Source organism: Lithobates pipiens, unplaced genomic scaffold (genome assembly GCF_037356315.1).
Source record: "Lithobates pipiens isolate NorthernLeopardFrog02 unplaced genomic scaffold, aLitPip1_a1.2 Scaffold_1, whole genome shotgun sequence".
Taxonomy (NCBI): Eukaryota; Metazoa; Chordata; class Amphibia; order Anura; family Ranidae; genus Lithobates; species Lithobates pipiens.
This window is the reverse complement of record NW_027507685.1, coordinates 127,062,442-127,199,681: the sequence shown is the minus strand read 5'-3', so window position 1 is coordinate 127,199,681 and position 137,240 is coordinate 127,062,442. Positions and strand designations below refer to the sequence as shown.

Genomic DNA, 137,240 nt, shown 5'->3' with positions numbered 1-137,240 from the left:
TGACATATTCATACAGAGACTGATGAATTGGGACAGCTGAATTCTGCCAGAAGTCTAAGAACGTCATTTCCTGCTTCTTCTTGGAGGACACACACGAGGTCAATATGGACAGAAGGCAGCACCATTGAAACAAACATGTTTTCATAAGCTTATTACAGCTTTAGAACTATTCAATTTTATATATTTTTACCTACACTGAACTGAACTATTATACTTTTTACATTGTATTTATGATGCCAACTGTGTGACAAATAAACTCACACTTTCTTTTAAGTCAGTTTGACCATCAATGCTATTGATTCGGAAACGCCTCTGAGATACAGAATATTAGACAATATTAATATTCTTCAGTGGGGTAGATAAGAAAGGGGGTACATTGGTTGGGTAGATAAGAAAGGGGGTACATTGGTGGGACAGTAAGCAGGGTGGTACAGCGGAGGGGCAGATGAGCAGTGGGGTACAGTGGTTGGGCAGATGTGCAGGGTAGTCCAGTGGTGGGGCAGATGTGCAGGGGGTTACAGTGGTGGGGCAGATGAGCAGGGGGGGGGGGGGACAGTGATCTGAGGTGTAAAGGTGCAGGAATTGGGGCTGATCTGAGGCGTGAGAGTGCAGGATGTTAATTTCTCACTACTAAAGTAGTTTATAGCATTTACTTTATAAAAAATCCTTTTCGTGATTGCGAGTGTGAAGTTAATTCCTTTGAAAACATTTTTCGGTACACTGTACTCAAAAGGTTGCCTACTCCTGCTTTATGATTTCCAAAGACATTTTTAAAAGTGGGCTGTATCCTCTCCCCAATCTCCTTCAGTCCTTGAGGCACTATGGAGCTCTCTCTGGGTTTTCGATCAATCTGACCAAATCGTCCCTCTTGAACATTACCGTGGATGAGGCCGTGGTTCGACGTTTGCGGTCGACTTACCAGTTGCGCTGGGCGGCCCATACTATCCCTTATTTGGGTGTCAACATTAGTGCGGATCTCGCTAACCTGTACCAGGCCAACTTTGCCCCGCTTCTCCTCCGTCTTAAATCCGACCTCCTTCAATGGCATTCGCTTACTTTAACGTGGTTTGGCCGCTGCAATGCCATTAAGATGACCGCATTGCCTAGAATACTGTATCTACTGCAAGCCCTTCCCATCCGTTTGCCTCCGTCTTTTTTCAAGCGAGTTGACTCACTGTTCCGCGGCTTTATTTGGTCACATCAAAAACCGCGTATCAGACTGCAAATCCTCTATCTGACTAAGCAGAGGGGAGGAGTTGGTCTCCCGGACATTAGAACGTACTACAGGGCAGCTCACCTCACCAGACTGGTCGACTGGTATTGCCATGCAGAGGCCAAGCAGTGGGTAGCGATGGAACTGGAGGACTCAGAGGGTATGGCTAGGAGCTGGCCATGGATCGCTACCCCGCTGCCACGGGGCCTCAATGAACATCCTACTCTTGGTAGTACCTTGCGGGTAGTCAGGGATACAATACGACGTTCCTCAGTCTCCCTGATGCCCTCCCCCATGGTGCCAATTTTGGGTAACCCAGACTTTCTGCCTGGCAGGCAGAACCCCATTTTTGGACGGTTGGCAGCGGCAGGGTGGTCTCATTTTTATGATTTTCTTGGCTCGGACGGCCGACTTGCAATGGAAGCGGGAATGTCCGCGCTGGATCCCCCACTGGACTTCTGGAGCGGTCTACAACTGCGTAATTTTTTGCGCAGATGTGCAAGGGCGCCTGGCATATCGCGCCCACTCACAGAGCTAGAACGCATTTGCCACCGCAGGGAACCGATCCGTCACTGTTTATCTTTACTCTACTCCTCCCTGATTTCTCCAGTGGATGGGTTCGTCCCCCCCTTTCTTACTAGGTGGGAGGCGGACCTAGGCGTCCACTTTAATGACTCTCAGCGGGAGAAGATACTTTATTTCGCCCAGAGGTCCTCCATTGCCACCAGGATCCAGGAATCCTGCTATAAATTGTTGACTCGATGGTATAGAGTGCCCGTTTCCCTGCATTGTTTTTTCCCACAGGTCCCCAGTACCTGTTGGCGCTGTGGTGTGGAGGAAGGAACGATGCTGCACATTTTTTGGGACTGCCTCAAAATTAAACCTTTTTGGGCGGAGGTGACGGGCACAATTGAGCACCTGACTGGCGTCTCCGTGGGGGGGGACCCAGCGGCCTGTCTACTGCACCTCTCTAAGCTCTCTGTTAAGAAATACAAGGCCTCTCTTACCATCCATCTTTTGAACGCTGCCAGGGCATGCATTCCCTTGTGCTGGAGGTCGGAGACCCCACCTACTAAATCTCTGTGGTTTGCCAAGGTGAACGACATCAGAAACATGGAAGATCTTACTGCCACTCTGCGTGGGCGGGAGGAGGCCTTCCGAGAGACATGGCGACCATGGCAATACTACATCTACATGGAAGCTTACCTCCGCGAGGTTGCTCTGCATGATTAGTCCTCATAGCGTGAATTACCCTCTGGCCGGGAGGCGCCGCCACTTTCCCTCCCTGTTCCCTCCCCCATCTTTCCCACCCTGCCTTTCCGCTTTCGTTGTCCTCTTTTCTTTCCCTGAGACACCCCCAGCCCTAGGCCGGCCCATCCAGATTCTTTGCATATCCTGCCCTCTTTACTTTACTAGTTATGACAGTCGGCCGGGCCTAGCTGGTTGTGGGACGACCCCCCTCGACAGGTTTAAGTAAATCCTTCACAGCACTACCCTGGTAGCCCAACTGGTAACAGTGGGTTGCTGGGGATGCGGTCTGATGGCTCCCCTCAGAGTAGTGCACGGTTGACCATGCTGTTTAGTTTCACCCCTATGTTTTTTTTACTGAGTGCACTACCCGGGGATTGGTTGCATGTTATGTAATATTTGACGATGCTGTTATCTCATTGAATTGTATCTCATTTCCTGTCTCTGTTTTTATTTTATCTTGAATATTGTCATTTTTCTTTGAATTGTGAAACTGTCTCATTTGAAAAAGTAAATAAAGGAATTACAAAAAAAAAAAAAAAGTGGGCTGTATTGATACATTTTAAAATTTTGATACTGAAAGAGACACTATATTACTACTAGGGCTAGTTTATACTTTCTTCAAAATATGGCTTCAGACATGCTTTGTTAAAGCTCTCTGAACCCCAGTCAAAGCTCCTGTCACTAAAAAAATGGTCAGCTTACAGTCCTTTTTATACCTTGCTTTTGCTTGGTGCATCAAAAAGGCTTCAATGAGGCTTTTGTGGAGCTTAGATGAGCCTGTGGTGGGGCTTCAAGCGAGCTTTGCCATAGACTTCTATGGAGGCTTTGAAGAGGCTCTGAAGCACCACTAAAGCTACATGGGGTATAATTTTGGAAGCAAAGCCAAAGAAAAGAAAAGAAAAGGAAAAGCAGGTGAAAACAGGACTGTAAGCTAACCATTTTATTTAGTGACAGGGGCTTTGACTAGCGTTCAGAGATCTTTAACAAAGCGTGTCCGAGGCCTTGTTTTGAAGCAAGTGTAAACTAGCTGTTAATGTGTGTTGAAGCCGAAGCAAGTGTAAATGAACCCTAAAAGTATTGAGACACCTGCCTTTACATCCACATGGACTTTAATGGCATCCCAGTCTTAGTCTGTAGGGTTCAATATTGAGTTGGCCCACCCTTTGCAGCTATAACAGCTTCAACTCTTCTGGGAAGGATGTCCACAAAGTTTAGGAGTGTGTCTATGGGAATGTTTGACCATTCTTCCAGAAGTGCATTTGTGAGGTCAGGTACTGACATGGATGAGAAGGCCTGGCTCACATTCTCCGCTCTAATTTATCCCAGAGGTGTTCTATCGGGTTGAGGTCAGGACTCTGTGCAGGCCAGTCAAGTTCCTCCACCCCAAACTCACTCATCCATGTCTTTATAGACACGTGGTGGTGTCCCTGCAGTTTCTGTGTCTGCATCCACCTTAATCATCTCCAAGGAGGATGCAGACACAGAAAACAGTGACTCAGCACACGGGATAGGTATCAACACCCATCTGAATGAAGAGCAATTTGAGTTTTACAAGTTAGGTTTAGAAAACTGGTACATTATAATGTATTACTCATTAGGGGACATGCATTAGGCTTGATTGACAAAGAGTTAACACAAGAACAAGGGTCTTTGCATTAGCCATGTGATTGTAATTTTCATTTTTCATTGGGCGTAGCTGAAATCTATTACTTTTTTTGGCTTTGTGTTTTCAGCCTACTATGTATTCAGGAATAATAATTCGCTTTTTCAGGTCTCATGATTTTTTTTTTTTGTCAAATGTTTTGGTGCTGCATCAGAATGCGAATACACCTCTAATGGCTCTCCAATGTCCAAAGATACATAGCTAATAGGTTAGGTACTTTCAAAACTCACTGCTGCCATCTAGTGCTCAGATAATAGAATGTGACACAGTAGTCATTTCTGTGGGAATCTTACCCAACCCCTAAGGGTCCATTCACACAGGGGCAACTCAGATCTGACTTCAAGTCGCCTCAGGTCGCACAACATGTAGAAATCAATGTAAGTGAATAAGAGCCATCTTAATGCACACTACTGAAGTCGCTCCGACTTCAGAAAAGGTTCCTGTACTACTTCTATCTGACTTGTAGGCGACTGGTATCCATTGATTTCAATGGAGGTCACCTCCAAATCGGATCTCCGTCTATACGGAGGCGACTCTCACAGAATTATCAGCTCTCAAAAGGGAAATCCACGCCAAATTTCTTTAAAACAATTGGCGTGGGTTCCCCCTCCGAGAGCATACCAGGCCCTTAGGTCTGGTATGGATTTGAAGGGGAACCCCCTACGCCAAAAAAACGGCATGGGGGTCCCCCCCAGATCCATACCAGACCCTTATCCGAGCACGCTACCCGGCCATCCAGAAAATAGGGTGGGGACGCGCGAGCGCCCCCCCCCCCCACTGAGCCGTACCAGACCGCGCGCCCTCAACATCCCAAAGCACCTTGTCCCCATGTTAATGAGGACAAGGGCCTCTTCCCGACAACCCTGGCCGTTGGTTGTCGGGGTCTGCGGGCGGGGGGCTTATCGGAATCCGCAAGCCCCCTTTAATAAGGGGGCCCCCGGATCCCGGCCCCCCACCCTATGTGAATGAGTATGGGGTACAATGTACCCCTACCCATTCACCTGTGAAAAAAATGTACAAAAAAAAAAACACAACACACAAGGGTTAAAATAGTTTATTGCACAGCTCCGGGGGTCTTCTTCCATCTTCGGGGGTCTTCTCGCCGGACTCCTCCGCTATCTTCTGCTCTTTTGCTAGCTCTTTCACTAACAGGGGAGCCCGGCTTTCTTCTTCGCCGCCGCCCTCTTCTTCCGACTTCGGGGGTCTTGTCCCCCTCTTCGGTTCTTCTTCTAGGTCTTTTACTGGCGGTGGCCCGGTCTTCTGTCACCGCTGTCTTCTGTTCTTCTCTTCTCTTGTGGAGATGTTGCCTCGTCGCTGTCTCTGGTCCCAATGACAGGACACGCGGCGTGCGGCGACTTATATAGGGACATCACCGGATGATGTCCCCGCCCATTATGATGTCACAGTCCCAGCATCCTCTGGGACTGTGACAGCACGCCGCGTCCCTGTCATTGTGAGCAGAGACAGCGACGAGGCAACAGCTCCTGAAGAGAAGAAGAGAAGAACAGAAGACGGCGACAGCGGCAGCGGCGACAGAAGACCGGCCACCACTTGTAAAAGAGCTAGAAGAAGGCGCGGTGGCCCGGCAAAAAGAACTGAAGAGGGGGGACAAGACCCCTGAAGTCGGAAGAAGAGGGCGGTGGCGAAGAAGAAAGCGGGGCTCCTCCGCTAGTAAAAGAGCTAGCAGAAGATAGCGGAGGAGTCCGGCAAGAAGACCCCCGAAGACCCCCGGAGCTGTGCAATAAACTATTTTAACCCTTGTGTGTTGTGTTTTTTTACATTTTTTTTCCACAGGTGAATGGGTAGGGGTACATTGTACCCCATACTCATTCACATAGGATGAGGGGCCGGGATCTGGGGGCCCTCTTATTAAAGCCCACCGCCCGCAGACCCCGACAACCAATGGCCAGGGTTGTCGGGAAGAGGCCCTTGTCCTCATCAGCATGGGGACAAGGTGCTTTGGGGTGGGGGGGCCGAGCGACCCCCGTTCCCCAAGGCACAAGGCACCCCCCCATGTCGAGGGCACACGGTCTGGTACGGCTCAGTGGGGGGGGGGGGGCGCTCGCTCGTCCCCATCCCCTTTCCTGGCCGGCCGGGTAGAGTGCTCGGATAAGGGTTTGGTATGGCTCTGGGGGGGACCCCCACGCCGTTTTTTTGGCGTAGGGGGTTCCCCTTCAAATCCATACCAGACCTAAGGGCCTGGTATGCTCTCAGAGGGGAACCCGCGCCGTTTTTTTTTTTTTATTTGGCGTGGAGTTCCCCTTGAGAGCTCATTCTCTGATTGGCCATGGCAAAAGTCGCCTGGCCTGGGGCGACTTACAACACGACTTTAAGTCGTGTTCAAGTCGTGTTCAAGTTGCCTCTAAAAGTCGTGTTGAAAGTCATGTTGCTCCTGTGTGAACCGAGCCTCAAGACCAAGCCAACTATAGAACCACAGTGACTAGCTCCCATGGTAGCCTATGAAGAAAATCTCTGGATTTTTAGGTAAAAAAAAAAAAAAAAAAAGCCTTGCTACCCTGCCAGTAATATACTCATAATTTTACAAAACGAAAGCAGCTCACAATACATAATGCAATTAAAACCCATTTTCATATATACAATAAGCAGCAAAAAGGTAAAATTACAAAAACAAATCACTTGAAATCACTTAAAAGACTTGAGCTTGACTAAAATATCATCATAGTATTCCTAACACCGGACTTCATAAAATTAAGGCAAATATTTTACAATTTGTTAATGACATCATTCATTTTCTGTCCTGCCCCAGAAACAAATCTTTCCTTCACTAGAAACTAGATGGGTAAATCTGTCCTGTACCAGTTACTAGAGGGGTACAAACCTGTCCTTGAAGTGTTACTAAATATATACTCACTGTGGAACCTAAGGGGTTAATCCTCTGCGTTGTTTAAAAAGGCTGTTTTATCCTGTTGTGTCACCTACCTTAAGGCAGAGCCCAGAGTGCAGGGAGCGGCCTCTCATAAACCTCTGACTCGGGAGGCCCTGATAGAGATGACAGGGGATCGGGAGCACAAAGGAGCACAAGCGCCTGACTGGATGGCCGGTGTAGAAGGCAGGAGACCGTTGGTAGTAGGTAGGGAGGTGTCCTGTAGTCCAGCCGCAGGATGCAGATGATAGCAGGACGCAGCAGGCGGTTCCAACCAGAAACAATGGACAGCAGGGATGTGCCTTGTAGCCCAGTGGCGGGATGCAGACCGCGGGCAGAATGCAGCTGACAACAGGGAGGAGTCCTGTAGTCCAGCAGCGGGATGCAGGTGGCAGCAGGATACAGCGGACAACGGGAAGGAGTCATGTAGTCCAGCAGCAGGATGTAGGTGGTAACAGAACACAGCAAAAGGCACCAGCCGGATACAGTGGAGAACAGGGAGGTGTTCTGTAGTCCAGCAGCGGTAGGCAGGTAACTGGCAGGTAGCAGAGTAGTTAAACAGTCCGAATCAAACACAGGCGAGCAGATCAGGTACCAAAACGAAGTCCAAGAGAATAGTCAGGTTCAGAAGCCAAGGTCGGGGGCAGGCAGCAAGCAGAGAAGTCAGAAACAGGCCAAGTTCAATACGGATCAGGTAGATTCAGATACAGGGTAGCAGAGTACACAGGAACGCTGTTGATCGGGCAGCAAGACAGCAAGGCAAAGATCCCCTTTAAATAGAGTCATTGGCGCCAATTGCTGTCAACACAGCCGCGCGCGCACCGCCGATCGCGTTATTGCTTTTCCTGCAAAAAGGTATTCTTCCGACCCTCACACCACTCGGATGTCTGTGGGAAAGGTTTTCCTGACATGTTGTCAAAAACCATGAATCAGACCGAGGCAGAAGTACAATCACACTTGTTTATTAAATAAAAATAAATAGGAAAATAGAGTAAGCATAGTCAAAGCATAGCCAGAGTCCAGTAACCGGATCGAGTAGTCAGCCAGGCCAGAGTTCAATAACCAGATCGGGTAGTCAGCCAGGCCAGAAGTCAAGGATCCAAGTGGAGGAAAAGCAAGCAGGATAAGGAGCCAGAAGGGATGTCAGCAAGCCAGCAAACCAGGTATGCAGGAGATGGTTTCTTGTGATGTGACCAAGGCGAAGGCAGAGATGAAGTGAGCTGGACAGCTTTAAGTAGGCAGGTCAGACAAGCAGGATCAGGAACAGCTGGGTAACTTTGGAGAAAGATGGGAGCTGACAATTAGCTGACAGCTGAGCAGCCAGCCCAGAGAAGGAAGGGCTAAGCCAGCCCTGACACCCGTCCCTTCTGATCCTCCCCTTCTTCCACTGTCCCCAATATGTTTCCTGATAAAACTGAAAAGGACTCACTGCTCCAGGTGAAGTAAGTGTCAGGGCTGGGCTCAGCCCTTCCATCTCTCAGCTGTCGGCTAATTGCCAGCTCCCATCTCTCCACAGTGACTCACCTGTTGATGATATCCTGCTCGTCAGTCCTGCCTACTTAAGCCATCCATCTCAGATGATCTCTGCCTTCGCCTTGGTCATATCTCTGAGATGCTCTCCTGTGTTCCTGTTAAAGTCTTGCTTGGCTGACATTCCTTCTGGCTCCAGATCCTGCTTGATGTTTTACTGCACTCTCCGTTTTGGCTTGTCTGACTATCTGTTTCTGTTCCTGAACTCTGGCTGTGCTTTGACTACGTTTACTCTGTTTACACTTTTCTATTATTAAACAAGTAAGATTTAACTGTACTTCTGTCTCAGTCTGATTCATGGTTTCTGACAGTAAGTATGCCTGATAGAACCTCAATTTGAGAGCCAGCCCTGGCCCCCTCCCTTTTTTCCATAAAGAATCCCTTAAATCAATTACTTGGTTGCACTTTAAGGGAAATTTCAAGTGTGGTGCAACGGGGTGTTCGTGCTGTCACCATTATTAATGGTGGCAGAATGTTACGATCCACCACTAACCAGAAGGCATTTGATATTGGTTCCTTTTTTAACTGCAACACTAGTTATGTAGTGTATCTGTTTACATGTGCTATATGCCAGGCACAATATGTTGGGAGGACAACGAGACGCCTCTGTGATCGATTCCAGGAACACATGTACACATCTATAGTGTAGAGAAGAATCTGCTATTCAAGTTCGGTAAAAGACCTGACGATAAATGCCCCAGATGCCGGGACTTAGGAGGATCTCCTCCACATGATGTGGAGATGCCCCAAGTTGTACCGGTACTGGGAAGGTGTGATTAATATTCTGAAAGAAACATTTGAAATTAGGATGGAAAAGGAAGTTAAGGTATGCATATTGGGATATAGGCAAGAGCAGAGAGAGAAGAAGAGTACTACGGTAGCTATCTTGTGGTGTATATTTTAACCACTTGCCGACCGCCGCACGACGATGTACGTCGACAGAATGGCACGGGCAGGCATAAGGGCTTACATGTACGTCCTTGCCTGCCCGCCGGTCGGGGGCCCGATCGGGCCCCCGCCCGGTGCCTGCAGCGGTCGGTATTCATTCGGGAGCGATCCCGGACGAGGGGACGGCCATTCATTCATGGCCACCCCCTCGCGATCGCTCCCGACGAATGAAAATGTCCCGTGACATCACTTCCTCTCCTGTAATGTAAACACAGGAGAGGAAGTGATGTATTCTCTCCTCCGTGTCGGTATTTTTCGTTCCGGCACCGAGGAGAGAGCATCGGTGAGTTGCACAAGCACTACACTACACAGTAGAACATGCCAGGCACACTCACACCCCCCCTTTACCCCCCGATCACCCCCCAATTACCCCTGCCCCCCCAGTCACAGTGACACCAATTGCTTTTTTTTTTTTGCATTGGTGTCATTTGTGACTGTAATAACAGTTAGGGCAGTTAGGGTTAGCCCCCTTTAGTTCTAATGTGCCCCCCTAACCCCCCCAATAAAGGTTTAACCCCGTGATCACCCCCCCTCGCCAGTGTCACTAAGGCTGGGTTCACATTGCAGCGGTTTATGAGAACGAATGTGATTCGCACCGCACTGCAGTGCAAATCACATCCGATCTCTGTGCGATTCGAGTTCAGCCATACAGATAGTATGGCTGAATTCGTGTCGCACCCGCCGCAAATTCGCACGGGACCCTTTTTTTGGCCCGCAGCAGAATCGGATGGGTGTTCACACCATGCGATCCGAGTTTGCAGATCGCACTGCGATATGCGAACTGATCTGGGGGTGTCATTAACATTTCACTGACACTCCCAGCAGTTCGCATAGGGCAGTGTGAACTGCCGCCGGGAGGCATGCGATGCGGGAACCCGCCGCGGATTCATGGCGTTCCCGCATCGCTCCAGTGTGAACCCAGCCTAATAAGCGATCATTTTTCTGATCGCTGTATTAGTGTCACAGGTGACGCTAGTTAGGCAGGTAGGTATTTAGGTTCGCCGCAGCTTTTTATAGCGCCAGGGACCCCCATATACTACCGCATAAAGCCCCCTGATTTCCCCCTAGTTAACCCTTTCACCAGTGATCACCATATAACTGTTACAGGTGACGCTGGTTGGTTAGTTATTTTTTTATAGTTTCAGGGCACCCGCCATTTATTACCTAATAAAGGTTTAACCCCCTGATCACCCGGCGGGTGTCATTTGTGACTTTAATAACTGTTAGGGCAGTTAGGGTTAGCCCCCTTTAGTTCTAAGGTACCCCCCTAACCCCCCCAATAAAGGTTTAACCCCATGATCACCCCCCGTCGCCAGTGTCACTAAGGCTGGGTTCACATTGCAGCGGTTTATGAGAACGGATGTGATTCGCACCGCACTGCAGTGCAAATCACATCCGATCTCTGTGCGATTCGAGTTCAGCCATACAGATAGTATGGCTGAATTCGTGTCGCACCCGCCGCAAACTCGCACGGGACCCTTTTTTTGGTCCGCAGCAAAATCGGATCGCATGGGTGTTCACACCATGCGATTCGAGTTTGCAGATCGCACTGCGATATGCGAACTGATCTGGGGGTGTCATTAACATTTCACTGACACTCCCAGCAGTTCGCATAGGGCAGTGTGAACTGCCGCCGGGAGGCATGTGATGCGGGAACCCGCCGCGCATTCGTGGCGTTCCCACATCGCTCCAGTGTGAACCCAGCCTAATAAGCGATCGTTTTTCTGATCATTGTATTAGTGTCACAGGTGACGCTAGTTAGGCAGGTAGGTATTTAGGTTCGCCGCAGCTTTTTATAGCGCCAGGGACCCCCATATACTACCGCATAAAGCCCCCTGATTGCCCCCTAGTTAACCCTTTCACCAGTGATCACCATATAACTGTTACAGGTGACGCTGGTTGGTTAGTTATTTTTTTTATAGTTTCAGGGCACCCGCCATTTATTACCTAGTCTCACTAGTGTACCCCTAAATTTAGGGGTGTCTACTTTCCAAAATGGGGTCATTTGGGGGGGTTTGTGCCATCTTGGCATTTTATGGCCTTCAAAACTGTAACGCCCTTAGAAAGCCTGAAGGCAGTGCTTGGTTTTCGGGGCCCCGTACGCGGCTAGGCTCCCAAAAAGTCCCACATATGTGGTATCCCCGTACTCAGGAGCAGAATTTATTTTGGGGTGTCATTTCACATATGCCCATGGCATGCGTGAGCAATATATCATTTAGTGACAACTTTGTGAAAAAAAAATAAAAAAAAATTAAAGTTTGTAATTTTCCCGCAACTTGTGGCAAAATATAAAATATTCCATGGACTCAAAATGCCTCTCAGCAAATAGCTTGGGGTGTCTACTTTCTAAAATGGGGTCATTTGTGGGGGTTTTGTGCCATCTTGGCATTTTATGGCCTTCAAAACTGTAATAGGTAGTGAGAAGTGAAATCAAAAATTTACGCCCTTAGAAAGCCTGAAGGCGGTGCTTGGTTTTCGGGGCCCCGTACGCGGCTAGGCTCCCAAAAAGTCCCACATATGTGGTATCCCCGTACTCAGGAGAAGCAGCAGAATTTATTTTTGGGTGTCATTTCACATATGCCCATAGCATGTGTGAGCAATATATCATTTAGTGACAACTTTGTGTAAAAAAAAAAAAATATATATTTTTTGTCATTATTCAATCGCTTGAGGCAAAAAAATAAAATATTCAATGGGCTCAACATGCCAATTATCAATTTCCTTAGGGTGTCTACTTTCCAAAATGGGGTCATTTGGGGGGGTTTTGTACTGCCCTGCCATTTTAGCACCTCAAGAAATGAGATAGGCAGTCGTAAACTAAAAGCTGCGTAAATTCCAGAAAACGTACCTTAGTTTGTAGATGTGACAACTTTTGCGCAAACCAATAAATATACAATTATTGACTTTTTTTTTACCAAAGACATGTGGCTGAATACATTTTGGCCTAAATGTATGACTAAAATTGAGTTTATTGGATTTTTCTAATAACAAAAAGTAGAAAATATCATTTTTTTTCAAAATTTGCGGTCTTTTTACGTTTATATCGCAAAAAAAAAAAATCGCAGAGGCGATCAAATACCATCAAAAGAAAGCTCTATTTGTGGGAAGAAAAGGACGCACATTTTGTTTGGGTACAACATTGCATGACCGCGCAATTACCAGTTAAAGCAGCGCAGTGCCAAATTGTAAAAAGACCTCTGGTCATTTACCAGCAAAATGGTCCGGTCTGAAGGTGGTTAAGCCAGGAAAATGATAACATGGAGATGGCAATCAAAGGAGCCTCCTACACTGAGAAATTGGATAGACTCTGTGAATGAAACCCTTCCTAAAGAGAGAGCTGCTTATATAAAGAGACGGAATTTTAAGGAATTTGAAAGGATGTGGAGACCCTGGATAGAAGGAAAATATAAAGATACAATAGGAAGATAATTATGTGTTTACTGGTAACTGGTTTACCCTCTGCCTTGCACCACAGTGACCTTTCTGTTGAAATGGACAACCAGGCAAATTTTTTTTCTAGCTTTTGATAAAATTTCTAAGCCTTATTTACACTATTCAAACTAAGAAAAGCTAAATTTTGGCTGAAGTTTAGCTTTAATTGTTGAACTTGATGGAAATCTAACTAATCTAATATTTTTGTTTTCTTTTCAAACACAGCACAGCATCAATAAAATATGACATCCCCACTCCCCAGCATCCATGTGGAAAAAGTATTCATACCCCTCAAATTTTTCCACATTTTGTCATGTCACAACCGAAAACTTAAATGGATTTTATTGGGATTTTATGTGATAGACCAACATAAAGTGACACATAATTGTGAAGTGGAAAGAAAATGATAAATGTTTTTTTAAACTTTTTTTATAAATAAATATCTGAAAAGTGTGGCGTTCATTTCTTTTTTCAGCCCCCTTTACTTTGATATCCCTAACTAAAATCTAGTGGAACCAATTGCCTTCAGAAGTCACCTAATTAGTAAAGAGAGTCCACCTGTATGTAATTTAATCTTAGTATAAATACAGCTGTTTGGTAAAGCCCTCAGAGGTCTGTTATGCCGCGTACACACGACCGGACTTTCAGGCAGACTAGGTCCGACAGACTTTCAGCGGAGTTCTGATGGACTTCCGAATGAATTGCCTTGGCCAAACACGAACAGACTAAGTCCATTCGAAAGTCCGTTCATTTTGAACGTAGTGATGTAAGACAGGACTAAAAAAGGAAGTTCAATAGCCAGTAGCCAATAGCTTACCTTGCGTCGTAATTGGTCCATCAGACCAGGATACAGACGAACGGTTTTCCCAATAGGAATTGAGTCCGTCTGACAGATTTGAAACATGTTCTATTTCTAAGTCCATCTGATTTTTTAAATGAAAAATGATTGGATTAGTCCACACACAATCGTAATGTCCGACGGACTGATTCCGTCGGACCTAGTCAGCCGGAAAGTCCAGTCGTGTATACGCGGCATTAGAGAACCTTAGTAAACAAACAAAATCATGAAGGCCAAGGAACACACCAGAACGGTCAGGGATAAAGTTGTGGAGAAGTTTAAAGCAGGGTTAGGTAATAAAAAAATATCCCAAGCTTTGAACATCTCACAGAGCACTGTTCAATCCATATTCCGAAAATGGAAAGTGTATGGCACAACTGCAAACCTACCAAGACATGGCCGTCGTCCTAAACTGACAGGCCGAGCAAGGAGAACATTAATCAGAGATGCAGCCAACAGGCCCTTGGTAATTCTGGAGGAGCTGCAGAGATCCACAGCTCAGGTGGGAGAATCTGTCCTCAGGACAACTATTAGCGTGCACTCCACATATCTGGCCTTTATGGAAAAGTGGCAAGAAGAAAGCCACTGTTGAAAGAAAGCCATAAGTAATCCCGTTTGCAGTTTGCGAGAAGCCATGTGGGGGACACAGCAAACACATGGAAGAAGGTGCTCTGGTCAGATGAGATCAAAATTGAACTTTTTTGGCCTAAAAGCACAACGCTGTGTGGCAAAAGACCAACACTGTACATCACCCTGAAAACATCATCCCCACTGTGAAACATGGTGGTGGCAGCATCGTGTTGTGGAGATGCTTTTCTTCAGCAGAGACAGGGAAGCTGGTCAGAGTTGATGGGAAGATGGATGGAGCCAAATACAGGGCAATCTTAGAAGAAAAACTGTTAGGCAGCGTACACACGAGAGGACTGTATGGCCAACTTAGTCCGTCAGACAATCCGACAGACAGTCCGTCCTACTTTCGAATGAACAGACTTGACCACACACGATGAACAAACAGTCCGTTGAAAGCTTGTGCGATGACGTGTACAGCACTTACGACGGGACTAGAAATCGGAAGTCCAATACACAGCAATGCAACCTTTCGCCGTGTAAATCCTTTCTGAGCATGCGCCATACTTAGTCCGTCCAACTAGCCTACTCACGAGCGGACTGTCCGCTGAAACCAAAGTTGGACGGACAATATTATTAAAATTCCGAAATACTTAGTCCGCCAGACTGCACGCTGAAAAAGTCAGCTGAAGCCCACACACGAGCGGACTGTCCGCTGAAATGTGTTTCGGCGGACTAAGCTGGACGGACAGTCCTCTCGTGTGTACACGGCCTTAGAGTCTGCAAAAGACTTGAGACTGGGGCAGAAGTTCACCTTCCAGCAGGACAGCGACCCTAAACATATAGCCAGAGCTACAATAGAAAGGTTTAGATCAAAGCATGTTCATGTGTTAGAATGGCCAAGTCAAAGTCCAGACCTAAATCTAATTGAGAATCTGTGGCAAGACTTAAAAATTGCTGTTCACAGATGTTCTCCATCCAATCTGATAGAGCTTGAGCTATTTTGCAAATAAGAATGGGCAAAAATGTTGCTCTCTAGATGTGCAAAACTGGTAGAGACATCCCCAAAAAGGCTGTAATTTCATCAAAAGGTGGTTCTGCAAATTATTGACTCAGGTGGGCTGAATACAAATGTACGCCACACTCTTCACATATTTTTTTGTAAAAAATTTTGAAACCATTTATCATTTTCCTTCTACTTTACAATTATGTGCCACTTTGTGTTGGTCTATCACATAAAATCCCAATAAAATACTTTTAGGTTTTTGGTTGTAACATGACAAAATGTGAAAAATTACAAGGGGTATGAATACTTTTTCAAGGCACTGTATATGTTGAACTGGAATTATATGGAGCCTCCAATCAGGTCCGCCTAAAAAACTGACAGGTGGACTTGAACGAACAGCCTATGTGAAAGGGTCCTTACAGTTCTTGCAGCTCAGCCCAAAAAGATAATACTATGGAGGAAGGTTTACTGAGACTGAAGAGCGTAAAATCTTGTGCAAGTGAAATTACATATACCAAAAAGCTATGTTGTCATATAGATGGGATGAGGAGTGATAATTATTATTATAATTGTTGTTTAGGCAAGAGTTTGTTAGATGGTATGAAATGCAGAACTCTTCTATCCAGAAAGTAAATGATTCATGCAGCAACTTGGTTCATCCAGAAATGCAGAAATTTAATAAAATATAAATTAAAAATCCAGAGAAATGTATTTTACTGAGTCCCAGCTCAGAACAAAGTCCACAAGATACTTGCAACAGATGACAAAATCCAGCAGAGTATTTGTAAATATTACAATGAACAGCAGTCTTTAACCACTTGCCTACTGGGCACTTAAACCCCCCTCCTGCCCAGACCAATTTTCAGCTTTTGGTGCTCTCACAATTTGAATGACAATTACTCAGTAATGCAACACTGTACCCAAATGAGTTTTTTGTCCTTTTTTCCCCACAAATAGAGCTATCTTTCGGTGGTATTTGATCACCTCTGGATTTTTTATTTTTTGCGCTATAAATGAAAAAAAGACCAAAATTAAAAATAATAATAATAATAATTTTCTTTGTTTCTGTATTAAAATTTTGCAAACTATTAATTTTTCTTCATAAATTGTGCCCACAATTTATACTGCTACATATCTTTTGTAAAAATAACCTAAATTAGTGGATATTATTTGGTCTTCGTGAAAGTTAGAGAGTCTACAAGCTGTGGTGAAAAATCATAAAAAATTGATCACATCTGATGTACTGGTGGCCTATCTCATTTCTTGAGACCCGAACAAGTCAGAAAAGTACAAATACCCCCCAAATGACCCCTTTTTTGAAAGTAGACATTCCAAGGTATTTAGTAAGAGGCATAGTGAGGTTTTTGATGTTGTAATTTTTTCCCACAATTCTTTGCAAAATGAAGATTTTTATTTTATTTTTAATTTTTTCCACAAAATTGTCATTGTAATAGGTTATTTCTCTCGCTTGGCATGTGTATACCACAAATGATCCCCAAAATGAGTTCTGCTACTCCTCCTGAGTATTACAATACCACATGTGTGTGACTTTTCCACAGCCTGGCCACATAGAGAGGCCCAACATGCAGGGAGCGCCATCACGTGTTCTAGGAGCATAAATTACACATCTAACTTGTTGACTACCTATTACACTTTTGAAGGCCCTGGAGCACCAGGACAATGACACGTGACACTGACATGGCAGTGATACGTGGCACTGATGACATGGGACACTGATGACAGATGCCACTAATACATGGCACTGATGACACTTGACACTGATGACAGATGGCACTATGTGGCACTGATGACAGATGGCACTTATACGTGGCACTGATGACACTTGGCACATATACATGGCACTGATGACAGAAGGCACTAATACCTGGCATTGATGACACGTGACACTGACAGATGGCACTAATATGTGGCACTGATGACACGTGACACTGATGACAGATGGCACTATGTGGCACCGATGACAAATGGCACTGGGGACAGTAGGCACTGGGGATAGATGGCACTGAAGGCAGGTGGCACTGGGGACAGATGGCAGTGGGGACAGATGGCAGTGGGGACAGATGGCAGTGGGGACAGGCACCTTATTTTCGTTTTTTTATTTTCAGTATTTTTTTTCCCCACCAACCGCTGCATCTGACTAAGCGGTTCATCTCTCCCTCCTCACACGCGGTCTCTGTGTGAGGAGGGAGAGCCAGCGATGAGAGATGATCTCATGTTTACTTATGAGATCATCTCCCATTGGACACTCCGATTGCGCTGTAAACGGCCGCTGAGATTGGCTGTTTACAGCGATCTGTGACTGGCTGTGTCCAAGGCACACGGCCAGCACAGAACTTCCCCGATGCGTGCTCGCGGGAGAGAGCATTGCAGAAGTAAACAGGAGGACGTCCAGGGACGCCCTCCGGTGCAGTTAGCGCCCGCGCTGTAGCCGTCTTTTGGCTATAGCGCGGGAGTGAAGTGGTTAAAGTCCCTTTTGTTTTTAATGTCATAGCGAGCATAGAGGCGGCTACACCATCCAGCATATGTCCAATCTATAATATGCACCCAGGTAGCTTCCATTAATGTAATAATGTCTGTTGTTTTCTATACTGTGATGAATGAATGTATGAATGTATGTGCAAATGAAAAAAACGAAAGTGCCTTGCGAAAGTATTCGTCCCCCTTTAACTTTTCAACCTTTTGCCACATTTCAGGCTTCAAACATAAAGATATAAAATTTTAATTTTTTGTGAAGAATCACAAGTGGAATGTAATCTATTGGATATTTTAAACTTTTTCAGCAAATAAAAAACTGAAAAGTGGTGTGTGCAAAATTATTCGGCCCCCTTACTTTCAGTGCAGCAAACTCACTCCTGAAGTTCAGCGAGGATCTCTGAATGATCCAATGTTGTCCTAAATGACTGATGGTGATAAATAGAATCCACTTGTGTGTAATCAAGTCTCTGTATAAATGCACCTGCTCTGTGATAGTCTCAGGGTTCTGTTGAAAGCGCAGAGAGCATCATGAAGACCAAGGAACACACCAGGCAGGTCCGTAATACTGTTGGGGAGAAGTTTAAAGCCGGATTTGGATACAAAAAGATTTCCCAAGCTTTAAACATCCCAAGGAGCACTGTGCAAGCGATCATTTTGAAATGGAAGGAGTATCAGACCACTGCAAATCTACCAAGACCTGGCCGTCCCTCTAAACTTTCAGCTCAGACAAGGAGAAGACTGATCAGAGATGCAGCCAAGAGGCCCATGATCACTCTGGATGAACTGCAGAGAACTACAGCTGAGGTGGCAGAGTCTGTCCATAGGACAACAATCAGTCGTACACTGCACAAATCTGGCCTTTATGGAAGAGTGGCAAGAAGAAAGCCATTTCTCAAAGATATCCATAAAAAGTCTCGTCTAAAGTTTGCCACAAGCCACCTGGGAGACACACCAAACATGTGGAAGAAGGTGCTCTGGTCAGATGTAGTGATGGACGAACTTCCGACGGGACGTTTCGCGAACGCGGCCGATAGTTCGCGAACCGGAACGTTCGCGGCGGGCCCCATTGACTTCAATGGGAGGCGAACTTCACAAACCTACAGGTCAAATTTGCAGCCACAAAATAATTAATAGCTGTGCAAACATAGTCCCACCACATGGCCAATGACATAACACATGTATGAGGTGAATCTGGGATCGACAACTACAAGCATTCTTTTTTTATATGGGAAATTGTTGTGACAATTCAGGACTGTGGAGCGCATGAATGCAATGGAGGAGCGGGAAGGTCAGGGACCAGGGTAGGCAAAGAAGAGGGTGCAGAAGATGATCACCAGCAGCGTGACATACAGCAATGACACCTGCACCGTGATAGAGTCATCTGACAACAGCACCGTGATAGAGAGCACTGACATCAGCAGCGTGACATAAAGCACTAACACCAGCACCGTGATATACAGCACTGACAGCAGCACCGTGATAGAGAGCACTGACATCAGCAGCGTGAGATAAAGCACTAACACCAGCACCGTGATATACAGCACTGACAGCAGCACCGTGATAGAGAGCACTGACATCAGCAGTGTGACATACAGCAATGACACCTGCACCGTGATAGCGTCATCTGACAACAGCACCGTGATAGAGAGCGCTGACATCAGCAGCGTGATGTCCAGAGATAAAACAATACTGGTGTAATATATTAGCATACATAGAAACAATAACAGGTGTAAGAATACCATGTGAGCCTGGAGAATGTTTGTTTTTAGGGGTTGACGAAAATACCTGTAATCAATTTAAAAAAAAAACAAACAAAAAAAACACGTTGGTTCCTATTCTGCTCAATGCGGCAAAAGCGCTGATACCTAAAAATTGGTTACAGGTAAAAAAAAAACCCATTAGAGAGTGGATATTGAGAGTGGAAAATATGAACAACATGGAATACTTAAGTAAAATGGAGGAAAATAAAATGAACAGATATTGGGCAATATGGGAAAAGTGGAGTTCATTCAAAAAGACAGATCATTTTATTCAGGCTCTAACGGAATAAATAGAAATGGATTCAACAAAGGTCAACAGATTACGGGGAGGAGGGGAGGGTAGATTGGTATAAAATGAAAATAAATTAGTAAACAGGATAAAGTTTAACGAGATTAAAGCTGAATATATATGTATTTGTATTGTATAAGATATTTTTAAAAATCAATAAAAAGTAAATGAAAAAAAAAAAAAAAAAGATAGAGTAGCCCCCCTTGGGAATTCATCCAGCATTGCGACTTCCTCATCTTCCCGCTCCTCCACAGCTTGATCAATGACACGACGCAATGCATGCTCCATAAAGAAGGCATAAGGTACCATGTCACTGATGGCGCCATGGCTGCGACTGACCAGTTTGGTGATCTCCTCAAATGGGCGCAGAAGTCTGCATGCGTCGCGAATGAGCAGCCACTGGCGCGGTGAAAAAAACCCCAGCTCCCCAGAACCGGTTCTGCCGCAGAGTTCATACAGGTAGACGTTAACTGCATGTTTCTGCTGGAGCAGCCTATCAAGCATATAGAAGGTTGAGTTCCATCGCGTCGGGCAATCGCAAATAAGACGTCTGACCGGCAGATTGTGTCGCCGCTGAATGTCAGCAAGGCGAGCCATGGCCGTGTAAGATCTTCTGAAACGGGCCGAGATTTTCCTTGCCTGCTGCAAGATGTCCTGGACCCCAGGGTATTTGACAAGGCATCGCTGCACGACCAAGTTTAAGACGTGTGCCATGCATGGCACGTGCGTGATTTTGCCCTGTTTCAATGTGCTAAGCAGATTGGCACCGTTGTCACACACCACTTTACCAACTGTCAAATTGAGTGGTGTTAGCCACTGATCTGCCTTTGAACGCAAAGCTGAAAGGAGTGCCGGGCCAGTGTGGCTCTTGGCTTCCAGGCACAACAGACGCAGCACGGCATGGCAACGTCTCACCTGGCATGTCGAATAGGTTCTGGGGAGCTTGGGCGGCGCAGCGGAAGAGACGCTAGCAGCGGAAAAGGAGGAGTCAGCCGAGGAGGATGGAGTAGGAGGAGGAGGAGGAGAAGAGTCAGGCCTGCATGCAATCCGTGGCGGTAAAACCAAATCTACACGGGTGCCACGGGTTACATGCTTGACGGCCGTCAGAAGGTTCACCCAGTGGGCAGTAAAAGTGATATACCTTCCCTGCCCGTGTTTGCTAGACCACGTGTCTGTGGTCAGATGTATCTTGGCACCGACACTGTGTGCCAGAGATACATTCACTTGCCGCTGAACATGGCCATATAGCTCTGGGATGCCCTTCTCTGAGAAATACTTCCTTCCTGGGACCTTCCATTGTGGTGTTCCAATGGCCACAAATTTGCGAAAGGCCTCCGAGTCCACCAGTTTATATGGCAGTAGTTGGCGGGCTATCAGTTCTGACAAGCCAGCCGTCAACCGTTGGGCAAGAGGGTTATCCGGCGTCATAATTTTTTTACGCTCGAACATTAGGCCCACGGAAGCCTGCCTTTTTGCAGAAAAACGTGAGCTTGGCGTGATGGAAGGTGGAGTGGAGGACACGGTGCACAAAATCACTTTAACGACACTTAAAACATGGGACATAGTATACCGAAGAAATAAATGGGCTTATAACTCACCACTAATACCACTAGAGGGCACTTCTTTTTTTATTCCAGGAAAGGGCATGCAGTTAATTAAGCAAATGTTAAATTTACAAATAAAAGATATCACGAGGGGTGGTAAGTTAATGTTAAAACAAGATCTAATAAAGAAGCATAGTTGGCAAACACTAAGTGATTGGGAATTTTTACAGATCCAACATTTTATTAATTCACTCCCAAAACCTATAAGAGATGAGAACACTTTAATGCCAATGGAAAAGCTCTGTACTGCAAAAGTAATAGTAAAACATAGTGTGTCACGGGTATATGATATCCTTTCAGAAATAGAGGGGCGAGGGGCTATTCCAGTAATAGCCAAATGGGAGCAGGACATGGGTATCAAAGTAGATGCCTCCGAGTCCACCAGTTTATATGGCAGTAGTTGGCGGGCTATCAGTTCTGACAAGCCAGCCGTCAACCGTTGGGCAAGAGGGTTATCCGGCGTCATAATTTTTTTACGCTCGAACATTAGGCCCACGGAAGCCTGCCTTTTTGCAGAAAAACGTGAGCTTGGCGTGATGGAAGGTGGAGTGGAGGACAATTGTGAGGAGAGAGGAGAAGGAGAAGTAGAAGATGAGGCTGGATGGTGAGAGCCTGGAGTGTGGCTTTGTGTGTTCCGTTGCTCCCACTGGGCTCGGTGATGGCTGCTCATGTGCCTTCTTAAGGCGGTCATCCCTAGGTGAGTGTTGGGCTTACCGCGACTAACGCGTTGACTGCAAAGATTGCAGATGGCAACGCTATTGTCAGCAGTGGACACGTTAAAAAAGCCCACACTGCGGAGCCATGTGCCGGTGTCCTAGGAGCGCCAGATGTGACCGTACATGGTCGATGACTCGCTCCTGATACATTTGCAGTCTGCTTTGTCCCTCCTGTGCAATGTAAGTTATTCCTGCTTCTCCTCCCTATCTGCTGGTCCATATCTCCCTCTGAACTCCCCTCCTCTTCCTCTCTTGTGGGCACCCACGTGACATCACTAGACACGTCATCATCAACGTCACCTTCCCCACCGCTATAAGTAGAGATCTCGGAGTAGGCAGCAACACCGGGGACCAAGCTCCTCCTTGGGCTAATCTGGGTACTGTCGTCAGACTGCTGAGTAGCGGTTGTTGCTACCTTCTCTTCCTGATCCAATGCCAAGAGTGGCTGCGCATCAGAAATGTCCTCTTGATATGGATTGGAAAATAATTCCTGTGACTCAAGCGGAAGGTATGTGGTGGTGGTGGTGTTGTTGGTGGTAGTGTCTTTGGGGGTGCACATAGTAGAGAGTGAAGAATAGGGTGCAGATCGAGAGGATGAGGAGGGTGCAGAAGAGTAAGGCTGAGCGAGCCACTCAACCAAGTCTGCTGCGTCCTTTAAAGTAAATGAACGCACCTTCTGCAACTTCCCTCTTTGGCTCAAGCCTGTTGCTCCTGCCCTACCCCTACCATCCCTGCGGAAAGGCCTGCCTCTTCCTCTGCCTGTCATTTTTTAAATGACCCTGTGACAAAACTCTCAGTCCCTATACTGATGAAGGACTGCTGCAGTATAGGGCAGCGGTCAGTCAGCAGTAGTGCACCTCAACCCTATGTATTGTGGACCTATACCAGTACTTATAGAATGGCAGACTGTACCTCACTCAACCCTATGTACTGTAGTACCCTATACCTTACCAGTCCTTATACGGACCTTTGTGGAACAAGTAGGTTGTGTGTGAGTGATTAGCAGACTGTACGTCAGTCCCTATACCGATGAAGGACTGCTGCAGTATAGGGCAGTGGTCAGCAGTAGTGCACCTCAACCCTATGTATTGTGGACCTATACCAGTCCTTATAGAATGGCAGACTGTACCTCACTCAACCCTATGTACTATAGCACCCTACACCAGGTTATTACTTTTTGTTATAATAAATATCTCCCAAAAATATCAAAAAATAATTAGTGATGCACCGAAATTTCGGCCGCCGAAACATATCGGCCGAAAATGCCCTTTTCGGCAGTTTGCCGAAAGAGAAAAACGGCCGATAATGGAGCCGAAAACGGGGCGTGGCCTGGGTGGGGGCGTGGCTCCGCCCCCCGCCCCTGGTGACGCCCATCATGGGGGGTGTATAGCGCAGGAGAGCCGCCTCCGCCGCTTGTTTGATCACAGCGAGCGCCGGGAACATCACAGCTTTCATTTCAATAGCTGTGTGTTCCCGACCGCGCGCCGTCACACGCAGCCCCTCCCCCTTGTCCGGGCACTTAGATAGACAGATCATCCGCAGGATTGGACAGATGATCTGTCTATCAAAGTGCCCGGACAAGGGGGAGGGGCTGCGTGTTACGGCGCGCGGTCGGGAACACACAGCTATTGAAATGAAAGCTGTGATGTTCCCGGCGCTGTGATCAAACAGGCGGCGGAGGCGGCTCTCTTCCCTACACAGGCTGCAACAAAAGGGGACACACAGGCTGCAAAAGGGGACACACTGGATGCAAAAGGGGACACACTGGATGCAAAAGGGACACACTGGCTGCAATGGGCTACAATGGGGCACACTGGCTGCAATGGGGCACACTGGCCTGCAATGGGGCACACTGGCCTGCAATGGGGCACACTGGCCTGCAATGGGGGATGCCTCCTGTACCACGTCCTCTGTCTCTGACCATCTCCTGTACCATGTCCCCAGTCTCTGACCATCTTCTGTACCATGTCCCCAGTCTCTGACCATCTCCTGTACCATGTCCCCAGTCTCTGACCATCTCCTGTACCATGTCCCCAGTCTCTGACCATCTCCTGTACCATGTCCCCAGTCTCTGACCATCTCCTGTACCATGTCCCCAGTCTCTGACCATCTCCTGTACCACGTCCCCAGTCTCTGACCATCTCCTGTACCACGTCCCCAGTCTCTGACCATCTCCTGTACCACGTCCCCAGTCTCTGACCACCTCCTGTACCACGTCCCCAGTCTCTGACCACCTCCTGTACCACGTCGCCAGTCTCTGACCACCTCCTGTACCATGTCCCCAGTCTCTGACCATCTCCAGTACCATGTCCCCAGTCTCTGACCACCTCCTGTACCATGTCCCCAGTCTCTGACCACCTCCTGTACCATGTCCCCAGTCTCCGACCACCTCCTGTACCATGTCCCCAGTCTCCGACCACCTCCTGTATAAAAATATTTTTTAAAAACAGTCATTTTCGGTATCGGTGCTGTTTCGGTATCGGTTTCGGTTTTCGGCCTAGTGTATTTTTCATTTTCGGTATCGGTTTCGGCACCAAAAAACCCATTCGGTGCATCCCTAAAAATAATTTCAGTCATCTTCTACATATTTTTGGTAAACAAAAAAAAAAATCGCAATAAGCGATTATTGATTGGTTTGCGCAAAAGTTATAGCGTCTACAAAATAGGGGATAGTTTTATGGCATTTTTATTAATATTTTTTTTTACTAGTAATGGCGGCGATCAGCGATTTTTATTGTGACTGCGACATTATGGCGGACACATCGGACATTTTTGGGACCATTGTCATTTATACAGCAGTCACTGCTATATAAATGCAGTGATTCCTGTGTAAATGACACCGGCAGTGAAGGGGTTAACCAGTGGGAGGCAGTGTAGGGGTTAAGTGTTCCTAGGGGTGCGTTACTAACTGTTGGGGGCTGGGCTTTAATTTAGTGAACACTGATCTCTGCTCCAATCACATGGAGCAGAGATCAGCGTCACTAGTTGCTAGGCAGAACGGGAAGAAGCTGTTTACAACGGCATTTCCTCGTTCAGCCACCCCGTGAGACGATCGCGGGTATGCCAGCGGCGATCTAGTCCGCGGGACCCAAGACCGGACTCACGGTCCCGACCAGCACGCGAATGTGCCGCCGGCGGGGCGCTCGCGATGGCAGGGTGGCAAATTTAAAGGGACGTACAGGTACGCCCATTTGCCTGCCATCAGCTTCCAGGTTTTATGGTCGAGGCTTAATTGAAAAAGCTAAAGTTAGAAGCTGATTGGCTACCATGTACAGCTGCACCAGTTTCTGAGTGCATTCGTTTTAGTTAGTCTTCCCCTATATGTGAATGTTCCTATAATAGATGCTGAGGCTGCTCTTTTGCATTCTTTCAAAAACATCAGTGGTGGCAGTAGTTGCCCATTTTTTGATACACAACCAATCAGTGGGTATGCTTTTGTGTACAGTGCTTCATTTACAATGCCCACTTTTTGCTGGACAACCAATCAGCACTGAGGTATAATTTTGTTTACAAGGCTTGGTTTTCGGCACCCTTTTTTCTCACTAATAAAGGCAGCAGACATCTTCAAGTATCTTGCCAGGTATGGCCTCCAAACCAGTTATCTGCCAAGACTTTTTTTTGAAGATATACTGAAAATTGCCCCATCCCCATTATTATGTAGCACCCTCCTAGATAGGTTGATAGCTAGGTTAGGTAAATGTAGTGCCTATTTAGCTCTCCTGTAATAATTTGAGAAGTTTGTTATTGCTTTGGGCTGTTTTGGGCTCTGTAGGCTGCAGTTTTGATTACTTCCACCTGTTTTTCGGAAGCTTACAGAATATAGTGGGTTGGAAGAGTCAGATAAGCAGCCTGAACATTTATGTGGTTCCAACCAATCCCTGGGGGAGGGTGTCCAGAAGGTGACTGGTGTGCATAAAAAGTGTGGAGCCTAAGGCAGCAGGGTTCTTGTCCAGGGGAAAGGTTGCTGCCATTCTGGGCAGTAAAGCTGAAGATTCTAACTGTGCTCATAGAGGTCCCAGCTGTGGCAGAGCTGTGGGGGGGGGGGGTTCTGCTACAATTCTCTGGAGTGGGGTTTCAGTTTGGAAGATTCACTGAGTATTTGTCTGCCTGAGGCTGGAAGGAGTACCCAGGTACCCTTTGAGTACAGACCTGAGTGAAGGATCCTAGTGTCGGTTGCTGCTGTTAACCCAGTGGCTTGCCTGGACTGGAACATTGCTTATAGTGTCCCAGTGCTGTCCTTTCCTTGACTTATTGCAGAAGGGACTGTTCTATGAAGTAGCTGCAGAGAGAAGAGTGTCTTCTCATTACTACCTGGTGTTGTGGAATATTCCTCAGCTCCCCTGAGCCCCATCCAAGTTAATCAGTAATAAAGTTTGAAAAAGGCAACCCCTGTTTACCGAACCAGAAGAGTGAATGTTGCTTGGCTACTGCTACACTAGTGGGAAAAGCGGTGGGTGCTACAACGAGATGAACAGTATGTGCTAAGGTTCTTTAGTCTTCTTACCAACCCATCTAGTAGGTTCCTTTCTTCCCAGGCTTTTTCTAAAGATAAAATAAGCCATTCATATTATTATTTTTTTTATATAAAAGACAGAAATAGTTTTAGCAAGAGAACTGTTTTAACAAGCTTGCATTCAAATATACATTATGGTCAAAGATAAAGGCACCACCAGGCTGGTACCACTCAGAGAAGTGGGCACTGGGTACACAGGTGGCGACACTTATGCTTACATTTACAACTGTGGATGGTAAAACCCTATGTTTGAGCTTGGTTTTTACTGCCTCCAGCTGCTCCCCCTTAAGCTGCAAAGGCAGTGTACAGGGGTGTGTTTATGACATGGGCACAATGGTAGTGTAGGTTTTTAGGTGTTAAAACAGGCCACATAAGGCCCCCTCATCATCTGTCAAATGCCCTCTAAAAAAGGGATCCATCAGAAATCACTCCTCAAAGTGTGAAGCTTGTGTAAAAGAATCCCAAAGATTCAGATGTCTGCATGGGCAGCACAGAGGTACGTGGAGGTATCTTCATTGTACCTTTCAACCTCTGATCCTGAAATAGGCTCCTATTAGGTATTCCCTTTTAAGTGTAACTATAGTTTGTGTTGTATGAGAGAAAGTATTAGGAAAAGGTTAGAACCCCTGCCAAGTTTTTCTTGCTGACTGTTTGGAGCAGTTAGGTGGACCAGTGGAGAAATTCTACCTTACTTCAGTGGAACAGAATGTGAAAGGAATTCAATAATTGTCACTGTAACAGAATAGTGGAGGAAATCTTCCAATGGGGAGCCCCGAGTGCTTTCACACTGGAGAGGTACGCTTGTGGGACGTTGGAAAAAGTCCTGCAAGTAGCATCCTTGGGGTGGTTTGGGAGCGCTGTCCACCGCCCATGCCTATTTGAATGGATGAGCAGCGCCTAAAAAGCGCTTCTGAAGCGATGCAACGCTGATGCTTTTAACCCCTTCTTTGGCCGCTAGCAGCCAAAAAGGGACGCTTAAACAACATCAAAGCTCGGGTGCCCCCAGTGTGAAAGTAGCATTAAAGTGACTTCTACACTGATAATCAGGGAGCTGATTATTAGTGTCCTGATTATCAGTGCAGTCCCAACAGAGCTGCCAATCAGTGCCCACTAGTGCTGCTAATCAGAGCCTCTTCATCAGTGTCACCTATCAGTGGCACCAACCAATGCCCATCGGTGCTGCCAATCTACCTCCTCATCAGTGCCCATAAGTGAAGGAGAAAAATTACCTGTTTGCAAAAATTTTATAACAGACTATGAAAAATGTTTTTTTTTTTTCAAAATGTTGTCATTTTTCATTTATTTTGCAAGAAAATAAAAACCCCTGTGGTGATTAAATACCACCAAAAGAAAGATCCATTTGTGTGAAATAAATTATACAAATTCCATTTGGGTCCAGTGTGACATGACCACGCAATTGTCATTCAAATTTTCACAGCGCTAAAAGCTGGCCTGAGTAGGAAGGGGTGTAAAAGTGCCTTGTATTTAAGTGGTTAAAGTAGCGCAGTACTAAATAGCAAATGTTCCAGAGCTGAAGTGGTTAATAGCTGCTAGGGATTCATTGTGTTTCCATACTCCAACACTGACAGGTTCTCTTTGGATCCAATCACTGAGGGAGAGGGTTGGTCCTCTGTGGGAGGAGAGCGCAGGCAGTGTGGGGCAGGGTGAGGCAGAGTGGGGCAGGGTGCGGCAGTCTGGGCCAGGGTGAGGCAGTCTGGGCCAGGGTGAGGCAGTCTGGGCCAGGGTGAGGCAGTCTGGGCCAGGGTGGGACAGGGTGAAGGGTGAGGCAGTGTGGGACAGGGTGAGGCAGTGTGGGAGGCAGAGTGGGACAGGGTGAGGCAGTGTGGGGCAATGTGAGGCAGTGTGGGAAAGGGTGAGGCAGTGTGGGAAAGGGTGAGGCAGTGTGGGAAAGGGTGAGGCAGTGTTGGGCAGGGTGAGGTAAGGTGAGGGAGTGTGGGGCAGGGTGAGGGAGTGTGGGGCAGGGTGAGGCAGTGTGGGGCAGGGTGAGGCAGTGTGGGGCAGGGTGAGGCAGTGTGGGGCAGGGTGAGGCAGGGTGAGGCAGTGTGGGGCAGGGTGAGAGAGTGTGGGGTAGGGTGAGGCAGAATGAGGTAGTGTTGGGCAGGGTGAGGGAGCAGGTGTGAGTGTGAGGCAGTGTTGGGCAGTGTGGGGCAGGGTGAGGGAGTGTGGGGCAGGGTGAGGGAGTGTGGGGCAGGGTGAGGGAGTGTGGGGCAGGGTGAGGGAGTGTTCGGCAGGGTGCGAAAGGGTGAGGGAGTGTGGGGCAGTGTGGGAAAGGGTGAGGGGGTGAGGGAGTGTGGGGCAGGGTGAGGGAGTGTGGGGCAGGGTGAGGCAGTGTTGGGCAGGGTGAGGTAAGGTGAGTGAGTGTGGGGCAGGGTGAGGGAGTGTAGGGCAGAGTGAGGGATTGTGGGGCAGGGTGAGGGAGTGTGGGGCAGGCTGAGGGAGCAGGGTGAGGTAGTGTTGGGCAGTGTGAGGGAGTGTGGGGCAGGGTGCGGCAGTGTTCGGCAGGGTGCGGCAGTGTGGGGCAGGGTGAGGAAGTGTGGGGCAGGGCGAGGCAGTGTGGGGCAGGGCGAGGCAGTGTGGGGCAGGGCGAGGAAGTGTGGGGCAGGGCGAGGAAGTGTGGGGCAGGGCGAGGCAGTGTGGGGCAGGGCGAGGCAGTGTGGGGCAGGGCGAGGCAGTGTGGGGCAGGGTGAGGCAGTGTGGGGGAGTGTGGGGCAGGGTGAGGGAGCAGGGAGTGTGAGGCAGTGTGGAGTAGGGTGAGGCAGGGTGAGGGAGTGTGGGGCAGGGTGAGGGAGTGTGGGGCAGGGTGAGGGAGTGTGAGGCAGTGTTGGGCAGTGTGAGGGAGCAGGGAGTGTGAGGCAGTGGTGGGGCAGGGTGAGGGAGTGCGGGGCAGGGTGAGGCAGTGTGGGGCAGGGTGAGGCAGTGTGGGGCAGGGTGAGGTAACATTGGGTAGAATGAGGTAGTATTGGGCAGAATGAGGGAGCAGGGAGTGTGAGGCAGTGTTGGGCAGTGTGAGGGAGTGTGGGGCAGGGTGAGGCAGTGTTCGGCAGGGTGCAACAGGGTGAGGGAGTGTGGGGAAGGGTGAGGGAGTGTGGAGTAGGGTGAGGCAGGGTGAGGGAGTGTGGGGCAGGGAGAGGCAGGGTGAGGCAGTGTGGGGCAGGGTGAGGCAGTGTGGGGCAGGGTGAGGGAGCAGGGAGTGTGAGGCAGTGTTGGGCAGTGTGAGGGAGCAGGGAGTGTGAGGCAGTGTTGGGCAGTGTGAGGCAGTGATGGGGCAGGGTGAGGGAGTGTGGGGCAGGGTGCAACAGGGTGAGGCAGTGTGGGGCAGGGTGAGGCAGTGTGGGGCAGGGTGAGGGAGTGTGGGGCAGGGTGAGGGAGTGTGGGGCAGGGTGAGGGAGTGTGGGGCAGGGTGAGGCAGTGTTGGGCAGGGTGAGGGAGTGCGGGGCAGGGTGAGGGAGTGCTAGGCAGGGTGAGGGAGTTCGGCAGAGTGAGGGAGTGTGGGGCATTGTGGGCTAGGGTGGGGGAGTGTGGGGCAGGGTGAAGGAGTGTGGGGCAGGGTGAGGTAGGGTGAGGCAGTGCGGGGCGGGGTGAGGCAGTGCGGGGCGGGGCGGGGAGAGGCAGTGCGGGGCGGGGAGAGGCAGTGCGGGGCGGGGAGAGGCAGGGCGGGGCAGAATTAGGTAGTATTGGGCAGAATGAGGGAGCAGGGAGTGTGAGGCAGTGTTGGGCAGGGTGAGGCAGTGTTCGGCAGGGTGCAACAGGGTGAGGGACTGTGGGGAAGGGTGAGGGACTGTGGGGTAGGGTGAGGGAGTGTGGGGCAGGGTGAGGCAGTGTGGGGCAGGGTGAGGCAGTGTGGGGCAGGGTGAGGCAGGGTGAGGCAGGGTGGGGGAGCAGGGAGTGTGAGGCAGTGGTGGGGCAGGGTGAGGGAGTGTGGGGTAGGGTGAGGTAAGGTGAGGGAGTGTGGGGCAGAGTGGGGTGGGGTAGGGAGTGTGGGGCAGTGTTGGGTAAGGTCAGGGAGTGTGGGGCAGAGTGGGGTAGGGTGAGGGAGTGTGGGGCAGTGTTGGGTAGGGTGAGGGAGTGTGGGGCAGTCCTGTAACAAGAACCTTCCATTTAGTCTCACCTCTCATTGCAGGAGGCGGAGACAGTACGCCAAGCTCCTCCCTCGTTTCTGCCCGCTGAGCTCACTCAGCGATGGGTGGGTGGGGCTGATCACGTGCCCTGGAAGTGACGTCTAACACCGGGACAGGCGGAGGACTTGAATCGCCCGGTTAGTGAGTAGCTGGTGTGTGCGGGGCGGAGGGTTATCGGCTGGCGCCGTGTATATCTATATATAGCGGTAACACATAGGCGAGGACTATTTTCCAGGCCGCCTTGCTTGTTGTAGTGGACATTATATGTATACAGTGATAGCAGAGGAGAGTCGTATAGTTAGTAAATAATTGAGCCTGACGGAAATAAACTAGGAGCTGGGTGTAGAGAAGAGGACTTGTGGCCGGCCAGGGGGTTCCAGTCTCCACACTGTGCCAGAGCTCCAGCTAATGCCCCATACTGCGGGTGTGCCTCACCCCCTGCGGAATGATATCGTAGCTCCCGAGTGTCCCTGATTCCTCCTCATTTTGGTCTGATCCATATAGTTTACTTTTTATCTTTCAGAGTGTTTCCCGGTGCTTAACCTTTCAGAGCGATTTCTAAATTGCTGCATTTGTACATTTTAAAAGCCAATATAAAGGAATAGTAATGGTAAAAAATACCTTGTGGGTTCAATGTACCTTTTTTTATTTTTTTGGTTATTTATCATTTACGGGGGTGTGGCAGGGGGCGTGTCCTGTGCCTGCCTATGTTTGCTACTAGGTGTCCCTCATTGCCATCTCATAATGTTGGGAGGTGTGTGATATGGTTACACGGCACCGGTTGGGGGGGGCAGGTATCCCTCAAAATGTCAGATATGCAGCGCTCTGCCGGAGGTTGTATCTATAACCAAAACTTCTTTCTTTAGTTTGAGATGGCATGCAGAAGGATTTCTTAGAACCTCTTTCAGGCTCTATTACTATCAGGAGATTCCATCACTTCCTGTCTGGTAAAAATGTATCCAGAACAGAAAGTGAAGGGAAATCTCTGTAGTGGAGCCTGGATAGGCAAACAAGTGTTGGGTATACATGCACTCTAAGGCCCTTCCAGTCTAGTCTGGGTTCACACCAAAGACGGATCCTTCTCACAGCACGCTCCGGTGTGTGCTGCTTCACTGTTTCAGGTCCAAGTTCAGCCCGATTTTCTGCAAAACGCACCGGACCTGCTGCCAAGATATGTGAATCGGCTCCATAGAGAGCCGGTCAAAATCTCCTGCTATTGCGAATTGGATGTGGTATGAACCCAGCCTTAGAGTCCGTTCACACAGGGGCAACTTGGGATCCGACTTCAGGTCGCCCCTAGTCGCCTCAGGTCGGACAACATTTAAAAACCAATGTAAGTGAATGAAAGCTGTCTTAATGCACGCTACTGAAGTCGCTCCGACTTCAAAAGAAGTTCCTGTACTACTTGAATCCGACTTGTAGGCGACCGGTACCCATTGATTTCAATGGAGGTCGCCTCCAAGTCGGATTTCTGTCTATACGGAGGCGACTTTGACAGAATTATTAGCTCTGAAGGGGGAACTCCACGCCAAATTTCTGAAAAAAATTTGGCGTGGGTTCCCCCTCCGAGAGCATACCAGGCCCTTAGGTCTGGTATGGATTCCAAGGGGAACCCCCTACGCCGAAAAAACGGCGTGGGGGTCCCCCCAGATCCACACCAGACCCTTATCCGAGCACGCTACCCGGCCGGCCAGGAAAGGGGGTGGGGACGAGCGAGCGCCCCCCCCCCCCCTCCTGAGCCGTACCAGGCCGCGTGCCCTCAACATGGGGGGGTGCCTTGGGGGAGGGGGGGCGTGCGGCCCCCCCACCTCAAAGCACCTTGCCCCCATGTCGATGAGGACAAGGGCCTCTTCCCGACAACCCTGGCCGTTGGTTGTCGGGGTCTGCGGGCGGGGGGCTTATCGGAATCCGGGAGCCCCCTTTAATAAGGGGGCCCCCGGATACCGGCCCCCCACCCTATGTGAATGAGTATGGGGTACAATGTACCCCTACCCATTCACCTGTAAAATAAAGTACAAAAAAAAAACACAACACACGAGATAAAATAATTTATTGCACAGCTCCGGGGGTCTTCCGTCTTCGGGGGTCTTCTCGCCGGACTCCTCCGCTATCTTCTTGTAGCTCTTTTGCTAGCGGAGGAGTCCGGCTTTCTTCCGCGCCACCGGCCTCTTCTCCCGACTTCGGGGGTCTTGTCCCCCTCTTCGGTTCTTCTGCCGGGCCACCGCGCCTTCTTATAGCTCTTTTACAGGCGGTGGCCCGGTCTTCTGTCGCCGCCGCCTTCCGTTCTTCTCCTTCTTCTTCTCCTGGAGATGTTGACTCGACGAGCTCTCCGGCCGCAATGCCAGGGACGCGCTGCGCTGCCACTTATATAGGGACAATGGGGCGGTGCCACATGGGTTGATGTCAACCCCTTTAAATCCATGAATGCATTCCAGGTTTAGGTGTCCTTTTATGAAGCAGTGAAATCTATTCACTGCTTCATTCTCCGGCATTCACAGAGGAGATCTTTCTCCTCTGTATGCCAGTTTATAAAGCAGAGTAGATCGCTTCACCCTTGGAGGAGTGAAGTGATCTACAAAAGCTTCTAGCACTGGAGAATGGCCCCTAATACTGCAATCTCGTGAGACTTTACGAGATTACAGTACTAGAAATTCACTGATACACAGAGATGTCAATTTATTAAGCAGTGATAAATTATCACAGCTCAATACACTGACACACAGTGTGATTAATGTTAATAAAATAAAGAGTACCCCTACATAATATATACATGTATACACACACACAGACATTATATATACACATACATTTTTTATATATATATGTATATAGATATATGTATGTATATGTATACACATACATATGACAGGGGGACATGGTTACAGTGTTGGGGGGTCTGAACGAGGCATAAGGAAGTTAATTATCTTCCTCTTTCCGGCTCAGATCCCCCCACATTCTCTCTTCACTCCCCGATTCTCCACCTCTGAGTTGGTGAATCGGGGAGTGTGAATTCTGACACAGATCGACAGTGAATCGCTGAGATCCCAGCTTCATAAACTGGCCGTTACTGTGTCATTCAATGAGGATTCTCAGTGTGCGGAGATAATCGGCGGGAGAACAAGTTTAAACACTTCTACCCTGATTATCTCTGGTTCATAAACTGTTTATGGGCTGATCCTCTGGATCACTGCTGATCACTGCTTCATAAACGGACACCTTAAAGAGGAACTTTACCCATAACAGCTTACTTCTTGCTGGAGGTGGCCATTTTGCTGAAGACCAGAGCAGCAGTAAATCATAAAGCCAAACTAAACTCATCAATTGAATGGTTTAGAAAAACAGATAGCAATCATAGCATGCCAGGAATGTAACTGTCACATTTACTTCTGTCTTCAACCAAACCATCAAATAATTGGTGTCATAACTGATCACACGTGCAGCACCATGGCAGTTGCAGATCAAACAGAAGCAGCTTCCTTGGTTGCAAAGATAGGAGGGTCTAATTCTGCTTTAAGGCTGTCAGCAGAACATCCTCTACAAATTCAGCAGTGCCTAAAATGGCAGAGAAACTGAGCATGTGCAGATTAGGGTGAGACAGTGAATTACATAATTTGTAATAAAAACATCTTTGCCATTCTGAAGCTTCCCTCCAACCACTTAGCATATTATTTTATATATATTGTGATTCCGTACTTGCTAAATATGCTGCAGAAATCTCCCTCCCCTAAGTCTGGCTGCAACCATTTTAACTGTGGGCAGTTGAAGCTGCTGCCTGTTCACTCCCTGGATTTACACAGACACACACAGGCAAACCAACAGCCCTGCAGCTCTCATTGGCCCTTTTATGACTCATCCCCCCTCCCTTCCTGGCAAACTCTCACAAGAGTGAGAGAGCGATGTGCATGATGTCATAAGCCTGGGCTAATGACCAGACAAGAAACAGGAAGTGGGCTTTATAAGGTATTTACTGGCAGAAATATAATGTTTTACTATCCAAAGTTAAAACAACAAGAGCAGAAGATAAAATGACTGAAGGTCCGCTTTAAACAGTATAGGCATTTATTTTAACCACTTCAAGACCAAGCCTATTTCTGACACTTGTTGTTTATAAGTTAAAATCAGTATTTTTTATTTGCTAGAAAATTACTTAGAACCCTCAAACATTATATATAATTGTTATTTTTAGCAAAGACCCTAGAGAATAACATGGCGGTCATTAAAATATTTTATGTCACACAGTATTTGTGCAGCAGTTTTTCAAACGCAATTGTTTTTTTTAAATACACTTTTTTAAAATAAAAATGATAAGAAAACAGTAAAGTTAGCCCATTTTTGTAGCGTATTGTGAAAGATGATGTTATGCTGAGTAAATAGATACCTAACATGTTGGGCTTTAAAATTGCTCACACTTGTGGAATGGCGACAAACTACGGTATTAAAAATCTCCATGGGCGATGTTTAGAAATTTGTAACGGTTCACAGTTTAAAGTTACAGAGGAGGTCCAGTGCTAGAATTATTGCTCTCACTTTAACGATTGCGGAAATCCCTTGCATGTGTGATTTGAACACTGTTTACATTTGAGGGCACAACTTACGTATGCGTTTTCTTTGGATCGTGGGACAGGGGCACTTTAAAAAAAAATATATTTTTTCTTATTTATTATTTTTGCATTGTTCCTTTTAAAAAAAAAAAGTTCTGATCTTATACTGACTTATTCTGATCACTTTACATTTATTGCTGTCGCAAGGAATGTAAACATCCATTGTGACAGTAAAAGGCAGTGACAGGTCCTCTTTATGGAGGGATCAGGAGTCTAAAAGACACCGAACCCCTCCTCTGGACTTCAAAGTATTCAAAACGGCAAAATTGGCGTTTTTGAATACCTTCGATTTTTTTTTTTTTTTTTTAATTGACGTCGTTGGTTGCTGAGTAAACCGGAAGTGACGTTCTGACGTTACTTCCGGGTGGGCTACTACAGCGGAGACCCGATCAAAGCCAATTCTGTCTTTGTGTGGGAAGGGAGACCTAGGTGGAGGGGAGGAGGGACGTCCCCTCCCACTCCTTGTGATAATAGCTGAGTGCCCCCCCCCCCTCTTGTCAGTCAGAGTTAAAGTGGTTTGGTACCTAAAAATGAAAGTACATGTTATTAAAATCAACAGATAGCATACTTACCTAAACGAACCCTGAAAAAAAAAAATATTATTTACTTACCTTTTATTTCTGATGTTTCAGCTGACTTCCGGGTTGTCCTCCCGTGGGAGTAGGCGTGGCTATCGTCCTCGCAATGGTCCCTGGGAAATTTGTAAGCTATTTCCCAAGAATCCATGGGGGACAATGAAATTGCGAAATCTCGCGAGATTTCATTAGGACGCCGGTCACGTGACGAGGGCGTGTACGAATTTGCCATTTTTAAAGTGGGCAGGCAGCTGTATCTGCCATTGCACTGCTCTCACTGAGCATGTGCAAGATGGAGCGGAGCATGCTGGGAGCCAGACGTCATCATATACCAGGAAGTAAATGCCTGTGGGCTTCAGACGCCCACACTTAAAATGGAAAACGCCAGAGCAGGTTTTTATAAGTCATCCTGAGGAAAAGATTTGTCGCGCCGGGGGTCAAATAAACGCCGGACGTGGATGCCAATCGAAGGTAGCACTCGCCCACCTGTGAGACAGGTAAGAAAAAAAAAAAAAAAGAGCGGAATCCCACTTTAAATCTTCCTAATCAGCACAGCACATACTCCCTGCTGTTTGGAGAGTCCCAGCTCTGCCTCAGCAGATGGTATGTCAGACCTCTGCAGAGAGACCACTGCTTCCACACAGAGAGCATGGGGTCTTTTCTGCTTGCAGGGTACAGGCTTTTCTTCTCAGACTGTGGTTGCTTTCTAAAGAAAACTAAGTTTAAGACACTGAATTGTTTTTATGCACCTAGAACAGGGATCTGCAATTAGCGGACCTCCAGCTGTTGCAGAACTTCAAGTCCCATGAGGCATAGCAAGACTCTGACAGCAATGCATGACACTCAGAGGCGTGATGGGACTTGTAGTTTTGCAACAGCTGGAGGTCCCCTAATTGCAGATCCCTGACCTAGATGGTATTTTTCCTGATTCACACTTCTGCTGCTCTGTGAGCCGTGCCTCCTGAAATGCAAGGTAAAGGTCCCTGCAGCCTTTGCAGCCATTAATCCTGGCGGAGTACCATTAGGAATAATGGCTCCCTTACACATCCACTCCAGCAGAAACCACCCATACCCATGTGAATCTAGCCTTAAAGTGGAACTTTACCCATAACTTAATAAAACAAATGTTCTTTAGCAAGGAACATACATTCATAATTAATAATAATTATATAATTATAAATAATTCACATTAATAATTATGATACTAAAATGAGTGTGCCGTAAATTACCTCTGACATTGCTCCTATTTCTTCTTGCTGAAGACGGCCATTTTTCTGAAACCTAGAGCCCCTGAACAGCAGTAAATCATTAAGTGGAACTAAACCCATTGATTTAACGGTTTTAAAAAACAGTTAGCAATACTGGCATTCCAAGAATGTAACTGTTACATTTGCTTGTTTCCTCAACCCAACTGTCAAACTATCAAGGGTTTAATTGCACTTTAATGCAGAGCTCCACCCATTGGGAAGATCTGCTTGTCTGCCTCCCCTCCCCCCTCCGCTGCCACATTTGGTACATTTGGGGGGTGGTTCGCCGTGGTGAACTGAGCCAAAAGTTCGGCCCTGCCTTCTTTCCCTGCAGTCTTCTGGGACTCCTTACAGGTCCCAAGAGACTTTGGCCCATTCACAAATTGAATAATTGGCTGAGGTGAGGACACCGCTGGATCCTTGAACAGGTAAGTGCCCTAATATTAAAAGTGAGCAACTACAGTGTGTGTACCTACTGACTTTTACTTTTATTCTGAAGGAGCCTGGAGTCTGAAGGAGCCTGAAGCTCCTCTTTAAGGCTGTCAGCAGATCGGCCTCTACAAACTCGGCAGTGCGTACAAATAGAGAGCAACCGAGCATGTGCAGAGCAGGGTGAGACAGTGTGTTACTGGATTTTAAACAGTATAGACACCAATTTTTAACCACTTGCAGACCACACACCATCGTTTTATGTCAGCTGTTTGAAGAGAAATATCATTGTTATGGCAGCAGCTAGCTGCCATAACACTGCTATCCTTTTCTTCAGTGAGCAGTTCCGTTTAAGATTAAAAGTGGTCTCTGCGGCGGATTTGCATTCACGAGATCACATTTATCGGTGGCGGGAGAGGCTCCCCCCCTCCTGTCGTGCCCCCATGCCCTTCGCTGCTTACTTACCAAAGCCGTCGGCAGTGGTGGAGGCGTTTGGATCTTTACCCTTGCTGGGGATGGAGATGAGTGAGGGGAAGATAGAACCCACCCGTCTCCATAACAGTGCAGGGCATTTATTTTTATTTTTTTAATGACACATTTTTTTTTTATTGCATTTTAGTGTAAATATGAGATCTGAGGTCTTTTTGACCCCAGATCTCATATTTAAGAGGTCCTGTCATGCTTTTTTTCTGTTACAAGGGATGTTTACATTCCTTGTAATAGGAATAAAAGTGACATCATTTAAAAATAAAAGGTCAAAGAAATAAGAAAAAAGTAACCGCGTCCCGCCGAGCTCGCGTGCAGAAGTGAACGCATACGTGAGTAGCGCCCGCATATGAAAACGGTGTTAAAACCACACATGTGAGGTACCACCATGATCGGTAGAGCGAGATCAATAATTCTAGCCCTAGACCTCCTCTGTGAGACCCCTTTCACACCAGGGTGTTTTGCAGGCGCTATAGCGTTAAATATAGCGCCTGCAATTCGCCCTAAAAAAGCTGAACCATTGTCTGTAGTGTGGAAGCCAGAGAGCTTTCACACTACAGCGGTGCGCTGGCAGGACGTCAGGGAAAAATCCTGCCAGCAGCTTATTTGGAGCGGTGTGTTTACCGCTCCTCCACCGCTGCTCCCCATTGAAATCAATGGGGCAGCGCTATAATACCGACGGCAAAACACTGCTATTGGTGTGAAAGGGGTCTGACTCAAAACATGCAACCTGTAGAATTTTTTAAACATCGTCTATGGAGATTTTTAATGGTAAAAGTTTGTTGCCATTCCACAAGCGGGCGGAATTTTGAAGTGTGACATGTTGGGTATCAAATTTATTCAGTGTAACATTACCTTTCACAATGTAAAAAAAAAAAAAATTGGGCTAACTTCTGTTGTCTTCTTTTTTAATTAAAAAAAGTGTATTTTTTCCCCAAAAATTGCGCTTGTAAGACCGGTGTGCAAATACAGCAATGACCGTCATTTTATTCTCTAGGGTGTTCGAAAAAAATGTATAATATTTGGGGGTTCGAAGTAATTTTATAGCAAAAACACCCCGTTTTTAATTTGTAAACAACAAATCTCAGAAAGAGGCTTGAATCCTTAAGTGGTTAATGTTTTACACAGCTATACCTGCAAAAAGGGCCAGCCTGAAGTCATCAAGCAGGACTTCATTTTCTAACTAAAGTTTCACTTTAAATGTTTTTTCCCAAACCCTCTAACTGCCACTTTTGTTGGACAGTTTGGTCTGTTAAAGTGGAACTAAACCCATTGATTTAACGATTTCAAAAACAGTTAAATTCTTGGCATGACGCGAATGTAACTGTCACATTTGCTTGTGCTTCCAATCAAACAGCTGTAGCTGTATGTCAGTTTATGGGAAAGATTCAGTGGGTACGCGCACTGACGGCCGTGATGTCCGCCGGCCACCTGGGATCGCTCCACAGAGAGCCAGAAAAGGGATCTTTCAATGTAAACACACAGATCCCCATTCTGTCAGGGGAGTAGAGAGAGATTGTCTGTTCCTAATGATCAGAAACAGTGATCTCTTCCAGTCAGTCCACTCCTACCACAGTTAGAAACACTTCCCAGGGAACACATTTAACCCCTTTTTTTTAACCACTAGTGTTAACCCCTTCCCTGCCAGTGTAATTTATACAGTAATCAGTACATTTTTATAGCACGGATCACTGTATAGATGTCACTGGTCCCCAAAAAAGTGTCTGATCAGTCCGCCGCAATGTCGCAAAATCACTGATCTGATCATTACTAGTAAAAAAAAAAAAAAAATTATAATAAAAATGCTATAAATCTATCCCCTATTTTGTAGACATGATAACTTTTGTGCAAACCAATCAATATACACTTATTGTGATTTTTTTTTTTTTTTAACAAAAATATGTAGAAGAATACATATTGGACTAAACTGAGGAAAAGATTTTGTTTTTTAATTATTTTTTTGAGGGATATTTTATAGCAAAAAGTAAAAAGTATTGCTTTTTTTCAAAATTGACATTTTTTTTGTTTATAGCTCAAAAAATAAAAACTGCAGAGGTGATCAAATACCACCAAAAGAAAGCTCTATTTGTGGGGAAAAAAGTACATAAATGTTGTGTGGGTACAGCATCGCACGCCCGCGCAATTGTCAGTTAAAATAACGCAGTGCCGTATTACAAAAAATGCTCTGTTCATTAAGGGGGAAAAGCCTTCTGGGGCTGAAGTGGTTAAAGATGGTTGAAAAATACCAGACTTAGGTCTCATTCACACGAGGCAGATCCGCTCAGGAGGAGATCTCTCCGTTGATCTCCACTGAGCTGGCGGATGACAGGTCCATCTCTGCTTACTGAGCATGTGGGTGGACTTTCGGGGACTTGTATTGGTGCACTGGCTGTCAGTGGCGAAGTGCGTCAGTGAACTAGTCACAGTCAGGAGTCAGGCTTATAGACCAGTAGCTATGGCATTAAAGAGGTTCACACCGACTATCAGGATAAGGTTACAAGTGGGTCTTCCTGGGGGATGATGCAGGCTCACTTAAGTCACGAGTTCTAAGCACTAGCTGATCCTCACCAGAGCGCCTGATGGTGGAGATGGGTTTTGCTGCATGCTAGTACCAGGTTGTGGTCCTCAGAATTGCCCCACCACGTTGTGAGCAAGCCGGGGGTCCAGTAGCAGGTTGTGAATAAGCAAAGGGATATTCAGTAACAAGCCAAAGATCATTACAAGTGGTTGCTGGTTGAGATGAAGCAGAAACGTAGTTGAGGAACAAGCCAAAGATCAGTAACGAGTGGTAGTGAAGATATGGACAGCTGCAGGTATTCAGAGGAGGAAGATAACGGCTAGAGAGAGCTCAATAATCTGGCAACCAGGAGGTGCAAATATATGTTTAACCCCCTGGAGCCGACACCTCCCACTCCTTTAAAGGTTTTCAAATGCAGGGCCAGGTCTATGATCATGTAACCACCGTGATTGGCTGTCGTGGCGGTTACATGATTGGAAAGCTCCCGATCGCAAGCATTATAATGTGGCTGGTTGTCAGTGGTGAAGTATGAAAGTGTACTGGCTGTCAGTTGGGAAGTGCATATAATGCCACGTACACACGACCGGACTTTTTGGCAGACTAGGTCCGCAGGTCTTTCGACGGAGTTCCGACGGACTTCCGAATGAACGGACTTGGCCACACACGAACGGACTAAGTCAGTTCAAAAGTCCGTTAGTTTTGAACGCGATGATGTAAGATGGGACTAAAAAAGGAAGTTCAGTAGCCAATAGCTTCCCTTGCGTCGTATTTGGTCCGTCAGACCAGCATACAGACAAACGGTTTTCCCGATAGGAATTGAGTCTGTCGAACAGATTTGAAACATGTTCTATTTCTAGGTCTGTTGGTCGTGTGTACGCGGCATGAATTCACTTTTCAACACAAAATGAAAAGGTGAACTAACACCACATACCCTACCCCTACCTCCCACCTTTCCCACCCTCATGTAGGGATCCGGGGATTTGAATGACACAGTCTTCTTCCCTTTGTTTCCTTAGGGACACCAGGATGAATTAGAGAAATTCTGATCGGTCAGAGCGGTCACATTCCAACACATGGCCAATCAGAATCACTCTGATCCATCCCCAAGAGAAAACCAGGGCTTTCAAATCCCTGCATCGGCTTTGTGGGCAGTGAAAGCTGCTCAGCCCTAGCATTTAATGAACTATTTCATAATGTTAAAGCGGGACTCCATCCTTACCTTCAGTCTTGCACATTTTCACAGGCTCCTCTATACTGAAACTGCTTACTCATATTTCACTACACACTGTGAGCTCACAGTGTGTCTTAGAAGCTGCAGCAAGTCAGATAGGGCCAGCTTCATTGCCTGGCTGGAAGATGTTCAGTGTCATCCAGGTTTTTCCTTCTCTGGCCTGCCTCTTTCAATCATTGTATTTCAATTATTTCAATCATGGAGACTCAGCATCACATGTAGGTATTACCGCAGCTCCCTGTTTTCTATGAAACCGTAGAGCACCCTGCCGGCCCTTTCCACTAGCCATGATCTGCCTACATTGTACAGAGAAACACAGAGCCCCAGTGATGATGTTACTACCATATTTTCCAAGGTATAAGACGACCTTCTACACTAAAAGAAAACAGCCAAAAAGCGGGGGTCGTCTTATACGCCGGGTATAAAGCAAAGCCGTCTTGTATGCAAGCCGCCCACTGCATATCATCCCTCTGGATGCTTACTGAATGTGCGGTAATACTGTATACACCACTGAGCCAATCCTGGCAAGCGATGTATTCTATTAGTGAATACAAAGCCTGCTCGGATTGGAGTAACCACCTCTGCCAATTCGAGCAGGCTACATACGGTAGCCTGCTCTGATTGGCTTTGAGAGTCAGAGGCGCGGGCTGATGATGTTACAGCCCCTGCCAATCCGAGCAGGCTTTGTATTCATTAATAGAATACATCGCTCGCCGTGATTGGCTTAGCGCGGTATACTGTATGTATACTGTGAGACAGTGTTAACTGTTACACAAAGCGCTACTGAACATACAGCATTACCGCACATCCAGCAGGCTGACAGACTGGTCGGAAGGGGGTCGTCTTATACGGCAAGTATAGCACAAATCCAACATTTAAAATGGAAGATTAGGGGGTCGTCTTATATGCCCAGCCGCCTTATACGCCGGCAAATACGGTAGGTCTAAAATAAGGTATATAATAAAAATGCAAAGGCTTTACTAAATCGTTTTATTAGCATGTTGATAGGTGGTAAAGGAGAAACCAGGGCAGGCAAAATAAATTTGGAACCCCAGTAAGGATGGTTAAATGAACATCTGGGATGTTAAGAAGAGTGAGGGTAGACCTACCCAGAGCAGTAACTGATTATATTTAACACAGTGAGTGCTTGGGAGGGACATGGGAGGATAGAGGACCCCAGAAAAGATCAGAGACCCTGCCACAGGAACTAGAAGATCTCATAAAAGATCAGAGATCCTGCCACAGGGACTAGAGGACCCCAGAAAAGATCAAAGATCCTGCCACAGGGACTAGAGGACCCCAGAAAAGATCAGAGATCCTGCCACAGGGACTAGAGGACCCCAGAAAAGATCAGAGACCCTGCCACAGGGACTAGAGGACCCCAGAAAATATCAGAGACTCTGCCACAGGGACTAGAGGACCCCAGAAAAGATCAGAGATCCTGCCACAGGGACTAGAGGACCCCAGAAAATATCAGAGACTCTGCCACAGGGACTAGAGGACCCCAGAAAAGATCAAAGATCCTGCCACAGGGACTAGAGGACCCCAGAAAAGATCAGAGATCCTGCCACAGGGACTAGAGGACCCCAGAAAATATCAGAGACTCTGCCACAGGGACTAGAGGACCCCAGAAAAGATCAAAGATCCTGCCACAGGGACTAGAGGACCCCAGAAAAGATCAGAGATCCTGCCACAGGGACTAGAGGACCCCAGAAAAGATCAGAGACTCTGCCACAGGGACTAGAGGACCCCAGAAAAGATCAGCAACCCTGCCAGAGGGACTAGAGATCCCCAGACAAGATCAGAGACCCTGCCACGGACTAAAGGATCCCAGAAAAGATCAGCAAGCCCGCCACAGGGACTAGAGGGTCCTGGAAAAGATCAGAGATCCTGCCACAGGGATAGAAGACCCCAGAAAAGATCAGAGACCCTGCCACAGGGATAGAAGACCCCAGAAAAGATTAGCAACCCTACCACAGGGACTAGAGGGTCCACGAAAAGATCAGAGACCCTGCCACAGGGACTAGAGGACCCCAGAAAAGATCAGAGACCCTGCCACAGGGACTAGAGGACCCCAGAAAAGATCAGAGACCCTGCCACAGGGACTAGAGGACCCCAGAAAAGATCAGAGACCCTGCCACAGGGACTAGAGGACCCCAGAAAAGATCAGAGACCCTGCCACAGGGACTAGAGGGGTACAGATCTGCCCTGCCTCAGACCCACAAAGATTATACATGTTCCGTTATCAGAAAGGAGGGTGGGATATAGTAAGCAGCCATGTGCAACGTGTGATACGCTCAAGTAAACATACAGTAGAATATCATGCTGGACTTCATGCTTCAGTGACCACAGGGACATATCCCAGCATGCACTGGGGCTATAGTTTGATAATCAACTGATCAGGCTTTTCCACTTATATAACAAGTCTTTCTTGTTGTCTCAGTGTGGGTGTAGGTGGAAACTGTCTAACATTACAGTATAATTTGGAATATAGTAAATGTTTATTCAGATTTAATCAAATCTACAGATCTTGAATGAAGACCTGATTGATCACCTTGAAGAAAATGGCATCTCCCCAGGAGCGAAAGTCCCCAGGGGTTCGAGGCAAGTCCCCTGCGATCACTACCACAGTAAGTCCAACTTTAAGGTGCTCAATTATCTATTTTGACTTTACAGCACTTTGGATGTTGAGGAACTACAAGGCTCATAATGCACTGACAGCAAGCTTTTTCCAGAGCTTGGTGGGACTTTTAGTTCTTTTTTTGGCTTGTACTAGAACATAAGTACAGTATTCTTTTCCTGGATAAGGTGGCGACAGGCCAATAAGACTGTTCATATGAAAGATATTTTGTAGGCCAGCCTTGACTGAAAGATCGAAATGTTGAGCGCAATTTTTTAGTATTCATTTTTTTTGTATGTACTGTATATATGAATCATTGCAACCTCTATTTCTATGCATTTCCTCTATTGGTGGCATTCTTTCTATATTATCTAGCTCTGTTATGTATTTTGCAAATTAACAATCTTTTTGGTGGATAAAATTATTACTGCTTAAAGTGGTTGTAAAGGCAGAAGGTTTTTTATTCTAATGCATCCTATGCATTGAGATAAAAAGCCTTCTGTGTGCAAGAGAATGCATCAAAAACCTGTAAAAAATGCACCAGAAAAACGCATCAACCGCAATCTGCAGAGATGTGAACCTAGCCTTAATGCGGTTGTATATGGCTGCAGGTTTTTTTTTGTCTAACCTGCAAGGAAAAGGCATAATGTGCTAGTATGCATCACATACTAGCACATTATGTGAAACTTACCCGAAAACAAAGTCTTCCAGCGATGCAACGTCATCGCTGGAGACAGCTTCCATCGTCACCCATCTTGCTTCTGTGTTCGCGGACTCTAGCTCTGTGATTGGCCGGAGCAGCTAAGAAGTCACTCCCGCGCATGCGTGTGGGAGCCTCCGGTCATGGCACAAGGCTCTGAATAAATGTCATGGACATTCAGAGCGCATGCGCCAGTGATTTAATTGGTGGCATGTACCGTAAATATCTCCTAAATGGGGCATGTTTAGGAGATATTTACGCTGCCTATAATAAGGCTTACCTATAGGTAGTGTAAATGCCTATATATGGAAGTTTACTTCCTCTTTAATGTGTGGTCTTTTGTATGCATTGGTAACTAGAATTTAGAAGCATTCTGTTATTCTGTCTTTTTACAATAAATGTGCATGTACTTAATGGTGTCCTAGTCCTGCCTCCCCTTGGTAATTGGTGACACTTGAAAAGAGGCAAACAGATGTATAGTCACCTCTAAGTGTCCTCACGGTATACATGTATGTGTTTCCTTTTATTGACCAGTTTACTTTAACCTGTAGACCAATATCCCCTTAATGGATATATCCAGAACGTATTTCCAGATCAGGGGTTGGAGGGGCTAATGAAGTAAACTACACTTAAAGTGTTACTAAACCTACAACAGTAAAATCAGTCTGCATATGCAGTAAAGCATTTTTGATATACTCACTGTGGAACACAAGGGGTTAATCTTCTGCATTGTGTTAAAAGGCTGTTTGATCCTGTCTCCTCTAATCCTCCCCTTCTTCCACTGTCCACAATATATCTGCTGACACAGCGCATAGGGGACAAGCTGCACATGCTCAGTTTGGTGTGTATTGCTAGAGAGTTTTTTTTTTATTTCTTGGGGGGGGGGGGGTGCATGTGATCAGCACAGGGCCAATCAAAACTATCCAGACAGAGGGTCAGGGGTCCTGTAACCTCATAGGCCAATCAGGGGAGAATGAAAACTCCTCTTACAAGCTTTAACCAGACACTGATAGAAGTCACAAGACTGCTATATACTGCGGATGAGAAAAGGTATTTAGCAGTTTAGATTTACTAAAATAATTGCATTTCCATGTTCTGTGTACTGTGGGAGACCAGAAATAGTGAATGCAGGGTCCTGGGTTTAGTAACACTTTAACTGTGCTGCCCATGCAGACATCTGTTTCTTCATAGTGTTGTCCACCAGTGCACCCCGTGACCCTTCTCTGTGCAGATCCAGGTATCTGTGGGTATATAGCCTGTGACCGGGCTTGTGCAGAGAATGGTGGTTACAGGAAAAAGCATTTTTATGGATCAGGAATCTTGACTAAAAACTGCAGTGTTCATTTAGATGCCCGTTTGTTACTTCTGCTGTAGCTATTGCTGTCTTATGATAAAAAAAACTGAATGTTCCCAATGTCTACCTTATAGAAAAAGCCTGGGAAGAAAAGCACCTCCCCTCAATGTCCTCCAACACTGCAGGAAGTAAAGAAGAGAGGCCAACGCATTCGAAAGACACCGGAAAGGGACATTTCTGACCAACTAGATGGGCTGGTAAGAAGACTAAATAACACTAGGAAATAGATTTCATCTTTTCAAGGGGATAGCAGTACTTTCTGTATCTTGTCAGGCACCTGGTCATACATAGTTGTGTTCCCCTGTGCAGTCTCAATGCAAGAACAAGGCAATGTGCCCTTAGGCTTCAGTTCATAGCAATGTGTTTTGTTGGCGTGTGCTAAAAATGAGAGGACATGTTGCATTTATGTTCCTCATGTTCTGAGGTGTAGTAACGCATTTTTTTAAAATCATTTTTGTTTTTTTTCAATGGGATCAAAAATTTTAAACGCCAGGGAGCCTCGTTTTTGATTGTTTATTTGCATTTTTAGACAGTTTTTGACATTAGAGCATTTTTTCAGATGAAAAACTCCTCTCAGGACCCACTAGTTTTGGAGGTTTTTTTTCAGCCAAAACTAGTTGATAACAGCCTATGTGTGCATGAACACATAGGATAACATGCTGGAGCGTTTATTGACTATAGAAAAAAACGTCTAAAGCCAAAAACAGCAGTTATAAAAGAGTGCAAAAACATCCAGTGTGCATGAGGCCTAAGGGTTTGACAAAGGTTTTGACTCTATTAAAAAAAATAAAAAAAAATAAAATAAAGCTTTAGCAGGAGTTAGTCTTTACCGTTATGTTGATGTATGTAAGAAATAAAGCGCATATTTGGCAGGAGAGCAATGCTTGTAGTAAAGAAGGAATCCTAGATATGTTAGACATGTTTTAGTGTCCAAAGTGTCAAAACTATTTAAATTCATATATTTTTATGTGTCTTTTTTTTTTTTCTTGTAGCACCTGGACAGAGATTCACCTGCAGTAGGGACTGGCCTTGTATATGATGACCGAATGACTCTTCCATACTGTCTTTGGGATGACAAGTAATGCATTGGATAGAAGTGTTCTCTTACTGCCAAGTGTCTTTGTTTTCTCAAATTTTTATGGGAAAGTTCTATCTTGTTTAAGGCATAAGGCTGAATTCACTAAGCTACATATAATAGGTTATTTTCAGCCAGGTGAATGGTGTCTGCAGCTCTCATTGGTAATTGTTGAAAACAATAGTCTATAATGGAAAATCATGATGGCTAAAATTCAGTGAATTGAGTCTGATGTTTATTATTGGCACCTTTCAAAAAATTTTTAGACACATATTCACATATTTGTGCATTGGATGCGCTTTGTACTGCATCCGATTCGCATGACTTGATGAATCGGCAGCCTTTTCTATGGAGCCGGTTTATATATATGCGGTGCAGCAGCTGTGCGAATTCGATGCAAATGTAAAAATAGTCCTGTGCCTTTTTCTGAGCACTGCGATGCAGTTCAGATGCGAATTTCAAGCTCATTGCCTTCTATGGGAACACATCTGAATCGCACAACTAATCATTTTTAAACAGTAATTGGATCCGGAATAAAACAGTGTGGGGGTCCCCCTCAAAATCCATACCAGACCCTTATCTAAACGTGCAGCCTGGCAGGCCAGGAAAAGGGAGGGGACAAGCGAGTGCTTTCAATTCCGGTACATATTTTAAGGGGAACCCCATGCCAATTTTTTTTTTTTAATTACGTGGGACCTTAGGTCCGGTCTTAGGCCCCAAAGCACCTCTCTATGTTGTGGTCATGTGGCCTGGTATGGCTCAGGAGGGGAAGGGGGGAAATGGCTTGCCCCCCCCCCCCCTCCTGGTCTGCCAGGCTGCATGCTTGGATAAGGGTCTGGTATGGATTTTGGGTGGGGCCCCACACCATTTTTTTTCCCCATACCTTTATTGCTGGCATTGTTTTTATTTTTTATTCAGCTGTCAGCAGGGAACCCAGCTGTCGGCAGGGGCACAAACCCTCCCCTAAATAGGTATGATATTTGATTGCTAAATGGTGTTGCGCTCCACAATTAATAAGCAGAAATTAATGAATATATATATGTCAATAAATGATACTCAAAATGGTTTAAAAATAGCTACATGTGACTAATTAAACTAGCAATTCCAAATATCCGCCTTCTACAGTGAATAAGTGCCAACTAAGCAGTATCCAATCACATGCAATATGACGGTTGGATCCTCTTAAAACAATAAAGTGCATCCAGTGACAATAAACAATAAACAATAAGGTGCATCCAGTGACAATGAAGATGACCAAACTATAATGTTTGCAATGAGATCAAAGAAGTGACTCAATCCATAAAGTGCATATAGTGAAAAAAAGTAGAAAAAAATATTGAAAAATATATTGGCAAATATTTAACAAAACAATGAATAATTAATATGCAATAAAGTGCAAAAGGATGTTGTTAATTGTCTCTTTCTATAACATAAAAAATAGTCCGTATTCAGACATGCAGTGTGTGAATCCACTCTGTGTCATAAAATTATAATGACTCCGTGAACAGAAACACAGTTCCACCGGTGATCTCGTGAATCCTCAAACAATCGGTGTCCACACACTAGGTGCAATGACTACCTTACCTCACTGCTGTATGGTAAACGGCAATTATTACTTCCAGCAATCACAATGTTATTATCAGAATGTTGTTATCAGATGGTGTAGGTAATACAGGTGGTCCCTTTTGGGTGCTTAGCCATAAAACACTCAATCATGTCCATAGGAGAAAAGAAGGAGCTCCAATAGGGATTCCCCGATGAAGTCACATGTCTAAGTGACGATACGCGTAGGATTGGACTAGGAGGATACCGGAAGTGACGTCCGGAGTACGAACGTGGAGTCCGTTCATTTGATGCTGTCGTTTTGCTTTTGTTTTGCCTATAAACTGCATGACTAAACGTGAGTACCCAGGACTATGTCCTTTTTAGAATAAAGTTCGATTTTAATTACATGCTTCACTATTGGAGCTCCTTCTTTTCTCCTATGGACATGATTGAGTGTTTTATGGCTAAGCACCCAGAAGGGACCACCTGTATTACCTACACCATCTGATAACAACATTCTGATTAACAACATCCTTTTGCACTTTATTGCATATTAATTATTCATTGTTTTGTTAAATATTTGCCAATATATTTTTCAATATTTTTTTCTACTTTTTTTCACTATATGCACTTTATGGATTGAGTCACTTCTTTGATCTCATTGCAAACATTATAGTTTGGTCATATTCATTGTCACTGGATGCACCTTATTGTTTATTGTCACTGTATGCACTTTATTGTTTTAAGAGGATCCAACCGTCATATTGCATGTGATTGGATACTGCTTAGTTGGCACTTATTCACTGTAGAAGGCGGATATTTGGAATTGCTAGTTTAATTAGTCACATGTAGCTATTTTTAAACTATTGAATAGTTGCTGCTGTTCCTTTTTTACTTTTTTCAATTTATTCTCATAGCAGCGCTTGGGTATTTTTATCCTATCAGTAGAGGTGATTGTTCCCATCTGGTAGCTCACGGCAACCATTGTCAGATGAACGTGCCTCTTCAGAGATGACATTGCTTTGTTTCTGTTCAGATACCCAGAGTGTCCGGCACGAATCTTGGCAATTAAAGAGAAGCTGGCGCAGTATGGTCTGGTGGATCGCTGTGTTAAAGTACCTGTAAGTGTTGTGACTTTTGAAAAGACTTGTGAATTGCTGGCTAAGGAGATAAATGCTGATCCAAGTGAAGGATATTGATATAATTGAAAAGCTGTATACCCTTTTAAAATAAGTTGTGGAAACGGCTCCATGTATCCATGTGTGGCAACATAGAGAAAGCAGGCTCACACCCCAAATCTTAAATAATATATATATATTCAAATTTGTGGTCACATAGCTGGCGGTTAGTTTGGGGCTGCAAGTAGTAAAAATCCTCTTTTTTTTTCTCAGAGTGAGTAATGACTTTTCTAGCACAGATGTAGACTAAGCTGTCCTCGGAACAAGTAAAAACAGCTGCTGATAGGTAAAACGTGGTGGCCCTTAGGGATGTCCATGTATACCCTTTACTCTATCAATGCCAGACCATTCCTGCCAGGAAAAGCTCCAACACTTTTTATATAGTGTCAAAGCTTATCTGCCCTCTACATTCCCTAATGGCCCCATCACTATATTGGGCTTACTCATGGGTCAGTAGGAATATGTGTCGGCCAAGCCTACAGTTTATACCTATAAGCACCTTTTTTCTTTCTTTCTTTTTTTCTTTCTAAAGTGACAATCGCTTCCAAACCCCAAAACCAAAACATAAACAATTGCCTATTACCAGTCCTTAAATATAATGTCTGCAACAGATTTCTTTTTTCCTTACTCCTGATAGTTGGATGACATATCCTGGATAAGGTATGTGCTGTTAGGGAGAGAAGAAGTTAAATGACTCTTCATGGGCAAAGTAATGGGGAACTTTGCTTATAGGTTCACTTAAAATAAAAGGAACCATAACTGCTAATTACCAAATTTTTTGGCATTGAAGGGGTGAATGTGGTATTGCTTGTGTTGATGACGCGACTCTGTTTTACAACAGGCTAGAGAAGCATCGGATGCAGAGCTCCTGCTTGTTCACAGGTATGAGGCCTGGACACAGACAGTTGTCTTCCTGTTATCCATTGAAACTAGAGATTTTAATTGGTTTTTGTTTTCTCTCTGTCCTATTTAGTTCAGACTTCGTAGAGTTAATGAAGCCCACTCAAGAAATGACCGAGGAAAAACTCAAAGAGCTATCAGATCGCTATGACTCTGTTTTCCTGCACCCTGTAAGTACAGTCTTGTAAATCTTACAAAATCTTACAAAATCGTACAAAATGTGTAAATCTATCTACTTACTATACTTATTTATAGTGTGTGTGTGTGTGTGTATATATATATATATATATTTAGATATAAAATCAGTGCAACCAAACAAGGGGCCTTATATATATATATATATATATATATATATATATATATAAAAAACCTTCACACCTCTGCTAGCAAAGAGTGAAGGGATGTGTTCCTCCCAGCTGTTGGTATTTACCAGCACAGCCAAAGGACCAAAGGGCCTATATATATATATATATATATATATATATATATATATATATATATATGCCCTTTGGTCCTTTGTTTGGCTGTGCTGGTAAATACCAACAGCTGGGAGAAACACATCCCTTCACTCTTTGCTAGCAGAGGTGTGAAGGTTTTATTTAGTCAGTTGCACACAGGCTGCTAGCAACCATGCAGGCAGTAGTGTTTGGGTTTTTTTTTTATTTTTTTTATTAAACTAGTGTCATTGAAAGAACCTTATGATATTGTAAATAAGGAGCTCATGCTATTTAGTCACATGACTGTCCTGCAGGAAAATCAAGTTGATGAATTTATCAGACTGTTAGATCTACTGTACATTCTTTTCTTTTCTGTATTTCCTTTTGTTAGCATGGAGCTAATGCTGATCTTCTAACTGCTAAAACTGGCCATAGATATTAGTAGGTGGCTGGATGTGCACTCAGAAATGTTCCCTTTAACCACTTCAGCTCTCAAAGGTCTTACCCCCTTTATGACCAGGCCATTTTTTGTGATACTGCGTTACTTTAACTGACAATTGCGCGGTCGTGTGACACTGTATCCAAATTAAAATTGATGTCCTTTTTTTCCCCATAAATAGAGCTTACTTTTGATGGTATTTGATTACCTCTGCATTTTTTTATTTTTTGCGCTATAAACAAAAAAAGACCGACACGTTAAAAAGAAAAACAATATTTTTTACTTTCTGCTAATATACACATCCAATAAAAAAAAATATAAAAAAATCAAATTTCTTCATCAATTTAGGGCAATATTCTGCTATAGATTTTTGCTTAGAAAATCCCAATAAGTGCATAGTGATTGGTCTGTGCAAAAGTTATAGCGTCTACAAACTTTGGGATTGATATATGGACTTTTTTTTTTTTTTAATAGTAATTGCGGCGATCAGTGGATTTTAGAGGGACTGCGACATTGTGGCAGACAAATGGGACACTTTTTGGGGACCAGTGACACCAATACAGTGATCAGTGCTAAAAAAAAAAAAAAAAAGCACTGTCACTGTACTAATGACACTGGCAGGGAAGGGGTTAACATTGGGGTGATCAAAGGGTTAATTGTGCTCCTAGGGAGTGCTTTCTAACTGTGGGGAGGAATGCTGTGACTGGAGGAAAACCGAGATCCGTGTTTCAGTTTAGCAGAAACACAAGATCTCTCACAGAACGGCAGCCTGCCTTTTTTACCTAGGCAGACCGCCCTTCTGCCTCTTCTGTGAACGATTGGTGAGTCCTGGCTGCCATAGCGGCTACTGGACCTGCCGATCGGCTCCCGCTGTGTCCAGTCACAGTGGGAGCGGAGTTGCGCCGGCACACGCCCCAGAGCCGATAAGAAAAATCATGTACAGGTATGTGATTTTGCGCTTAAGGGCCACCCTGCCACAGTATATGTATGTGGGGAGGTCCTTAAGCGGTTAAAGTGGAAGTTTGGTCAAAACTTAACTAACTCTAAACCTACACTCTGTCATTCTTAGCCTAATCTTCAGTATCTAGCCCTGTAAAGAAATAAAATCTCTGTACTGTTCTGCAGCTGCTCCAGTCCAGTCCCACGCTGAGCTGTCAGTGGTGGTTTCGGTTTGTGGGAGTGTGCAAGAGAGGCAACTGAAAACGGAAGCCCCTTGGTATGTCTATGGGAGACGTCACTTCCCAGCCATCTCTCAGTCATTGTCGGTTTTCTCCTTCACACAGCAGCCGCCGCTGGAGACCTGACTGGAGTGGCTGCAGCACAGGAAAATATGGCGATTTTATTTATTTATTTATTTTCTCTACGAGGCTAGATAAATTAGGCTTAGAACATGGCAGAGATTAGGTTTAGCATTAATTAGGTTTTGACTAAAATTCTACTTTAAGCCACTGTGTCTCCTGAAATTTTTAGAGTTCTGAAAGGGGATGCACTAAACTGCATATTGGGGTGATGGGATTATTGGCTGCAATACTGAGAAATTTCATTAGATGTCAGTGTACACACATATATATGGTATTGACTCAATTTTTTCTCAAAATATGTTATTCTTTTCTTCAGTGCTTGATACAATGTTGCAAGAAGCAGTTGCTAATGTTTAACTGTTCACTTGCTATTGGAAAAATTACAATTGACCTGTTTTTGATGGGAATATGGGTAGAATTATTATTTCTCATGGGGGTTATGGGAGGAATATCATGTTAACACCTGACAATGAACATATTTAACCCATTACTGGTAATATGCATGCAATTATTTTTCTACATTGGGATTATGGGTGGAATATTGTAGTTAAACATACATAGGAACATATTTAACATATTTCTTTTAAGAATGTGCATATAATTATTTTTCTACATGGGGATTATGGGTTGAATATTGTAGCTAAACATACATAGGAACATAGTTAATTTATTTCTTTTAAGAATTTGCATATAATTATTTTTCTACATGGGGATTATGGGTGCAGTATTGTAGTTAAAGATACGTAGGAATAGAATAAACCTATTTCTGATATGAATATGCATTTCATTATTTTTCTACATGGGGATTGTGGTAGAATATTGTAGTTAAACATACATAGGAACATATTAAACCTATTTCTGATAAGAATATGCATATCATTATTTTTATACATGAGGATTGTGGGTGGAATATTGTAGTTAAACATAAATATGAACCTGTTTAACCCATTTCTGATAAGAATATACATATAATTTATTTTTCTACGTGGGGATGATGGGTGGAATATTGTAGTTAAACATACATAGGAGTCATTACGATATAAATGTGTTTAAAGTACACTGACATCTAGTGAGAGTTCTCAGTATTGCAGCCGATAATCCAATCATCCCATCATCCCAATATGCAGTTTAGTACGTCCCTTCAGAAAACAAAGTGTTGTCTACATATTAATACTGATGTGTATATCTTAGGAGCATTTTTTTAACATGTAATAGAAAACGATGTTGAGATTTATTGAAGACATTAAGGTTTTGACTTTAGTCACATAAAATGTTTCCTTTTTCTACAGGCTTCATTCACTACCTCCTGTCTGGCTGTCGGCTCTGTCTTGCAGTTAGTCGATAAAGTTGTGAAGGGGGAGATCCGCAATGGGTTAGCAGTGGTCAGGTGAGACCCATTGGTTTAAACTATATAATATTTGTCGTCATATATGAGATTTGTACCCTATTTAAAACAGTTTTCTTAGCCTTGATTGGAGTGGGAAAAGGTTAGAACTGCTGCACATTTTTAAACCGTTTGATTTCTCTGCAACTCCTGTCCTAATGACACAAGAGGGTTTATTTACTAAAGCTGGAGCGTACGAAATCAGGTTCACTTCTGAAACCAGCAACCAATTAGCTTCCAGGGTTTATTGCCAAAGCTTAAAGGGGTTGTAAAGGTAAATGTTTTTTCACCTTAATGCATTCTATGCATTAACCACTTGCCGACCGCCGCACGCCGATGTACGTCGGCAGAATGGCACGGGCAGGCATAAGGGCTTACATGTACGTCCTTGCCTGCCCGCCGGTCGGGGGCCCGATCGGGCCCCCACCCGGTGCCTGCGGCGGTCGGTATTCGTTCGGGAGCGATCCCGGACGAGGGGACGGCCATTCATTCATGGCCACCCCCTCGCGATCGCTCCCGGCGAATGAAAATGTCCGGTGACATCACTTCCTCTCCTGTAATGTAAACACAGGAGAGGAAGTGATGTATTCTCTCCTCCGTGTCGGTAGTTTTCGTTCCGGCACCGAGGAGAGAGGTTCGGTGAGTTGCACCAACACACCCCACATACAGTAGAACATGCCAGGCACACTCACACCCCCCCTTTACCCCCCGATCACCCCCCAATTACCCCTGCCCCCCCAGTCACAGTGACACCAATTGCTTTTTTTTTTTTTTTTTTTTTTGCATTGGTGTCATTTGTGACTGTAGTAACTGTTAGGGCAGTTAGGGTTAGCCCCCTTTAGTTCTAATGTGCCCCCCTAACCCCCCTAATAAAGGTTTAACCCCGTGATCACCCCCTGTCGCCAGTGTCACTAAGGCTGGGTTCACATTGCAGAGGTTTATGAGAACGAATGTGATTCGCACCGCACTGCAGTGCAAATCACATCCGATCTCTGTGCGATTCGAGTTCAGCCATACAGATAGTATGGCTGAATTCGTGTCGCACCCGCCGCACCCGCCGCACCGCCGCAAATTCGCACGGGACCCTTTTTTTGGCCCGCAGCAGAATCGGATCGCATGGGTGTTCACACCATGCGATCCGAGTTTGCAGATCGCACTGCGATATGCGAACTGATCTGGGGGTGTCATTAACATTTCACTGACACTCCCAGCAGTTCGCATAGGGCAGTGTGAACTGCCGCCGGGAGGCATGCGATGCGGGAACCTGCCGCGGATTCATGGCGTTCCCGCATCGCTCCAGTGTGAACCCAGCCTAATAAGCGATAGTTTTTCTGATCGCTGTATTAGTGTCACAGGTGACGCTAGTTAGGCAGGTAGGTATTTAGGTTAGCCGCAGCTTTTTATAGTGCCAGGGACCCCCATATACTACCGCATAAAGCCCCCTGATTGCCCCCTAGTTAACCCTTTCACCAGTGATCACCATATAACTGTTACAGGTGACGCTGGTTGGTTAGTTATTTTTTTATAGTTTCAGGGCACCCGCCATTTATTACCTAATAAAGGTTTAACCCCCTGATCACCCGGCGGGTGTCATTTGTGACTGTAATAACTGTTAGGGCAGTTAGGGTTAGCCCCCTTTAGTTCTAAGGTACCCCCCTAACCCCCCCAATAAAGGTTTAACCCCGTGATCACCCCCCGTCGCCAGTGTCACTAAGGCTGGGTTCACATTGCAGCGGTTTATGAGAACGGATGTGATTCACACCGCACTGCAGTGCAAATCACATCCGATCTCTGTGCGATTCGAGTTCAGCCATACAGATAGTATGGCTGAATTCGTGTCGCACCCGCCGCAAACTCGCACGGGACCCTTTTTTTGGTCCGCAGCAGAATCGGATCGCATGGGTGTTCACACCATGCGATCCGAGTTTGCAGATCGCACTGCGATATGCGAACTGATCTGGGGGTGTCATTAACATTTCACTGACACTCCCAGCAGTTCGCATAGGGCAGTGTGAACTGCCGCCGGGAGGCATGCGATGCGGGAACCCGCCGCGGATTCATGGCGTTCCCGCATCGCTCCAGTGTGAACCCAGCCTAATAAGCGATAGTTTTTCTGATCGCTGTATTAGTGTCACAGGTGACGCTAGTTAGGCAGGTAGGTATTTAGGTTAGCCGCAGCTTTTTATAGTGCCAGGGACCCCCATATACTACCGCATAAAGCCCCCTGATTGCCCCCTAGTTAACCCTTTCACCAGTGATCACCATATAACTGTTACAGGTGACGCTGGTTGGTTAGTTATTTTTTTTATAGTTTCAGGGCACCCGCCATTTATTACCTAGTCTCACTAGTGTACCCCTAAATTTAGGGGTGTCTACTTTCCAAAATGGGGTCATTTGGGGGGGGTTTGTGCCATCTTGGCATTTTATGGCCTTCAAAACTGTAACGCCCTTAGAAAGCCTGAAGGCGGTGCTTGGTTTTCGGGGCCCCGTACGCGGCTAGGCTCCCAAAAAGTCCCACATATGTGGTATCCCCGTACTCAGGAGAAGCAGCAGAATTTATTTTGGGGTGTCATTTCACATATGCCCATGGCATGCGTGAGCAATATATCATTTAGTGACAACTTTGTGAAAAAAAAAAAAAAAAGTTTGTAATTTTCCCGCAACTTGTGGCAAAATATAAAATATTCCATGGACTCAACATGCCTCTCAGCAAATAGCTTGGGGTGTCTACTTTCTAAAATGGGGTCATTTGTGGGGGTTTTGTGCCATCTTGGCATTTTATGGCCTTCAAAACTGTAATAGGTAGTGAGGAGTGAAGTCAAATATTTACGCCCTTAGAAAACCTGAAGGCGGTTCTTGGTTTTCGGGGCCCCGTACGCGGCTAGGCTCCCAAAAAGTCCCACATATGTGGTATCCCCGTACTCAGGAGAAGCAGCAGAATTTATTTTGGGGTGTCATTTCACATATGCCTATAGCATGTGTGAGCAATATATCATTTAGTGACAACTTTGTGAAAAAAAAAATAAAAAAAAATTAAAGTTTGTAATTTTCCCGCAACTTGTGGCAAAATATAAAATATTCCATGGACTCAAAATGCCTCTCAGCAAATAGCTTGGGGTGTCTACTTTCTAAAATGGGGTCATTTGTGGGGGTTTTGTGCCATCTTGGCATTTTATGGCCTTCAAAACTGTAATAGGTAGTGAGAAGTGAAATCAAAAATTTACGCCCTTAGAAAGCCTGAAGGCGGTGCTTGGTTTTCGGGGCCCCGTACGCGGCTAGGCTCCCAAAAAGTCCCACATATGTGGTATCCCCGTACTCAGGAGAAGCAGCAGAATTTATTTTGGGGTGTCATTTCACATATGCCCATAGCATGTGTGAGCAATATATCATTTAGTGACAACTTTGTGTAAAAAAAAAAAAAAATTTTTTTTTGTCATTATTCAATCGCTTGAGGCAAAAAAATAAAATATTCAATGGGCTCAACATGCCTCTTATCAATTTCCTTAGGGGGTCTACTTTCCAAAATGGGGTCATTTGGGGGGGTTTTGTACTGCCCTGCCATTTTAGCACCTCAAGAAATGGGATAGGCAGTCGTAAACTAAAAGCTGCGTAAATTCCAGAAAACGTACCTTTAGTTTGTAGATGTGACAACTTTTGCGCAAACCAATAAATATACAATTATTGACTTTTTTTTTACCAAAGACATGTGGCTGAATACATTTTGGCCTAAATGTATGACTAAAATTGAGTTTATTGGATTTTTCTAATAACAAAAAGTAGAAAATATCATTTTTTTTCAAAATTTGCGGTCTTTTTACATTTATATCGCAAAAAATAAAAATCGCAGAGGCAATCAAATACCATCAAAAGAAAGCTCTATTTGTGGGAAGAAAAGGACACAAATTTTGTTTGGGTACAACATTGCATGACCGCGCAATTACCAGTTAAAGCAGCGCAGTGCCAAATTGTAAAAAGACCTCTGGTCATTTACCAGCAAAATGGTCCGGTCTGAAGGTGGTTAAGGTGAAAAAACATCTGACAGTGTCTGCGCCCCCAGCCCCCCCCCCCCCCCCCCTGTTTTACTTACCTCACCCCTCGAAAGTCCCGCGCTCGTCCCCCGACGTCCTTTCCACCGTTCAGCCTGGCCGCTGATTGGCTGGAGTGGATGAATGGAAAGCAGCGCAGCCATTGGCTCGCGCTGCTGTCAATCACATCCACTGACGCAGAGCGCCGGGGGCGGGGCCGTGTGATACAGCGAGCGGCTATAGCCGCCGGCTGTATCATGGGAGCACGCCCGCAGATGCTTCTCACCATGCGAGGGAGCTCGCATGAACGTGAGAAGCACCTGCGGGGGAAAGCCGAGACAGCCGCCCAGGGACCCCAGAAGAGCAGGTTCGGGGCCACTCTGTGCAAAACGAGCTGCACAGTGGAGGTAAGTATAACATGTTTGTTATTTAAAAAATAAAAAAAAATAATTCACTTTACAGTCCCTTTTAAGGCCCCATTCACACTTGTGCGACTTTGGACCCCAGAGTCGCATGACAAATCGCACCCCATATTTCCCTATGAGTACTGTTCATATCTGTGTGACTTCAAAGTAGTTCCTGCACTAATTTGGTCTGACTTTCATGCCACTTGAAGTCCATAGACCTCGAGTTAAACCTTCAAAAGGTGCATGAAAGTCACACCCGCATCATATAAATGCGACTTTGGATGAATGTGACTTGTATAGAACCAAAGAATTTGTTAGGTTTCTTTATTTTCTACCAAATCTCTAGTTTTCAGTACAATTGGAATTCAAATCGGTCAAAAATTTATCAACAATTTTGTGTGACGAATAGCTGGTTGTTAAGGAGCGGGCTGGGAAGCCGACCACTGCGTCATAAACAACGGAAGGCTGTTTCCAGGTTTCCACATTGACAATTGAATGTAAAAAAAGAATGCTGGCAATAAAAAAAAAAAAAAAAAAAAAAAACACGGCGTGGCGTCCACCACCCCCCCCCCCCCCCAAAAGAAACATACCAGACCCTTATCCGAGCATGCAGCCCGGCATAGGGGTTCTGCTCCCCATCCCAAGGCACCTTGTCCCCATGTTGTCTGTGGGCAGGGGGGCTTATCGGAATCTGTAAGTCCCCTTTAACAAGGGGGGCGCGCAGATTCCAGCACTCCTCCTTATGTGAATGAGTAAATGAGTATGGGGTACATTGTACCGCTACCCATTCAGCAAAAAAGTGAGTAAAGACAGTACACCAGTTTTTGATAATTCCTTTATTACAAAGTAAGAAAAAAAATGTCCCCTGTAGATCCATCATCAAGCACGACGCCCACCACACAGCCGACTCGGATAAAAAGAAAAAACCTCCGGCCCCAACGAATGCTTAAGCCCTGCGACAGCACTTGCATACCTAAGGTGCGGGTGGCACTCAGTCGATGACCTGGTATGCTTGTAGTTTTTTTCAAATTTTTTTTTTTTATTCATATTGCTGGCTTTGGTTTTTTTTTTCTACATTCAGCTGACAGCTGTTGACTCATCCGTTGTTAAAAACACTCCGGATTGTCTCCCAGCCACATTCCCGGCTATTCTTCATACAGAATTTGAATTGGTCAATCAATTTTCTAATTCCAATTGTTCTGAAAATGTTTAATTCCGCAGAAAATAAAGAAACCTAAGGAATTTTTCAGTTCTGTACAAGTCGCACTCAGCCAAAGTTGAATCAAAATTGTGTCTATATGATGCTGGGTTGACTTTTTATGCCAGTGGTTCTCAACCTCAGTCCTTAAGTGCCCCCAACAGGCTATGTTTGCAGGGTTTCCTCTATCTTGCACAGGTGCTTTAAATCAGTGTCAATGGCTTGGTATTTTGGACGGCTATTTTATCTAATGCCACGTACACACGTAGCGGACTTCCCGCCGGACTTTCCGAACGGGCTACTTGCCCACACACGGCACTTTTTCAGCGGACTAATACGGCGTACTAAGTCCGCCGGAATATCCGCCGTACTTTTGAAATGAACGAACTCGCCCACACACGCGGAGGAAAGTCCGCTCATTTTGAGCATGTCTCCAGGTAGGCGGGGCCCGCGAAGGATGCGTCGCTGGCCCCGCCACCTGGTATGGACTTAAAGGGGAAGCCCAACCACCGAAAAAATCGGCGTGGGGGTCCCCTCCAGGTCCACATCAGACCCTTGTCCGAGCACGCTACCCGGCCGGCCAGGAAAGGGCGCCCCCCCCCTCCTGAGCCGTACCAGGCCCTCAACATGGGGGGTGCCTTGGGGAAGGGGGGGCCGCGCGGCGCAGCGGTGCCTGTCTTTCGGCTAATATCTCCTAAACCATGTAGGTTTAGGAGATATTTCTTGGACCTACAGGTAAGCCTTAATCTAGGCTTACCTGTAGGTCAAAGTGTGTTGTAAGGGTTTACAACCACTTTAAAGTGGTTGTACACCCTGTACAACCAGTCAACCACTTTTACCTACAGGTAAGCCTATATTAAGGCTTACCTGTAGGTCCAAGAAATATCTCCTAAACCTACATGGTTTAGGAGATATTAGCCGAAAGACAGGCACCGCTGTGCCGCTTTTTTTCTTCTCTCTTTGCCGTACTAAATGATTGTGGTGGAACGAGATATACCATAAAGAGGGAGCAGATAGATTGGTGTTACCAACAGAGCTCAGTGTGGGGACCAGGAACGTATCATTTTACAAGCCCGTATGATCTCCTTAAAAAGAGATCTTGACAGCTGGTAAGCCTCCTCTAATTTGGTGGTGGATAATCTCTTTCTACTCTGGGTGCACCTGCTACGTGTGTAAAGGGTGGTTTTTGAGAGTCACCGAAAATGGACTAAGATTCAGCATCCTATCCATCTTTCCTTTTCTTTGGACTGCTTATATGCCTGGAAATCATTATTTTGGCACTATTTTTGCATGTTTTTGGGATTTTTTGTAAATTAGAAAAATTATGTCACTTTATAATTTTGTTTTATAAGTTTTTAGCGCAGCTATATTTTTTGATTATATTAAGGCTTACCTGTAGGTGCTTGAAATATCTCCTAAACCTCCACGGTTTAGGAGATATTTACAAAAAAGCCAATCACCAATGTCTGCAGGGCATGTGCACTTTAAAAAGGACACATTGTGCCCTTTCTAATAGGGGTCATGCTGTGACTGGCAGCTCCCATGCGCATGCGCGGGAGTGACGTCATGCGACTCCGGCCTGTCACAGAGCCGGAATTGTGGGCCCCGGAAGGAAGAGGGGTTGAAGATGGACACTTGCTGCTAGTGGGGACAGCAGTTATATCGCAGGCTTTGGTTTCATATCAGCCCATTGTGCTTTACCTTTACAGGAAAAGAGGAAGTAAAACCCACCAGGGTTTACCTCCTCTTTAAAGTTTTTCTTTTCAGTAAAATCACAATCCCATATAGTTATAGTCTGTATTTATTCTACTTTAAGCAGTTTTTCTTTCCTATTGTTTTTTTGTGGCAGGCCTCCAGGACACCATGCCCACACTGACAAAATGAACGGTTACTGCATGTTTAATCATCTGGCCATTGGAGCCAAATATGCTCGGCACAATCACGGGGTAAAGCGGTGAGTTTCAGTGTGATAAGGCAACATTATATTTATAATATAGCAGCTAAATTCCCTTTTCTCTTCCTTCAGGGTGCTAATTGTAGACTGGGACGTCCATCACGGTCAAGGAACACAGTTCATATTTGAACACGATCCCAGGTGTGTAACTCTACTTGAGAGAAGATCTGTCTTTGTCTTATCTTGGGAGATTTTGTGTATATATATATATATATATATATATATATATATATATATATATATATATATATATATATAATCTGTTCTTTGAGAAATATAGAGACTCCTTACTTCTGAAAATGCTAGTTTCCTGGCTGTCACTGACCCTGACCAAGAAGCAGCAGCCTCAGTTGTGATCTTTGAGGATGAATTACTACACAGTGCCTACGGCTTTTTTATTGTTTTTTATGAATAAACAAATACTTTAATACCCATGGACTGGGCATAGGAACAATTTAAAGCACTATTAAACCCAAGAGAAAACCTATATTGCAGGGATATGCAATTAGCAGACCTCCAGCTGTTGCAAAACTACAAGTCCCATCATGCCTCTGCCTCTTGGAATCATGCTTGAGGCTGTCAGTCTTGCTATGCCTCATGGGACTTGTAGTTCTGCAACAGCTGGAGGTCCGCTAATTGCATATCCCTGCTATATTGTATTGCAGCTTACCAATTCTTAGATGTCATGGCTGCATTAGATTTATTTTTTAGGCTTTCTTTCTTCTATTATCATTTGGTGATCTGGCCAGTAAGTTTGTTGTTTTTCAAAAGAACCAGCTTTCTTGCAGCTTGTATCCATTGCAGGGATGAGACAAACCATATAACACTGACAGGGGTGCTTACAATTATCAGCCTCTATTTGATTATGTAAAAACCTTCTCAAAAGAAAATAAACTGCATGCTGTTACTACTTATTAGGGCTGCAACTAACGATTATTTTCATAATCGATTAATCGGCCGATTATTTTTTCCATTAATCGGATAAAAAAGAAAAAAAAAACGTAATATGCCATTTTTCCATTTATTTAAAAGTAATAATGAAAAAACTGAGTGTTACACTCAAACTGCAGAATAAAACACAAATGATGGGGTACTATTACCCGCAAAGAAAGTATGAGGTGAATGTCAGATTCCCTGCTTTATTCATGCAAGTATGTGTATATATAAAGAGAATAATAATAGACATATAAAATACTCCCCCCCCCTCCTTTATTCCATAGAAAGTATACATTGAGGACAATATATAACACACACACACGTGTCCCCCCCAGTGTAGATGACACATTCCTCCCCTCTCACATGGTGTCACTGCCCCACCTCCTCTCAGTGCTCCCCTCCCCCCCTCCCGTGTCTCGGGTTTTCTCACCCCTTCATGGTGACAGCGGCTCCTTCTCGGTGTGCCGGGGTGGTGTGGGGCGGAGTCTCAGTCCGGACCCGCCACACGTGACACGGGCGACTCTTACGAATGGAGCGTAGGGCACCCCAAAGCCGGGAGATGGATGCACGCATGTGCAGAGCACAACCTCCAATCACGGCAGCGCTGGAAAGCGGCCCGGTGGCGGGTCTATCGGAAGGCTGTTGGGTAGAGGGGGGGAGAAACCGAAAGCAGCGCAGGCGCGTTGCTGGCGGGACGTCAGCTGGGTGGAGAATGCAAGCAGGCGTAGCTGCGTGCTCATGGACGTGGTGCATGCGTAGGACACGGGAGGATACACAGGATTCTAACGGACCGGCAGGGGGGAAGGTGCGGACTAGGGGTGCAACGGATCAAAAAACTCACGGATCGGATCGTTCCTCGGATCAGAGTCACGGATCGGATCAATTTTCGGATCAACAAAAACAATAACACTATCCCCGCCCCCCACAGCCACATTGTTTATTTAAATAAAAGGTATAACACTATCTCCCCCCCCCCCCCAATAAAATGCAGCTTATTACAAGCATAAAAACATAGTCAGCATATCACTGATGATTTGCGCCAAGCTCACCACCGATCAAAGTTCCTCCAAACAGACCGCCGTGATGAGTCCCGGGATGCCTATTGGCGCAAATCGTCAGTGATATGCTATGTTTTTATGCTTGTAATAAGCTGCATTTTATTGGGGGGGGGAGAGTGTTGTACCTTTTATTTAAATCAACAATGTGGCTGTGCCGAGCAAGTGGAAAGGCTTAGATAGGATTAGATAATAACTAACTACTATCTGATAGATAGTAGTTAGTTATTAGGTTAGATTAGGTAATAAATATAGTGGTACCTGCATAAAAAGTTTTGAATGAGGGCAGGCAAGGCATCCAGCGTGACTCCTCCAGAATTCCTTCACTTGGGCTGACACAGGCTGAACAACGCGCTGGGGGTGACGTCAGCGCGCAGCTCGCCGCCGTCGGGTGTACCAAGATGGCCGCCAGCTCCGGAGCTAGGCCGAAGCCGCGGATCGCATGGTGTGGACCAACTAATCGATAATGAAAATCGTTGACAACGATTTTCATTATCGATTATTATCGATAATATCGATTAATCGTTTCAGCCCTACTACTTATAACATATTAGCTGGAGTTTGGCTTCGATGTGTTAGTGTATTTAAATCTGGTAGTATATCAAACACTCCCCTCCCCCCAGACTGACATTTCTGCCGTCCAAATATGCACTCTGTGCTCCTTCATGTGTAGGCACTCTAATACAGCAGATGTGTTACTGGCCAGATTACCAGGTGAGAACAGGGGAAAGATGAAAACTAATACAGCCATCACATTTAATGATTGATAAGTTGCAATATATTACATTTTTGGTTTTGGGTTTAATACTGCTTTGAAGCTCCATTTCAATCAAATGTTAAGTGAGCATAAACTGTGTAATCTTGGCATCAATGGTCGGGTGAGAAATTATAGAGTAAAACCATTGGTTGAGTAAAGCGTTGACAGCAATTAGCACTACAGAGGAGCAGCAGAGGTCTCCCAGCCCATTTTTATTATAGAGACATCTGCCAGTCAATGACTTACCATATTTATCGGCGTATAACACGCACCCTAAGTTTAGGAGAGAATTTTAAAGAAAAAAACTTTTAGGAGGGAAGTTTAAGGAAAAAAACTTACATTTAAATGCCCATCAATGCAGCCTTGTCAGTCATTTGCAGCCTTCCATTGCAGCCTTACATGTCGCTAGCAGCCTTCCATTGCAGCCTTGTCAGTTTCTTTTGCAGGCTTTCCGTTTAAAAATGGTGCCGCCGAGATACAGAGTGGATGTCCTGTGTAACTCAGCGGCGCTCGGTAGCTCTTGCTCATTCTCGGCCGCACTCGGCCATTCTTGGCTATTTTCGGCTGTTCTCGGCGGCTTTCCGAAAGCCACCGAGAGCGGCCGGAAATAGCCGAAAGCTGCCGAGATCGGATATTGGCTAGGTATCTGAGAATAAAAATGTAAGCCTTCACAGCAAGTACCGTATTTATCGGCGTATAACACGCACCCGCGATTTTCCCCTGATTTTAAGGGGAAAAAAGTGCATGTTATACACCGATAAATACGGTACTTGCTGTGAAGGCTTACATTTTTATTCTCAGATACCTAGCCAATATCCTTATCTTTTGAGGGGCTCTTTTTTTAGCCTGAGAAAGCAGACTGGTGTGTCTTTGTGCACTTTGGAAAGGTTACTGAATCTGGTAACACTGAACTTGATAGTACCCAGAATGAAGTGTAATGCCCTGTACACACGGTCTGACTTTCCGACGGAAAATGTGCGATCAGACTGTGTTGGCGGAAATTCCGATCGTGCGTGGGGTCGGACTTTTTCCGTTGGAATTTCCAATACACAAAGTTTGAGATCTTGTTCTAGAATTTTCTGACAAAAAATCCAATCATTTAAATTCCGATCGTGTGTAGACAATTCCGACGCACAAAGTGCCACACATGCTCAGAATAAATTACGAGACCAAAGCCATTGGCTGCTGGCCTCTTTATAGTCCCGTCGTACGTGGTTTACATCACCTCATTCTGAACGATTGGATTTTCTGACAACTTTGTGCGACTGTGTGTATGCAAGACAAGTTTGGGTCAAAATCCGGCGGAAAAAATCCTGCGTATTTTGTCGTCGGAATGTCCGACTGTGTGTACAGGACATTCTCTTTAGTCCAGTGTTTCCGTTAAAAATCATTAATAGTATTTGAGAATAATTATGGTATAACTACCTGAAATCTTTATTTCATTATGTTCTAACAATCTCCAGCATAACAGAAATCAGAATGGGAAACTATGCACTGTGAGCCACTTATAGGGTGTTGAAGAGGAGGGGGGGGGGGGGGGGGGGTAATTATTTGATTCCCTGCAGATTTTGTAAGTTTGTCCACTTACAAGGAAATTAAGGGTCTATAATTTTTATCATAGATGTATTTTAAAGGATAGAAACAGAATATCAACCAAAAATTTAGAAAACACATGATACAAAATGTTATAAATGGATTTGCAGTTCAGTGAGTAAAATTTAGTATTTGATCCCCAAGCAAAACATGACTTAGTACTTGGTGGAGAAAAACTTGTTGGCAAGCACTGAGGTAGGATGTTTCTTGTAGTTGCTGACCAGATTTGCACACATCTCAGGAGGAATTTTGGTCCACTCTTCTTTACAGATCTTTTGTAAATCCTTAAGGTTTCTTAAGGTTTCTTGGCTATCTCTTGGCAACTCGAAGTTTCAGCCCCCTCCATAATTTTTCTATAGGATTAAAGTCTGGAGACTGGCTAGGCCACTTTATGTCCTTAATGTTCTTCTTGAGCCACTCCTTTGTTGCCTCGTTGGTATGTTTTGGGTCATTGTCATGCTGAAAGACCCGTCTTCAGAGTTCTGACTGAAGGAAGAAGGTTCTCATCCAAAAATTTACAATACATGGCCCCATCCATTGGCTCCTCAATGCCGCAAAGTCGGCCTGTACCTTTAGCAGAGAAACAACCCCAAAGTAAAATGTTTCCACCTCTGTGTACATGTGCTTTCTTGAGGAAGGGGACTCAACGTGTTTGGAGGAAGAAAAATGCTGATTATGAACCTAAGAACACTAACCCTACAGTTAAGCATGGAGTTGGAAACATTATGCTTTGGGGCTGTTTCTCTGCTAAAGGTACAGACTGACTTTGCTGCACTTGGGGGCCAATGGATGGGGCCATGTATTGTAAAATCTTGCATGAGAACCTTCTTCCCTCAGCCAGAAAACTGTAGCTGGGTCATGGATGGGTCTTTCAGCATGACAATGACCCAAAACATACCGCCAAGGCAACAAAGGAGAGGCTCAAGAAGAAGCACATTAAGATGATGGAGCCAGTCTGCAGACCTTAGTCCTATAGAAAAGTTATGGAGGGAGATGAAACTTTAAGTTGCCAAGCGGTAGCCAAAAAACTTTAAAGTCGTTGTTAAGCCACTCTAACCTGTATACACCATTAGTGCTGCCTCCTATTGTAGTAGCACCCTCTGTACATGATTTATAAAAATAAATGCCGCAAATACCTAATTTCACTGGCGAGATTGTGATCACGTGACTGGCCAGCTTTCTCCTTTTCTCCTCTGAGAGATGTAGTGGGCAGGGCTGAGATTCTGGGGCTGATGTCAGTCTGAAGAAGAGGAGGAGAGAGCTGGCTGGTCATGTGATAGCAGTCTCGGCTCTTAAATGAGGTATATACAGCACTTATATTTATAAATCATTCACAGAGGGGGGCACTGCAATAGGAGGCAGTGCTGATGGTGTATACAGGTTAGTGTTATGAGAGCAGCAGAAGGGGTGGCTCACACACAGACAGAAGAGGGGAGGGGGAAGGAGGACACAGGAGCAGAGAGGAGAGCAGATGACAGAGGCAGGTAAACTGACCACGGTGTCTGGTCTCAGCAGCCATGATACACTGTGGTCAGTTTACAGAGGGGTGGTGAGAAACTGGCAGGGGGCCCAATGACACAGGACAGGCACTGTGCCATATAACATGCTTTAACATGCTTTAAAGGAGCAGGATTCATTTTTTTTCTTTTTTTTGGGGGGGGGGGGGGGGGTTAACAAACGCTTTAAGGATTTACAGAAGATCTGTAAAGAAGAGTGTACCAAAATCCCTCCTGAGATGTGTGCAAATCTGGTCAACAACTACAAGAAACATCCTACCTCTGTGTTTACCAATAAGGGTTTCTCCACCAAGTACTAAGTCATGTTTTGTTTGGGGAATAAAATGCTTATTTTATTTACTGAAGGGCAACTCCATTTATATCATTTGTATCATGTGTTTTTTTTGGATGTTTGGTTAATATTCTGTCACTTTCATTTAAAATACACCTATGATAAAAATGATGGACCCTTCATTCCTTTGTAAGTGGACAAACTTACAAAATACACAGGGGATCAAATAATTAGTTTCCCCGCTGTAGTTGCCTTTAGGTTCCTAAAAGACATCAAAACTGTAAAAAGTTGAAAGCTGACATTGCAAAAAATCTAAGTCATAGAATATTTAATACATTTGTATATGATTGTCCTACAGGTTCAGTCTAACCAATGTGTCTTTTTTATAGTTTTGGCTGGATTAAAGCTGAACTAACATTAAAAAATTCATAACTGCAAACGGGCAGAGTCTTTAATGCAGAATGGACATGCATTGTTCCTTCTGCAATAAAATACAGTTACCTGCCCGTTTGCGATCTTGTTTAGAATGTACACTGAGCTGCGCATACATAGTTCACTTTCCATTCGGACACACTGCATGTGTGCTGGGATGACTGCACACCTATGCATGCTGTCCAGTCAAGGAGGCTGAGGGTTGGCAGTCTGAAGTAGTCGGCGAAAAGATGCTAGCACCAGTGAGGGACTTAATGGGTGCCAGACTGTTGGAACTAAGGTGAGTATTATGGGTTTTCAGGAGTTTTAAAGGCTGATGTTTTTTTACCTTCATGGATTCTATGCATGAAGGTAAAAACCATCAGTGAGCAGCTTCCCCCTCAGCCCCCCTAATACTCATCTGAGCCTGATCCAGCGATGTGCATGAGAGCAGAAGCTCTCCCAGGTCGCAGCCTCATTGGCTAGGACACAGCAGCGCGGGAGTCATTGGCTTCCGCTGCTGTGAATCCTGGCCAGTGGGGAGGGGCTCGGGAACAAGCACACACGAGTGCCCCCAAAGCAAGCAGCTTGCTATTGAGGCAGTCAGGGGGGAGGAGCCAGGAGTGCCAGCAGAGGACCCAAGAAAAAGAGGATCTGGGCTGCTCTGTGCAAAACTGTTGCACAGAGCTGGGAAGTATGACTTGTTTGTTATAAAAAAAAAAAAAAAAAGAATCTGAACCTTTACAAACCCTTTTAATTCCGCGTTAAAGAGGAAGTAAACCCCTTCAAACCACTTTGACCTACAGGTAAGCCTAGATTAAGGCTTACCTGTAGGTCCAAGCAATATCTCCTAAACCTATATGGTTTAAGAGATATTTGCCCGAAAATGGGCACCGCTGTCTACGGCGCATGCGCCGTAGACAGCGGCGCGCAGGCGCACTAAATGCGGCAAGTCCAAGAATGGATTTACCTAATTTGTCGACTCCCGTGCGCATGCGCGGGAGTGACGTCATCGCGGCTTCACCGAATGGCAGCGGCGGAGCTGCGAGACGCGACTCCCGTGCGCATGCGCGGGAGTGACGTCATCGCGGCTTCGCCGCTGTCATTGGTCGGAGCTGCGAGACGCCACCAGCAAGATGGATGCGGCGGACTACAGGGATCAGCGGCGACTTCGCTGGCTCCTGTGTCAGGTAAGTGACACATAATGAGCTACTATGCGATGCATAGTAGTCCATTATGCTTTACCTTTGCAGGGAAAAAAAGAGGAAGTAAACCCATCAGGGTTTACTTCCTCTTTTAAGGAATGGTTAGAACCCCATGTGTATCCTATCCCAAAATCCAAATTCCAAAGGACCAGACAATTGGTATCAGCCTGCCATCCTAGCTGAGATTACTCCTCAAAGGAGCATGTGTCCCTCTGCAAGTGTATATATGCAGCCAAAGACAGTTCATCCACCTTATGCATGTCCAACACCCATATTCCACCATCTATATAGACTCATCCAATTGTCTGGTCCTTTGGGATTTGGATTTTGGGATAGGATATTTCTGCGCTCCTCTTCTGATATTGAATGGTTTCTGACCTGGTCCCACTGAAGTCTTAGTGCCAGACTTTCCACATCTACATTTTGTCACATCTGCCGCACCATCCAATTCTCTAATATTCCATGCCACAGCGCATATGATACTACCATCTTCAGGCTATATTGTTTAAGCGATGTGCCACTTTGTCTTTGCTGTCAAGATGATAAGGTCCTGAGAAAGGTAATAGGTGAAACACGTCGACCTCTTGCATCACCTCTGCAAAGCGTAATGATGGTTTATTAGTATGGCCAAATCACACAGGATATTGGAATTGATGTTTTTTTTTACCTTTTTAATGCTTTGGAATAACATTTATATATATTCCTTGTGGTCGTTCCTCTCTGGTACCAGTAAAGTCCAATTTTTATAGGTGGTTTGCAGTAAATTGTTACAATGGATGTGGTATCATCATAAAGAGCTAATGACAATGGTCATCAGGACAAAAAGAGAATCTCTCCAAGCGGTACACAGACTGCAGTGAAAAACCTAATAGGGGTAGTATTCCCTACTACACCCAAAAACTAATAAAGGATGTTTTGGCTATACTGTAGATATATTTTAAAGCAGCAGTAAACACCGCTGGGACACTTGCACCTACAGGTAAGCTTGTAATAAAGCTTACCTGTGGATATAAGGAATACGGTGTTTAGGAGATATTTACTGTCTCTGCAGTTGGTGACATCACTGTTGCATGCGCTCTGAAAGGACAGCATACTCATACCGGCCCTTCAGATCTCTGTGCCATGGTTGAGACTCCCGCGCACATGTGCAGGAGTCACGTTATAGCGGCTCGCCCATTGAAGCGGCTGGAGCCCACAAACCCTCAATGAAGACCGGTTGAAGGTAGAAGCCCTGTCATCGGTGACAACTTGTGTTTTAAGGTAAGTCTTTTATAATGTGCTAGTATGCAATGCATACTAGCACATTATGACATTACTTAGCAGGGGGGCAGGATTTAAAATTTCTTTGTCTGCTTTTGCTACCATTTTAAATATTTGTTATATTTAAACTTTGCTAATAAGTTTCCCCTTTTTATTCCTTCCAGTGTGTTGTATTTTTCCATTCACCGATATGAGAACGGAGAATTTTGGCCCCATCTTGCTGAGTCTTCCAGCAGCGCAGTGGGGAAGGAGCGCGGGGAGCGCTATAATATTAATGTGCCCTGGAATAAGGTGTTTGAGATTCCTGCCTTATAATTTGCTGTCTCTACCTTGGTCTCCTTACTTTACTGGGTATATAATATCAGCAAAAATTGTTCATTTAGTCTAAAATAAACTTCTGTTTTTCTCACAGATTGCAATGAAGGATGCAGATTATATCACAGCATTTCTTCATCTCCTCCTCCCTGTTGCCTATGAGGTAATCATTATACCACCATCTTTTGCAAAACTTTTTAAAATCCTTTATTAACCATTTAAAATCTCACAACTTGGTATATGTGTGAAATGTTTAATTCCTTTATATTGTTGGCATATACTGTATACAGTACTGTGCAAAGGTTTTAGGCAGGTGTGAAAAATGCTGTAAATTAAGAATGCTTTCAGAAATAGAAGTGTTAATAGTTTAGTTTTATTAATTAACAGAATTAAAATGAAATGAATAAAAGAAAAATCCAGATCAAATCAATATTTGGTATGACCACCCTTTGCCTTTAAAACAACATAATTTCTTCTACGCACAGTTCTTCTTGCACACAGTTCTTCTTGCACACAGTTTTTGAAGGAACTGGGTGAGTAGGTTGTTCCAAAATTCTTGAAGAACTAATCACAGATCTTCTGTGGATGTAGGCTGCCTCAGATCTTTCTGTCTCTTCATGTAATCCCAGACAGACTCCACGATGTTGAGATCAAGGCTCTGTGGAGGCCTAACCATCACTTCCAGGATTCCTTGTCCTTCTTTGAATGCTGAAGATCATTTTTTTAATGACAATGGCTGTATGTTTGGGGTTGTTGTCCTGCTGCAGAATACATTTGAGGCCAATCACACACCTTCCTGATGGCATGGCATGATGGCTACTGTAAGTATCTGCATGTATTTCTCAGCATTGAGGACACCATTGATCCTGACCATATCTCAAACTCCATTAGCAGAAATGCTGCTCCAGACTTGCAAGGAGCCTCCTCCACCATGCTTCACAGTTGCCTGCAGATGCTTATTATTGTACTGCTGTCCAGCTCTTTACCGAACAAACTTCCTCTTGCTACAGACAAGTATTCCAGATTTTGACTGTCCAGAGCACCTGCTGCCATTTTTTTTGCACCCCAGTTCCTATGTTTTTGTGCATAGTTGAGCCACTTAGCCTTGTTTCCACATCGGAGGTGTAGCTTTGTGGCTGAAATTCTTGCATGAACCCCACTTCTGGCCATACTTCTCCGGACAGTAGATGGGTGTACATGGGTCACACTGGTTTCTGCCAGTTCTGTGCTGATTGCACTGCTGGACATTTGTTTTTATTATTTATGTAAAGGTTGGCACAAGTATGAGTTAGGTAAAAAACGTAAACATTGAAATGTCACATCTGACAGTCACCAGCTCTCTGCTCACAAAGCTCTGAGAACCAAGTGATCAGCTGTCTTTTATCGCTTGGTGCTCAGTCTTATGCCGCGTACACACGGTCGGAATTCCGGCCAGCAAAAGACCGATGAGAGCTTTTCGTCGGAAAATGCGACCGTGTGTAGGCTCCATCGGAATTTTGCTGGCCGAACTTCTGCCAGCAAAAGATTGAGAGCATGTTATCAATTTTTCCGACGGAAAAAGTTTCTATTGGAAATTCTGATCGTGTGTATGCAATTCCGACACGCATGCTCAGATTCAACTACGAGACAGAAGCTATTGGCTACTGGCTATTGAACTTGCTTTTTATAGTCCCGTCATACGTGTTGTACGTCATCGCGTTCTTGACGGTCGGAATTTGGTGTGACCGTGTGTATGCAAGACGGCTTGAGCAAAATCCCATCGAAATTCCGTTGGGAAAACCATCAGAGCTTTTGCCGACCAAAATTCCGATCGTCTGTACGCGCCATTAGAGTCTGCAGGGGACAGATGCAGCATTGAACTGATGCTATATCCACCTAGGTAAGTGTGATTTAAAAAGAAAAGTAACTTCTCTTTTATCAATATATTTTATTAAAGATTTATAGTAAAAGAAGAAAACAGGAAAAAGGAAAAGCACATTCACAATGTCAAACGTTTACATTGAAATTGACAATATATATCCAATACAGAGATAATCGTAATAATGCCTTCCAAGACGGGTTATAACAAGAATCACGTGCATAGGAAGGGACCAACCAAGGCTGTTCTTAAGGTGGTTATCGATAAGAAACCCCTCCGTCCTGGTACCCCAAATGGGAACACGCTGTAGCCCGGAGGAGGGGTATGTAGACTTTAGGTATATTCCCATGGTGTAAGTTTTTTATTTTTTGTTTTCCCCCGTTAAAAGCTTATTAAGGAGCTGTTGAGAGGTGAACTGCATTTCAGGAGATTTACACACAAAGCAATTTACAAACTTCAGTGTAATACAGCAGATAAGACTTTAGCCTAGAGTAATCTCTGTAAGACATTAATGGGGACATTGTAAACTAGAATCCATAGTTAGATCCATAGAGGTATAACATAACCTTTGGCCCTGATAGATGTACGGGTGTTACAAAAATAGTCGGGTGTTACAAAAATATCCAACGGGCATTTTGCCCGTGTGATCCAAGGTGTGTATTTCAAAGGTGTAGTGGAATAATTTTCTTCTAGGGTCACCCAGTCTTTATTAGGAGCGTTACAATGCCAATCAATTATTAAGTAATTAGTAATAAAGCCTAAGGTCCGGCAGTCCGCGACCCCCTTTTTCCTTAGGCTTCATCAAAATGCGTTTATACGGGGTCTCTTCTGCGCCCACACAAACTTCCAAACCAAGGACTGCAGTTGTTTGAAAAAACTGTCCGGAACAAGGATCGGCAACGTGTGAAACAAATAGAGCAATCTCGGAAGGGTGACCATTTTGATAATGGCCGTCCTTCCGAACCAAGAAAAAGGCCTTGGTGACCACCTGGCAAGATCAATTTCTATTTGCTGCAGCATAGGTTTGAAGTTTTTAGAAAAATACGGTGCTGAGGGAGGGGGTCAGGCCAATGCCCGGGTACTCGAGCACTCCTGTTACCCACTTAAAAGGTTAGTTCTGTTGGGCAAGGGTCAGAGGGGTTATTGGCAACGTTAGGTTCATGGCCTCCGATTTGTTATAGTTAATCTTCAATTGGGACACATAACCATATACAGAAAAAGCCTGTAACAGGTTAGGGATAGATTTATGTGGATGGGTCAGGAAAAATAGCAAATCATCCACGTATGCGGCAATTTTGTAAGTTTTTTTAGGCCCGCTGTGAAATCCGAAATAGATGGTACGTTATTAACAGTACGAATGAAGGCTTCCAGGGATAGAATAAATAAAAGGGGTGACAGCGGACATCCCTGTCTGGTGCCGTTCCAACCCTGGACCTTGTCAGACAGGGATCCGTTGATTTTTAATTTCATCGTCGGGGTTCTGATACAGGGAGGAGAGCATATGCGACTTCAAGCCGATGTATGAGCAGGTGGCTAGGAGGTAGTCCCAGGAGACAGGAGAAAGCCCTTGAGGCTCGCCTTATGGCAATGATGGATCAAATCAAGGGCTTTAGTCACATTGTCCCTGGCTTCCCTACCAAGCACGAACCCCACTTGTTCCAGACCAATCAGTTTTGGGAGGAAAGCACTTACTCTATTTGCTACGATTTTAGCAAGAATTTTTAAATCTAGGTTCAGCAATGAGATTGGCCTATAGTTGGCACAATCAGTCGGGTCCTTGTCTGGTTTGGGTATCACGGTCACATGTGCCTCCAAAAAGGTTTCTGGTAGTTGGGATGGTTCTCTAAGGAAATTCAACGTGTTTAGTAAAGGCTTGTTCAGAATGTCACTAAAAGTCTAAGCCCTTGTACACACGGTCGGACATTCTGACAACCAAATCCATTGGATTTTGTCCGGATTTTGTCCAAAACTGTTGCATACACACGGTCGGACAAAGTTGTCGGAAAATCCGATTGTACATAACGTGATGACGTTATTTCGTTACGTCGGGACTACGTGCAGGCTAGTAGCCAATAGCTTTGGTCTAGGAATTTGATCTGAGCATGCGTGGCACTTTGTCCGTCGGAGTAGGCTACACATGATCGGAGTATGTCCGATCGGAGCATTTTGTCGGAAAATTTTACGGACAAGTTGTAAAACTTGGTCCGTCGGATACTCTGACGGAAACAGTCCGATGGAGACCACACACAGTCGGATTATCCGACAAAACGGTCCAATAGGACACGTGTGTACAAGGGCTTAAAGTAGTGGGCAGAGAAACAGTCAGGTCCAGGGCTCTTGCCGGGCTTGAGTTTTTTAATGACGTCAGCCAGTTCAGCCAATGATATTGGTCCCTCAATGGACTCTGCTTCTTCTGGAGAGAGGGTGGGCATTCCATTCTGGGCCAAATAGCCCTCAATAATTTGACCCCTATCACCATGAAGCTCTGGGGGCCTATGTGACTGAGGTATATTGTAAAGTTTAGAATACAATTATTGGAAACTAGCTGCTATTTCGTCCGTGCGGTTAGTCAGTTTACCCTCTGCGATTTTGATCGTCAAGATATTATTAGTTAGGGAGGCTTCCTTCAGAGCCCTGGCGAGCAGTTTTCCTCCCTTGTCCCCTTGTTCATAATACATTTTTTTTTTTTTTTTTTTTTTTTTTTTTTTTTTTTTTAGAAAAAGAGTCCTACTCTGTGAATAGAAAATGTTCTGCAACTCCTGACGCAAAAGTAATAGTTCTGCCATTTCATCTAAGGATTGTTTATGTTGGCTCTCAAGGCGAGCAATCTGGGCTAACTGCTTGACTTTATTTTCAGCTTCTCTTTTAAGCATCACTCCTAGTGTAATCAATTCCCCCCTTACGACGCATTTATGCGCCTCCCAAATGGTTAGAGGGGTGAGACCCTCTGTGGTGTTTTCCACAAAATAGTTACGCAAAACATTTGTCAATTTGGATTTAATGTCAATGTTGGTTAGGAGGGAAGGATTCAGTCTCCAAGTGCACGGTTTGGTATGAGGAGTTGGCCGTTTGATAGTCAAAGCGACCGTGGTCAGAAAATAATTTTATACCTATACGTGCCTCCACCAGATCGGTAAGGTCTCTTTGTGACAAAAACACGTAGTCTATATGTGAGTGTTTCTAATGCCGCGTACACACGTAGCGGACTTCCCGCCTGACTGTCCGCCGGACTTTCCGAACGGTGGCCCCGGCTACCTGGAGACGCGCTCAAAATGAGCGGACTTTTCTCCGGGCGGGAAAAGTCCGTTCATTTCAAAAGTACAGTGGACTGGCACACACACGGCCAGATTGTCCGCCGAAATGCGAGTCTGGCGGACAGATTGGAGTGCAAAAATACTTTCTTAGTCCGCCGGACTTTTGGGTAAAAAAAAGTCAGCCGAAGCCTACACACGGGGGGATTGTCCGGTGGACTTTTCCACCGGATTGTTTGATCGTGTGTACGAGGCATTATAAGGTGCAGAATAGTGTGTAAAGTCTTTATCCCTGGGGTGGGCGGTCCTCCACATATCGATTAAGGTAAGGGAGTTTAAAGAGGTCCTATTTGTTTTAGTGCGCGGTATGAGAGGTTAGACTTCCCCGTGGACGTGTCCTGTAGTGGATGGAGGGGTACATTAAAATCCCCCCCAGCAGGACCCGGCCAGAGGCAAAACCCTTCAATGCCTCCACCATGTGTCTGCAAAATGGTACGTGGGCCCTGTTGGGAAAGTACACGTTTGCTAGGGTCAGGGGTGAAGCACCCCAAGTCCCCTTCAAGAATAAAAACCGGCCTCCCGGGTCTGCCAGCTGCTGGGTCACCTCAAAGCCCGCCAATTTATATACGAGTATCGAGACTTCCTTGGTCTTGGCCTCTGGATTTTTGGTATGGTAAACATTTGGGAAGTTTTTGTGGAACAAGTTAGGGAATTTTTTTCGCCTGAAAATGTGTCTCCTGCAAAAATACAAAAAGAGGTTTTACCTTATTGAGCTCTCAGAGGAGGGATGTCCTCTTCTCCGGAGTATTCAAACCTTGAACGTTATGAGGGATCACAGTCGGGGACCGTCCTAGTGATGAGTATGCCATCTCGCTGGCCAATGAGCTCTGTTTGAGGGTCTCCTGTGCAAGGGATAGGGACCCTGAAAAAAAAGGGGGGGGGTGGAGAGGTGGGGTGGGTAGAGGAGGGGGGAATGGGGAATACAAGATGGGAAGGAGGAAATGAGATGCAGGGGAAGATTAGAGTAAGAAAGTGAGAGAAAAGGAAAGCCCCAGACACATTAGGGCAACCCCCAAATTGTTGGGAAGATCCGCTTAGTCGATACAACTATACAACTGTAAGCAGAAAATTGCCTTGTGGGGACAAACTGCGCTTAACTCAGCTGCGCAGTGCCCACTTGTGGGGGAACGTGGGAGGTGCATCTCCCGGGCTTTTAACAACCTGCAAACAGTGCAATAAACACTAGACATTAAGCAATGAAACCTGGTTAAATACTCAAAGCATTAAATGTCTGGGGACCCGCAGCCCCAATTTCAGCATACTTGAGAAAGCATTATAAATATTAAGAACTCTGGCATATCAACATAATAAAGAACCCTCTTGCTTATGGGTGGGGAAAACAGCACTCAACTCGACATCAGGTTCGGAAGATTTTAACATTTATGAAAAAAAAAAGGGGGGGTTCACTTTGGGAAAAATGTTCGGGGCTCCAAAGCCCATAGACTAAGTCAGCAGCCATATCCAGCTGTCTTGGAGCCCGTCCCGGAGCCGCATCAGCGATATGTCCGGCTAATCACTCCAGCGCTGATCCAGTCTGTGCTTACGGTAAACCTTAAAGCAGGCTTGTGACTAGTACCAGGGAACAATAACATCTCCACATGGATAACTAACCACTGAAACTCGGTGCGCGGTATCAGGTCTGGTTCCGGTGTTTGGACCTAGATGTAAATGGTGAGTGGCCCACGCTGGTAGTCGGCTGCTTGCCAAAATTGCTTTTCTTTGAGGGGGGCGGTATGAGGTGTATTGTCCGGACTACGCTCCATGGAGGGATCCTTGAAATCTGCATACCACTCCCGTAGCTCAACAGGCAGGATGTGCAAACTAGCACAGAAATCGGGGAGATCACTTGGCATCCGCAAAATAAACTGTTTACCGCCTGCTGGCGCTTGTAGTGCAAAGGGGAAGCACCATTTATACATGATCCCTTTCTCTCTTGGCACCTCCAACAAGGGACGCAGGGCCCTTCTATTTTGCAGAGTAGTCGGGGATAGGTCCTGGAACAGGGCTAAGGTGTTGTCATTAAATAAAATATGGTCGCTTTTCCGGGCATGTGCTAATATGTCTTCTTTTAGGGGCAAGTTCTGTAAACAGCATATTACATCCCTGGGGGGCATCATCTGGGGGTTTCATCCGCAGAGCTCTGTGTGCCCGCACTAATTCAATGGGGGTATTCGTGGGCCTCTCTAAGATGTTATTGAAAATCGACCGAAGGGCAGAAGTGATCTGGTCAGGGTTAATCTTTTCCGGTATCCCTTGCACTCTGATATTGTTCCTTCTGCCTCTGGCAGTTGTTGCTTCCAGTCTGAATAGCCCTGTCCCTCTTGTCCTCAGCTCTTTCTAGCGCAGCCATCTTCTCATTAAGAGGGAGGAGGTCAGCTTTCAGGTCCGTGATGGCCGAGTAGAGTGTACTCTTGTTGTCGTTAGCTATGGTTGTTATGTCCCCCAGCGTGAGAGGGTGGTTAACCAGCTCAGTCAGCTCCGCTTACCGTGTCCTCAGCTGCTGACTGAGAGCCCTCGCTGAGCTCGTCCTCCTCTCCACGAGGCAGCACCATCTTGAGCGGTGTTCCGCGGCTGGAGCGGGATCTGCTACGGAAGATCTCCGGTATGCTGTGGGCTTGTGAGGTCGCCAGCGACCGGCGGGAAGTGCTCCCTGAGGCGTGCTTACTTGCTCCGCTCATTGTGGGTCCGTGTGAATGCCAGAGAAAGGCTCAAGGGCCGCGGGTCTCCCGGAGCTCCACGCTTAAGCAGCCATGCTCTATGCGCGCCAAGCCACGCCCTCGTAACTTCTCCTTTAAACATACATGCCTTTTTGTCACCGGTATAGTCCATACCAGCAGTGTATGAATTTGATGTACTCAGTCTTTCCATATTGTATGACCTGTGATATGAAACTGTCTTCCACAACCTCACGTTAGTAGCAGAGTTTGGCTGTTCCTCACTCAGTTTTAAGCCTCCTACACAGCTGTTTCTGTTTCAGTTAATGGCCATGTTTCATCCTGAACACACATGAAAATTGATGATCATTATTGCCTGCTTGGAAAATTGGTGAATCATACACCTGAGCCAGTGTACAAATTGTACAAGTGTAAGGATTGATTTGATTTAGATTTTTCTTCTGTCTGTTAAAAACATTCTTACTTTACAACATTTCTTCACACCTGCCTAAAACTTTTGCACATTACTGTAAGTTGGCATGAACACTGAAAAATAGTAACTAGTAAAACCTTTTTTTACTTTTTGTGCTTACCGTATTTTTCGGACTATAAGGCGCACCGGATTATAAGGCGCACTAGCAACGACCGGCTGATAAAATGGATATTTCCATATATAAGGCGCATCGGACTATAAGGCGCACGGTCGATTTTGTGAGAAAATTTAGGCTTTTACGTGCGCCTTATAGTCCGAAGGTTTACGTCAAGAGACCGGGTGGCTTTTTCCACGAATCTCCATCCCTATTGATCTGTGACTCCATGCGCGCCCATCTGACAGATACTGTTAAAGCCCAAGTGAGTGCTTGCCATCATTCCGGGTGCATTAACCAAAGAACTCCAGCGATGTCAACAGGTCATATATAAGGCGCACCGGATTATAAGGCGCACGGTCGTTTTTGTGAGAAAATTTAGGCTTTTACGTGCGCCTTATAGTCCGAAAAATACGGTAGTTTTTTTCATCCCCTTTAAGTCTTTTTTATAAGGTATAACTTTGCTTTTCTTAAGAAATCCTCTGCAGACCCATCATATTCAATTCTTATCAATTCCAGTTGTTAGGAGGCGAAATTGCCCTTTTAAATTATTTATTTTACTTATTTGTCTTTGCAGTTTCAGCCACACCTTGTACTGGTTGCCGCTGGATATGACTCTGTGGTGGGAGATCCAAAGGTAATATCAACTTGGCCTTGTTCATGTTCCAGGAAGCATGCTTGTAGACCTGATTACCACCTTTCCAAGTAGAAACACACACATGAAACACTTCCTAAAGCAGACCTTGAAGGGGTAATTGCATTCTAGCAATATAATCTGCTTTTTCACAAATATTAGCGTTATATTAGTGTTTTGTTTTCAGGTAAAGAAGTATGCCCTAGCTTATTTTTTAGCATATTGTTGATTGCAGCTCGATATTAAGGTACTACTTTATTGATAAGACTGTGTAGACTTCTGCTGGTCATATGAGGTCCAATATCACCCATCCTTACCAGCAAAACAAATGAGAAGTAACCCCTTCAGTGGAGTTGCAGACAACCGTGTATATCACACCCACAGGCAGCCAGGTTGTGTCCTCCCAAACACATTTTGTCAGATCTTTGCTACTACAAAACCTTTACTATAGGAGTATAGTAGAGAAATCTATCACAGTAGCAATGCTGTCTTTTATAGCAGTGTTGTAGAGGAGTACTGTACACAGGTAATACACTGACACACTCACCATTCTCTTTTGTGATTAGGGCCGTAAAGCTGGCCATAGATGGAGCGATTTTCTTTCCTGCTACCACAAGTTGCAGGAAAGAAAATTGCTTGATTTCCCCCATCAACACTGACTGTGTTGATGGGGGAAATCCCTCCCATGTTAGCCATTGTGTTCTTGGGCTAGGGGGGCCATCCCTACCAGGAACACACAGTGATTACTGCTAGCGGCTATAATAGCTGATAGCAATAATTGCATGTAAAATCAGACAGGCTGGTTTCACCCAAGTTGATCGATCTTGGGTACAAACAGCCTGCTCATGCATGGTTCGAATCTTGGACAGTCCCTGCTAAATCGGCTAAGATTTGATCAATCTATGGCTGGCTTTAGGGTTGTTTTTTTTTGCTTGCAGTCTGAGTAAAAAAAATTATCCATTGTGATAACCCAATCGTATTTTCTCTATCATGTCTATTTGTACAGGGAGAGATGGCTGCCACCCCAGCATGCTTTGCTCATCTAACACACCTGCTCATGTCTTTGGCTGAAGGAAGACTTATTTTGTCTCTCGAGGTGAGCTGAAATACCTGTAATGATTTTGTAACAAAATCTGTAATATGTCAGTAGGTAATTTTACAGAGTATTTGTCAGTGGGGTCAGGCATTTTAAAGGGTTATAGACCTGATAGGGTGGTTAGTACATTCTGACCACTGGTGCTGTCAGAGACACACTAGTTTGGCTTTGGCCCCTGGAGCAGAGAGGGCACCTACAGACACAGCTGGTGCTGCTGATCTTGGGAGCAGCAATACTGACATAACAGGTTTTCTCTTCTAATGCATTTTGGGAGACACAGCAGAGCTCTGAAAAATGATCTCTGCCCCAAGGAGGATGGATACTAAGCAGGAGGTGGAAGGGTACCTTTCTTAGTTTTAGCACAGTGTCCTGGGAGGTGGGTCATGTTAGGTTAGCTTTTTTCTTTCCATCTCCCAGTTAGCAATTCTATTCTGTCTGGTATGATTCTGGAGTATTCTTGATATCTGATAACAATGTCATATGACAAAACACATGATCATGGTCAGTTGGTGGATGTCCCGATCTTGCCAAAAGCAGATTGGTCAACTGTTGTCTCAAATCTGTGGCTAGCAGAAAAAAAACTTTTACATTAATTGAGATTCCTAACTGTTTAAAGTATTATTAAAAGTTCTAAAAGCAGAAGTTTTTTATTATTTTCCCTTAATGCAAAATCTGTGTGCAACTCCCCCCCCAGTCCCCCTATACGTACCTGAGCCCAATATCGATCCAGCGCTGTGCATAAGAGCAGCATCACTGCTCTCTCTCCTCACTGGTTCAGAGACACCAGCGGGAGCCATTGGTTCCTGCCCCTGTCAGTGACAGCCAGTAAGGAGGAAGCAGTGGAGAATGGGGCTGAGCCACACTGTGTGTATTAATGGAGCTGAGGAGCGAACCTACCTGAGTGCCCTCATAGCAAGCAGCTTGCTATAGAAGCACTCAGCAGGGGGAAGGAGGCAGAAGGGCTGGCAGGGGACCAGAGAAAAGGAGGATTGGGGCTGCTCTGTGCAAAACCGTTGCACAGAGCAGTTAAGTATTACATGTTTGTTATTTAAAAATAAAAATTACAATCACTTTAAACACTTAGAGCTAAACTGTTTGGTTTGTAGCTCCAGCAGTTGTGCTGCATGTATTTAAAGTGACATTAAAGCTTACATTTTTTGTTAAATAATGAATTATTAAAATTACAAACGTATAAACGTGTCATACTTACCTGCTCTGTTTTGCACAGAGTATCTGATCCTCTTCTTCTGGGCTCCCCATCTTCAGCAAATGCCTGGATATAAAGGCACTTTCTATGGGGGCACTCGTGTGGGATTGCTCCTGAGCCACCCTGTCTGCATCTAAAGACACAGACAGTTCAGCTCTGCCCTGTCCCCTGCTCCCTCATCACAGCACTCGATTAATAGTAGCAGGAGCCCATTGCTCCGGCTGCTGTCAATCTGGCAGGTAAGAACGGAGACAGTGGAGAGAGCTGCTACTCTTATGGAGATCAGGCTCAGGTAAGTATAAGAGGAAGGCTGGGCGGGATCCTGCAGCACAGAAGATTTTTTTTACCTTAATGCAAAGAATGCATTAAAGCGGGAGTCCACCGGGACTCCGCGTTTTTTTTTTTTTTTTTTTTTTTTTTTTTTTTTTTAAAAGCCAGCAGCTACAAATACTGCAGCTGCTGACTTTTAAAATAGTGACACTTACCTGTCCAGCGCGCCCGCGATGTCGGCACCAGGTCGTCTGTCGGGTCCTGCCGCCGCCATCTTGGGTATGGGAATCAGGAAATGGAGCCTTTCGGCTTCATTTCCCGGTTCCCTACTGCGCATGCGCGAATTGCGCTGCGCAATAAGGACGCTCCCCGCTGCCTCTGGGAGCTGTGTGTTTCCCAGCAGGCAGCGGGGCACTTGCGGGAAGGGGCGTAAGTTACGCCCCTTTCCGCAGAGAGCTGTCCCGGAAGTGGGTGCAGTTACCTGGATTATCCAGGTAACTGCACCCCCCTCCCCCCTGAAAGGTGCCGATTGTGGCACCGGAGGGGGGGAGGGTTCCGATGAGCGGAAGGTCCACTTTAGGGTGGACCTCCGCTTTAAGGTAAAAAAAAAAAAAAACTTCAAGTGATTGTAAAGTCTTGTTTATTTTTTTTGTTTTAAAAAAAATAACAAGTGTTACATGTTATACTTACCTGCTCTATGCAGTTGGTTTTGCACAGAGCAACCTGGATCCTCCTCTTCTCTGGTCCCTCTTCTGTGCTCATGACCCCTCCCTCCTGGTGAGTGCCCCCAGAGCAAGCAGCGTGCTATGGGGGCACCTGAGCCGAGTCATGGCTCCCTGTGTCCATTCAGACATGGAGCTGCGACCCAGCTCCCTCTCTCTTCTGATTGGCTAAATGATTTTAATTGATGGTAGGGCTGCAACTAACGATTATTTTCATAATCAATTGGCCGATTATTGTTTCGATCAATCGGTTACTAACCTTAAAAAAAAGTGTGGTGTATAATTTAGTTAATATATAAAGTTTAAAAAAAAATGCAATTTATTCCTAAATATCTCTATACGCAGGGATAAATATAAATAACCAACCATATGGTTAGGGAGTAAAATCTTTAATCCACTGAGAATAACAGACAGAAGAGATATAGGTGTCCTTTTATGAAGCAGTGAAATCTATTCACTGCTTCATTCTCCGGCATTCACATAGGAGACCTTTCTCCTCTGTGTGCCACTTTATAAAGCGGAGTAGATCGCTTCACACTTGGAGGAGTGAAGCGATCTACAAACGCTTCTAACACTGGAGAACGGCCCCTAATACTGTAATCTCGTGAGACTTTACGAGATTACAGTACTAGAAATTCACAGATACACACAGATGTCAATTTATTAAGCAGTGATAAATTATCACAGCTCAATACACTGACACGCGGTGTGATTAATGTTAGTGAAATAAAGCGTCCCCCTACATAATATATACATGTATACACACACAGACATTATATATACATGTATATACACACACATTATATATATATACATATACACATTATATATATATATATATATGTATATATATGTATACACATACATATGACAGGGGGACATGGTTACAGTGTTGGGGGGTCTGAACGAGGCATAAGGAAGTTAATTATCTTCCTCTTTCCTCCTCAGATCCCCCCACATTCTCTCTTCACTCCCCGATTCTCCACCTCTGAGTTGGTGAATCGGGGAGTGTGAATTCTGACACAGATCACCAGTGAAGCGCTGAGATCCCAGCTTCATAAAGTGACCGTTACTGTGTCAGTCTATGAGGATTCTCAGTGTGTGGAGATAATCGGCGGGAGAACAAGTTCAAACACTTCTCCCCCGATTATCTCTGGTTTATATACTGTTTATGGGCTGTGATCAGCGGCGATCCTCTGGATCTCCACTGATCACTCCTTCATAAACGGACACCATAATGTATATACTATTAGAGGCTGAATCTGTGAAATATCATCAGACTCCGCTCAAGTTTTTTATTTAAAGAAAAAAAAAGTTAAAGACTGTTTTGCAGATTTTCAAACAGAACTCTAATATTACATGCTGGCCATACAAAAACAATGTTTTCCTTAAAAAAAAGGAATTTTAAGAACTTTGTTCGATTTTCTAATCATTAGTGGGGTCAAATCGACGTTTGTTTTCAACCACAGTGATGGGAAAATTTAGAAATAATATAAAACTTCTTGGTCAAAGGGATTTTCAGGCAGTGTATGTGGTTTTCATTCAAAAATTACATTAATCTTAAAACAGAATGCTAAAAACAAGTGAAAATTTCAAACATTCTTTCATTCAGCGAATGTACAAAGATTTTTCGCATGAATATTCTCATCTGAAAATTGATCCGTGTGGCCTTTTTTTGGCCAATTTGTTGTTGGGCAGATTAAAAAACACAAATTGCTGCAAAAAACACACTACATGCTTTTCTGCAGCTTCACCGTTGAAGGATATTGAACCAAAAAAAGCACAGTCCCTGACCCTTTCCAAATACGTAGCAGTTGAAAAAAGCATAGATGTGAACGTTAAATGAACTGTAGTGCGTTTCTGCAAAAAGCACCAAAAAACACATAGGTGTGAACCAGGCCTAAGACGTTTTAGTAACATAATGGGGTTTAAAAAGAATAATAATTAGCCCTTCATAGTACAAAAAGAGCAAATAATCGCTACGGGGTTCGTTTTTTTACTGTGCAACAGTGAAAGTAATATTTGCAGTAGCGATTATTTGCTCTTTTTGTACTATAAAGGGCTAATTTTTGTTTTTTTAACCCCATTATGTTACTGGCCGATTAATCGATTATAAAAATAGTAATCGATTAATTTCATAATCGGTTAGTAGTTTCGGCCCTAATTGACAGCATCGGGAGCCAATCGCACTGCGCTGCTGTCTCAGGCAATGGGGAGGGGAGTCCTGGGCAGCCTAGACCCTCCTGCAACATCGCTGGATAAAGACAGGCTCAGGTAAGTATTAGGGTGGCTGCTGCACATAGGTTTTTTTATCTTAATGCATAGAATGCTTTAAGATGGGGCTCAAAATTTCAAGTCCTGAGCTACTAGCCAAGCCTCAAGGGTTACTCGCTACCAGTTGCCCCACCCAACCCCTACCATGCCCCACCCCTAAACACACCCTCACAAATTATCTCATGAAATGACACTTAAATGTTTTATGCAGAATTAAGTTCTAAAAATAAATATTAACAACAACTTTATCTGTGCCCATCAGTGCAACCTCACCTGTGTCCACCAATGCAGCCTGCCCGTGTCCACCAATGCAGCCTGCCCGTGTCCACCAATGCAGCCTGCCCGTGTCCACCAATGCAGCCTGCCCGTGTCCACCAATGCTGTCTATCCGTGCCCATCATTCATGCTGCCTATCCATGTCTATCCGTGCCTATCATGCTGCCTATCCGTGCATATTTGTGCCTATCATGCTGCCTATCCGTGCCCATCATGCTGCCTATCTGTGCCCATCAAGCTGCCTATCCATGCCTATCTGTGTCCATCATGCTGCCTATCTGTGCCCATCATGCTGCCTAGCCATGCCTATCATGCTACCTAGCCATGCCTATCCGTGCCCAACATGCTGCCCATCTGTGCCTATCATGCTGCCTTTCCATGTCCATCATGCTGCCTTTCCGCGTCCATCATGCTGCCTATCTGTGCCTCTGCCCATCATTATGCCTATCTGTGCCCATCATGCTGCCTGTGTCCATCATGCTGCCTATCTGTGCCTGTGCCCATCATGCTGCCTATTCATGCCTATCCTTGCCCATCATGCTGCCTATCCATGCCTATCGGTGCCCTTCATGCTGCCTATCTGTGCTCTTCATGCAGGGGAACAGAGAGGAAGTAGATTACTGGGTGGATGATGAGAGCGCCGAAGAACATCACAGCTTTTATTTCATTTGCCGTGTGTTCCTGCTGCTCAGCATCACATAAAGCCCTGCCCCTTGGCTGGGGAACTTTGATACACGTCACTCGCATCACATAAAGCCCTGCCCCTTGGCCGGGGAACTTTGATACACGTCACTCGTGATTGGACTGGTGATATGTCTATCAAAGTTCCAGAACCAGGTTGCGGGGCTGTGTGTGACAGCGAGTGTGGGGGAACACAGGGCAATTGAAATGAAAGCCGCTAGTGATGTTCCCTGCGCTCTGATGATCAGATGTTCTGTCAAAATCTCCAACCGCCTTCTATCCTCTCTTCTCCGTGAGCGCTGGGAGAAGGACTCCCATACAACTCTGCATGCCGGCGGTGCTCCCCCAACCCCCCTTCCCAGGCAGGCATAGCTCGCCAGCCCTCAAAATACACTCGCAAGATGCGAGCAGGCGATTGGAATTTTTGGGGCTGCATTAAGATATAATAAAAACTTTCTGCCTTTACAATCCCTTTAAGGCTTTAGAACCATTTTAGTGCTATTTAAACTTATGGTGGCATTTAGTTCCCAGTTCTGTGCACAGCTCAGTGCCTTTACTAGGGAGTTTCCCTTGTGTGTGCACGAGTGAATGCTAAGATGCTTCTGGACTTGAAGTCCCATGCTCCTTTGCATTTTCCTCGTTGTTATTGCCAGGAAGCTGGATGTGTTGGCGCGCTGTGCATTGGCTCGTCATCTTGTAGTCCATACTGGGAGTATACAATATGTGAGCCCTGTTCCTGCATGCTAACTTGAGAGGCATCATTGTCACCTTATGATAGGATAACACTTGGTAACCTTTTTGCAGGTGATCTCAACTGGTGTAACTAAAGGGAAACCCCACACAAACAAATTCTGCAAATAATGTATTTGATGGAAGCTCAAATAAATACATTTTTGCAGTTTGGGGTTAATTATCATGAAGTCTTTCCACCAAAGTGATGTCGCCTTTCTCACAAGTGTTGCTGCAGTGTACAAAATTGTTGATTTGAATCGTTGGGGAAACTGGACCTCTTGTGGTAGAGTCTGAAAGAAATTTGAAATGGCCAGATGCTTGAGTCCTTAGGTATGCAAGGTGGCTTGTGTTATATTGTAATGATCTGACTAATGGATAACTTTGATTTTCATTCTTGTAGGGAGGATATAATTTGCGCTCAGCTTCAGAAGGGGTCTGTGCTTCCCTGAAGATTCTCCTGGGAGACCCTTGCCCGTGTTTGCCTCAGCCCTTTGCCCCCTGTGAGAGGTATGATTTTATTTTTTTGTAAGCTTCTCTTTAATCTTATGTTTTTGTTAACATACATCTTGATATTTATTAAAACAGTTATTAGTAGTATGGTTTATGGATTTCAGATATTCACCTATTATAAGCTCTGATGATCCTCATCCTTTTCTTTCTTGAGATATTCTGGATTCAGGACCTGGCAGAGACTTTCAGAACATCTGCAAATGTTTCCATCTGCAAGTGCACAAAGACAGCGCAGTGAAGTAGGTCCAGGACCTCTTTTCCTGCGCACGTGTGAGCACTGCTTGGCACGTGCGTTGGTGCGCTGCAGTGCTCTGCCAGGTCTCAAAGGCCGGGCAGAGCCTTTTGGCATTTCTGCGCATGTGCCGGACTATCAAAAATGGCAGCACTGGTGGAGGGGATGGAGCCACGTTCAAGGGAACTGAAGTTCCTCTTTAACTATGTAATAATAATATTCATATTTTTTCTTTCTAGCTTTGGAAAGAATATGAAAGCATTGGAACCAATGGCAGTTTGTCTTTTGCTGTCCTTATACACATAGGGAAATTGTTTAGCTGTCATTTGACAAAATAAAGTGGATAGCATTTAGTGGGGACAACAGCTGATTGTAGGATTTTCTCCTATTTGTAGAAAATGTCCACTTCCAGATGTGTCTCTGGGAACAGGAGTTTCAGGAAAATCTCAATATAATCATTTATAAAAACTGAGAGGGGTTCTAATCCTTCCTGGCTTTAACCAAAACTATTACAAATAATGTTCAGGCTGATGTGCACATTAACAGTATCCCAAAATGAAACAGTAACTTATACAGTTCTACACTATATTACCAAAAGTATTGTGACACCTGCCTTTACACGCACGTGAGCTTTAATGACATCCCAATCTTAGTCCATAGGGTTCAACCCTTTGCAGCTATAACAGCTTCAACTCTTCTGTGAAGGTTGTCGACAAGGTTTAGGAGTGTGTCTATTGGGAATGTTTGACCATAACTCCAGGCACTGATGTGGATGAGAAGACCTGGCTCGCAGTCTCTGCTATAATTCATCCCAAAGGTGTTCCATCAGGTTGAGGTCAGGACTCTGTGCAGGACAGTCAAGTTCCTCCAACCCAACATCAGTGCCTGACCTCACAAATGCACTTCTGGAAGAAACAAACCTTGTGGGCAGCCTTCCCAGAAGAGTTGAAACTATTATAGCTGCAAAGGGTGGGCCAACTCAATATTGAACCCTATGGACTAAGACTGGGATGCCATTAAAGGTCGTGTGCGTTAAGCCAGGCACCTCAATACTTTTGATAATATAGTGTATAGAAATAAAACAATTATAAGCTATACTGTGTTGTCAACTAATGTCCAGCTTTGTAGGTTTGTGGTGTTTATATGTTGCTAATCTTTCACATATTTGACTTCTGCAGTGCCCTGGAATCGATCTCTGATACCTTCTGTGTTCTCAGGAAGTATTGGCGGAGCCTGCAGGAACAAGGTAGGTGTCTGTTCAGATAAGCTTAAAGAAAAAAAAAAAATCCCCAATTGCAGTTAGCACCTACTCACCTTTCCTTGGAATCATAGAGATTATAATGTGCACTCCAGTAGCTTTCATTCCTGAAGTTTTGTGTCTGTGACCACCCCTTCCACTTCAATATGCGGACAGTATAGCTTACCAATAGCAAGGTATTTAGAGCCAAATTATTTTAGGCAGATATTTTCCATCCCAATAAAACCACTGTGTGAAGGTCTAGTGCTTTCTCATTCTATAAAATGTGTTTTTGTTTGTGTCCCCTTTTGAGGGAACTCCTATTACTTCCTGTCCTCACAGGACGTAGGGGAAAATATCCCCAATGCAACACTTATGCAGTAATAAAATATGACAGAGGCTGCAAACCTTTTCTGCCCCTATCAAAAGGAAACAAAAAGGTTTGGCTAGAGTTGGATTTGAAACCTCCCATTGCATTATGGGAGCTGAACTTTTCCTTTCTGATTCTGTCTACACCGTGCCTTGTGAACAGCCAACCTTCATAAGCCTGGGCAATTCAAACTGAAAATATGATGAAAAGTGCATAAGCAAAAATTACCTACAATAAAAACGTATGTAAAAATAATCAGTAGATATCAGAGATATAGGCAACTGAACTTTTATGCAAATCTTGACTTTCTCTTCAACAGTCAAGTTTTGCCCTTTCCCATCCTTCTCTTGAGCCTCTCTCCTTGGGGCAAGTAGTTATACATTTCAACAAAAAGTATCTCTGCATCAATTGGTTGCTTTAACACATAGTTTTCACATCATTTTGTTTGTATTTTTTTTTCATCATATGCTCGGTTTTAATAGTTCAAGTTTGATTCAGATGTACTTTAAACTACACTCGTCTGTAGTCCAAAGCAGGCTATAGATATATCAATTTTCTTTCCTTCCACCACAGCTTGATAGGGGAACCCCTCCTGCAGAGCTGTTGTGTTCTTCCTGTGGGGGCAGCCATCCCTGTCGGGAGAACACAGTGATTATTGCTAGTGGCTATAGCTGCAAGTCGATCGATAGATTAACTTGGGTACAATTAGCCTGGCCATAAATGGTTCAAATCTCAGCCTGTCCCTGCTGAACCATCCAAGATTTGAAACATCTATGGCCGGTTTCAGGCTTCTGAACTGTTTCCGGCATGGCAATACTGGAGCATTGTTTTGTACTTGCACATACCTTCTGAACGGGTTCTAGCACTGCAACCCTGGAAATTCCAAAACCTCGGGCTGCACACTATAAGGAAGAGTGATTCTGCAAAGTGCAACACTTTCTTGTAGTGTTACTGACTGGCTTGCCCCATTTACATTGTTCTCATTAGACAGTAATGCCACTTATCCTAATGATGGCTCATTATGAACTTAGGAAGGGGTGTGGAAACAAAAACTGACAATACAAAGTGTAAAAGGTTTGCAGATTACAGCATTCTGGGAGTCAAGATTACAGATCTACAGAATAAAGCAGCCAACTGTATGTGTAAGCTTGATGGCTGTATTGGAGACCTGGAAATTGATACTGACGGGAATACTTATTTTTTTTTTTTTTTTATCATTCCTTAGATTTCACCTTAACTCAGGAAGTTAAAGCACAAAAAATCAGTCAGACTGCGTTAGAAGATATGTCAGAAGATACTCTGACAGTAGTACTGGATGCATCGATGAAGGAAGTGATGAGGAAGTTGCCACAGCAGCGCACCGGCCTGGTGTATGATGAGCGCATGATGGAACATTACAACATGTGGGACAGGTGAGAAGAAAAACAAAATCAAGGTAATGGGAGTGTCCTCCTTAACCATTAAAGGCTAAGTTCAACTTAAAAAAATAATAATAATAAATGCACATGATTTTGCAGGTAAAAAAATCTGTATTTATTATTATTTTTTTTACAAGAGCCTACAGAGCATTGCACCCAGAGATCAGCAGATCAGGGGAGCAATGTCAGACTTATGCACAGTCTTTCTCAAGCTTTGTAACCGTATCTCCAAACATGCTTTCTGTTACAAAACTCAGTACTCTCACAGTTCATTGAAACTACAAGTCTGTCTCAGTGAATAAATGATGCGGCTGTGTGGGTAAAGCCCAGCACAGCCACACTGTTTTTAAAAAGTGACAAGTGCAGGGAGAGGATCCTGCCCACTGTCGCAGGGGGGTGAGGAGGGGATGTTTAACAGTAAAGTGTTACATATTGAACCCCAAGTACTGACGTAACATGTCACTAAAAGGGAACTTATTCTTTAGCCTGGGTTCATATTTGTGCGGTGCGGTGCGGGAACCATCCCGATTCCAGTAACGATTTCTGCATCGCATCTGCCCTGCAGGCAGTTCACACTGCCCTCTGCGAACCGCTGCGTGTGTCAATACAAAGTTAATGAGTCCCCCAGATCGGTTCGCAGATCACAATGCGAACTGTGAATTCGGACAGGAATCGGATCCAGTGCCAGTGCAGGAGAAAATAAGGTTCCTGCACCTTTTTCATGCGAATCCAATGCGAGTTCAGCCATACAACTGTATGGCGAAATTCACATTGCACAGACATCACATGTGATCGGCACAGCAATGTGGTGCGAATCACATGCAATATCTGTGTTCTGTGTGAACCCGGGCTTAAAGCAGAACTAAAGTTTACAAACACCTCCCTAGCACCAAATCTTCTCCCTAGCTTCTTCCAGTTGTGGAATCTATTGCTACCTTGATTAGCTGGTGCAGGGTGATGTAACTCCTGCTTATGCGCACAGGAGTTTTTTCATTCAAGAACCAAGGTATGCTGAGAATGTACACTAAACAGAGCATGCTGAGCTCAGTGTACCTTCTAAAGAAGACTTTGAGCTGACAGGTAAGTTTGATTTATAGCAGAAGAGACCATAACATGTTACTTCTGCCATAAAGAGCCTGTCTGCTCATATTTTTTTTACTTATTCAGATTAGTTCCAAGTTATGGAAGTGCACAGTCTGCATAGCAAATCATCTTTTAATGGAGCTGATTTTAGAAAACCAAAGGTGTATTGATAGCCCAAATATTATAGAGCCTAGTTTAATTTAAAGTGGTTCTAAACCCTGTATAACCACTTCTAGGTACCATGAATTGAAACATGCACAGTTTAGGAGATATTCACTGTATCCGCATGTGGCAACATCATTGGCACATGTGCACTGAAGAAACGGCTCACTTGTGCCACTTCTTCAGCTGCTGTGCCATTACCGGCAGCTCCCGCACGCATGCCAGGGGGTTTCGTCATCATGGCTCCAGCCAGTCGCATCGCTGGAGCCCGCAAACCCGGAGGTAACTCCGGAACAACATGTCACCGGTCACAGCAGTGTGCCGGGACCGCTGCAATAGCATTTTTCTAAGGTATTTCATAATGAGCTAATATGCACGCATACTAGCTCATTATGCTTTTATCTTACAGGTTTTTTTTTTTTTTTTCATCTGGGTTTACAACCACTTTAAAGACCATCTTAGGCTGAACACCTAAACTCACAGATGAATCTAAAATACCTGACAAATAATTGGTAAAGCAATGAAAATACTATCCCGTAACCCAGCTGTGCTGGTTTGTGTACCAGGGTGGTAAGTACAGTTATGCTACAAGACTGCATAGTTATTGTGCATCAGATATTGTCAGTATTTTTTTCTGTGCTGTTCTCTGATCTTTTTTTCTTTCTCAGTGGCCACCCTGAGACTCCACAAAGAATTGCCCGAATATACCTGCGTCATAAGGAGATGGGGCTGTTAGATCGCTGCATTCGTCTCTGCCAACGCGTAGCAACAAAAGATCAGCTGCAAATGTGCCACAGGTATGTAAATACAACAAAAGCAAATCATTGTACGGCTTAGGTCATCTTTTGCCAAGTTAGACAAATATGAAGTTTAAAGGATAAATTCACCTTTCAGAAAATGTTACGTTACACCCATATTCATGGGAAGCTTCTCTGTGTTGGGATAATGTTATTAATTTCATGGTTTTACACCGGTTTTTCACATTATGAATTATCATTTGACAGTATACACTAACACTACCAGTCCACTGGCATGGTGAAGTCTAATGGATGTTGCCCTTTATTACCCTTTATGGGTATTTTCTAATATTTTAATTAACATACAAATGACCAACACTATTTTTCTGATTTCGAATTGTTCAATATTCATTGTCTTTCATCATTGAGGTCCGGTTCACACCGCTGCGGGTGAGAGATCCGGATGTGATTCGCACCGCACTGCAGTGCAAATCACATCCGATCTCTGTAGCGATGCGAGTTCAGCCATACAGATAGTATGGCTGAACTCGCATCGCACCCGCCACAAACTCGCACGGGACCCTTTTTTTGGTCCGCAGCAGAATCGGATCGCATGGGTGTGCACACCATGCGATCCGATTCCTGTGCGAGTGTGCAGATCGCACTGCGATTTGCGGACGGATCTGGGGGTGTCATTAACATTTCATTGACACTCCCAGCAGTCCGCATAGGGCAGTGTGAACTGCCGGCGGGAGGCATGCGATGCGGGAAAACGCCGCGGATTTGCGGCGTTCCCGCATCGCTATGGTGTGAACCCAGCCTTAGGCTAGGTTCACACCATAGCGATGCGGGAACGCCGCGAATCCGCTGCGTTTTCCCGCATCGCATGCCTCCCGCCGGCAGTTCACACTGCCCTATGCGGACTGCTGGGAGTGTCAATGAAATGTTAATGACACCCCCAGATCCGTCCGCATATCGCAGTGCGATCTGCACACTCGCACAGGAATCGGATCGCATGGTGTGAACACCCATGCGATCCGATTCTGCTGCGGACCAAAAAAAGGGTCCCGTGCGAGTTTGCGGCGGGTGCGATGCGAGTTCAGCCATACTATCTGTATGGCTGAACTCGCATCGCTACAGAGATCGGATGTGATTTGCACTGCAGTGCGGTGCGAATCACATCCGGATCTCTCACCCGCAGCGGTGTGAACCGGACCTTATTCACATTCCACTGTTCACATATGTCCATTCACTATTGTATTAAATAATACTTTCACCGACATTTTTACTTTAATACTGGCACCATCTTTCACATATTTACATCTTGTTTCATTTAATCATTTTTTACTACACATCGTTTTTCATTTATCCCTGGTCATTTAATGATTAGGTGCAGGAGACACATGTGTGGAGACTTCATGATGATAGTTCATCAGCTGTCACTGTTTTCCACTCTTGATTTCACTATCACATGTTGACACTTGTATGGTATATATTTGTTTTTCATTTTGAACAAAAGTTAGCTATGAGTAAGCGCTGGGTTTAGCGTGAAACGCGTCAGCAATTTTGTCCTATTTTTCCCTTTGCTGTGATGTTTCGTGTGATATGGAGTTTTTTCACTTGAAGAAATAAAGGCTTTTTCATTTTTTACTTAATCAGGAGTGTGGCTGTCCAGAGTTTTGTTCGTTTCTTGTATACTAAGCTTCTCTGTGTGTCTGCTGTCCACGTCACTCATTCATAGTCCTCTCTGAATGGAAAATGACAAGGTCTGGCAGTCTTCGTGGCTGTCAGCTTGTAGTTTTCAATGAACTACCAGGGTGCTGTGAGTGCCGTGGTGGTTTATTGAGTCTTCCTGCCAGAATGTATCGGCTTTCTCCTATGAGATATGAGCAAGCTGATACATTGCCAGATCTGCAGGAGACCTGCATGGCATCAGCGATCTGCTGATCGCTGGTGCAATGCTTTACAGGCCCCAAAACAGAAAATTATAAATGCACATTTTTTTACTCGTGGAAAAATGTGCATTTATTATTTTCGGTCAAAAGGTGAACTTATCCTTTCAAGATATTGGAAGGACCACATACAGTACTATCTTGAGAGGGATTAACAGAGACACGTTTATGATCGTATTTGTTAATGTGTATTTGAATGCAAGAACACAAATGAAATATATTGCAGCAGACCAGTCTATAGCTGTGGTGGTTACAATAGTTTTCTTTATTTCTGGCTTTTTCCCTTTATTTTCACCTGGAGATCCTATCAGTAACACACTTTCTGTCTGAGGGTGACAACACTCACTCACTGTATTATATTTATGTAATGCTGTGTACATGCAACCAGACTTTTCGATTGATTTGATCGTGTGTGGGCTCCATTGGACTTTTGCTGTCCAAAAATCTGACGAACTTTAGAAATAGAACATGTTTCAACATTTTTCAACCGGACTCGAGTCCGGTTGAAAAACCCATTTGTGTGTATATGCTAGTCCGACGGACAAAAAAACAATGCTTGGGCAGCTACTGGCTATGAACTTCCTTATTCTAGTCCGGTCGTACGTCATCGCGTTCGAATCCGTCGGACTTTGATGTGATTGTGTGTGGCCAATTCCGTTCATTCAGAAAGTCTGTCGGAACTCCACCGAAAGCCCGTCGGGAAGACCGTCGGACCTAATCCAAAAAGTCCGCTCGTGTGTACGCGGCATAAGAGTTGCGTTGTTACTTGAGGACAGACAGTGTGTTAGAACCACAGAACACCCCTCTTTCTGATCTCCATAATATAGGGGGAAGTTTTCATAGTCCACAGGGTGAACTGCGCAGGGCTGATAAAAGCAAATATTTTTACTAATGCAATATTTCTGGAGTGCTATTCTTCAGACATTCAAGCATTTATATGTATTGGAGTGTGAGAGGGTTTATTTCCTATTCACGCTTTAGCATTTTTCTGCTCATTTGCCTATGCCTTACTACACCTGATTATGCTCAACATGCATAATCTCATTGAAGGAAAATAGCTGCCGTACACCAATGATCCAACATTAGTCCAGGTTTATTTCCATGGGCAATCTGGCCCTGCCTATAGGACCTCCGCTCTTAGTGCATTTCACCCTGCAGGACTTATGCTGTACAAGGACTACAGCCATCACAATTGTAGACACTAGTAGTGCATACACACATTCAGCTTATTCACAATTCAGCAGTGCTTGTAAAGTGCCACTGAACACCAATGATTTGGGGATTTTTTTTAAAGGTGTAGGGTTTTAAAGTGCCATGGACCACCAATGATAGTAATATTGTTTTTTAAGGGCTTAAAGAGGGTTATAAAATGCCACTGATTGTGTAATCAGATTGAATAATTGTGGGATCATGAGAAAGGTTATAGATCAATTTGCGCACAGGAAAAGAGTACAGAAAAGAGAACTGCTGCCCCTACAGATATACTATCACCTGGGTGGAGTATACTTAGATTGATTAAAGAAAAATGTAGGTGTGGCGCTGTTTTGATTAAAAAGTGCTTAGGTGTTTGGTTTAAACCTATTATAGTGATTCTTCTGTGTTGCACCCTCTGCAGGTTGCAATCTTAGAAACTTTAAAGAAGCCAAAATTTAAAGGATAATAGGAGTTTAGTATACACTGGCTTGGTGTGCCAATAATCAATATATATACCCTCTGCAAGGCCCGATGTCTAATAATTTATATGCTGGTACTCAATGTGTTATAACCTCTGCTGAGTGCAAAAAATCAGGGCAGAGGCCTATGGGAGAGTATGGTGATATCACTTAATGGGATGAACCAAAGTGATATAAACCAGAAATTAAGGGAGGGCAGCACCTATAAGCACAGTAGTATATCTGCATTATAGGTGCTGCACTCCCTTAATTTTTGGTTTATATCACTTTGGTTCATCCCATTAAGTGATATCACCAATTACTCTCCCATAGGCCTCTGCCCTGACTTGTTGCACTCAGCAGAGGTTATAACACATTGAATACCAGCATATAAGTTATTAGACATCGCGCCTTGCAGAGGATATATATATTGATTATTGGCACACCAAGCCAGTGTATACTAAACTCCTATTATCCTTTAAATTTTGGCTTCTTTAAAGTTTCTAAGATTGCAACCTGCAGAGGGTGCAACACAGAAGTATCACTATAATAGGTTTAAACCAAACACCTAAGCACTTTTTAATCAAAACAGCGCCACACCTACATTTTTCTTTAATCAAATTGTGGGACCATATCTGAAAGGTAAAATTATTATTAAACAGGCTTTATATAGCGCCAACAGTTTATGCAGCTCTTTACAATGTAGAGGGGGGACAGTACAATTACAATACAGTTCAATACATAAGTAATAGGAGGGACCTACTCATAGAGCTTACAATCTAAAGGGAAATGTAAGCAAATCCACATTTGTGGTTTTTGTTCCTTTTTATATAGTAAAAAAAACCTAAAATTTTGGTTTGGGCAATTCTTTATACCACCAAAAGAAATCTCTATCTGCCTTAGGATAACTTGAAACTTGTGAGTTACAGATTAGGTTTGCACACGGACCGTCTTTACATAAATATGATTGATCTTCACAGTCTTCCCTACATTGAGAAGATAGAAAAGTGTTCCCGTATGAAACCCAGGGACCTGCATAGAATGGGGGATGAGTATAACTCCATTTTCATCAACAACAAGTCTTACAGCAGTGCCTGTCTGGCTGCCGGCTCAACATTCAGTGTGGTGGAAGCTGTTCTTAAAGGGAAGGTAAGATGCAAACACTTGTGTATGAAGATCTTTTAGTAAGTCGACTGTGGAAGATGACCCAAAAGTCATATTTGATGCTACATTCACATTTTTGATCGGCACCCCTAATCTTATGGCCATTTTTTCTTATAGAGTTTTGTAGATTCTTCTCATAGTGGCTACCTGGATTGTAATTAGCACCCCTTTTAGGCAGCTATGAAAGTGTGGATTGCATTCAGACTAGCACATACAAGTATCCGTAATATGCAGTCACTATGCCGTACAAATAATCGGACAGCACAGTAATAAGCAAATATAGGTGTGCCCTAGGTTCACATAATTTTACATAAAACAAGGTATATACAGTAATACACATTGCTATAATAATTAGCTCACATTCAAAGACCTTTTTTTCTTTTACTTAAAAGAGAATTATGGGTTTCGTTTTTTTTTTGTTTTTTTTTGATTTATACTTACCTAGGTGGGCATCATCTGTCCCCCAGCGCCTCTGCACTGAGAATCGGGTGATCGAACACCACTGATCGCTCGGTTTTGACAGCTCCCTGAGCAGAGAGCTGCTGACAGTCAGCAGCTCTGTGCTCTGCTCACTCACTGGAGCGCTGAGCTGTGGAGGGGTGGGGAGCGGCTGGATCAGGCTCTCAGCGGCTCGCCGAGAAGCTGAGCCGGATGTCAGTCCAGGCAACAGGCAGATCCAGACTTTATTGACGTGATGACGCGGTGCCTGGACTGACTTCTGTGACGTCAGCAGAGAGTGGACTTCAGCCTCTTCGCCGCTGAAAACAGGTCACAGGAGTACTAAATGAATTTCACTCCTGTGATCCATAGAAGTACAGCCAAACAAGCTTTCTCCTTTAAATTTTATTGAAGTTTTAACAAAAGGAACAGTACACACATAGTGCAAATAAAGAGTACAGTCCAATGAACAATTGCACATAATCTCCACCCTAGATAAAGGACATTAAATACAACACTTTAACAATAGAATATGACCTTGGTGTTTAATTGACTGAAGACTGTGTCATAGAGGATGAAAGGTTAACTGATCGTGCAGGTACGCATGTACTTGCGGACAATAACATTAAACCCCCCACTTCCCTACAGGGCAATCAGAACAACATCATACTCATTGGGTACAATATCATCTTCATTAGGCCTCGGCCATAGCAACCACATGGTCAGAAGTAGAGAGGAGAGCGCGTTTGAGATGTGAGAGGATCAGGAAGAGAACAGAGGAGAAAGAGAGCAAAGGGTGGGGGATAAAAAAAAAAAATGGAGGGGGGGTCCAGAAGCAAGTGATTTTTGATTACCTGGTTGATCCTGCCAGTTCCCCTCTTCCTGGTAATAAACTGACCACGCTAAACATGTAAGCCGATCCATGCTATGGTGGTCTGTTTAGGTCCTCTGTCATCCTGCTGTTAGATACAGGCACGATCTTCTGTGGTCAGGTTAGAGCCACGCTCCCCCCCCCCCATCCCTCCCCCATTGACTGACAGCCATACAGTGCGGAGCAGCATGTCACTGGGTATGATTGCATTTCATTACCTTGAAAACGCTGATGCTCAGTTGCAAACGTCATATCCTTCAGTTACATGCTGCCTTTCTCTGTACACATCCACATGCAGGTCTGCACATTTGAAGCTAGAAAAAAAAACAGCCACTTTTTTTTTTTTTTTTTTAAATATGTGCATCGGACCCCTTTTACACCGAGGCAGTTTTCAGGCACTTTAGCGCTAGAAATAGCACCTGGAAACTACCTCCCATGCCGCCCGAGTGTGAAAGCACGAGGCGCTTTCACACTGGGGTGGTGCGCTTGTGGTAAGTTAGAAAAAGTCCTGCAAGCAGCATCTTTAGCCGGCGCTTGAAAAGCGTTTCGGAAGCGCCGCAACACGGGTGCTTTTAGCTCCTTCTTTGTGGTTAAAAACACTCTGCTAGCCGCTTAAACAGTACTAAAGCGCCAATAAAATGAGCAGCGCTTTAACACTAACGCAGCCGCTGCCCCAGTGTGAAAGGGGTCTTAATGATATAAAGGTATGTTTTTATTCCTTCAAAAATGTTACTGACATTATTGTACTTCACATCTACTTTAAAATGCCCTTTTTCTCAGTTTTCTCTCTGCTGAGAAGAGGACAATACTCTATCCTCATAACAGTTTTTCTTCTGCCATGTGATCCTATCAAAAAGAGAGCCACCGCTCCAGGCCAATCTACCAGAAAGATGGCTTAATTTCCAGGCAAAGGAGTCCCAGGTGCTGGCTAATTGCACAGACAGATAGATAAGAAGAGAAGAAACTCTGGACAGCCGCACTCCGGATGGAATCTGAAGTAACTTGTGCATTTATTTTTCAAGTAAAAATCACATCACATGAACCACAGTAAAAGAGAACATGGAAAAAATACTGACGCGTTTCGCACTGAAATCAGTGCTTACTCATAGCTGATCTATCTGCATGTGATCCTATCACACGAGCTTCCAGTGGAGACTACAACTGCTTGTTTTAACACACCGCAAGCCGGGGTACACACTACAGCAGCTCCAGTCGAAGCCGCTGTACTAGCCATGCAAGGTTAGTCCAGCGATTGCCCCCGCTGAGCTGTTGTATTCTGACAGAGGAACAGCCCCCCCCCCCCCCCCCCCGCCAGAACACTCCAATCAGCCCTCTGTGTCATTGGCTGAGAGTGCTGATCGGGAGTTGGTCGGGTGCTATCTCTCAACATTCTGCCCATGTATACGTGGCTTTACGCAGGCATGGACTATTGTTGTCACCATTAGGAAACCCAGCCTGAGAAATGCAATGCAGCTATAGCTGGCGTACCTATAGACAGGAAATCTTTGCATGGGAGAACAGAATATCAGCAGCACTAAGATGTAGCAAGCAAGAAAAAAATGAAAACAATTATTTATTTAATTCCAAGGTTATAATAGACAGTGGTTTAGCAAACAGTCATACAGTTAGGGTTTACATCATTCTAAATTCAATGGCTTCTTTAAATCCAGGTTCAAAATGGAGTCTGTATCGTTCGCCCACCAGGTCACCATGCAGAGCCAGGCGCAGCCTGTGGTTTCTGCTTCTTCAACAATGTTGCCCTTGCTGCACGATATGCCCAGAGCCTGAAGAGCCCATCAGAACCGCGATTAAGGTACAGCGGAATACAGTATCCTGCTTGGCAGTTATTTTTGTGTGTCTTTCCCTTTCATTTTGTTTCTTTCCCCTTATAGGGTAATGATTCTGGACTGGGACATTCACCATGGCAACGGAACACAACACATTTTCCAGGAAGATGATAGGTTAGTATGCCAAAGATCTGATTGTTTTTCTTCATAAAAAATATTTGTATTTGACCTCATTTGTCCATTACTAGTGTACTGTATGTGTCCATCCATCGATATGATGATGGCCAGTTCTTCCCATCTTCTGAGGATGCTGCACATGACAGGGTTGGTGTCGGCCGTGGAGAGGGGTTCAATGTGAATATCGCCTGGAATGGTGGCAAGATGGGTGATGCAGAGTACTTACTGGCCTTTCATAGGATTGTCATGCCCATTGCTTATGAGGTAAGAGATATAAATGGGAAGAAAAGGGCAGGGAAGTGAAGGACAGTCAAAGAGAGAGCAGAAGCTAGGAACAAGGAACATTCAGAATGGCACAATTAATGCAGGATGGTAAGGGGTTTATTGCATGGGATAGGAGAAGAGAGGTCCAAGTGGAGGCAAGGTGCAGGGAGAACAGAATGCGGGAGGTGAGAATAGATAGGAAAAGGAAAAATAGGGTCAGATAAAGACCTGGATGGCACACTGTGTAGGATAAAGGCGGAGAGCGCAGAGTGAGGAGTTAGGACATTTGGGAGAGATTAAGGAAAATGAGGAGTGAGTGTGTCAGAAACCATGAATTAGACCGAGACAGAAGTACAGTTGAATCACACTTGTTTAATAATTAAAGTAAATAGAACAAACGTAGTCAAAACATAGCCAAAGTTCGGTAACCGAAATAGATACTGTAGACAAACCAGAAAGTCAGGAAGCCAAGGAACAGCATAGTGGAACAGCAAGCAGGATCTGGATCCAGAAGGAATGTCAGACAAGCAAGTCTTTAACAGGAATGCAGGAGATAGTCTCTGTGATGTTGACCAAGGCGAAGGCAGAGATCATCTGGGTTGGACGGCTTAAGTAGGCAGGACTGACGAGCAGGATATCATCAACAGGTGATTCACTGTGGAGAGAAAGGAGCTGACAATTAGCAGACAGCTGAGTGGCCAGCTCAGAGAAGGAAAGGCTGAGCCCAGCCCTGATAGAGGGATAAGATCAAGCAGGATAGAATGTGGATAGGTAGGGGCCTTAGTTCCAAAGGGGGGACTGGGCACCTGCCTAGCAGGAGGGACAGCTGGTACTGCCTTATTGCTGATAGCCTGACTCTGACCCTTTTACAGCTCCCCATACAGCACCGGGGAATCCGTTCCAGTGTCTGCACCACTTCCCTCCTATCCTCTCCTGCCAGCTGCTGCTGCCAGGGAGAGGAGGATCAAATTCAGGATGGGGAGGAGGGCAGTAAATATATCATATTTACCGGCCCCTTCCTTTCCTGAATGAACACAATGAGTGATTGGTACAAATAGCTCCTGTGTCTATTCATAACTGAAGCATAGTCAACTGTTCAAAAGGACAGAGTATTTGGGACTTTGAATATACCCCAGTGAACGCACCACGCAAAAAGAAAAAATTTCCTATATCATACAGTTTGAATAAAAATAATTTTTTATTTCATACAATATAAAAACACACATTATTGACTGTGAAATACATTACAATAAGCTCATGAAATCTTCTAAGAAGTTCAACGCATTTCGCGGATCATCCGCTTCATCAGGACCAACAGAATTGGGTGTATTGAAAACAAGTAAATCGCAGACAGTTAAAAACAAATCTACACTAAGGCAAAAAAGAAAAATAAGCAACACTAAAAAATACAGCCTATTAATGAGCTGTTAGTACAAATCAGGTTATCACATTTATCTGAATATAATCACACACAGTTCAATACATTCCTCATGCAGCAATGAATTAGTATCTAAAATTGTATCCATTAGGGAAAAACATAAGTTACTTACCCAGGATGGATGCAGTATAGTGTGCTCAATGCTTTATGGAAGGAGAAATGTAAGTTCTAAGGCCGGCTCATGGGAAGATAACTCTCAAGTACATAAACATAGAGCAGAGCAAGCTGCAACAGCCAAAGAAGGAACAATAAAAAATCAACTCACAATGCACCTGCACAGACTGGCCATATGATCCACATATCGTCCAAGGGCTAAGTCACCTATGAGGCGGTACCAGTGTTTACCCAAAATTTGCCTTATCTGATCAGATTGGTTGTTAAACTTGATAATCGGGCGTATTTTAGATGATGTATCATCTGGTGTGCCTTGGAACAAGAGTAGATCTCTTGGGCTATCTCTTGTTCGCTTATAGGCCGTTTTGAGGCATTTACGGCTGTATCCCCTTTGTAGGAATCTCTTTTGTTACTCACCAGCCTGCCTTTCAAAATCTGCATAGTTTGTGCAGTTCCTGCGAACCCTCATGTATTGGCCTCGAGGTATGCTCTTTATAAGGGTCAGAGGTGGGCACTGTCAAAATGCAGGAGAGTATTATCCGCTGTGATTTTTCTGAATAAATCAGTTTCAGTAGCATTGTCCGGATTTTTCTTTATTGTAAGATCCAAAAATGCTAAAGTACTTTCATGTATAGTTGATGTAAACTTGAAATTAAAGTGTGTGTTACCCCCAAAAAAATAAATAGCGATCCTGGTCCCTTAAAGCAGATTAAAGAGCACAGTGCTTGTGCTGTGTAATCTTCTCCCTCTAGAAGGTAAAAAACCTGGCTGAACCTGCAACTTCCTGCATCTCCCTCTCTGCGCTGACCACGATAATCAGGGCTGCTGAGCCCTGACCACCGTGGTCAGCATACATCTCTCCGTCATCCACAGTCCTATGCTCTCCTCTCTCCCCCTCCTTCCCTGCCTGTCAGCTCAGTGTCTGTGTCTATCTTTAAATCTGACATTTCAAAAATAGGACTGCATTAGTAGAATGATGGGACAAATCGAAGAAATATCAGGATAGCTTTAAGAGGCTAAACATAGTAGCACATTATCAGCTAGTCACAAAACTGGCCAATAGAAAATGATTGCAATGCACACTGACAAACTATGCCATGCTCAGCTCTCTCTCCTTCTGTAGTTTAATCCTCAGCTGGTTTTAATATCTGCTGGTTTTGACGCTGCGCGGGGAGACCCACTTGGTGGCTGCCGTGTCTCTCCAGAAGGCTATGCTCACATGACACACCTCCTGATGGGTCTGGCAGGTGGCAAAGTGGTGATCGTTCTGGAGGCAAGTATTTTATTATAGGTTTCTGTAATAATTGTGTTTTATATGCATTTATATTCTTAATTAAAGCCAACCTTTTGAAACTATCATAGCTACCAGTCTTTATCAGCTTTCGTCTACAATCTTTTTAACTAATATTAACTAATTGAACAGATCTGTATTCATTTCCATTTGTCTCATATCAGGGTGGTTATAATCTGACCTCCATCTCAGAATCCATGTCTATGTGTACTCGCACACTTCTCGGAGATTCCCCTCCTCACTTGACTGACTTGCATCCTCCCCGTCCATCCGCACTGCGTGCAATCTCCAATGTCCTCAGTGTCCATCACAAATACTGGCGCAGCCTCAGATTACAAGGTGAGAATATGGGGAGGTGATGGGTTGGGAAATGCTTTCACTAGAAGCAGTTACTTAGATTATTTTAAATTCTGTTTTTTGTTTAAAACAAATCTACCCAGATACAGAGGCAGGGGGAAAAATGGAAGAGTAATTGTCAGTATATAAAATCATCTGGAACAGGTATAAAGCATATAAAAAATAAATAAATAAATAAAAACAATTGATTTAATGTGAGTCATTACTGCATACATGTGTTGTGTGGCAGAGGTAAACATGCATTAGCAATGGTATTTGCAGTGTTTGGACCAGGGGGGTCATCTCAAGCTTAGTGTAAGAGCAGAGTTACACCATAGGTCTTCCATTTTATTAAATTTAAGGGGACAGTTTCTCTTCCCATATGTAACTTTTTTTTTCTATATGGGATGATCTGACTGATAGTTTCACAGAGATACAATGGTGAAAATAGATTTATCCATTTAATGCCGATGGCTTTATGTGCGGTTCCCTGAAACATATTCTAGAGTATTGTGGCCAGCACTCTTCATCTAGTATATCAAAAAGACAAACTTCAGGTGTGCAGGGGGGAGAGTGTTGCAATAGATTAGCAAGAAGGGGGACTACCTACTTCTGAAACCCAGATATCACCAGACAACCACATATGAGGTGTGTAAAATCTGCTTGAGGTTGAGTACATTGTATGCAATGAGTGGTGGCCATATATCCCATTTTATGCATTAAAACGGTGATAAGTAGGTTTGATGAATAGTATATACTTTAATCAGCTTGTTAACCACGGGTGATACTAACATTTAAGAGAAGCAAATGTTATCCCTGTTATAAGGGTTTGCCATTTAGCTATAAAGCCCAAATCCATGAGAATAAAAAAAATGTGCAGCAGCCCCCCTTCAGCCCCTCCTAATACTTACCTGAGCCCATGTTTATTAAGTGATGTTGCAGGAGTGTTTCAGCTGCCCAGGACTCCCCTCCTTGTTGGCTAAGACAGCAGCATGGCATGATTGGCTCCCGCTGCTGTCAATCAAAGTCAATCAGGAGAGAGAGGGGGCAGGGCCGGATCATGGCTCCATGTCTGAATGGGCACAGGGAGCTGCAACTCAGCTCGGGTGCCCCCACAGCATGCTGCTTGCTGTGGGTTCACTCAACAGGAGGGAGGGGCCAGGAGCACAGAAGAAGGACCGAGAAGAGGAGGATACAGGCCACTCTGTTAAAAAAAAAAAAAACACTGCACAGGGCAGGTAACTAAATTGATCCCTTCTAACACTTCACGTAAAAAACAGTTTTTTGTTTTTTTTGCACACGTTGGCAGATATGTGCATAAGCCTTAGTGCCTATGTCAAGGCTCCTCTGTGTACTGTGGTTTTTACGCTATCATTTTCAGAGTCTCCCAAGTTGGAGCACATATACAATGGATAGATTAAGGGTAGGTTTGCCTAGAGGGAGTCCATCCTTCCCTAAAAGTCAAAGGGACGCACGGGACACCCAGCAAAAGCGGAATGGCAGCTGAAGGCATCCAGTGCATCCCCGCATCCAGTTCAACCAACTGTACAAAAAAGTGTCAGCCACCCTGAGCTATAACTCGCCTTTGCAGTAATGTGCACATGGAAGGGAAACGCACATCAAGCAACTTGGGACCTTATGATTTTAGGACTCAGTGGTTAGTTAGCAATGGGCTTGTTACAATCTCTAAATTGTGTCTCCAAACTATGGCAAAGGCATGGCATTTACTTATATTTGCATTTCTCCAAACAGTTGAGCCCCCTCCACCCTCTGAGGTATCAAAGGAGGTGCATTGGACACCGCAGAAGCAGCAGCCAAGCGATGTCATGCCTATGGTTGAGTCTTCATCCTCCCCGCAACTGACAACCATTTCCCCTGGAAAGAATATTGTAGAAACACAGTGTCCCCAGGAATTTGATTTGACTGGCTCCAAAGCTGATGATGATGGTCTGAACACCAGGTCTGAAATTGTGGAGGTGAAAAGTCAGCTGTCTATAGCCTTCAGGAATGAGTCCAATGACAGTGTTTCCAGCATAGACAGTCATTCTGTTACATATACTACAGAAGAAAGTATGGAAACACCATCGTTAGAGAACGGTCAGACCTTGGATAGTGTTGGGGAGCCTTCTCCTCAAAAAAGTACTGAATTGGCTAAACACGAACTCAAAGAGAGCTCAGTAAATAAGGATGAAGTCTCCAATTCTCTTTTATCCAATTTAGCTGATGTAGAGAAGAAAGAAGAATTGGTGGTTGAGGTGCAGGTTCCTGGCCAAGATTCAGTGCACATAAGTTCTAATGAAGGCGAGGCGCTGGGAACAGTCATTGAAGTCCAGGTTTTAGAAAGAACGTCAGATATTTTGATGTCTGATGACCGGATAGAGAGCTCTATGGAGGAACTCCTTAGAGACTTGAAGCTGGACGATAGTAAAAACACAACTCCCTGCATTAGTGATGGTGACAGTGAACCTGCTGGTGGGGCTAGAAAGAAGATATTTCCTCTAGTGCAGCAAGTGGCTGATAGTTCAGAGGAAACTTCTGTGAGTGTTATAACTGAACACCGCTCGTGTTCTGTGTATTCATATTTTATCAATTCCTGTCTCATTTCTCTTTCTTTCAGCGGTTTCTTTTTTTCACCCTTTTTCTCTCATTCCTCACACTCATGCCTTTCCTCATTCACTCCTCGCACTCATGCCCCAATCATGCCTTTCCTCATTCACTCCCTTTTCTCTCTCCTCCCCTCACTGACTCTCTTTTACATCTCCACTTACTCCCCTCCTCATTCACTCCTTCATTCACACTTTCTCTCTCTTTTTGTTCTCTGTTTCTGTAGTGTCAAGATACTCACCTGGAGGAGAATCTACTCTCTGAAGCTGCTGGTGATTGCTCAGCCTCATGTCACCAGCTAGACGTGAAGCCTTCACTGAAATACTCTGTAAGTTCTGACTTTTTTTATTGCCTGTTAGCAGCCATTTTACTTTGTTTCTCAGAAATCTAACCTAATTATGCAAATTTCACCATAAAAGTTCACTAACTGGTTCCATGGTTTCAGGGCGTGGTTTCTGTCTCTTTCACTTTGCTCAACTAGAAAAGGGCATTATGTGACCTGTGACTGGCAATGCACAAATCACACTTCCAGCACAGCATAAGCTGTAAGTTTAAGGGTTTAAGGGTAGGAAATCCACAGCATGTGGATTTATAAAAACCTGTTGTGTTTCCTTCATTAAAGTGGAGCTCCTCCCAAAAGTAGAACTTCTGCTTATCTGTCAAACCCGCCCCCCCCCCCCCCCCTCCCCTACTCAAATCTGTTTTTGGTTCCCAAGAAGGAAGGGGTACGTCCAATCTTGGACTTAAAAGCCCTCAATCACTTTGTAAAAGTGCAGAGGTTCAGAATGGAATCAGATCACTCAGTAGTCGCTGCGCACCATCAAGGGGACTCCCTGGCGTCCTTAGACATCCAGGATGTGTACCTGCACATACCCATATGCCTTTGGCATCAAAAGTTTCTGCGCTTTGCAGTCGGGGAGCCCATTACCAATTTGTGGCTCTTCCCTTTGTTCTGGCATCAGCCCCCTGAGTCTTTACCAAGGTACTGGCTCCAGTTTTGGCATTGCTGTGACAACGTGGGATCGCGATCGCTGGATATCTAGACGATCTCCTACTGAGAGCATCTTCCTCCTCAGAATTATAGGAGGATGCGGCGATCACCATGCAGACCCTGCAAGAATTTGGGTGGCTGTTGAACCTAAAGAAGTCGGTGCTTGTGCCAACCCAGAGTGTGGAGTACCTAGGTTTGCTGTTGGACTCCAGGGAAGCAAGAGTGTTTCTCCCTTCAGACAAATTGCAGACTCTCAGATCCGCGGTCAAACTACTGATGAACCGCAAGTGGTTGTCGCTGCACTTCTGCATGCGAGTCCTGGGCCTCATGGTAGCCTCCTTCGAGGCAGTACCTTACGCCCAGTTCTACACCAGAGTTCTGCAGAAGGAGATCTTGTCAAAATGGGACAAATCTCAGTTGTCCCTGGATTCGACAGATCCAGGTGAGCCAGGCAGTCAGGGACTCACTGATCTGGTGGTTGAGGTTCCCGGTGATTCAGTTCCGGAAAATCGATTGTTCTTCTAAAATGGACGGTGATCACAATGGACGCCAGTCTATCCGGCTGGGGTGGAGTGATGGGGGTTCAGTCGACTCAGGGCTTCTGGTCGTCGGAAGAATCCGAGTTGCCGATCAATCTGCTCGAATTGAGAGCGATCAGGCTGTCTCCACACATGGTCGATGAGACTTCAAGGGTGTCCGATCAGGATCCAGTCAGACAAGAAGCTCGGCCGCCGCACGGGAGGTCGCTCACATACTTCGGTGGGCAGAGCGACATGTACCGGCCCTGTCGGCCATTTACATCCCGGGAGTGGAGAACTGGCAGGCGGACTATCTAAGTCGCCAGATGCTGGAGCCAGGAGAGTGGGCGTTGCATCCGGAGGTGTTCAGGCTACTGTGCCTTTGGTGGAGCACACCAGACATGGATCTTCTGGCCTCCCGTCTCAATTGAAAGGTGCCGAGATTCGTGTCCAGGACAAGAGATCCGTGGGCAGACGCACTGGTGGCTCCGTGGGATCAGTAGCAGCTGATCTATGCCTTTCCTCCGCTGAAGCTGGGGGAATTTCAGTAATAATTGCCCCAGATTGGCCCCAGCGTCCTTGGTACGATGACCTGGTGCGCCTTGTGGCAGACGCCCCCTGGTGACTGCCGTTACGAGAAGACCTTCTGTCTCAAGGTCCGATTCTCCATCCTGCTTTACCATCGCTGGTTTTAACGGCATGGCTATTGAGAGCCAGGTGTTGAGCAACCAGGGTCTTTCGGACTCTGTGATCCCAATTATGCTGAGAGCACGGAAATCTTCTTCTGAGAAGATATATCATCGTACCTGGAAGGCCTACATCTCCATGTGTGAGGAGGAAGGATGGCATCCACGCTCTTTTTCTATATAAAGGATCCTGCTGTTTCTTCAGCCAGGAGTAGACCACAAATTGGCTTTGAGCACCATTAAAGGGCACATTTCAGCTTTGGTTGTCTTTTTTCAGTGACCCCTGGCGTCTCACTCTCTAGTGAGCACTTTTGTCCAAGGGGTCCGTCATGTAGTTTCTCCGGTGCGTCCACCTTTACCCCCGTGGGATCTGAATCTGGTGTTCTCAGCGCTGCAAAAACCGCCATTTGAAAATATCAGAGAGATCCCTCTGTTGACTCTTTCCCAGAAAGTGGTCTTTCTAGTGGCCATCACATCGGCCAGGAGGGTTTCGGAACTGGCGGCCTTGTTCTGCAAGTTGCCCTATCTGGTTATCTACAAGGATAAGGCGGTGTTGCGTTTTTTGTGTATTGTTATGCATCCTTGATTATTTATATGTTTCTGTGATATTGTAACTATGTATTTCTTTGTATAATACATTTTTTATATATTTTCCTACGTATGTGAATATGGTAGTACCAATAAAGTCCCACCTCTAGGGGGTTTCTCCATTGTTCTATCTTTCTTGGGATGTGGTACACCTTTATAGCAGATTTATTTCAGATTGCTCTGTTTCAAGGATAAGGCGGTGTTGCGTCCTTCTTTTCTGCCGAAGGTGTTTCACATCAATGAAGACATTGCGTTACCATCGCTGTGTCCTAAGCCAACACATCCTAAGGAGGTGGCCCTCCATTCCTTGGACGTGGTTCAGGCTCTGAGGGTGTATTTGTCTGCCACGGCTCCCTTCCGGAAGTCAGACTCTTTGTTTGTGTCGGTGGCTGGTCCAAAGAAAGGCATGGCGATCTCGTCGGCCACCATTTCCAGGTGGATCAGACAGATTGTAGTACAAGCCTATGCCTTGAAGGGGCAGGTGCCCCCTTTTCCGGTCACGGCCCACTCCACGAGGGTAATCGGAACGTCTTGGGCCTTCCGACATCAAGCGTCTGTCGCTCAAGTGTGTAAAGCGGCGACCTGGTCGTCTGTTCACACCTTCACAAAATTCTACACGGTAGATGTCAGTGCATCGGCTGATGCCTGTTTTGGCCGCAAAGTTTTGCAGGTGGCTGTATAGTTGCAAATGCATATACAATTTTTCCCTTTTTCCTGTTATTTTGGGTAAAAACACAGTACCTTTAAGTTAATGCACTGTTGCATTTGTTACCACAGTTTTGATGCGGTTTGAGGGTAGTGTCTCTCTGTTGAGGAGCACCCTGTGTTTGTGGTGGTTTTTCCACACACTGTCGTTTTGTGGGTTAAGTTTATACTAGTTCCCACTTGCCAAGATGGATGAAGTTTTTATGCTGTTTTCCCACCCCTCGTTTAGGAACTGCTTGGTGACGTTCCAATGGCTAAGAGAGGAGCTGTGTCAGTCGGTGAATATAAGAGAAAATAGGATTTTTTGTACTCGCCGTAAAATCCTTTTCTCTGTAATTCACTGACTGACACAGCACCCACCCCTCCTATTTTTCTTTACGTTATACTGCTTTACGTTATACTGTTTACAAAGATCCTAGCACCTGTACTGGGTCTTTTAAGGGTCCAGGGGATCTTGGTGCTTGGACATTTGGATGGCCTCCTGCTCAGAGATCACTTACTACAGGCCCTGGAACACAGTGTAGCGTGCACAGTGCAGTATTTAGAAAACTTGGACTGGGTCATAAATACCAAAAGTCAGCCTTAAGACCAGCTCAGAGTCTCACCTAAGTCTGATCCTGGATACGGTCCAGGCAAAGGTATTTCTCCCACCGTAAAGATCTGTGCCCTGAAGTCTTCTGGGAAGGATGCTGTCCTTCTTTGAGGCAATTCTCTACGCTCAATTCCATATTCTCAATTGTATTCCAGGCCTATACAACAAAACATCTTGTCAGCTTGGAACAGGAGAGCCTTCATATATAGTCTTATAGCCTTCATATCTCAGTCCTTTTCAAAGAGATTTTAGTTGGGCTTTGATGTAAATAATCATATCCATCCATACTGTTTTCCAAACATAGTTTTACTAAATAGTTTGGTAAGGTATCCCTATCATTAGAGGAATATGCGGTCTGTCACTATGGTCTCCTTCAAATGCTTGTTGCCTGGCATTGCATTGACCTCAAACAGCATGTAACAAAAGTCAGGGAAAAGCCAGAACTACAGTGCCTTGCGAAAGTATTCGGCCCCCTTGAACTTTTCAACCTTTTGCCACATTTCAGGCTTCAAACATAAAGATATAAAAATTTTATTTTTTGTGAAGAATCACCAACAAGTGGGACACAATTGTGAAGTGGAAGGAAATCTATTGGATTTTTGAAACTTTTTTAACTAATAAAAAAATGAAAAGTGGGGCGTGCAAAATTATTCGGCCCCCTTTGCGTTAATACTTTGTAGAGCCACCTTTTGCTGCGATTACAGCTGCAAGTCGCTTGGGGTATGTCTCTATCAGTTTTGCACATCGAGAGACTGAAATTCTTGCCCATTCTTCCTTGCAAAACAGCTCGAGCTCAGTGAGGTTGGATGGAGAGCGTTTGTGAACAGCAGTTTTCAGCTCTTTCCACAGATTCTCGATTGGATACAGGTCTGGACTTTGACTTGGCCATTCTAATACTTGGATACGTTTATTTGTGAACCATTCCTTTGTAGATTTTGCTGTATGTTTGGGATCATTGTCTTGTTGGAAGATAAATCTCCGTCCCAGTTTCAGGTCTTTTGCAGACTCCAACAGGTTTTCATCCAGAATGGTCCTGTATTTGGCTGCATCCATCTTCCCCTCAATGTTAACCATCTTCCCTGTCCCTGCTGAAGAAAAGCAGGCCCAAACCATGATGCTGCCACCACCATGTTTGACAGTGGGGATGGTGTGTTGAGGGTGATGAGCTGTGTTGCTTTTACGCCAAACATATCGTTTTGCATTGTGGGCAAAAAGTTTGATTTTGGTTTCATCTGACCAGAGCACCTTCTTCCACATGTTTGGTGTGTCTCCCAGGTGGCTTGTGGCAAACTTTAGACAAGACTTTTTATGGATATCTTTGAGAAATGGCTTTCTTCTTGCCACTCTTCCATAAAGGGCAGATTTGTGCAGTGTACGACTGATTGTTGTCCTATGGACAGACTCTCCCACCTCAGCTGTAGTTCTCTGCAGTTCTCTGCAGTTCATCCAGAGTGATCATGGGCCTCTTGGCTGCATCTCTGATCAGTCGTTTCCTTGTCTGAGCTGAAAGTTTAGAGGGACGGCCAGGTCTTGGTAGATTTGCAGTGGTCTGATACTCCTTCCATTTCAAAATGATCGCTTGCACAGTGCTCCTTGGGATGTTTAAAGCTTGGGAAATCTTTTTGTATCCAAATCCGGCTTTAAACTTCTCCACAACAGTATTACGGACCTGCCTGGTGTGTTCCTTGGTCTTCATGATGCTCTCTGCGCTTTCAACAGAACCCTGACACTATCACAGAGCAGGTGCATTTATACAGAGACTTGATTACACACAGGTGGATTCTATTTATCACCATCAGTCATTTAGGACAACATTGGATCATTCAGAGATCCTCACTGAACTTCTGGAGTGAGTTTGCTGCACTGAAAGTAAAGGAGCCGAATAATTTTGCACGCACCACTTTTCAGTTTTTTATTTGCTAAAAAAGTTTAAAATATCCAATAGATTTCGTTCCACTTCACAATTGTGTCCCACTTGTTGGTGATTCTTCACAAAAAATAAAAATTTTATATCTTTATGTTTGAAGCCTGAAATGTGGCAAAAGGTTGAAAAGTTCAAGGGGGCCGAATACTTTCGCAAGGCACTGTATACTTGTTCAAGGACATTCGTTCAGAAAGTAATACCTCCAAAGTAATAATTATATCGGTGAGGATGTCTCTGTAAGGTGCCACATCCAAATTGACTAAACAACAAAAGGGCACTCAAATAGTTTATAGACATATTTTATAGTAAGGGGACCCTGAAGAAGGAGCTATAGATACTCTGAAACGCGTTGGGTGAACTGCAAGAAACTTACTGTCATTCATTGTGGTGATTTTGTACTTTGTACACAGTAAATGTAATCATTACAAGTTTTCTTTATGCTTCATGTAACTTGGCTATTAACAATTAGCATTGTTCTTTTGTCTCACTTTCCATTTCTTGTTTCCAGGGAGAGATATTTACAGTGAGGCCACTGTCCTGTTGTCCTCATCTGGACTCAGTGTGTGAACTGCCCCCTTGTGGGCTGGATGTGACACAGCCGTGTGCTGCTTGTGGTACAGACATAGAGAACTGGGTGTGCCTGACATGTTATGTGGTGAGGAAGGTCTCCCTCTCAGCTGATAAATGGTGGATATCTCATGCTGTAAAGTGACGGTTCATTTCTGTCTTTCAGGTTCTGTGTGGGAGGTATGTCTCTCAGCACATGATATCTCATGGAGTTTCGTCTGGTCATAGTCTTGTACTCAGCTTCTCTGACTTGTCTGTCTGGTGTTATGGCTGTGACTCCTATATCCATAATGAGGTAAGGAGGTCATGTAAGACAATATACTGTTGATATGTCTGCCAGCAAATGCCCCAAAAGGAACATACCATTTCTTTATATGTTTTCTTTGTTATGTTAAAAATGAAAAAGTACAGCTTTTTAAAAAATATTTTTACGTGTCAGGTAACTTAAGCATTCAACATAAACATTTTATATTTACAGTGCCTTGAAAAAGTATTCATACCCCTTGAAATTTTCCACATTTTGTCATATTACAACCAACATGTCAGATGAGACCAAAATTTTACATTTTGGCTTAAAAGCAAAGTGCTATGTGTGGTGGAAAACTAACACTGCACATCACCCTGAACACACCATCCCCACCGTGAAACATGGTGGTGGCAGCATCATGTTGTGGGATGCTTTTCTATAGCAGGGACAGGGAAGCTGGTCAGAGTTGATGGGAAGATGGATGTAGTTAAATACAGGGCAATCTTAAAGAAAACCTGTTAGGGTCTGCAAAAGACTTGAGACTCAGGCGGAGGTTCACCTTCCAGCAGGACAACGACCCTAAACATACAGCCAGAGCTACAATGGAATGGTTTAAATCAAAGCATATTCATGTGTTAGAGTGGCCCAGTCAAAGTCCAGACCTAAATCCAATTGAGAATCTGTGGCAAGACTTGAAAATTGCTGTTTACAGACCTTCTATATCCAATCTGACAGAGCTTGAGCTATTTTTGTAAGTAGAATGGGCAAACCTTTCACTCTTTAGATGTGCCAAGTTGGTATAGACATCTCCAAAAAGACTTGCAACTATAATTGCAATGAAAGGTGGTTCTACAAAGTGTTGAATCAGGGGGGCTGAATACAAATGCATGCAGCACTTTTCAGATATTTATTTGTAAAAACTTTCCTTCCAGTTCAGTATTATCTGCCACTTTGTGTTGGTCTATCACATAGATTGAAAATGAAATACATTTAAGTTTTTGGTTGTAACATGACAAAATGTGGAAAATTTCAAGGTGTGTGAATAATTTTTCAAGGCACTGTATATATTTAGAATGAATATGGAGCTCAGTTGTTTTTTTTCACATGTTTACCTGGTTCCTCTTAGCTGCTGTGTTGACAAAGCATGTTTTTATAGCACTCAGGAACTTAAATTCTAATTTAGACTCATAATTGAATGTGTATGTTCTGACTCTTCCAACTTCCTTCTCTCCCTCCGTGCTTGGTATGTGTATAAAGAGAGAGAGTCAGAAGTCAAAAAGCTTCTGCTAAAAAACAACAACTTTGTGGCACTAGCATCATGATTGTGCTTGTACTGATAAAGGTGAAAAAAGAGAGAAAGGCTGGTGCAATGGAGTTTGGCTAAAACATTGTTGGCTAAAACATTGTTTTATTTATACAAATGATGGCTGAAACGCGTTGGCTTTTTTGAATATTGTTCACCTGCATTAATAAAACAATGTTTTTGCAGACCTCCATGGCACTAGCCTATCTCCCTTTTTTCATGGATTGTACATGGAGGTTTTCAGACACTTCCCAGGATGAGTGCCATGTTCTTGAGGCTCATCAGACATTACACGGGAGGTAATATCTTTGATGCACCTGTTCCTGTATTGATAAAGGGCCTGTGCATTTGCATTAGGATATTTCTCATGACATAATATATACGAAGTCCAGTTACAAATATATATTTTTTATTTTGATGGTGCTACCTTTGGCCATGGACCCATATTACAACATGGCCTATAATCCTTTCTCTCATATGTGTACTTTGTATTTCTCTTGCAGGTCTTGATTCCAGCAAAACAGTCAGCCTACTACAGTCGTGGACAAAATTCAGTGCACTTCGGTTCCAATAAAGGCAAGTCACTGGGAACAGTCATTGAAGTCCAGGTTTTGGAAAGAACGCCAGATATTTTGATGTCTGATGACCGGGGAGAAAGCTCTATGAATGAACTCCTTAGAGACTTGAAGCTAGAAGATAGTAAAAACACATCAACCACCAGCATTAGTGATGGTGACAGTGAACCTGCTGGTGGGGCTAGAAAGAAGATATTTCCTCTAGTGCAGCAAGTGGCTGACAGTTCAGTGGAAACTTCTGTGAGTGTTAATACTGAACACCGCTCGTGTTCTGTGTATTCATATTTTATCACTTGCTGTCTCAATACACTTTCTTTCAGCTTTTTCTTATTTCACTCTTTTCCCTCTTTCTCTTTTTATCATTTTATTACTCTTATTTTCTGTCGTCCTTACTCTCTTACTCTTTTTTTCCCCCTATTTCTCTCTCTTTGCCTTCCTCTCTCTGGCTTTTCTCTCACTCCCTCCTCTTTCTCTTACTCCTCCCCTCGCCTCTCTCCTCCCACACTCATGCCTTACCTCATTCACTCCTTCCCTTACTCATCCCTACTTTCTCTCACCCCTCCCTTCACTCACTCCTCTCCCTCACTCCACCCCTCACTCACTCCCTCTCCTCTCACTTCTCTGCTTACACCCCTTCCTCTCTCTCTCCGCCCCTTACTCATCCCTACTTTCTCACTCCCCGCTTCACTCATTCCCATCTGCCACTCCTTCACTCACTCCTCTCCCTCACTCACTCCTTCCTCTCTCTCACTTCTCCGCTTACTCGCCTTCCTCTCTCAGTCCTCCCCTTACTCATCCCTACTCTCTCTCGGTCCCCTCTTCACTCACTACCATCTCAATTCATCCTCCACTCCCTCCTCTTTCTCACTCCTCCATTCACACTTTCTGTCCCTTTGTCTTCCCTGTTTCTGTAGTCTCAAGATACTCACCTGGAGGAAAATCTACTCTCGGAAGCTGGTGGTGGTTGCTCAGCCTCATGTCACCAGCTAGACGTGAACTCTTCACTGGAATACTCTGTAAGTTCTGACACTTTTATTGCCTGTTAGGACCATTCTGGCTCATTGTAACTATTCTGGACTCTTTCACCATAAATGTTTACCAACTGGTTCCATGGTTTCAGGATGTAGTTTCTGTCTCTTCCACTTCACTCGACTAGAAAAAGGCATTATGTGACCCGTGACTGGCAATGCACAGATCACATAGCAAAAGCTGTTAACTGTAAGTTAAAGGGGTTAAGAGCAGAAAATCCACAGCATATCAATGATTCATCAGATCACCAGTTTAGCACCATAGAGTGTGAAAGCAAAAGTGCAGCTAATGCACTTTCACTTTCCTTCATTAATCCCACTGGAGATACAGTGTCTTGAAAAAGTATTCATACCCCTTGACATTTTCCACATTTTGTCATGTTACAACCAAAAATGTAGATGTATTTTATTGGAATGTTATGTGATAAACCAACACAAATTGGCACATAATTGTGAAGTGGAAGAAAAATGACGAATGGTTTTCAATTTTTTTTACAAATAAATATGTGTGGTGTGCATTTGTATTCAGCCCCCCTGATTCAATACTTTGTAGAACCACCTTTCGCTGCAATTACAGTTGCACATCTTTTTGGGGATGTCTCTACCAGCTTTGCACATCTAGAGAGTGACATTTTTGCCCATTCTTTTTTGCAAAATTGCTCAAGCTCTGTCAGATTGGATGGAGAGCATCTGTGAACAGCAATTTTCAAGTCTTTTCCACAGATATTCTATTGGATTTAAGCCTGGACTCTGACTAGGTCATTCTAACACATGAATATGCTTTGATCTAAACCATTCCATTGTAGCTCTGGCTATATGTTTAGGGTCATTGTCCTTCTGGAAGGTGAATCTCTGCCCCAGTCTCATTTTTTTGCAGACTCTAACAGTTTTTTTTTCAAAGATTGCCCTGTATTTAGCTCTGTCCATCTTCCCATCAACTCTGACCAGCTACCCTGTCCCTGCTGAGGAAAAGCATCCCCGCAATATAATGCTGCCTCCACCATGTTTCACGGTGGGGATGATGTGTTCAGGGTGATGTGCAATGTTAGTTTTCCACCACACATAGCATTTTGCTTTTAGGCCAAAAAGTTTTTAATTTTGGTCTCATCTGACCAGAGTACCTTCTTCCACATGTTTGCTGTGTCCCCCACATAGCTTCTCGCAAACTGCAAACAGGACTTTTTATGGCTTTCTATTAACTATGGCTTTATTTTTTGCCACTCCTCCATAAAGGCCAGATTTGTGGACAGCACGACTAATAGTTATTGTGATGGGAGTCACTTTTGGATGGGGGCTCATGGAACCTAGCTTACTTTAGAGAGGTTAAGAAATGGCTCCAAACGCCCCTCTTATATCTAAGTAACCCTGTGTCTATTAGGGGCACAGGGTGTCTGAGCAAATAATGGTCAACTACTTAATTGAGAATGTGATTTGGATTACTTCAAATGGGACAGTAATATTTATCAACAATAACCCTCAAGAAATATATGAAGACTATTCCTGGCTTGTTTGATTCTGAACTATACATGTTAATTGAAAGAGCTGGTCACATTGATCTCTATTCCATGATCTTCAATGTAGGAGAAGGACAGTCTGCTACTGGGGCCTCCTGGTATTGTCTGAAGGTGTTCTGTGTTTATACTTACTGTATGATAAAGTGTATTGCACCTTTTGGGCTTTGCTTAGGTAACATCCAGTAACATTAATTGTGCCCAAACAGTACCTTCAAAAATGTACCCTTTGTCTGGAATCCCTCCTGAAATATAGACGTGCACTTCTTGTTATATGAGGGTGCCTAGGCACTCCTGTACCCACTTCCTCATTTTATCTACAGTGTGAGATCCAAGACACTCACTGGCCTCTCACTGCTAGTATTAGAAGATTCGGAGTGAGAATTGGTGATGCCACTATTATACTGCTCACTGTTTTCCTTGCCAAAGGCTGTGATACGAAGGGTCAAAAACCTTCCTCTACCAAGATGCCTTCCTTCACACAGTGAGTGCAAGGCACGGGACCATAGTAATGAGGAAAGAGCAGCTACAGAGAGATCGCAACAATTCTGCTGACTAGTTCTATAGTACTTTGTCCTCAGCCTTCTTTTTTGGAGGGCACAATTTTCAGAGTTCAGTTTCTCTTTAAAAGGACATGGTAACACTCTTTCTCGTGTGATTATTATCTGGGACATGTTCTGGTTCTTGTATCAATATTTGACTTATTCTTAAGCTGAACCCTTCATGGGATTTCGACACCTTGCGCCGTAGACTTTGCCGAAGCTCAGCACCTCCCTTACTCCCCTCCCCTCCTTCCCTACTCCTTACTCGTTTTCTTCCTTTATTTTTTCTTTTTACTCCCTTCCCAGTCACCTAGGACAGTGGTTCTCAACTCTTGCCCTCGGGACCCACCAACAGGCCAGATTTTAAGTATTACCTTGGGGAGATGCAGACTAGAATACTGCAATCACTGAGCAGCAAATGATATCACCTGTCATGTATTTCAGTTATCTTGCAAACCTGGCCTGTTAGTGGGTCCTTAGGGCAGGATTTGAGATCCACTGAGCTAGGGTGTCGTCCTATTTCCCCATTACACAGAAAAAGCCACTCGGTATGTGTTGATGTGTTGTGTAGCTACTGTGAGGATGAGGCTAAGGGCCTTATATCGTGTAACGTCCATGTTTTTCTCCCTACCTAACAGTGGTTCAGTACCTGCTAGTTAGTGGTTTTCTTTTTTTTTCCGGTATGTTCATGTCAACTAAGTTTCTTTGTTTGTCTTCCACCACACTACAGCATATATTTGTTGGAGAGGCTACAGCCCTTGGTTTTTAGATGCTTTATATTACTGTGCTAAAACCTTGTCTGTTATTTTGTTGATAGCTATTGATTCTCTGTGGTTGTATTAATGTCTATTGATGGATTTCATCAACTATGGTATGCCATACTGTTATGTTCTACTGCATACCTTAAATAAAGAATGTAAAGGCCAGTTGAGGTCTACACTTCAATGTAGTGGACCGGTAATTGCTGCAAGTCTCACGGTTGGTTTATGTGTTAAAGAAGATTCAGAGGCCATAGAGCCTGTACTCTACAGCTGAAGACCACTGCAATAGTAAGACTTGCAGCACTTACCATTTCAACTCTGTTGTCCTTTTCAAAGAGACTTCGGTTGGGCTTTGATGTAAATAATCATATCCATCCATACTGTTTTACAAACTTTGTTTTGCTATATAGTTTGGTAAGGTATCCCTATCATTAGAGGAATATGCAGTCTGTCACTATGGTCTCCTTTAAATGCTTGTTGCCTAGCTGTGCATAGACTTCAAACCGCATGTAACAAAAGTCAGGGAAAAGACAGAAATCTTTATATCTATACTTGTTCAGGGGCATTCATTCAGAAAGTAATAACTCCAAAGTATGACAACCAGGCATATAGAATTGTCAGGAGGAGTGGATAGCACTGGCATCCTACATGTATCCTAATTGAATGACAACCAGGCATATAGAATTTTCAGGAGGAGTGGATAGCAATGGTATCCTACACGTATCCTAATTGAATGAGCTTTATATTTAGTAATATTCTGTTCCCTCCCAGCAATCAACTGTCACTTGCACACACTTTGCAAGCCCCCATAATCAGCAAATGCCTTGATTTTAAGACTCTGCTGCTGGGAACTGATTAGTAACATTCAGCGCAATTGCAATAAAAATCCTGAGTATTTAATCTTGCTGAAAGTTTTCTTTATGCTTCATGTAACTTGGCTATTTACAATAAGCATTTTTCATTTGTCTCACTTTCCATTTCTCATTTCCAGGGAGAGATGTTTACAGTGACGCCACTGTCCTGGTGTCCTCATCTGGAGTCAGTGTGTGAGCTGCCCCCTTGTGGGCTGGAGGTGACACAGCCGTGTGCTGCTTGTGGTACAGACATAGAGAACTGGGTGTGCCTGACATGTTATGTGGTGAGGAAGGTCTCCCTCTCAGCTGATAAATGGTGGATATCTCATGCTGTAAAGTGACGGTTCATTTCTGTCTTTCAGGTTCTGTGTGGGAGGTATGTCTCTCAGCACATGATATCTCATGGAGTTTCGTCTGGTCATAGTCTTGTACTCAGCTTCTCTGACTTGTCTGTCTGGTGTTATGGCTGTGACTCCTATATCCATAATGAGGTAAGGAGGTCATGTAAGAGAATATACTGTTGATATGTCTGCCAGCATTTACGAATGCTCCAAAAGGAACATACAATTTTTAATTCAATTACGTTAAAAATGAAATGATACATCTTTTTAAAAAATATTTTTACACGTCAGGTAACTTAAGCATTGTATGTGAACATTTTATATTTGGAAAGAACTCAGAGCTCAACTGTTTTTTTTTTCCACATGCTTACCTGGTTGCTGGTTAGCCTGGTGCACATGGGCCAAATGTCGGGAGACATACAAAAAAAAAACAGCCGAGATTCGGCCCATGTGTATGTAGGTCTGTCGGATGAGCATGCTGGAAAACCAGCAGACGGTCGACTCCCGATCAGCGCTCTCAGCCTACAGCAGAGAGCGCTGACCGAAGTGTTCTGGTGGGTGGGCCATCCCCCTGTCAGATCATAACAGCTCAGCTGGGGAGATTGCTGCACTAACTTTACATATTTAGTACAGCAGCTCTAACCAAAGCTGACAGGTTTTTTATTTTTTGGGGTTGAACAATAAAAAAACGTATAGTGTGTACCAGGCTTCCGCTGCTGTGTTGACAAAACATGTTTTTATAGTGCTCAGGAACTCAAATTCAAACTCAAATTTACATTCACAATTGAATGTGTAAGGTAGGACTCTTCCCACTTCCTTCTCTCCATCCCTGCCTGGTCTTTTTTTAGGCTTCTGCTAAAAAAAAGCTTTAGAGAAAGGTTTTTTGATCATGGATCTATCAACTTTTTTGGCACCACATCCCTGAAATTGGTAAATAAACAGGAGGGATATAAGGTTTTTTTTTAGATGCAGAATAAATTGCAAATATAATATTTAAAAGTTTTTTTATTTTGAAAACCAAAATAAAAAATTGTTAAAAGTTATAGCAGTTAGCAAGTACAATGTAATACAGCACTGTAAGATGGACTTCCCAACATGTTTCGCCCATATGTCAGGCTTCTTCAGGTGATGCTGTCCAGTTTTGAGGTACAAGCTCTCTCTTCGTTTAGAGTTGCATATCATATATATTGCACAGTGCTACATTTATTTAAATACATAACATATTACATGCATATACGTCTCTAGTATCGGTGGCGATGCCTCTTACCTATATCTCCTATAGTAGATCCAAACACTGCCACAATTTTCAGACGGTTGTCTGTATCAAGCGGACCATATGTGACAGGCGGCCACAGGGTGAATAAGAAGACCGGCTAAAAAATATATGTATATTAAGATATATCAGATGTATCAAAGAAAAAAGGGAATATGTGGGACTTTGAATGAGACACAATGGAGAATATTGCGCCTCCATCCCTGGTTGCTTATGCAAAAAAGAGGGGGGGGGGAGAGTGGGACTTTAGATGAGGTGCGTGGGGTAGAGCCAGACAAAACCATATACATATGTAAAAAATTATATTCTGTATTAGACCAAAAATAGGGCATGGATCAACCCATATAAATGCATAATAGCACATTGGCATATAAAGTACAAAGTATCAACATACATTTTGAGGATAGTCAACAACATGACACAGAAAGTAAATATTGTACATCACAGTCCCCCAAATGGAGTAGACATAACATTATCTAATATAATAAATATAATGTTAAAGCAATAAAACCATCCTGATATAATATTATGTCTACTCCATTTGGGGGACTGTGATGTACAATATTTACTTTCGGTGTCATGTTGGTGACTATCCTCAATATGTATGTTGATACTTTGTACTTTATATGCCAATGTGCTATTATGCATTTATATGGGTTGATCCATGCCCTATCTTTGGTTTAATAAAGAATATACATTTTTACATATGTAAATGGTTTTGTCTGGCTCTACCCCATGCACCTTATCTAAAGTCCCACCCTCTCCCCCTCTTTTTTGTATCAGATGATATCAGAGAGGAAACTTTAATTCTAAACTGAAGAACAAAAAGTATGTTGAAAAAAGTCAATGTACAAAAACAAGTTCTGCAGTGGACTTAGTTCCAAGGGATTGAGAACGCTGTCTACAGCCCCAAGTATTTGTATCCAAGACTGGCAACAGATCAAGAATACAATATGGAAAAAAGCAATTTGTTTTTCTTGATAGAAAGCTTGTACCTCAAAACTGGACAGCATCCCCTGAAGAAGCCCGACATATGGGCGAAACACGTTGGACTGTTCTGCACATAAAAAAAAACCTTATATCCCTCCCGTTTATTTAAAAAAAGCTTTGTGGTACTAGCATCATTGTTGGGCCTGTACTGATAAAAGGCCTGTGTGTTTGAATAAGGACATTTCTCTTGACATAATATGAAGTGCAGTCACAAGTTGTTTTTTTTTTTTTTGTTTGTTTTTTATTCTGATGCTCTTGCTGTTGGCCATGAACCCATATTACAACACGGCCTATAATCTTGTCTCTCATATGTGTACTTTGTCTCTCTTGCAGGTCTTGATTCCAGCAAAACAGTCAGCTTACTACTCCAAATTTGGCGAGGAAATGCCTGGAGCATAAACTATGCTTAACCCCCCCAGATTCAGCATTTTCGTCACACGCTCACTTTAGCATGGATCTATGATGGACAGCTTGTTGAAGACACACAGATTGAGCAATGCTGTGTGTCAGACTTGGGTTATCTGATTTTAATGGAGCAGTGAACCTAAATTGTATGGAGGCTTATAAAATCAAGCAAATAATATTTATGTGCTACCGTTTATATAATGACAAAGCTTTTTAAAGTTTTGGATGGAATAGGAAAGGGTTAGAACCCCAGTTAGTTTTTTATTGCTGTTTGTGTCCCACTGGGCAGATTCACCCTCTCTGGAATTGCAAACTTTTAAAAGTGTTACCAGAATAGGAATTGACAGGAAATCTTCTAATGTGTGTATCCTTTATGATAACTGTTTCAATGCCCATTCACACCAGAAAAACCTCCAGATTCATTCTGGATGCGTTTCTGCACGAGCGATAACTGCATTTTTTTTATACATTTCTGGTTGAATCCTAGATGGGTTTTTTTTTTTAAAGCTTTTTACTGCATTCCAGTACAGTTCTGTGCAGGAAAAAAGCAACATCCTTTTTTTCTGGAACTGAAAAGCACTGGAATGCACTGCACTGGTGTGAATTATGCCATTGGAACTCATTTATCCTACTGTCAATGCTTTTTTGATGATGTTTTAAGGTCAGCGTATTTGATGCTCTAAGGGCCCGTGTGCACCACATGCAGTGCAGTGCTTTTTTCTGCATCAAAAAGGTATGGACGTAGGTTATGTGGGTTCCAGTGTAACAGTTCACACCAGTGCAATGCTTTTCAGTTCCAGTAAAAAAAAATGCAACATGGGGCTTTTTTTCCTGTACAGAAATGTACTGGAATGTGGTAAAACGCATAAAAAAAGCAATAGAACCGCTCATGCAGAAAAGCATCCAGAACAGATCTGAAGGACTTTTTGTGGTGTGTGGGGGCAATTTCTTCACTTTGGAAAGCTTCCCTCTGACTACATGTGTTTCCAGGAAATGAAGAGAAGTTTCCCTAAGGGCCGGTTCACACAGGGGGCGACACGAGGCGACACGACTTGCCGTGCCGCGACCTGACAAGTCGCCCCCGTTCTGTACAATGGAACCGTTCTAAGAGGAGCGACTCGAGTCGCTCCGACTCAGAAAAAAGGTTCCTGTACTACTTTTGGGCGACCTCGGGGCGACTTGCATTGACTTCTATACAGAAGTCATTTGCAAGTCGCCGCTGAGGTCGCGGCAGGTCGCGGCGAGGCAAGTCGTGTCGCCTCGCATCGCCCCCTGTATGAACCGAGCCTAAAGGAACACCAACAGATAAGAAGAACCTGGGGTTTTAACCATCCCCTTCTCTATTCAAAACTAAAAAAAAATGTTTTGGCTTTTGATACTCTTTAATTTTTCTTTTTTTATAAGAACTGAACGTAATAATAGTTCTGATGCAGGGGGAGACAATATCCTGTGGAAACAGAATTACTTTCTGGTATCCAGTGAAAGATATTGTAGTAAGCCTTTCTCCTCTTTATTGTTAATGTATAAACAGACATATTTCTCAAGTGTTTTTTTTTTTTTTTTAAAGCCGTGCAACCTCTTACATATTTATAAATTGTGTTAATAGCTTATGTATGTAAACGTGGCTCATAGTTTTGGATTTCTTGCTCTTTTTTGGATTTCTTTGACTTTTTTCACTATTTAAGAAAAATGCAGCCGTGTGGGGCTCCACCCACCAGGCGCAACATTTATTCACAGAATTTTCAGAATGGAAAACTGCAAGTACCAACAGCCTTTGCAACTGTCAGCTTGTAGTTCTCAATGAACTACCAGGGCGCTCTGCTCTAGTTCATTGTTTCTTGTCAGTGTGCATATGACAGGCAGATACACTGACAAGTTTGCAGGAGACTTGCATGGCACCCGTGATCTGCTGTAGGTAAAAAAAAAACTTTATGCAAAAAGATGTGCATTTATTTTTATTTTTTTTAAAGGGTGAACTTATCCTTTAAGCTGCTTGATGAATATAATTTTTTGAAGGGATTGGATATTTTTCAAAAGACATCTGCACCTATGCCTGTGTTTTGATACTACTGTAAGGTAGTAAAGATCAAATTATTTACCTTATGCTTGTGCCAGCTGTAGAAGTGTCTGTTGTACCCAAAATGTAAATGCTCTTATTTTTACTGGTATGTTTATTGTCTTTTGCTGTTGTGTGCAAAATGCAAATGCCGTGTACACACGAGTGGAATTTCCGACAGAAAAAGTCCAACAGGAGCTTTTCATCATATATTCCAATCGTGTGTATGTCCCAAAGGACTTTTTACGTCGAAAATTCTGACGGACCTAGAAAGAGAACATGTTTTTCTTTTTTTCTGACGGAACCAATGCCTATTTGGAAAACCGCTCGTCTTTATGCTGTTCTGACGTACCAAAAACGACGCATGCTCTTAATCATGTACGAGACGGAAGCTATTGGCCACTAGGTATTGAACTTCCCTTTTCTAGTCCCGTCGTACGTGTTGTACATCACCGCGTTCTTGACGGTCGGAATTTGATGTTACCGTGTGTATGCAAGACAGCTTGAGCGGAATTCCGTCGGAAAAAACGCTTGTGTGTACACGGCATAAGGCTCAAAAAACAATATTATCAATGGGTCTGGCATGGCAGAAAAAAATATAACACCAAAGCAGAAAAGCTTGGATGTTAGCATTGAAGTCTTGAGTTACATTCTCCTAAGAACACTACTTGTATGGAGTATTTATCTTTTTTAATGTTTGTGGGGGTTCCCTCCCATTGTCCAAAATAACTGGGTACTATGGATACTTTAAAAGCCTAAGAGCACATGATAGGTAAAAAATACTGCATAGAGGTTTTACATAAATGTGTCAGGTATTGGCAGAAAGGTGAAACAAGAAGTCCTAATATCCAGGTTATACTGCCACCTATAAGAGGGTTGGACACTGACAAACAGGAAAAAAAAACTGTAGGCCATCCCAGGGTAACCCATCCTACACCTAGTATGCCTCAGTTTTATGCTGGTGTCTTAGGAACAGGTTTTTTTTTTTCTAATTTTAGCTCTGAAATTTTAAAGGCTAACCTGTGATTTATATAGCGATTTTTTTTTTCTTCTTCACTTTTTACTTTAATCAAGACTCATACTGCATTTACAAGGGCTGCTGAAATCTTTCACCTCCGATTTACAGCTATCTGGCGTGATTGTTCTCAGCCTGGCTTTTAGACCTTACTGTATCCAGGCCCTGCTGGAATGGGTATTGCAAGTCTAGACTTGAAATTACCTTGGGGCATAGGTTCCCATGTGGGATGCTATATAGACTCGGTTCAGGTTAGGTTAGCTGCAGAGCATCTTCCAGGTCCAGTGGCATTGGCATTGCCTCTGCACTTGCCTTGTCTTTGAAGACTCACTTAGTGAGGAGGCCAGCAGGTTGCTCAGCACTATATTTCTGTTTCCCACGAGCGATGCCATGGAAAGGGTTCACACTGTGGGACAGCGCATTGACATCACCTGTATACTGCTGTTCCTGTTGCAAAGAGCCACATAGAACCCAAAGAGACCTTTAATTCAAGCTCATGGTCTCAAGGATCAGATTCCCCCTTTCCTGTTAAAGCTCACTCTACCAGGGCAGTGAGCAGTTTTTAAATGCCAGGCAACTGTTTCCCAAGACTGTTCTTCTGTTTATACGTTCTTAGTTCTGCCATGTGGAAGTTTTGGCCTCGCCTGATGCCAGGTTCGGGCATAAGGTTCTTTAGGCGGCTTTTTGAGCTGCAGCACCTAGTTTTCTGTTGTTTGTTGGACCTTTTGGCAATTGTTAGCTGTGTTGCCAAACCCTCATTTAGGCTGCTTTTGGATATCCCGAAGGTTAAGACTTTCTGTGTTTGTCCTTCAAAGAATGAGAAAGTACAGTGATTTGGTAATTTTGTCCTTTTTCTTGTAGTCCATTGAGGAACACCTGTCCCCCTTCTTCCCCCCTCTTGTGTTTTGTGTTTGTAATCATGCTCTCTCGGTATTGCTTTGCTACAATTCTGAGGCATGCTTGGTAGTAGGAGGGTGGTATGGTTGACAAAAAAAGGAGTTTACATGAGTCCAAAAATCCTGTTTTAAATAATCACTGTCTGTATTGTATGGACTTTGGATTACTAAAGGGGGGGGCTACTGATTGGATAGCTTTTCCAGAATGAGTTATCAACTACAGTCTTTCAGCTCTGGGGATTCAGTTAGAAAAGTAGCACATTCTATCAGCATGTATACTCTGAACTGTTAAGAAGAAATGTAAAGAAATTGAGAAAGTTTGTAATATGACTACACATCATGTTTCACCTAAAAGTTTGTTGTTTTAAGAGTCACCAATAATTATTTAATAATATTTTAATTATACACATACATTTTATAAAGCCTGTCTCTGTGTTTGTCTCTCAAAGCAATTGTGAAGCCTTTAAATGTAGGGACATTTGTGATATTTTGGCAATGGTATGTGGCTAGTAGCCTTTATGTGAACTTGTATTAATATTATGTGAATAAGGCACCTTCTCTATAAAGTATGGATATTATTCATGAAACAGTCTGAAGGCCACAAAGTGACTCAAGTTACTGAAATATGTGTTGGATGAATTGCTGCACAGTGTCTGCAGCAAGAAAGGTAAGTGAGTACATTGTTTAAAGCTCATTTGCTGCTTGTTAAGAATATGTAAATATTTTAATGCCCATAGTGTAGTCATCCTTCTACTTTAAAGTTAACTCTCCAGATATTTCAAAGACAATGTAAATTTGAAGAAAATACGCCACAGTGCTAGAAAACTAGCGAAATTGGTTTTGATGTAACAGCGGCCCTTGCATAATGAGAATGCTCCTACTAAAAAGGTATAATGATACAGCGCTGTCTACAAAGCCAATTTGCTAACAAAGTGCTGAAAATAAAAATATTAAATATTGAAAAAATTATTTAACAGAACTATACAGAGCTGCAACTTAAACGTGAGATACCCACATTAATAATAACTTTATACCAAAAAGCTGCGCTATAATAATGAACCCAAAGGCGGTTGAAAGTACTTGTGAATATAAATTATTAAACCTTTCTCCGCAATATAAAACAAAAGAAAAAAAAAAATAATTATGAATAAATTAGTGCTTCACTATATTACATAAACTTGGTATTTAGTCCATCTCCATAAAGGTATGTATATAGTCTTTATAATCTCCACCGTGGTCAAACCACACTGCACCAATGAGAAAGTGTCACAAAGAGAAATAGGATCTTCCACCACCAAAATCACTGCCGCTTACCAGCTGCTCTGATCCCATATAAGAGATCAGATATTGCCATAAAGATTGACACTCGATCAGAGATTGGACTGCATGGAGGACTCAGACTGCATGGAGGGTGTATCCTTTAGAAACACTCCGCTCTGCTGGAAGTATACTCCTACGGCCACACCACTCGTTTCCAACCGTGTGAATACAGGAAAAGAACCACTCTAGTTTAATATTGCCAGAGTATTTAATAAAAAAAATGTAAAATCACACTTACATGGTACATGTATCAATTAGAGCATTCATAAAAACATCTCGCCGGCTGGCTTCTATATCGCTGCCTGTCGCTTCCGGGATCAGCACAATTTAGCGGTGACGTCAGCACGCCGCTCCTCCCTACGCCGTTTCGTTAGAGATAACGTCTTCCAGGGGCACAGGCGGCGTGCTGACTCACCGCCATATATACTATAACAACAACTTTAGAAACGCCCCGCTCTGAGTTCCTAGCGTCCTGCGGGGCCATCTTAAGTGAGGGCACACACCCACACTCTACAAGCACTCTATTTCTGCCTGTAAAGGTCCAGGATAATTAGATCCGCCCTCTCTCTGGAGTCCCAAGGCGAGTATGCCACAAAAGCCATCACATGTAAGGGCACAAGCCCTCATAATAGGAATCTATTGTCACGGCCATACATATACAGGACAAATCCCCTTTACATTAATATATTCCTGAGATTCACAATACAGATTCAATATAATGACAAGTAGCTGGACAGGGAGGCAATTTGTGAGGTACAGCCGTAAAGTCAATCAAACCCTAGTAACAATGTGAAACTAGTTTTAAAAAGAGCAAACCAAGAAGAATTTTTTTGCTGACAAAATAAGAGTGAAAACCTTGAGGTTCATTTTACTACTAAACTTGAGACTACATATACAGTGCATATATACTCAGCAGCCACTTTATTAAGTACACCTTGCTCGTACTGGGTTGGGCCCCCTTTTGCCTTTCAGAACTGCCTTAATTCTTTGTGGAAAAGATTTAACAAGGTGTTGGAAACATTTCTCAGAGATTTTGGTCCATATGGACATGGTAGCATCATGCTGTTGCTACAGATATGATGCAAATATCTTGTTCCATCACATCCCAAAGATGCTCTATTGGATTGAGATGTGGTGACTGTGGAGGCCATTGGAGTACAGTGACTTGATTGTCATGTTCAAGAAACCAGTGGTGAGGTGATTTTAAATTTGTGACATGGTGCATTATCCTGCTGGAAGTTGCCTTCAGAAGATGGGGACACTGTAGTCATAAAGGGATGGACATGGTCAGCAGCAATATTTACGTTTGCCGTGGCATTTAAATCATGGTCAATTGGTACTAAGGGGCCCAAAGTGTGCCAAGAAAATATCCCCCACACCATTACACCACCAGCCTGAACTGTTGATACAAGGCAGGATGGATTCATGCTTTCATGTTGTTTATGCCAAATTCTGACCCTACCATCTGAATGTAGCAGCTGAAATCGAGACTCAATCAGACCAGACAAGTCCAATTTTAGTGAGCCTGTGTGAATTGCAGCCTCAGTTTCCTTTTAGCTGACAGGAGTGGCACCCGGTGTGGTCTTCTGCTGCTGTAGCCCAACTGCTTCATTGTTCAATGTGTTGTGCATTCAGAGATGGTATTCTGCATTCCTTGGTTGTAACGAGTGGTTATTTGAGTTACTGTTGCCTTTCTATCATCTCAAACCAGTCTGCCCATCTCCTCTGACATCAACAAGGCATTTTCATCCACACGACTGCCGCTCACTGGATATTTTTCTCTTTTTTGGACCATACTCTGAAAACCCTACAGATGATTGTGCGTGAAAATCCCAGTAGATAAGCATAGATAGATATGCTCAGACCAGCCTGTCTGGCACCAACAACCATGCCACGTTTAAAGTCACTTAAATCCCCGTTCTTTCCCACTATGATGCTCTGTTTGAACTTCAGCAAGTCATCTTCACCGCGTCTAGATGTCCAAATGCATTGAGTTGCTGCCATGTGATTGGCTGATTAGCAATTTGTGTTACCAAGCAATTGAACGGTTATACCTAATAAAGTGGCAGGTGTGTGTGTACAGTGCCTTGAAAAATTATTTATATCCTTGAAATTTTCCATATTTTGACATGTTACAACCAAAAATGTAAATGTATTTATTAGGCTTTTATGTGATAGACCAGGGTTCTCCAAACATTCTAAAAAAAGGACCAGTTTACGTCCTTCAGACTTTATGGGGCCCAGACTGTGGCCAGCGGGAGGAGAAAACTCCACAGCATAAGTGGAAGTAAACAATGCCCCATCATTGGTATTAGTGGAAGGAATAGTGCTCTATTGTTGATATCAGTGAGAGGAAAAGCACCTCATCCTTGGTGTCAGTGGGAGGAACAGTGCCCCATCATCAGTGTCAGTTGTGGAAGGAATAGTGCCCCAAGGGCCGGATAGAGGCAAGCAAAGGGCCACATCTGGCCCCAGGGTCGCAGTTTGGAAACCACTGTGATAGACCAACACAAAGTGGCACCTAATTGTGAAGTGGAAGGAAAATGATAAATGGTTTTCATTTTTTTTTTACAAATAAATATGTGAAAAGTGTGGTGTGCATTTGTATTCAGCCCCCTTTACTTTGATACCCCTAACTAAAATCTAGTGAAAGCAATTGCCTTCAGAAGTCACCTAATCAGTGATTAGAGTCCATCTGTGTGTAATTTAATCTCAGTATAAATACAGCTGTTCTGTGAAGCTGCCAGAAATTTGTTAGAGAACCTTATGCCCCATACACACGATGAGATTATCGGACGAATGAACGTCCGTTTTTTATTGCATGCTAATCTCAGATCGAATCTGATGAGTTTACTAAAGTCACGAAAATTCCCGCACGACATAAAAAAAATTCGTACGTGATGTCATGTGTTGTAATGCATTTGTATTGCATTTTCGAACGATAGCTGTACTGATTACACGAAAATCGTACGATCTAGCATCGTACGAAAAAAATTTCCGTGCACGTCCGATAGAATAATATCGGATGTACTGTTCGAATCGGCTCTCGAAAGCTCTGTACTAACGATCCGATTATCGTACGATCGCATCGAAAGCGGTATTTTCCGTACGATTTTCGTATCGTGTGTACGGGGCATTAGTGAACAAACAGCTTTGTGAAGGCCAAGGAACACACCAGACATGTCAGGGATAAAGTTGGAGAAATTTAAAGCAGAGTTAGAGTATAAAAAAATATCCCAAGCTTTGAACATTTCACAAGGCACTCTTCAATCCATCATCCAAAAATGGAAAGAGTATGGCACATCTGCAAACCTACCAAGACATGGACGTCCACCTAAACTGACCGGGCAAGGAGAGCATTAATCAAAGAAGCAGCCATGGTAACTCTGAAGGAGATGCAGAGATCCACAGCTCAGGTGGGAGAATCTGTCCACAGGACAACTATTAGTCGTGCACTCAGCATCATGTTGTGGGGATGCTTTTCTTCGGTAGGGACAGGGAAGCTGGTCAGAGTTGATGGGAAGATGGATGGAGCCAAATACAGGGCAATCTTAGAAGAAAACCTGTTAGAGTCTGCAAAAGACTTGAGACTGGGGTGGAGGTTCACCTTCCAGCAGAACATTAACCCTAAACATACAGCCAGAGCTACAATGGAATAGTTTAGATCAAAGCACTTTCATATGTTAGATTTGACCAGTCAAAGTCCAGACCTAAACTCAATAGAGAATTAGTGCAAAGACTTGAAAATTGCTGTTCAGACGCTCTCCATCCAATCTCACAGAGCTTGAGCTATTTTGCAAAGAAGAATGGGCAAAAATGTCCCTTAATGTGCAAAGCTGATAGAGACATGCCCCAAAAAAAATGGGGGGGGGGGAGACACGCACGGCACAAGAAAGCAGAGGCCCGGCAAGAAGAACCTGAAGAGAGCGGGACAAGACCCCCGAAGTCAGAAGAAGACGGCCACTAGTAAAAGAGCAGAAGAGTCCAGCGAGAAGACCCCCGAAGACGCAAGAAGAGAAGACCCCTGGAGCTGTCTAATAAAGTATTTTAAAAACCTGTGTTGTGTTTTTTTTTTTTTATGTACACTTTTTTCCCCAGGTGAATGGGTAGGGGTACCATGTACCCCATACTCATTCACATTGGGTAGGGAGCCGGAATCTGGGGGCCCCCTTATTAAAGGGGGCTCCCGGATTCTGATAAGCCCCCTGCCCCAGACCCCCGACAACCAACGGCCAGGGTTGTCGGGAAGAGGCCCTTGTCCTGATCAACATGGGGACAAGGTGCTTTCGGGGGGCCGCATGGCCCCCCTTCCCCAAAGCACCCCCCCATGTTGAGGGCACACAACCTGATACGGCTCAGGAGGGGGGTCGCTCACTCGGATAAGGGTCTGCTATGGACTTTGGGGGACCCCATGCCGTTTTTTCAGCGTAGGGGTTCCCCTTTAAATCCATACTAGGTGACGGGGCTAACGAGGTGTCAATCTCGCCGATGGAGGACGCAACATTGACTTCCTTCGCTAGTTCCATCTACCTGGAGTAACGTTCAAAATGAACGGACTTTACTCCGTGTGTGGGCAAGTTCGTTAATTTCCATAGTCTAGCGGACTGTCCTGCAGCAAAGTTCGCCGGATTATCCGATCGTGGCATGACAGTTACTTTTTTTGGTAGCGATTGAAGCCGTCTGACAACCAGGTGCTCTTTTGCCTGTGAGTCATAATGGCTGTACCTGTAAATCTAGAGGCCAAATGTCCAAACAGAGATACGCTAGTAAAGAGGCCTACACGTTGCTGAGCATGACAGATGAGAGCGAATGGGAAGCCTCTCTACAAAAACCGCTAGAGAGCAGCGGCACCCTGACAGACAGCTCCGACCAGCGGCTTAGTATATCCTGGTTGTAGACAAACCAGCACTGCAGTAAAACTTGGTGACGTGGCGAGCCCCATAAGTGCAGTTCAAGCTGGTGCAGTGGCTAGCACAAGTAGTGGCCCACAGTCTTCAGGAGTTTGAACACAGGCCCGTAGAGCCCATAGAGTCTTCTGCAGCACCCATACTTACCCCATTTACTGACCAACCAGGAATTCAGGTGGAATCAGTCAATTTTACGTCACTTGATTTTTATTCCCTGTTTTTCATGGAAGATCTCTATAGATCATGGTGGGCCAAAGCAATTTGTATGCTGATCAATTCATTGCCGCTACTCCCCATTTGACCCTTGCCAAAGACTGGAAACCTATTATGGTATGACGGAATTTAAGACCTTTCGGGGGACCTATCCCCTCCTCATGGACATTACTAAAAAGTGTAGGTTACGGTCATATTGGTCCACTGACCCAATTCATCATATGCCCGTGTTCTCTGCTTCCATGGCAAAGACTAGATATGAGCAGATTTTGCGGTTCATGCATTTCAATGACAATGCACTCTGTCATCCTTGGGGGGACCCTGGATACGATTGGCTCCACAAAATTTGGCCCCTTGTAAACAACTTCAACCAACAATTCAAAGCCTTGTTTATTTCCAATCAAGTTGTCTGTGTTGATGAGTCCCTGATTAAATATTTTGGCCGCTTGTCTTTTAAATAGTATCTGCCCAGCAAGCGTGCCAGATATGGGGTCAAGTTGTATAAGCTATGTGACAGGGCAACAGGCTATACATATAGTTTTAGGGTTTACGAGGGAAAAGACAGCACTGTGAAGCCCCCAACTGCCCAGACTACATAGGGAGTGCTGGCAACATTGTTTGGGACTTGGTGTCGGCCTTATTTGGAAAGGGGTACCACTTGTACGTGGACAATTATTACACAAGCGTGCCACTTTGTGAAGTGGAGGGACATACAGAATGTTTCCGTTCTGTCCTTCGTTTACGCAGATACAGCAGTCGAAATTCCAGCGGTGACTAGTGTTGTTGTGGAGCCCCTCTATTTTTATGAATACCACCTTTAACATGGGAGGGGTGGACTTCAATGACCAGATGATGGTGCTGTCCTAAGGCCAGACGTTGGTATAAAAAGGTGTCTGTATATTTATTCCAATTGGCTCTGCTGAACGCTTATGTGCTATACAAAGCACCAGGATGAACTGGATCCTTCCTAAAATTCCAGGAAGAGATTGTCACAGCCCTTCTGTTTCCAGATGGTGCTGTGGTCCAACTTCCCAATGCAAATGCAGTGAGCCAGCTGCATGAGAGGCACTTTCCAGAAGTCCTCAGTGGTACCCCTGCCCAAAGAGCACCCCAAAGAAGATGTCGTAGCTGCATAAAATTCTGATATAGGCGTGACACCCATTATTATTGTCCCCCCTGTCCTGACCAACCTGGTCTCTGCATCAGTGAATGTTTCCGTGGCTACCACACACTAGTGGAGTAATAGCGTAGGGTATAGCACTGCACAGTCCTAGGGCACACTAACACGGGGTCTTGAAAGAAGAGATGGCCATCACATTTTGAGAGACTCTAATCTGGAACATTTGCAGTTAAAATAAAAGTGCAAAAAAAAGCCAAAAATAGTTGTTTTATTTTTCTTCTCTTTCTATTGTTCTCTATCTATTATTACTGTATTTTATGTTTAACTGTAATGTTTTATTTTTACTTTGTTTTATTGTATTTTCTTTGCCGGAATAGTATGTCTTACTGTAATACTGTAATGTTACTTTGTTTTATTGTTAACCATTATTTGATTTGCAGGTACTCCATTCAGCTGCAGCATGGGTTTATTTATTCTGACAGCAACAGGGTTTGCTCTCATGATACATAAAGCCGTGACTCCAACGCTGTAGGAGGTGATTTCACCACCACAGTTAAAAAAAAGAGCATATATACGCCGAAGCATGGGGGCAGGGGTTGAGGGGCGATTTGCCCCTAACATTAGGGGTGGATTGCCCCTATGCTTTGGCATATATTTTTTACAGTTTTTTTGGCAGAGATTGCAATACAAAAAAAAGTTGTTTTATTGAGTTAATGTTTTATTGTTACCATTATTTGCTTTTCAGATATGCCATTCAGCTGTAGCACATATTCATTTATTTTGACAGCAACAGGGTTTGCTCTCATGATACATAAATCAGTGACTCCAGCTCTGTAGGAGGTGAATTCACTACCTCAATAGAAGAAAAAAACAGTGCATGTATGCCCATCATTAGAAGTGGGTGGATGCAGGGCGGTATTTAATGGTGGGCATACTACCGATCAATCCCTTTTTTTGTTCAGCCCACAGGCTGCATGAAATAAAAAGAACATTACAATATATTACCAACAAGGACCAGCAATGTACTGGTATGTTGCTGGACTTTGAGTGGTTATACCAGAATGATGCCTACAGGTTTAGGTATCATCTTGGTATCATTCTTTTTAGCCAGCGATCAGCTTTATTTCAAAAGCAATCCTAGTGGGTAATTAGCCCCTAGACTGCATTTACTTGTCCAACAGGGGAACCCGAGAATGCACTCGGTTCCCCCAGCTGACCATAGATCTGATCGTAGACCAGAACGGCTCCAATCATCTCTATGGCCCAAGAAACCGAAAGCTACGAGCATTTCATGACTTGGGTTTTCACTGGATATAAACAGCACCATTGGGAAAGCATCTGATCACACCGATTCCTGTCCCTCGTGCTTGCGCATGAAGGCAAACGCAAGCGTTGGTCTT

General features: G+C 44.3%; 1 protein-coding gene across 2 annotated transcripts; it reads left to right on the top strand.

Moving 5' to 3' along the window:
* The first annotated feature begins 30,885 nt into the window (after window positions 1-30,885).
* On the top strand, window positions 30,886-128,702 carry HDAC6 (histone deacetylase 6). Of its 2 annotated transcripts, none has more exons than XM_077476304.1 (33): window positions 30,886-30,986; window positions 44,464-44,566; window positions 46,685-46,807; window positions 47,603-47,688; window positions 50,267-50,351; window positions 51,250-51,290; window positions 51,382-51,478; window positions 54,775-54,872; window positions 62,349-62,453; window positions 62,526-62,594; window positions 71,623-71,749; window positions 71,871-71,936; window positions 80,761-80,820; window positions 81,824-81,913; window positions 88,476-88,582; window positions 89,996-90,063; window positions 91,650-91,836; window positions 93,756-93,884; window positions 98,409-98,577; window positions 101,572-101,714; window positions 101,794-101,862; window positions 101,937-102,129; window positions 104,805-104,954; window positions 105,137-105,311; window positions 107,061-107,845; window positions 108,139-108,240; window positions 114,425-114,571; window positions 114,650-114,778; window positions 116,537-116,848; window positions 117,523-117,624; window positions 121,442-121,588; window positions 121,667-121,795; window positions 124,242-128,702. In XM_077476304.1, exons 2-33 carry the CDS (start codon window positions 44,501-44,503, stop codon window positions 124,305-124,307), a joined length of 4,422 nt encoding a protein of 1,473 aa, XP_077332430.1. In that variant the 5' UTR covers window positions 30,886-30,986; window positions 44,464-44,500; the 3' UTR covers window positions 124,308-128,702. The 2 variants fall into 2 exon arrangements, with proteins under 2 accessions (XP_077332430.1, XP_077332438.1); XM_077476312.1 differs by having other exon boundaries at window positions 30,920-31,001.
* The last annotated feature ends 8,538 nt before the right edge of the window (window positions 128,703-137,240 follow it).

Coding starts and splice junctions, on each gene's coding strand:
- HDAC6 (XM_077476304.1), top strand. CDS start 44,501: ATGGCATCTCCCCAGGAGCGAAAGTCCCCAGGGGTTCGAGGCAAGTCC. Junction 71,937..80,760: donor TCCTCCCTGTTGCCTATGAG/GTAATCATTATA, acceptor TTGTCTTTGCAG/TTTCAGCCACACCTTGTACT. Junction 105,312..107,060: donor GCGCAGCCTCAGATTACAAG/GTGAGAATATGG, acceptor TTCTCCAAACAG/TTGAGCCCCCTCCACCCTCT.